At 46.7% G+C, this 144179-nt stretch overlaps 2 protein-coding genes and 1 long non-coding RNA gene across 10 annotated transcripts in view; 1 reads left to right on the top strand and 2 right to left on the bottom strand.

Moving 5' to 3' along the window:
* ABLIM2 (actin binding LIM protein family member 2) overlaps positions 1 to 49342 on the bottom strand; it is a 161873-nt gene extending 112531 nt beyond the window's left edge. For all 6 annotated transcript variants that reach the window (XM_083153344.1, XM_083153512.1, XM_083153671.1 and 3 more), the window contains exon 1: positions 49063 to 49342. In XM_083153344.1, the coding sequence (XP_083009470.1) occupies positions 49063 to 49072 (10 nt within the window). In that variant the 5' untranslated portion in view covers positions 49073 to 49342. The remainder of the gene's footprint in view (positions 1 to 49062) is intronic.
* A 29694-nt stretch (positions 49343 to 79036) lies between these two features.
* SH3TC1 (SH3 domain and tetratricopeptide repeats 1) lies at positions 79037 to 138508 on the top strand. 3 transcript variants are annotated; one of them, XM_083153150.1, is made up of 18 exons: positions 79037 to 79147; positions 88513 to 88816; positions 92249 to 92338; positions 104971 to 105092; positions 107113 to 107218; positions 112897 to 113040; positions 114737 to 114917; positions 117171 to 117241; positions 117727 to 117922; positions 121260 to 121393; positions 121945 to 121980; positions 122920 to 124596; positions 125902 to 126082; positions 128787 to 128937; positions 133909 to 134031; positions 135468 to 135618; positions 136125 to 136321; positions 138037 to 138508. In XM_083153150.1, the coding sequence occupies exons 2-18, from the start codon at positions 88564 to 88566 to the stop codon at positions 138283 to 138285; spliced, it is 4062 nt and encodes a 1353-aa protein (XP_083009276.1). In that variant the 5' UTR covers positions 79037 to 79147; positions 88513 to 88563; the 3' UTR covers positions 138286 to 138508. The 3 variants fall into 3 exon arrangements, with proteins under 3 accessions (XP_083009276.1, XP_083009098.1, XP_083009184.1); XM_083152972.1 differs by having other exon boundaries at positions 92246 to 92338; XM_083153058.1 differs by having other exon boundaries at positions 79043 to 79147; positions 88518 to 88816; positions 92246 to 92338.
* On the bottom strand, positions 117629 to 123093 carry LOC146020248 (uncharacterized). The gene is made up of 2 exons (XR_014450761.1): positions 123001 to 123093; positions 117629 to 117784 (listed from the first exon to the last, which is right to left on the bottom strand). It is a non-coding gene; the product is annotated as an uncharacterized LOC146020248 (long non-coding RNA).
* Positions 138509 to 144179: the final 5671 nt, after the last annotated feature.

Below are 144179 nucleotides of genomic sequence, written 5' to 3'. Positions count from 1 at the left end.
GCGGGGGCCATTGCATCTGCGCCATGCGCCATGTGGGCCGCAGCCTTTACATATCTGCAGCAGACATCCTCTGCCACACAGTACCTTATCCCTACTGTTGTAAGTGCCTGTTCCAGAAGTTACCAGAGTGTGTTTTTTGTTTTTTTATATGCTGCTACCTGTACCTGCATTACCAGAGGGAGAACAGGATTCTCCTCAATCTGGATAGCAAACTCCATTTATTGCCCTTTTGTCTTTACCAATAGTATGGGGTACTGTGCGGCAGACATGGTCTCAGCTGCAGGTATGTGATGGCCACTGCTCACATGGCGTATTGCGCACATCAATGGGGCCGGGACCATTGCATCTGCGCCATGCGCCATGTGGGCCGCAGCCTTTACATATCTGCAGCAGACATCCTCTGCCACACAGTAGCCCGTACTTATTGGGAAAGTTTAAACTGGGTCATACATACTTAAATCTTTATATATAGTGTGTGTTTTTGTACAATATCTTTTATATATGGTATTATAATATATTTTTGTTGACACAATCTATTTACTATTTTACATGATTTAACCATGAAAGGCCTAAAAAACCTGTTTCTGTCCTAGGCCTAAATTATAAATAAAAATATTTTGTTTGCACAATAAAGTGTACAGTGTATATTTCATCCTTACCTTGCAATACTGGTACTGCAGCACCTTCACAATGGCTTTGCAGGTCTCCGGGATGATGAGGCCCAAAGCTTGCGGGGAGATGAGGGATCCAAACTTTAGGTCAGCAAGAGACCGTCCTGTCGCCAGAAACCTCAGGGTGACCACCAGCCGTTCCTCAGCAGGGATAGCCATGCGATACTTGGTATCCTGCTTCTCGATGTGGGGAGTCACCAGACGCAGCAATTCCTGGAATGTGGCATCATCCATCCTCAAGAAGTTACGGAAATCGTCTGGGTTATTCTCCCTGATGTCCCTGAGCAGTGGCATGTGCGAACGAGTCTGACGCTGAAGTAGCCACTGCTTTGTCCAGCATGATCTTTCTCTCCTGCGCTGGGCTCTCTGACGCCTGAGCTTCAAAACTGCATAATAGAGCAGGTACTGTTGCTGGTGACTACCCATCACTGCATTCTCCATAGTGCAGGGTTAAAAGACACTTTGTAATGGCAGGCAAAACAAAGTAATGTGTAAATAGCTATGTCCAGCGTTCAGCAGGTATAAACCAAGCCTCACTAGTAACAAAGCAGAAATACACTGGTTTAAAATGGCTGCTGCTATTCCTATCCCCCTCTGCTAGTCCTCCCCCTCTGCTAGTCCAGCCCCTTCATTCAAATTTCAAAGGCCCATCTGACGACGGTCGCATGTGTTCTTGCAAAAAAAACAAAAACCAGCGATCCGACCGTCTTAACGACCATCGCGGGCGCATCGGGATCGGATCTAGATCGTTCCGCAAAAAAACACAATTTTTGCTAATCGTTTGCTGGGGACTGCCTGGGAGCTCCCGGGAAGTCCAAGGGAAATCGTTCCATGGTCGTCTATCGGTCGTGAACGACGGTGGTCGTCCTGGTGTGTACCCCACATTACGTTCTGCATCGCTCTTTCAGAATACAGTGTATTGGCTATCTCTAACAACCTGACTTTCCGCTGCCCAGACAGAATATTCCAACGTTCCGAAGTCAACAGCTGCTGTGTTGTGATTTTCATCTTCTCGATCTTGGACACAGCTCTATCTGAGAACAGCGCAGCGCATTGTCCAGCAGGGAAATCCACCAGCCCGTGAACCGAGTAGATTCTTATCATACTACATTTCCTACTAGGAATTATGAGCAGGCTTCAAAGGACGACTGCAACAAAAGGCAAAAGGGACAAGTAACGGAACCCGCCAGGCTGGCAAACGTGGTGACTTCTGGAAAAGCGAGTATCTGGATTTGTAGTCCTTTTATGATACAGGTACTGTAGACAGTGCATGGTGTTTTACAGTACATTCTTATACAGTATGTCATCATTCTACACAAGTGTAACATAGAAACATAGAATTTGACGGCAGATAAGAACCACTTGGCCCATCTAGTCTGCCCCTTTTTTAAACATTTTACCTCAAACCATATTTGATCCTTATTGCTTTGTAAGGATATCAATATGCCTATCCCAAGCATGTTTAAATTGTACTACTGTATTTGCCTCTACCACCTCTGATGGGAGGCTATTCCACTTATCTACTACTCTTTCTGTGTAGTAATTCTTCCTCACATTTCCCCTGAATCTTCCTCCCTCTAGTGTCAGTGCATGTCCTCGTGTTCTGCTGCTCCTCTTCCTGTGAAGAATGTCTCCCACCTGTACCTTGTTAAAGCCCTTGATATATTAAAAGTAATGTTAAAGTTTACATAATGCAACTTACATGTAGAACTTAAGCCGAGTACACACTAGACGATTGGGGGGGGGGCACAGGGAGAGAAGCGGACAGGCTGCAGCATGTCTCTCGTTAACGAGGTCCTCCCTCACCTTTACTGAACACAAGAGGTAGGAGGTCGTTAACAATTTGCGGGAGCAAGCATCGTGGGCATGGGTCATTGGTAGACCCATGGTTGACATGCTCTGGGTCCAACACTGAAGGTCAACATGGCTAAGGTGGTCAAAGGTTGTAAAGTCGGCACAAGCATTAGGTCGACAATGGCAAGGTTGACAATGAAAAGGTTGACATGAGTTTTTCATGTTTTGTGTGTCCCGAATAAACCGTCAAAGTGTACTGCGGCGCTCGGCGCACTATTGTATTCTCACACCACGCCATAGTGGATGGTAGGGCATGAAATACCGCCTGTCGGCACATGTCGGCTCAAAAAAAATAATGAAAAACTCATGTCACCTTTTGACTGTGTGGCCACTCTGGGGCACAGAGGTAGGGGCACAACAATTCCAGGTGGGCACCACTAACAGAGGACACCTGGTAATAGAGCAACCTCATCTGATTGTAACGCAGAGGGTCAACAGGAACAAAAAGCCCACAGGGTCAAAAGGTCAAAATAAAGTTGACAGAAGTTTTGAATTTTTCTTTGGACACAATTTTTTGTATTTCACAGTATGTGACCAAAATTTGTGAAAATGTAGTTGCTCGCCTGGCAATTGAATAAGGAGATAAAGTGGCTGAGGGGAAAGACCACGTAAGACAGGAATGGGGAACCTTCGGCCCTCCAGCTGTTGTTGAACTACACATCCCAGCATGCCCTGCTAGAGTTTTGCTATTCGACCCCACTTAAGTCGACAGTCATTAGATCGACAGGCAACTAGGTCGACAGGGTTCTAGGTCAACATGGATGAAGGTCGACAGGTGTCTAATTCGATATGGGACAAGGTCGACATGGTTCTAGGTTGACAAATGCGTTAGGTCGACATGGGTCGACAGGTCGCAAGGTCGAGATGTTTTATTTCACTGTTTTTTTGACCCGCATATCGACACAGTCGACATGGACACAGTTGGAACTGCTCGCTGTCACAGCTTGCAAAAATCGAGCTGTAACTTAACCCTATCACCCTTATCCAGTGGTGGGAAATTATTTCAGATGCAGGGACAAATTGCAGGTTTGGTCAAGAGCTGCAAGTATAGGACCAGACACACAGGGTGAAATGCAATAGGATGAGAGATTCAGAAAGTGACAGATTTGGTAAGAAATCTCCAGGTTTTCTTTTTAAAGCGGCAATCATTTACACTGCAAAATCAAACGTCTTGCCTTGTAAATGATTGCCGCTTTAAAAAAAACTGCAGATTTCTTACCAAATCTCTCACTTTCCGAATCTCTCATCCTATTACATTTCACCCGGAATAGCTACATGGAAATTTAGATAACAGCTCAGTCCCACACAAACTGCACATTATCTCTTCACCAAACCCAGCATCGATTTCCTTGTCCTCAGTGCAAGAAAGGGACACTCTTTATTATCATTGCATAATGCACCCTCAACATGGGTTGGGATCATTTGGTCCACAGCATGATGGTCGACAGTCATTAGTTCGCCACCATTAGGTCGACATGGAAAAATTATGACATGGGTTTAGGTCGACATGGTTCTAGGTCGACAGGTCGTTAGTTTGATAGGTCGTTAGTTCTACAGGTCATTAATTCGACAATATCTAGGTCGACAGTCAAAAGGTCAACATGGGTTTTTTCACTTTTTTTTTACCTGAATGTCAACACAGTCGACATGGACACAGTTTAAAGTACACTGCATCCCCTTGCATCGCTCGCTGTGCTCAGCACACTATTTTATTCTCCCACCACGCCCTAGTGGATGGTAGGGCATGAAATACCGCCTGTCGGCACATGTCGGCTCAAAAAAACAGTGAAAAACCCATGTCGATTTTTTGACTGTCGACCTAGACACTGTCGAACTAATGACCTTTCGACCTAGAACCATGTAGAGCTTTTCATATGTCGACACAGACCCATGTCGACCTTTTCCCATCGAATGGTGTTGACCGAATGACTGTCTACCATCATGCTGTAGACCAAATGACTGCATCCCCTCAACCTATACTGTATACCTTTACATGCAATTATAAACTTTCCTTCATGTAATACAAGCTCACAGGGATGGGAGGTGACGGGGGATGTTGAGGTAGGAGAAAGTCCAAGGATGGACGGTCTATATGCTAAAGGGTAGATTTATAATAGCCCAATGTAAATTATGAATGGGTATTGCTGTGTGTTATTATTATCTATCATACTTACTCGGTTCAATTACCGGTTTTTATTGTAAGTGAGTTGGCGAAAGGTATTGATTTCGATGGAGTGATTGACAGCTTTGAAGGGCAGGAAAGGAGCGTTGTGATTATTCTGTTGCAATGCTCAGCAAGTGATTGATGTTGGGGTATTTGTTACGGTTTGATTTCTTTATTTGGCTGTTGTTTTATTTACGAGTATATTTCCATATGCATCTGTCTACAACTTCTATATTATCTGGGCCATCGCTGATTATGTACAGTAGATCTAATGCATTCATGTATCTCATGTCATGGCAAAGTTTAATGTTACAATAAACATAGAGGCCGATTCAGACCCCTTTGTTTGGATCCGAATTCGCGCATGCGCGATTATACACATGTGCAAACCTTGGGAGCGAATGGCTTTGGCGTTTCGCACTCGCCGAGCTGTTTGATCCGGCATGTGGCGGCAGCAGGGGGAACGCAATTTTGATGTCGGTCTTAAACTTTTTTACTTCGAATTTGATTATTTTTTTAACGGAATTTTCAATTTAACCACATGAAACATTATAAATGTAAATAGATTTACTGTGTATGATATTGTCATTTAAAGGTATCATTTTGCACCATGAGTTTCCACACCGGGGGCGGGATACGGCCACAACCTGGAAACTCCCAGTTTTCCTTATGTACTAAGCCGATGTCTTGTGGCTGGATGTTCTTTCCGCATTCCCATTGAGTAGGATCCATTCGGATCCATCCCAGAATCCCACACGTTTCCCACGTCCATCTGCGCATGTAGAGAGAGATTCTGCCTTAAGGACGGCTCATATCGGGAGAGTTGTCCTTCGCATTGCTAACGGCATATGCGATTATTATAGGTGCGGTATGTGGGAGGATGCAAACCCCCCCCCCCCCCCCCCCCGGTGACACCAACCCCAGTGACTCCTCTGATAGTAAAACTTGCCGTTAGGACACAACAATAATTTATAGATAACTGTACAAAACAATATAATTGTAATGTGGAAAATGGAGACAATATGTTACCGGCATCATATTCGTTTCTCCATGCCATAAAAAAAGATGGAGATGTTTATAGCCTCATACAGTTCCTCCGGTTCTGTGTTCTGGCCTTTTATAATTGAGGGTCGGAACGTAAAATAGTCCTGTAAAGGTCACATGTAAGATTGTCTCGCTGGGACGCCGGCAGTAGCCTTAAATGAACTGAGTACTGTAATCAGAAGCATGTAGGTCATTTAATTAGAAGTTAATTGAAACCCCAGATATTCTGATACATAACGGTAACATGGTTTCTCAGAGCTGTGCCAGATAATGGGAGATATCTTTTATCCAGTTACTACAGGTTTATGGGAACGAGCGGCAACAAGGCTGACAATCAAATGATACAACCCATGTTATATACTCAGGGCAGCCGAGAGGAATGCCGGGCCCCGGTAAAATTTTGGGGGTGTGGCCTAAGTGTGGGTGGTGTGGGCACCTCCCACACTTAGGCCACACCCCCAAAATGTTTAGAGGTGGGTAAAAGAAACCTCTAAAACCTGTAATCTCAGATGCAGCACACACCTACAGTATGTGCTGTGCTGACAGCAGGCTCAGCATGACCTCTCACGCTGTCAGTGAGACAATCATGCTGAGCCTGCTGTCAGAACAGCACATGCTGTAGAAGTGTGTGCTACTGGTGATACCCGGGAGGGACGGAGGGGGAAGGGAGGGGTCAAACCAGGGCCCCTGCGGGGCCCCTTCAGCAAGCCTGGGCCCGGGTTATTAGTACCTGCTCCCCCCCTCTCTCGGCTCCCCTGTATATACTGTGTATAGCATTGACAAGAGGGCGACAAGTTTTTCCAAAAATTTTTACACTCTTTTCATACTGTGCGATCCACGTGGCCTATGAGTATGAACGTTAAAGTGACGCCAAGAGAAATTGGGGGTTCAGTTACCGAAGTAACTGGAGGGGCGCCTGTATGAGTGGTTTCAACCAGCAGCTGTCAAAAAAGGGATTGTCAGTCCCTACAGAAAACAGAAAAAGGATGGGTAGACTGCGCTTATTGATGACAGAGTGAGGATGTTTAAAGCATAATAAATTTTAATGCTACAATAACATAAGTAAAATACAATGTAAATACACAATAAAATCAGGGGGGGGTGGGGGAGGGGAATAAAAGAATAGGCTGCATCCACTGTAGGTAAATATCACCTTATGGTATGTCCACAGTTCAATGAGAACCCAAATGCTGGTAGGATCCTTTGTGCTTGGGCACAGCGGTGCTCTGTAAAACTTTATCCAGATGTTGTGTGGGGGTAGCGAGCCTCCCGATTGGAAAGTTAGGTCGAGACGTCCGCTGAGTGACGCTGGGTGGGTGTTAGATAGGCGGCTTGCCTTCAGAAGGAGAGTGCCTCACTCCAGGTCAGATTTGCCAATGATGTCTCGCAGCTTAAGGATCTCCAGTGATGATGGGTGGTGGATATTGGTGGTGAGGAGCAGCGTATTCAAAGGGGCCAAATTGTAGCCTGGGCCAACGCGTTTCGCTGCAAACAGCAGCTTTTTCAAGGTGGTTTGAGACAGGCAAGGGAAGGGGTATATATACCAGTGTTGCTCAGGTGAATTGTGTGCACCTGTGCGCAGGTAATTAATTCTGCATGACATAAAAACATGTAAAATAACACCTCATAATGAGCAGGAGACAATACTTAATAAGCTATTTATGGATAAAGTAAAAAACGAGTGTTATCTCAAACAGAAAACATTAGAAAACATTCAGGAGAATACAAGGTCAGAGCACAGCGTTTCGTCACTTCCGGGTATGTACTTCCGGTTTGGTGAATGAAACGCATGTGAAGCGCATAGCGCTGTTAGTGCAGCGCTATATAGATAAGAATTGGCAGATGATTATAGGTGGGGCTGGGAATATAAAGCCTGGTACATATAGGTATATATAAAGCAGAGTTGCGCTGACAATGGAGGCATATAACAATATGTTTCCACGCTACACCATGTTACTTCCGGGTATAGACTTCCGGATTTTCAAATGGAACGCATGTGGAACGCATAGCGCTGTCAATACAGCGCTATGTGAGGGTCATTTGGCATATGATTACAATGAGTGGTGTTTGAACAATTAAAGAGGAGAAAGGCACCAGTACATGAGGTATTGATCCCTGACAGTAAAAGGCATAACTATAAGGAAGACTGTGCTTATTATTGCATACACACAGGGTGTATATAGTGCAACCCACAGAGGTCTCCCTCTTATGGAGGAAACAGAGGAGGTTTATAAAAAGGGCCTCTTTGGTGCTTAAGGGCTATGAATAGCCAGTATACACATGCGAGCCATTCAAAAAAAACAAATTTATATGCATATAGCATTAATTAGACATGGAGCAATAAGGAAATATGTATTAGTTTATACAAATATAAAGCAATTCTAATAAAGCAGGCAATAATTGCAAACAATAAATACAGTGAGGATTTATTAAGAAGGCATATCCAGCGTTGTAGATAAATGAATTAATAATATAGACAGACAGAAATTAATAATAAATATTAATAATAATAATGAATTTGCATTAGTATAAATAGTTAAATGTTATTTCTTATATATATATATATATATAATGGTTGTGATATGTAAAATGATGTAACAATAATAGAGAGGGGTTCAGATGTAAGACCATAGGGATACAGACAATAAAACAATACAGTACGGTGGATATCTAGGGATGATATTCAAGGCAGAAGGAGAAAAGAATATTCATTTGTACATAATGGACCTGAGTGTTTACGGTGATTCATAGTACAGAGTTTAGCTCTACTGCCTCATTGAGGCCTTCAGGGTGGATGGTATGGAGCTGGAACATCCAAAACACTTCTTGCTTGCTCAAGAGCTTGAATCGATCCCCACCTCGATGGGTCTTAGGTATCGATTCAAGGCCCATAATGCTCAGGCCCTTGGGATCTCCTGCATGGGCTTCGGAGAAGTGTCTAGATACACTATGCAGAGGTGACTGCTTCTTGATATTTCTCCGGTGTTCCAGAAAGCGCACCTTCAGGGCACGGGTGGTACGGCCTACATAGCCTAAGCCACAAGGGCATTGTAAAAAGTATATTATGTATTTCGTATTACAATTTATAAATGTGTCTATTGTGTACACTTTTCCCTCTCTGTTTTTAATTTCAAAATTTGATTTTTTGGTGATATGGCTGCACGTGATGCATCTACTGGCCCCACATTTGAAGAAGCCATTTTGTTTGGTTCCCAGCCATGTGGTTGTGAGTGGTTCTTTTGAGACATCTTTAAGGGGTTTAATAAAGCTGGGTGCCAACAAATTCTTAAGGGAACGGTTTTTTTTTAAAACAAAACGAGGTTTTTTGGGAAGTAAATCAATCAGCAGGGGATCTTGTTTGAGAATGTTGTAATTTTTGTCCACAATTTTCCGGATTGTATTGGAGTGTGTATTATAAGTAGAAATATACATGACTTGGCTCTGAGTTTGGTAAGAGTTGTCATTTTTTAGATTTTTATTCTGATATTTTAAGAGATCTTCTCTCTCCATCGATGTTACTTCGGAGAGAGCTTGATCAATGAGTACTTTAGGATAGCCCCTTTGTAAGAAAGACATTTTCATGTCTTCCGCTTGCTGGAGGAAGATCTTTTTATCAGAACAGTTTCTATACAACCTGATAAATTGTCCCTTGGGAATGCCTTTTTTCCAAGGGGGGTAATGGGCACTGCTATAATGCAAGTACGCATTAGCTCCAACCTCCTTGGTGTAGTTGGAGGTGATGATTTTGTCTCCTTCTACTGAGAGGGTCACATCCAGGAAGGAAATCCGCTTAGAGTCAAGGTGGTGAGTGAAGGTTAAATTATACGTGTTGGAATTAAGGTGTTCAACAAAAGAAAGTGCTGCAGAAGGGGTCCCATCCCAAATAATAAATAGATCATCAATATAACGGCCATAGAGGACCAGGTTCGCCCCGAATGGGCTGTCCCAAATAAGATGTTGCTCCACCTCCCCCATATAGAGGTTGGCGTAACTCGGAGCGAACCTGGTCCCCATGGCCGTCCCCATCACCTGCAGAAAAAATGTGTCTTGAAATAAGAAATAATTGTGCTCAAGAATATAACTAATAGAATCAGTGATAAAGCGTTGGTGTCTCTCCCCCAGGTCCCCATCAGACACAAGTCTTCTGATTATAACCTCTTTCCCCAGTTGATGGGGGATGTTCGAGTATAAACTCGCAACATCAAGAGTGAGGAAAGAATATGAGTCTCTCCATACGATATTTTGGATCAATTGGAGAAAATGAATGGTGTCTTTGATGTGGGACCTGAGGGTAGAGACCCTTGGCTGAAGGAAGGAATCAACATAAAAGGAAAGGTTGGAGGAAAGTGAATTGATACCAGAGATAATAGGGCGACCCGGGGGTGTAGTGAGGGATTTGTGAATTTTGGGAAGGTGATAATAAATGGGGATAAGAGGATGTTCACAGAAAAGAAAGCGGAGTTCGTCCCTGGAGATGACCCCCTCACTAAAGGCATTCCTCAATAATTCAAAAAGAGTAGCACTAAACTCCTTGGTGGGATCTTTATCAAGGGTTGTATAGAAACTGGGATCGTTAAGTTGCCTGTTGGCTTCTGTGATATAATCCACACGATCCTGAATAATGATACCCCCGCCTTTATCGGCCTCTCTTATTATTAACGTGGTATCTTTCATAAGGTTCCTAAGGGCCCGATGTTCACTCTTTTTAAGATTAGATTTTTTTAATTCCAATTTGGGGTTGATGTTTTGACACATGTTTTTAAAGTCACCCAATGTAGTCTTATAAAATGATTCAACATTAGACCCTTTTGATTTAAGGGGAAAGAAGTCAGATTTTAATTTGAATTTATCTTTACTGATATCAAAGATTTTAGCGGGTTCAGGATTTTCTTGGCCTATTTCTTCAAGTAACTCAGTAAGAGCAGCAAGGGCAGGTGCATCTCCTTGGTCCAGGATGATGGCTGCCGCTTCATCTTTGTTTTTATGTAAGATTTGTCGTGCAAAATATCTTTTGCGACAAAGTCCTCGAATGAACCTGTTCAGTTCGACGAACAAATCGAACATATTTGGGGGTGCTGTTGGGGAATACTTTAGCCCTTTTTCCAGTAGTGTAATTTCTACCGGTGAAAGGGTTCTGGAGGAGATATTGAAGATTGACTGTTTTTTAACAATATTAAGTTTTAATTTCTTCTGTCTCTCCTTTTTCCCCCCCCTTCGCCCTCTGAGTCGTGGCTTCTTCCCCTTTTTGGGGTTCCTGAGTTTAGTTCCCTGTAGGGATGTGTTTCCCCTCGTGTTGAGGATCTTTGGTCTAAAAAAACCTCCTCATGATCCATCCGTGGGTTTTTAGGGAGTAGGTCTTTAGGGCGTGCTCCCAAAAATCTAGACTCTTGGGTAATAGTGGGTAAAGGCTTCTCAATTGCTATAGGAGGGTAATTAGTGTCGTATATAATTTGGCGGTGTTTATCAAGTATTTGCGAACCAGGGTGGGTCCCCTGTCTTCGCCAATAGTCGCCTGAATTTTTCCTCCCTTGATAGTTTGTTTTTGAGAAAGATTTTTTCCTATATTGTTTCTTTTCAGGAAATTGTTTTCTATTATTAATGGGTATGTAATTAGGGTCCATATCTGCCTTTTTATTTCTATTTTTGTCTCTATAGGACCTAACTGTGCCATATTTATAATCCTCGACGTCTCTTCTGAATTTTTTACTTTTCATTTCTACGACGGATTGTTCAAACTTTGTTATCCTATCATTAGTTAATTCATCTCTTTCTTTATATTCTTTTGTCTGTCTAGATGTGTCCATTTTGAGTTTCAGTTTGTTAATTTCCTCTATTGTCTTCTCTGCTTGTATTTTTCTATATCTGATTACAATTTTTATAAGCTCAACTGAACAGGAGTCTAGGGTTTGTTCCCACTCTCTTTGGAATTCAGACTCTGGCTGGAAAATAGACGGCTTAAACAGCCTTAAGCCTCTAGGGATGATATTGTTTTCCAAATATTTTTGTAGATTTGTATTGTCCAGCCAGTGTTTCAATTCAGTTTTTAATAGTTTTTCTAAGTTCATGAAATCATCTCTTAACTCATGATTACTGTTCTCTTTTTCAAACACTGGTTGTTCCCAACGGGATGCATAAGTTTGTCTCCTGCTCATTCTGTCATCAAAGTTGGCGAAACAACTCATACTGTCTTCCCCACACTCGACTAAAAATCAAGAGAAATTGGGGGTTCAGTTACCGAAGTAACTGGAGGGGCGCCTGTATGAGTGGTTTCAACCAGCAGCTGTCAAAAAAGGGATTGTCAGTCCCTACAGAAAACAGAAAAAGGATGGGTAGACTGCGCTTATTGATGACAGAGTGAGGATGTTTAAAGCATAATAAATTTTAATGCTACAATAACATAAGTAAAATACAATGTAAATACACAATAAAATCAGGGGGGGGTGGGGGAGGGGAATAAAAGAATAGGCTGCATCCACTGTAGGTAAATATCACCTTATGGTATGTCCACAGTTCAATGAGAACCCAAATGCTGGTAGGATCCTTTGTGCTTGGGCACAGCGGTGCTCTGTAAAACTTTATCCAGATGTTGTGTGGGGGTAGCGAGCCTCCCGATTGGAAAGTTAGGTCGAGACGTCCGCTGAGTGACGCTGGGTGGGTGTTAGATAGGCGGCTTGCCTTCAGAAGGAGAGTGCCTCACTCCAGGTCAGATTTGCCAATGATGTCTCGCAGCTTAAGGATCTCCAGTGATGATGGGTGGTGGATATTGGTGGTGAGGAGCAGCGTATTCAAAGGGGCCAAATTGTAGCCTGGGCCAACGCGTTTCGCTGCAAACAGCAGCTTTTTCAAGGTGGTTTGAGACAGGCAAGGGAAGGGGTATATATACCAGTGTTGCTCAGGTGAATTGTGTGCACCTGTGCGCAGGTAATTAATTCTGCATGACATAAAAACATGTAAAATAACACCTCATAATGAGCAGGAGACAATACTTAATAAGCTATTTATGGATAAAGTAAAAAACGAGTGTTATCTCAAACAGAAAACATTAGAAAACATTCAGGAGAATACAAGGTCAGAGCACAGCGTTTCGTCACTTCCGGGTATGTACTTCCGGTTTGGTGAATGAAACGCATGTGAAGCGCATAGCGCTGTTAGTGCAGCGCTATATAGATAAGAATTGGCAGATGATTATAGGTGGGGCTGGGAATATAAAGCCTGGTACATATAGGTATATATAAAGCAGAGTTGCGCTGACAATGGAGGCATATAACAATATGTTTCCACGCTACACCATGTTACTTCCGGGTATAGACTTCCGGATTTTCAAATGGAACGCATGTGGAACGCATAGCGCTGTCAATACAGCGCTATGTGAGGGTCATTTGGCATATGATTACAATGAGTGGTGTTTGAACAATTAAAGAGGAGAAAGGCACCAGTACATGAGGTATTGATCCCTGACAGTAAAAGGCATAACTATAAGGAAGACTGTGCTTATTATTGCATACACACAGGGTGTATATAGTGCAACCCACAGAGGTCTCCCTCTTATGGAGGAAACAGAGGAGGTTTATAAAAAGGGCCTCTTTGGTGCTTAAGGGCTATGAATAGCCAGTATACACATGCGAGCCATTCAAAAAAACCAAATTTATATGCATATATTAAAGTGACGCCACCTGGCCCAAAGCATTGGCTATGATTCAGCCGGGATCGCTAAGCGGCGGTTGTTAGCTGATCGGCGAAGCCTTGGAGCGCCGCCCGTGGCTTTTTGTGAAGGTGCAGGCTTTACAGGAAGGGTATGGGTCATAGGGTTGACCCAATTAAGGTCGACACTTAATAGGTGTCCATAAGTCGACATCTTATAAAGGTCGACGTGGCTGAGGCCGATAGGGACAAAATGTCGACACAAGCATTAGGTCAACATTAAAAAGGTCAACAGGAGTTTTTCACTTTCGTCAATATGGACACATTGTCAGTATACTGCTTCACTTGCCATGCTTCAGAAACGGCAAGTGGAAATTTGAAAAACTCATGTCAACCTTCTTCCTGTTGACCTATTGCTTGTGTCAACATGATGACCTTTTAAAGGTGTCGACCTATGGCCTACCGACCAATAGTGGTTGACCTATTGAGTTTTGACCTAATTAATGATGACCCATTGACTGCATACCATACAGGAATGGGCGTGGCCTCATAGCCCAACACCGGCTTTCGTCGCTTCGGGAGATGAGATTTTGGGCAGCCACCGAACACTGCTATGTCTGCAGCACTCGCACCTACACGCAATGTTACAGTGCAGAACCCGGCTCTTGTCACGGAAGAAGAGCTGGCATTTTGGTGACACCCTTTATCATCCACACCCCCATAGTGACACCACTGCCGACATTTGCTAGTCAGGCAGTTATGTCCAGTGGTGGCAACAGAGGAGCGGCCGCAGCACAGTTCGAAATTCAAATAAGGGAGCCACACCCACTGCCACCAACCGTCATTCTAAACTGACTCATTGGCAGTTGGTGTTTCTTCCCTATTTGTATTGTGAACTGTGCTGCAGCTCCACCTCTGGAGCCACCACTGGTTATGTCCATGACTGTAAAGATGCATTATAATTCTAAAAACATACATTGGAGCCAGAGATCGTCCTGCAGGCATGTATCCACACGCTTCATAACACCAGGGCCAAGCAAAGCTTCCCGGAGATGGGTAAATTAGTCAAGACCACAGTAACCATAGTGGGTCTGCCCCCCCTCCTGCCATGCATGGTACCACTCTGCATTACAGTGTATAGTATTTTTCATATTTTTTTTTTCTGGAGGGGGCATAGCCACACATACTGGACTTGGTCATACCCCCTTCAGTACCCCAGCCCAATGCCATGCCCCACAGCCATCTCCAAAGGAACAGGGTTAATCAACATTGCATAAATGCTGGATTCCATAGATCCGAATCTTAAAATAAGCAGGCGTTGGTGAGGGTGTCCCAATGACATGATTGACAGAACCCTTTAAACATTTATTATGATTAGAAAGCAAACATAACCAGTTACTGGAGCCCTCGTCCGGGAATGGACTTCTGCCCATAAACAGAGAGACATTATCGAAAATGTCAAATGTGTAAAGGGCAAAACCTTTGGTAACAAACTGCTGCAGCGGAACGAGCTTGTCAGATCATCTATCCTGCCAGCTATCGGAGCTGTGGAGTAATATCGGGCACCCTAGGGAGGCGTCATTAGGGGTGCCAAGGGAGATGCTTCAACCTTTATGTATCTGTACGCCCGCACCAGACACTATGTAGTATGAGGAAGATGCTGCATTGGCCGCAGTTAGTTATAGTGTCACACACACCCGGGTGTACTCACTTCTCCCCCGCCACCTGCCGTCGCAGCAGCTGTTATGGGAAGTGCTGCAAAGCTCAGCTACAGCAGAATGTCTGCTGGAACTACTGGAACGCTGCCCTGTATTATCCTGAGAACAATTACAACTCTCCTCTAATCTGTTTCTGATGCCCATCACCCTTTATAGGATCATTGTGCATTTGATAAGGGTATGCATCATAGGGTCGACTGTATGAGGCTAAGGATGACAGGGACTGTATGGGAAGGTCGACAGTTAAAAAGTTGACATGAGTTTTTCACGTTTTTGTTTTGCGAATGTCGACGTAAGTAGACATGGACAATGAATCAGTGTACCGCGTCCCCTCACATGGCTCGCTGCCCTCGCCAGGCCTATTATTTTCTCCCTCCATGCCCTTGTGGATAGTAGGGTATAAAATACCGCCTGTCGGCACAAGTTGGCTCAAAAAAAAGTGAAAAACTCATGTCGACGTTTTGAAAGTCAACCTTCCCATTGTCGAACTAATGCTTGTGTCCACCTTACGACCCTCTGGATCTTAGCCATGTCGAACTAAGCCCTGTCGACCTTTAGTGTTCAAGCTAATTTATGTTGACATTCATAATGCCGATCTAGTGACTGTATCCCTTTGATACGCGGTTTTTGATTAGCAGGGAATGGTACATGGCAGCGCTGGGTCTGAGCTGTCCTCTGGGACTGGGGCCGTTCTCCCACTCTCTCATAGAGACACAGATAACACAGATGTTTGCAGACTGCTGAGTGTACAACATCTGGAACCTTACTAGTAAGGTGTGGATGGGAGCGGAATGTACTGAGAGCTGCGGGAACACTCCATAGGGTAGAAGATGAAGGTCAGAAATCGAAATTAAATGATCGAAGGTATAAAAACAGGCTTGCCTACCCTCCCGGAATGGCCGGGAGCTTTCCGAAAATTTGGTCCGCCTCCCGGCCCCCCGGGAAGGTGGGCAAGTCTCCCGCTTTCTGGTGACAGCCCCCGCTCCCCCCTTGCCCACTGGTTTAATTACCGTAAATCGCGGGTCCGCGGTGAGGGGACGGGGCTTAAATGACGCGATCGTGGCATTTAAGCCCCGCCTCCTTCTCCGCGGCCCGCGAATCACAGCGTTTTCCGGCATGGGGGTGGGGCAAAGTGATGTCAGCCTTGCCCCGCCCCCCATGACGTGTTGACTCTCCGGGCTTCTCCCGGAGAGGTGAAATCTAAAGTAGTCAAGTATGTATATAAAACCATCTTACTAAATTGCAGAGGGAATTACATTGGGTTGGAATTTGCATAGGCAGGGGACTGTGCCTGCATTCAGCAGTGTTAGCGAGGCGGAGTACTCTAGGCTGCTACCCCATAACCATGGTTACACATTTTGTGTCACATGGCATACAGAGCTACTGGCGTCTTTTAATCATCAGTTGATAACCACCATTACTTGAGTCATGACAGCAACTTAAGCATTGGACCAGATTAATTCCAAACCATATCTTACTATGGGTGATCTGCAGATCTTGGATACAGTCATATTTCTACTAGTGGCTGCAGTAGGCCGAGCAAGTGATGCTGGCACAGTTACATTACATCTGCTAGGTCTCTGTGAGGTAGACAAGGGCACTGTGTCATCATCATGTGCATGCGTGTCTCTTAAGGTGGCCATACACACGCAGATTTATCTTCAGATCTGGCTGGTTGGAACAAAAAAATGGTTATGGATGAGATCAAGGGCCTTATTTTGGTTCATTCTTTCTGACAAAATCCTTCTTAGATGGACAAAACCATGTGCACTGCAGGTGGGGCAGATGTAACATGTGCAGAGAAAATTAGATTTGGGTGAGTAATTTTGTTTCTGTGCAGGGAAAATACTGACTGCTTTATTTTTACACTGCAATATAGATCTCACTTTGAAGTAAAACCCCACCCAAATCTAATTCTCTCTGCACATGTTACATCTGCCCCACCTGCAGTGCACATGGTTTTGCCCATCTAAGAAGGATTTTGTCAGAAAGAATGAACCAAAATAAGGCCCCAAATGACAGTTGACCATTTGCTTGGAAATGCTGGAAAACTGACAAACTGTCACTCATCCATAACCATGTTTTTTGTTCCAACCAGCCAGATCTGAAGATCAATCTTACAAGTGGTTACTGTAACTTCAGTATGAAGTCAAACTGTCCCAGAGACAGGGAACCTGACTCTCATTTGGAAGTAGCGCATAGAAAAGCAAGTAACTGGAATAAACCATGTTGTCATACAAGGGGAGAAAAATACATTTATATTATTTCTGTGCAGGGTAAATACTGGCTGCTTTTGCATATAACATACAAATGTTAGATATCGTTATTTTTACACTGCAATTTAGATTTCAATGTGGACACACCCCATCCAAATCTAAAGCCCTGTACACACTATGCGATCTTCGATGCCGATATTGGTGGCCGTGGGGACCTGGCGCGCTGTAATCAGCAAGTGCATACACACTTGCTGATGCTGGTGGCGTGACCGACAGCAAGGTGGGTGGGGGGAGACTAGTGGGGGGTCCTCATTAACAATGTGCTTCCTGTACTTGAACAGATGATGGGGCAGGTCATTAACGACCCGCAGGAGTGCGCACTAGGCCGTTCTCTCACTCTCTTATAGAGACACAGATATTTGCAGACTGTTGAGTGTACTGGGCCAGCATTTGGAGAAACCTGAAGAGGAGACTGTCAGCAGCACTTCGGGGGGCGGGGCCTGATATAGATGCCATCAAGCTCCAGCCCCTAGTACGGCAAAGCCCGCAATTCGTGGGTCTTTGGGGTGGGGCATCTTTAGCCCCGCCCCCTCACCGGAAAGCCGCAAATTGCGGGACATTATCGCTGCCGGTATCTGGGAGGGTTGCCAATTTTTTCCTTTACATGTGTTTCAAAGTAGCCACTATAATAACGTACAAGCCGGAGCGTAGGACAGTGGTGTAATCAGTGATGCACCATAACTGAAACTAGTAGTCACACTCGTTAGACCTTTTTAATTAATATTATTTTTTTTAAGCAAAAACAGTAGCTTGATCCTTCTTGGAAAATAACTTTGGGTATTCTATATATCCCCACAGATATTAGCAATTACATCTCTAAACGGAAGTCATACAATATATCACATTTTACTCAATATATGACGCAGATAGTTAGGCACTTATAAAGAGCTACATCCATAAGCTACGCATTGTAGTCTGTCAAAATAGTACAATGATAGCTTACCCTATGATTACTCCTGGGTTCGGACCTGGCTATCTTAAGCCCCATACACACAGAGATTTGGACACTGAGTGATTTTGACTTAATATCGCTCAGCCAAAAAATAGCTGAGTGTCCCATTTTCATCAGCGACGGTCGCTGATGAAAGCCGAGTCAGTGAAGAAGAAAGCTGCAGCGACCAGTACTGGGCTGGTTGCGGGAGCACGGCCCTAGCGACCATCGCCCCACCCCCTGGACCTTTAAATTCTTTCTACCAATAGCATTTGCTGCTTTTAGGGATTAGGACCTGATTGCTGGGCAGCCAATCTTCGGAACCCAGCGATCAGGTAAATGTCGCCCCACCAGCGTTTCTCCCCGCCCTTGTGCACAGCTGTGAATGCGGCCTGCAGGGGGAAATCCATTCGCAATCACTCACCATCTAATGAATTTCCCCATTTGTCTAGACTTACTCGGTGCTGCGATTGCCGTGGGTAGATGGAGGTCACTTCTGGCGTCAATGGCGTTCCCTCCCAATAACCGGGCAACACCCGCGGATTCTAAAACTGCTGGATGAACACCCACAAACGGCTGACGCCTGTCAATCATCTTACGAATGACCAGCAATGGCTAGCCATCTCTGGCTTCATTCACAGGGGGACCCTGGGCAAGCACATTGCGTACCGTGTGCATGCGTGGTGGTCCGATAATTGGCCGGGCTGTGAATGGTTCCAAATCAGGACCTTGGTTTTGCCTGTTGCCTTGGTGTTGGTATCCTCTATTATACACTACCCTGTGTAAAGACAGCTTTTCTGGTGCTCCAATCCCAAATCACAAATAGCAATATATATTTTTAGTAGGAAAAAATCAATATCCAATCTTGGGGACATGCTGCTAACATGCTTTACAGAGGCAAATGCCACAGACGTTAAAACATTTAGTTATTTTTTGTAATCATTTCTCTTAACGGAATTAGATCAGAATTTAAAAATATATATATATACTAATCGATGATCATACATTTGCATGTGCCCGCCAATTTAGCTGTCAAGCACTGTCAGCTTCCGGCGCGGCTGTACGGGTGGTTAGTGGATTGCCCGCACACACAGCACGATTGTTTTGCACAGTTGACGCGATAAATCTGTGAACGACGGAGTTCACAGATATATCAATGGTACGCACTGGCTGATGGTGCGTCGATATATCTTCCGTTCAATCGAGCGGCCCATATATATTGGCCAGTATGTACGCACCTTAACACTGTCAATATATTAATCCACAGCGGCTTTAGTGCACTACATTACGCAAATGAGAGGAAAGGAGCAGAGTCAGCAGCATTTCTAGCGGTGTACACCAGTGTTTAAAAAAAAGGGCAACTGACAATTTTTGTTCTAGAAGGAAAATAAACTCTCACCATGCTGCTTGTTCATTGTAGATTTTAGGTTAAATAACAATTCACGAATGAGTCTGAGGTTGGATTATACATCAGACCCCCCCCTGTATAAAGATGTGATTTATTTTGGAATTCAATCAGGAACATTAATAAAAAATTCCGAATCGCTCCAGTTGCCGGGGTAGGATATCCTGTCAGGAAAGACTGGAGGACATTTCTGTGTATAATTTGGAGGACAGATTATGGGCCGGAACATTATAGGAACTCTGTAAAATGTTAGGGATTTTTTATTTTTTAAAAATATAATATTGTTTCTGAGACAAATGGCCATGTTTTCGGAGGCTGGGTGATACTGAAATCTGGGAAGCTCAGGAGAGAAAAGGAGGAAAGTTTTATACTTTTCATTAAGATAATATGTTAAAATGATTAATAATGTACATTACCTAGCAAACTGCGGGCGCCAAGCTGTCAGGACAGCACAAATGAGATGAATTACCATACAGAAACAGACCCTAGCTCTAGAACACCAGCCCCTTGTAGCATGATGACCAATGATAGGTCCAGAATCTTTACAGTGGCACATGTCAATATTATGCAGCAAGTGAACAGTCACTTCTAGAAGTTAATGTGCCAAATCCTGATGGCTAAGGGACTGGGTCAGAGCATCTTCAAAACGCCAAGGTTTGTCGGGTGTTCCTGGTATGCAGTAGTTAGTAGATACCAAAAGTGGTCCAAGTATGGACAACCGGTGTAGTGGCTACAGGATCATGGACCCCAAGGCAAAGGCCAGTCGATCTGGTCCGATCCTACAGTAGACTACTGTAGCATTGCTGAAAAAGTTAGTTGGCTATGATAGGAAGGTGTGGCTGGCACTGTCCCCTGCCAAAAGCTCTTACAATGAGCATGCGGGTATCGGAACTGCACCATGGAGGAATGAAAGGTGGTGGCCTGGACTGATGAGGCCCATTTTCTGTTATATCATGTGGATGGCTGGGTAAATGTGTGGGGTTTACCTTGGGAACCTATGGCACTAGAATGCACTATGGGAAGAAGGGAGGCCGGTAGAGGCATTGTGATGTTCTGCACAGTGTTCCAATGACACGTACCACCTACCGAAACATTGTTACAGCCCAAATACTCCCTGGTGTGTTGTTAACATCTTGGTGCCAGATACTAGACGACAGCTACAGAAGTCTTGTGGAGTCCGTGCCCCGATGGGTCAGAGCTGTTTAGGTGGCATGAGGAGGCCCCTACACATTATTAGGCAGGTTTTAATGGTATAGCCGATCCCTATGAGGGAGCCTATGGCAGGAAAGGCTGCCACAGCTCATCCTCTGACATGATATCATGCCATTCTCTCTCAGACTCTAAATCAGCTGCCCTCTATACAAAGTGCAATGTAAGCAGTTACCATATCCAGTACAATACTCTCCACAAAACTCATTCCCAGCTAAGCCAAAGTCTGATTCTTCCCTCCTTCTGTTAAAGCACAAGAGTTCCCAAAGTGGGCTATGGCCCACTGCTGATCACAGCTCATTTACCAGAAGGGCCACAGAGATGAATTCACCTCACTACTCGGCCAACACATCTCTCTACTTTTGGCCGCCACCTCCTCCACCTGTCTGCTGGGGGCCATGCACCCACCCACCTCCTCACTGTTTCTGCCCACCTTGTTTCTACTTCCATCCACCTCCTCTTCCTTTCTACGCTCTGTGCCATTACTCACTAGTATGCCCACCCACCTTCTCTCTGATTTGTCCACCCTCCTACTCTTCTCTCTGCTCTGCCCACCTACCGTATCTCTGCTCCACCCACCTCCTCTCTGTTCATACCCACCACACATCTGCTCCCACCCTCCTGCTATCTGCTCTGCCTACCCACATCCTCTCTGCTATGCCCACACACAAATCTCCCCTCATTGTTTCTCCTCTCTGCTCCTGCCCAGCTCCATTCACCTCCTCTTAGTTTCTGTTCTGCCCATTAACCCACCCACCTCCTCTTTCTCTCTGCTCTGCCCACTCACCCACCTCCACTTTGCTCCTGCTCCCACCCACCTCCACTCTACTCCTGCTCACCTTCTCTCTGCTTTGCCCATCCACAAACCTGTACACCCACCCACTTCCTCTCTGTTCATGCCCACCACACATCTGCTCCCACCCTCCTGCTATTTGCTCTGCCTACCCACATCCTCAATTTTCCTACCCCTCTTCTCTCTGCCCGCCCACTCCTAATTGTTCCCACCCACCTCTTCTCTGCTCCTGCTCACCTCCTTTCTCCACCTCTTCCACTCTGTTATGCCCACCCACAAATCTCTCTAGTTTGTACACCCACAGACTTCCTCATTTTTCCTACCCCCCTTCTCTCTGCCCCCCCCCCACTCCTAATTGTTCTTGCCCACCTCCTCTTCCTCTATGCATCACTAACCCACTCTAAGACTGGGACTTAGGCCCGCCCACCAGCCAATGATGGTCCGTGAAAACCCCCATGTCGGACCATCATTGGCTGGTGGGCAGGCCTAAGTCCTGGTCTGGGGGCGGAGCCCCAGATGTAAACAGAACACCGGACCGTGATTAGAGTGCTGCAGGGCTCCCGGAGAAGCGCTGAAGATGGCTGGTGAGTATATTTTCTATCCACAGGTACCCCAGTGGATTCTACTGGACAAGGGGACCGATCTTCTATCAACATAGGTAAGTATGGGTAAATGGGCTCCATGTGAAATGAAGTTTTACTGTCAGTGTGTGCGTGTGTATTTATTTAACTATTTGTGCTACTGTGGTTCTCCAAGTCCCTCCATGTGGTGCAGGCTTGCTGGGACTCGTAGTTCCACAGCAGTATACAAGTTTTTCTTTCTTTTTACACCATTTATCAGCTCAATGCCCACCGCCCAGGGGCATCGAGGACAGCCCCAGGCTTCAGCATGGGCAGGAAAGTTCTGGAGGGGGGGACCCCTTCTATGGGCGGATCCCCACTCCCCCAGGACGCCTGCCCATGCTGACTGGTCAGGGGGTGAATGCTTTCCGGCGGAAACTTTTTTACATAAATTCCCAAGGCATGAACACCCTGGTCGGTCATCCCTGGTCGAGTCCCTTGGGGAGTTGGGATCCCCCCAATAAAGGGATCCAACGGCCTGGGCTGAAGCCCAAGGCTGTCCCCGATGTGCCTGGGTGGTAGGCGCCAGGGGGGCCAGTGTAAAAAAAAAAAAGTTCAAATAAGGTATTGGGTTTTGTAGTAGAACTAAAAGTCCCTGCAAGCCTCCCCGCATGCTGGGACTTGGCGATCCTCAAGTCAAAGCATGCGGAGCATTAATGGGCCTGCTGGGACTTGTAGTCCCACTAACTAAATTACACACACACATAATAAATATGGATGCATATGTTTCTATATTTTTACACAGAGAAGCATCGCACTCATCTTACTGATCGGTGCGATGCTTCATGCTCATCCGTATTTGGCTGCTGGGAAACTCCGCAGCCAAAAACACATGACTTCACCATTGGAAAATACAAATCCTCAGAATTAGTCAGCTTCGTAAATTTGCTGCATTCTCAGGCCGTATTTTTGGGCCAATCACGGCTGATCCCAGACGTTCCCATATGTACCGCAGATTGACAATCTTAGTAAATTTCCTCCACTGTGAGCATGCCGTTATCAAGCATAAGAAAAGGTACTGAGCATGAACTAAAGCATACGGAACATGATACTGCCCAATTACTTATTATACCTTCCCGATTTAAGGAACACAGGGAAAATTTAGGGAACTGACCGTCAGACTTTCATGAAGAATTTCCAATATTACTTCAAATTGCGATCTATATTGCAGTGTAAAAATAAAGCAGCCAGTATTTACCCTGCACAGAAACAAAATAACTCACCCAAATCTAATTCTCTTTGCACATTTTACATCTGCCCCCCTGCAGTGCACATGGTTTTGTCCATCTAAGAAGGATTTTGTCAGAAAGAGTGAACTAGAATAAGGCCCTAAGAGACAGACTTACAGCTGGCTGCACACTAAACGACACTGCAAACAATACGATGTGTTATGATGTGGGTGTAACCCCAAGCTGTGACCGCTGTTTAGAATGGTCACAGTGGTTCCTACACTCACTCTGTTGACATTTCCAGGGATGGCTGGCTCCTGCGATACCATGTTTGATGGGGCAAATTAAGTCTCCCTCAACTCCGGTGCCACCAGGTCTTACAGGGGACAAAGAGCCAGCAATCCCGAGAGAAAGTACAAAAGGAAAACTAACTAACGGAAACCTAACAAAGGAAGATATGACAACAAGAAAACGGCGCCGCCGCCACCAATAAGAAAGGAAGTGATCGATCGCACAAGCGATCTAGTCGCAACACCTAGGCGACACAGTCGCATACACAAGAATATAAAACCACACAAAACCATGAAATAACATCACACATAAGCATTAAATAATGCCGCTTAGGGAAAAAAAACCCTTACAGCGCAATACCAAGAATAGCGTTAATTTTGCGGCACAAAATTTGTACCCAAAGGAATGACCCATAAAGAAGTAAGCCCACGACAGAGAGCACCCAACAAGAGGTACAAAAATTGGGAACAAGAATAATCACATCTCCAGATGGAGAACTCACGGATACCAGGATGGGAGCAGGGTCTGATGAACAGATCTCCAGGGAGAAGTGACCAGAACCCAGCCAGGACCAAGTGGAGCTGACAAGAGGCAGGATCTGACAGCTAACAGAAGCTATCACCGGCAGGGCTGTGCTGGACTGACTCTATTAAGGAGGCCCAGGTGGCCAATCACCAGAGCAATTGCCAGCCCAGCCCCCTGGACCTAATTAACAAGCTGCGGTTTAGCACATCCGCCTGGCGTCCTCCGTTACCTAACAACCACCAGATCCAGATGCCGAAGTGACTGACCAGCGTCTCTGGTTGCCTGGCAACCGGCTAACCAGATGGTGGACATGACATGTCGGACTCTGCCGCAAGGGTCTGTCACCACAGCAACTAACACCCTTAAACTCCCTAACAAACTATGTAGTGCACACACTTACAAACGATATCATCAGTGGCCACATCCAGGAGTATAGCTGACATTGACGATATCCTCAGACCAAGCTGCATGTACGGACAATGGATGTCACAAACGACACACGGGAGCAGGCATTATTAACGATACAGACGCACTGGAAGATATGCACAAAAATGTCGTTATGACTGGTCGCTACTGGTCGTATTGTTTAAAATATCGCCCAGGGTGTATGACACTCGTTGTTGCACTATGGAGTATTTCAATGACTATTTATTGTTTGCAATAAATAATGGGCACAGGAATGAAACCCACACTAAATGTTCCGTTCCCGGCACCCTACTGTATAAAGAGACAGTTAGAACATAACAGGCTACAGAGACTTCAACAAACCTCGTACAAAAAAAATCTCTTGCCCTTATTTTGGTAACCTCTGCATTACATTATGTAACACTATTTAACGAGTCACATGACACTCGTGAGCCAATCGTGTGACTTGGCATAGTAATGTAGGAGCCGGACTTGAGGCAAAGCCTAGGGGTAGGCTCCCCTGACAGGGTTTGTAGGGAGCTGATTAGCAGGATAGTCATAGAAGGGGTGTCAAAGGAGAGGGTCATAGGGGGAGGGGCTTAACGGGGTGTTGGAAGGGTTTATAAGCAGGGTTCAGGCGGGAAATAGGGGTCACTGGGAGAATTTTTCAACAGCTCAACAGCTAAGCAGCTCTGGCATCTCCCATGGCTTCCCCAGGCGACGCTGATGCGGAGGTATCCGCTGCGCTTGCTGCCCTTAGGGAGGCAGCGGGCACTAGAGGGGCTGATTGGCTGCAGCAGCAGATGTCCGGTCTGCTGGGGGGACTGGGAGCAGCAACGCAAGAGGCGGCTTCAGCGGGCGCACGGCCTCGGAGGTCTAGGCCTCCGGAGCGCTTCAGCCCATCGGTGTCCCCCAGGGTTCAGCGCCGTTCACGGAGCCCCGTCAGGGACCCTCCAGGCCGGGCTGCGGGCCGGGCACCTTCCGCCCGCAGGACCAGGTCTGGGAGGAATCCAGCTAGCAGGCGAAACCCTCCACGCGGGGGGGATCCCCCCCCCCCCGTGCATGAAGATCCGGCGGTGCGGGGTACTGGACCTGGAGCGGCGGGGCATGCGGTGCATGCCGCTGCCCAGCGCGGGGTGAGTCGTGCCAGGGGGGCAGAAGTACGGGCTGAGGAACGCAGGCCTGGTACACGGAGCGAGCGGCGCCCATCTGGCTCCGCCTCCAGTGAGGTCACGCCGGCTGGCGCTGTACCTGAGGGTCGCGATGACAGGAGAAGAGAGATGCCACCGTCAGCAGATGATGGAGAAGTACCTGGTCCTTCCACATTGGCTGGGGCCCGTCAGGACGCTGGATCTGCGGCTGCTGGGTTCACAGCCCCCAGGCAGCCTGGTGAGTCTGTCTCTATGTCTGTTAATGCTTTAGCGCAGAGTCAGGGGGGGGGAGGGTTAGCCCTCCAAGGGGAGATGAGCAGGGGTTTTACTGAATTGTTGAGTGGTTTTGCAGATTGGTTGGCTGGTTTGCGGCAGGGGGCGGGGTCGTCCCCGGCGGCGGCGTGGGTGCCGCAGAATGCGGGCACACCAGCCAGCAGTAGCGTGCCAGTCAGCAGTAGTGTGCCGGTTAGCAGTGGGGTGCCGGCTAGCAGCGGGGTGCCGGTGGCCGGCAGTGGGCAAAGCAGCAGCAGTGCAGGGGCACAAGGGAGCAGTGGGGAGACGCAGGAAGAGAGTGGGAGGCTCAGTGACACTGCAAAAGGGGAGGTGTATGTCTGTTTTGAGGGGCCATTGGGGGCCCACCTGAAGCAAGAAGTGAGGGAGAAGATTTGGAAAGGGGAATACGTGGATATATTTTCACTGCTCCCTTTGGAGCGTTTTAATCTGGATAGGCCCCGTAAGGAGGAGAAGAAGGAGGAGGAGGAACGTCGGCGGTATCGGCTGATACCGCGGTCGTTCACGAACTGGTTACAAGCATTTGCTATTTTAGCTAGCGTGATTAGGGAAAAGGCACCTGACAATTGTTCAGGTTTGTTTTGTTACATGGATGCGATAGGGGAGGCGTACCGTGTGTATGGGGGCCTGGCTTGGCTCCGGTACGATGAACAGTTTAGACAGAGGAAGGCGGTGCGCCCTAACATACGTTGGGACCATAAGGATATTGCTTTATGGTTAAAGGTGACGGCTCCCATGAAAAGCGGGCAGCCCTTTCGTGGGGACGGGGGGGGGCCGAGGGAGGCCACAAACGGGACGGCCATGCAGAAGGGACTCTGTTTTGCCTTCAACGACGGGTCATGCCGGTTTGGGGCAAAATGCAAATTTAAGCATGAATGTTCCTCGTGTGGAGGGACCCATGGTGCAAATAAAAGGTTTTTAGGAGGAATTTGAAGTCCGCAAGGGAACACCCAGAAGTGGTTCAGGATAAATTGTTTAAGGAGGTACAGCTGGGTCGTATGGCGGGACCTTTTGGGTCGCCACCATGGCCAGATTTGATAGTCTCACCTTTAGGGGTGGTGCCTAAAAAGGAGGCGAACAAGTTTCGTCTTATACACCATTTATCTTTTCCAAAAGGGGCGTCGGTCAATGATGGCATTGACCCCGACATCTGCTCGGTGGTTTATACATCGTTTGACGCGGCTGTTCAGTGGGTGAAGCGGTTTGGGAAAGGGGCCCGGTTGGCAAAAACTGATATTGAATCGGCATTTCGTTTGCTGCCGGTTCACCCAACTAGTTTGCGTTTGTTAGGATGTTGTTGGGACGGGGAGTTTTTTGTTGATCGATGTTTACCGATGGGTTGCTCCTTGTCGTGTGCTTATTTTGAGGCCTTTAGTTCCTTTTTGGAGTGGGTGGTTAAGGATGTCACTGGGTGCAGTTCAGTCATTCATTACCTAGATGACTTCTTATGTATTGGTCCTGGGGGGACTGGGGTATGCGACTTGTTGTTGAGGACGGTTGAAAGGGTGGCGGCAGACTTTGGGGTCCCGCTTGCACCTGGTAAGACGGAGGGCCCTGCGACAGTGATCAGTTTTTTGGGTATTGTCATTGATACCGAGAATATGGAGTGCCGCTTGCCCGAGGAGAAATTGCTGGGTTTGAAGGCTGAGGTAGGGAGGGCATTGCTGGTGAAGAAAGTTAGATTGCGGGAATTGCAGTCCTTGCTGGGTAAATTAAACTTCGCGTGTCGCATTATGCCTATGGGCCGCATATTCAGCAGGAGGCTGGCAGCAGCGACAGCAGGGGTGGTTCTTCCTCATCATTTTGTCAGATTAGGTAGTGAATTGAAAGGTGACTTGCGGGTATGGGCAACATTTTTGGAGGCTTTTAACGGCAGAGCTTTGTGGATGTCGGACGCATGCGTGGCCACGGAGCTAGACCTCTTCACAGACGCGGCCGGGAGTGGCGGTTTTGGGGCATATTGCCAGGGACATTGGTGTGTAGGCCGGTGGCCTGAGTCTTGGGTGCAGAGGGGCATGGTAAAAAACTTGGCATTGTTGGAGTTGTTTCCTATTTTGGTTGCAGTAGTGGTTTGGGGGGACTTGTTCCGCAATAGGAAGATTTGTTTTCACTGCGATAATTTAGGGGTTGTCATGGCCATTAACCAATTGTCGGCATCTTCACCGCCGGTGGTCACTATTTTGCAGCAGTTAGTATTGGAATGTCTGGCGTTGAATTTGTGGGTGGTGGCGAGGCACGTCCCCGGTGTCTCTAACGGTATTGCGGATTCTTTATCTCGTTCACAGTGGGAGCGTTTCCGGGAGTTGGCGCCAGAGGCGGACAGGGAGGGGACCGGGTTCCCGAGTCGGCTCTGGGATCTGCTGGACGGGTAGTTGACCAGCTCATCAGGGAATCTTTGGCCCCGAATACATGGTCGGCGTATAATCAGGACTGGCGGAGCTGGTTGGAATGGCGTGAGGTAGCAGGTTTGAAGGAGGATGACGATGAGTTGGCCATTCTGTTATATATAGGCCATTGTAAGGAGATTGGTTGGTCAGTGGCAAAAATCACGCGCTGCATGGCGGGCTTGGCTTTTGGGTTTCGTGCAGGCGGTAGGCCTGATGTCACTAAGAATTTCCTGATTGCGCAAGCATTGAAAGGTTGGAGGAGAGGCCATGTGGTACAGGATCAGAGAAGGCCGGTTTCCTTTCAGTTGTTGCAGAATATGGGCGTGAAGTTAGGGGCGGTTTGTAGTTCCAATTTCGAGGAAAGGTTGTTCGGGGTAGCCTTCTCGCTTGCCTTCTTCGGCGCATTGCGGATAGGTGAGCTCGTGAGTCCAAGTGTGTCCAGGCCGGGGGGCTTGTTGGAAGAGGATGTAGATTTATACTCGGATAGGGTGGAGCTATTGGTGAGGAGGTGTTATGATATCCGGGTGTCCTCGCCAACCCTAACTCCGTTGTCATCGAATGGGATTGGTGGCTGCGTGCTAGTGCTAGGCTTCGCCTATAATAGCCGCGTTCGACAGAGCCCGTTAGTCAGGCTCCGCCCCCGATGCCACCAGGTCTTGAGAGTTGACAACGCTGCCACCAATGTCAAAGATGAACAAGGGAATGACTAACTACCCCAAGAAGGCGAGGTCACCCTTGTTCTGTAGCAAACAGGGTAGACGTAACAATACGTAAAGATGTAACACAAAACTATACCAAACAGGTGTAACAATACACAGAGGTGTTTCATCAATATCAAGATACGAGTAAGGGCAGTCTGGGGGTAGACCCCACTTATCTGTGCTCCGAGGAGACAACGGCAGCGGGAACCAGGGTACGGACAACTGGACAACGCACGGACACCAGGAGGACAGGAGACAAAACGGAGGACATGGCTGGGAATCAACGACAGGACGCAGGACGACTGGGCACAGGAACCAGGAGCAGTGGATAGGTGGGAACCAGGAACACTTGAGACCCTGAGGTGCAAAAGCTATAACCGGCGCCTGTCCTGGGCAGACGCCGGCTCTTTATTCAAAATCCCCGCTGACGCTGACGTGCGCCGCACTGCCGGGCGCATGACCTCAGCGCGCCGGCACGCCGACGGAGACGCTCGGGGACGTTGCCCGGCAACGCCCCGATGCCTGCTGACGATGCCGTGGGGACGGAAGCTAAGGGCGTTGCTGCGCGACGGCGCTAACGTCTCCCCCGGCACTCGTCTACACTGTCTGTCCCGGCGGGTCCGGGACAGAAGTGTAACAGTACCCCCCCCTTGAGGAGGGGTCACTGAACCCTTAGAACCCGGTTTCCAGGGAAATTTTCTAAAAAACTCCGCTCTAAGCCTGGGCGCATGCAAAAACTTTTCTGGGACCCAAGATCTTTCCTCATCTCCAAACCCCTTCCAGTGGACAAGAAACTTGAGCTGACCCCTGACTACCTTGGAATCCAAGATATGTTCCACCACATACTCCTTATGCCCCCGAACCAAGACAGGTCTTTGAGTACGTGTAGAGCTGGATGGAAGGGTACCGATGACAGGTTTGAGCAGGGAACAATGAAAGACATTATTGATGCGCAGAGACCTGGGAAGCTGAAGTCTGAATGCCACAGGGTTAATTTGTCCGATAATCGGAAATGGACCGATAAACCTGGGACCCAACTTGGGACATTGCTGTCGAAGTCTAATATGGCGTGTGGATAACCATACTCTCTGACCCACTTTAAAGAGACACGGTCTTCTGTGCCTATCAAAGAAAATCTTAGACCGGGCTGAGGATTGTCTAAGGGCTATGTGTACATTCTTCCAGGCTTTCCTAAAAAACGAGACAGTGGACGAGGATCTTGACGGATCAACCGGGGGCATGAATGAACTACATTTGGGGTGCAAACCTGAGTTGCAGAAAAAAGGAGAGCTCTTGATAGCTGAATGATAAGAGTTATTGTATGCGAACTCTGCTAATGGAATAAGCTCAGCCCAATTGTCCTGGCACTTTGAAACGAAACAGCGGAGGTATTGTTCCAAAGCCTGGTTGACCCTCTCGGTCTGTCCATTCGACTGCGGGTGGTAGCCAGAGGAGAGACTGACCTGAATCCCTAAGGCTGCACAAAACTGTCTCCAAAACCTGGCCACGAACTGGGAACCTCTATCCGAGACAATATCTACCGGGAGTCCGTGAAGCCTAAAGATGTTGGTGATGAATAAATTCGCTAGGATTTTAGCAGTAGGGAGCCCATGTAATGGAGTAAAGCGAGCCATTTTGGAAAATCTATCCACAGTAACCCAGATGGTGGTGAACTTGCTAGATGGAGGCAGGTCAACTATAAAGTCCATAGAAATATGGGACCATGGTTTTTTGGGAATGGACAAGGGAAACAGCGGCCCAATAGGAGACTGTCGAGACGATTTGTGTCGCGCACAGACCAGACATGAGGCCACAAATCTGTCGACATCTTGCCTCATAGAGGGCCACCAAACAGTCCTGGCTAACTGTTCAAAAGTTTTGGCAATACCTGGATGCCCGGAGCTTTTTGCCGAGTGAAAGTCCCTGAGAACCGCCTCCCGTAATTTCTGGGGAATAAATAAACGGTCCTGTGGGGTCTGTTGAGGAGCCGACGCTTGGGCAGCAATAACTAAGGTGGCTAAATCTTGGGTCAGGCCCGCCATGATTACTGAGCAAGGGACGATGGGAGATGCTTTCACCTCAGACCCCTGGAAAGTCTGAAAACTGCGGGAGAGAGCATCCGCCTTCACGTTCTTAGATCCCGGCCTAAAGGTGATGATAAACCGGAATCTGGTGAAGAATAGTGCCCACCGAGCCTGTCGTGGATTGAGGCGTTTGGCGGACTCAATATAAGAGAGATTCTTGTGATCGGTGATCACGGTGATGGTATGCTGAGCTCCCTCAAGCCAGTGACGCCACTCCTCAAACGCCCATTTGATGGCTAATAACTCACGATTGCCTACATCATAATTTCTCTCGGCTGGAGAGAATTTGCGGGAGAAGTAAGCACAGGGATGAATCTTTAGATCCAGTGGCCCCTTCTGAGACAGGACTGCTCCAGCACCCACATCAGAGGCGTCGACTTCGATTAAAAAGGGTAGCCTGGGATCTGGGTGGTGCAGAATTGGGGCTGAGCAAAACGCCTTCTTTAATTTTTTGAAAGAATCCATCGCCCGTTGAGACCATTGTCCTGGGTCAGCCCCTTTCCGAGTCAAGTCCACTATGGGTGCCACGATGTCCGAAAAGGAGCGGATAAATTTGCGATAGTAGTTAGAAAAACCAAGAAATCGCTGAATGGCCTTGAGCGTGGTTGGGCGAGCCCAGGATTGAATGGCCTGAACCTTAGATGGATCCATGGAGAAACCTTGAGGGGAAATAATATACCCTAAAAAAGTCACTTGTGACACTTCGAATTCACATTTTTCCAACTTGGCATATAGATGATTCTCCCGTAGCTTCTGCAGCACCAGGCGGACGTGCTGCCGATGTTCAGAAAGAGATTTGGAAAAAATGAGAATGTCGTCCAAGTAAACTACGGCAAAACCCCCTAAAAACGGTCGAAGGACTTCATTAATAAAGTCTTGGAAGACTGCCGGGGCGTTAGCTAGACCAAAAGGCATCACAAGATACTCAAAATGCCCCGAGTGGGTATTAAACGCGGTCTTCCACTCATCACCACTTTTAATTCTGATTAAGTTGTAGGCCCCCCTGAGGTCTATTTTGGAAAAAATCACTGCCTCCCGAATCTGGTCAAATAATACGGAGATGAGGGGTAATGGGTAGGAATTTTTTACCGTAATTTTGTTAAGGGCTCTGTAATCAATACAGGGCCGTAAAGACCCATCTTTCTTCTCAACAAAGAAAAACCCCGCCCCCACCGGTGATTTTGAGGGCCGAATGAACCCCTTTTCAAGGCTTTCTTTAATGTAGAGGTCCACGGCTTGGGACTCAGGTGCGGATAACGCATATAAACGACCCTTAGGAAGTCTGGCATTAGACACTAAATCAATGGCACAATCAAAGGGGCGATGAGGAGGCAAGGTGTTGGCTTCTTTTTTAGAAAAAACATCTGAGAAATCACGGTACTGAGGAGGGAGAGCTTGAAGATCAGGGTGCATCACACGGAGAGGGAGAGTGAGACAAACATCCGAACAGGACCCTCCCCACCGAGTGATCTCACCAGTTTCCCAATTAAATTCAGGGTTGTGTTTTTTTAACCAGGGCAGCCCCAGGACTATAGGAGTGAGAGGACAGTGAAAAATAAGAAAGGTGATATCTTCGGAGTGAAGAGCCCCCACCGACAGACGAAGGGAGGGAGTCCTAAAAGATATACCGCCTTTAGACAGTGGACGGCCATCCAACCCACATACAGAAACGTGATTGGCCAAGGGTATGGGCATAAGGCCCAATTGTTGCACCAGGCCTTCATCTATAAAGTTACCGGCCGCCCCACAATCCACAAAGGCAGATCCGTTCCAAGAACGGTCGGTAACAGAGACTGATACCTGAATTAATACAGAATCTGAGGGAGAAAAGCTCGACAGGCCCAAGTGAACCCCCCAAGTATCACTTAGGCCCTGTCTTTTCCCGCCTTCAGCGGACAAGCAACAGCAAGATGACCGGGACCCCCACAATACAAACAGAGGCCCTTGAGACGTCGGCGGTTTTTTTCGGAGGAAGATAGTCGAGTGGCCCCCAACTGCATAGGCTCGTCTCCGGGTACCTCGGTAGACTCGTCTACAGATGAGGAAGGCAACACTCCAGACCGTCTCTCTCTCTGCCGCTCCCGAAATCTCCTATCCACCTTAATGGCTAACTGCATGATCCCATCTATGTCTTTGGGAGTGGGGTACTGTACTAATGCATCCTTAAGGGATTCGGATAAACCAATCCGAAACTGACTACGAAGCGCTGGGTCGTTCCAGCCGGAATCAATAGCCCAACGTCTGAACTTAGTACAGTATGCCTCAGCTGTATCCTGCCCTTGACGCAGGGCCCTAAGATTTGACTCGGCCGAGGCCGCCCGGTCCGGGTCATCATATAATAACCCCATTGCTGAGAAGAATGCATCCACTGAAGAGAGAGCCTCAGCACCATCTGGAAGGCCAAAGGCCCAAGACTGAGGATCTCCCTGCAGGAGTGATATAACCATTCCAACCCGTTGAGCCTCAGAACCAGAAGATCCTGGGCGCAATTTGAAATAAAGCCTGCATGACTGTTTAAAATTAAAAAACAAAGACCGGTCACCTGAAAAACGGTCAGGGAGATTTAACCTGGGCTCCAGACTCCCACCGGAGGAGGAGCTAGACTAAGACCGTGGCTCGTGTGAGTTTACCCGTAGGGTGAGCTCTTGCAATTTCTGCGTCAGCGTGTGCATCTGTCCTGCAAGAGAGTGGGCAGCAGCCTGCTGTGACGGATCCATGATTGGGTTTCCCCACGACTACCGAACCTCTGAGCTGTAGGGGCAACAACAGTCCCAGAGTATGGTCTGGCCGGTTATAATGTTATGATATCCGGGTGTCCTCGCCAACCCTAACTCCGTTGTCATCGAATGGGATTGGTGGCTGCGTGCTAGTGCTAGGCTTCGCCTATAATAGCCGCGTTCGACAGAGCCCGTTAGTCAGGCTCCGCCCCCGATGCCACCAGGTCTTGAGAGTTGACAACGCTGCCACCAATGTCAAAGATGAACAAGGGGATGACTAACTACCCCAAGAAGGCGAGGTCACCCTTGTTCTGTAGCAAACAGGGTAGACGTAACAATACGTAAAGATGTAACACAAAACTATACCAAACAGGTGTAACAATACACAGAGGTAGTTCATCAATATCAAGATACGAGTAAGGGCAGTCTGGGGGTAGACCCCACTTATCTGTGCTCCGAGGAGACAACGGCAGCGGGAACCAGGGTACGGACAACTGGACAACGCACGGACACCAGGAGGACAGGAGACAAAACGGAGGACACGGCTGGGAATCAACGACAGGACGCAGGACGACTGGGCACAGGAACCAGGAGCAGTGGATAGGTGGGAACCAGGAACACTTGAGACCCTGAGGTGCAAAAGCTATAACCGGCGCCTGTCCTGGGCAGACGCCGGCTCTTTATTCAAAATCCCCGCTGACGCTGACATGCGCCGCACTGCCGGGCGCATGACCTCAGCGCGCCGGCACGCCGACGGAGACGCTCGGGGACGTTGCCCGGCAACGCCCCGATGCCTGCTGACGATGCCGTGGGGACGGAAGCTAAGGGCGTTGCTGCGCGACGGCGCTAACGTCTCCCCCGGCACTCGTCTACACTGTCTGTCCCGGCGGGTCCGGGACAGAAGTGTAACAGGAGGTCAAAGACGGATCAGTTAGGGAGGGGGAAGAGGGTAGTTCTCTTCTCAGTACCAGGGTCGGATATGTGCCCGGTGGCACGGCTAAGGAGGTTTAAGGAAGTCAGAGTGGGCAGGGGAAGTGATCCTTTGTTGGTGCATGCAAATGGGTCCTTTTTGTCACGGTTCCAGTTCACAAGTGTGTTTAGAGCAGTCCTGCGGACGTTGGGCCTCAAGGGGGAGGAATACGCTGGTCACTCTTTCCGTATTGGGGCCGCAACTGAGGCTGCTAGAATGGGGTTTGGTGATGAGTTAATTAAGCGTATTGGGCGGTGGGAATAGTCTCGTTTTCGTTCTTATGTTTGCTTAGGGGATTGTTGAGGTTGACTGCGTGTTTTTCTGTTTTTAGGGCAGTCTCCGTGCCTGATTTGGATTTTAGGACATTCATATGTCTTTTGGGGAGCTTTACGGGCGGATGTCAGACCGAACGGCCGCCAGCTGGGTTTGGATAGAGAGGAGGCATTGGTCCGCTGGCTGGGGAAGCGCGGTATGGTATGGAGTGGAGTATTGCAGGAATTTCACCGTTTTGTTTGACTCGATAGGGCTCCCGATATATTAGTGTTGCATGTGGGTGGGAACGACCTTGGGGGCAGACCATTTAGGGAGTTGATACGGGATATCAAGTTTGATCTCCTGCGTTTATGGGCAATGTTTCCGGAAGTGATCACGGTTTGGTCGGACATTGTGCCACGCCAATATTGGAGGGATGCAAGGTCGGCTGACAAGCTCAATAAGGCACGGATTAAAGTTAACAGGGCGATTGGGCGTTTTATGGCCAGGAACGGGGCTGTGGTGGTGAGGCACAGGGAACTGGAGTCTGGTGCCGGGGCATTTTGGAGAGGGGACGGTGTGCACCTGAATGCTGTAGGGATAGATATTTGGTCGTTGGGACTACAAGAGGGAGTTGAAACAGCGTTCCGGATGTGGGGGGGGCGCACGGGGTTAAGGGTTTAATCCCGTGCATGGTGGCGGAGGGGGGTCCTCGAGGTTAGTGGCATTGAGGCTTAATTATGCGGCGGGGAGGGCCCCATGAGGGGGCTGGACTCCCCTGGGTGAGGTTAAGTAATGAGCACTGGGTGTTGACAATTGGTGCCCTCGAGCCAATCGCTATCGGCTGGGGGTAAGAACTCCTGGAAGTGCTTGAACGTGTGGATAGATTTATTGGGGGCCTCGGGGACCACCTCCGTGGGGAATGTTTTGGTTATTGTTAAACTTGTATTGTTTCAATAAAGATGGCCGCTGTGGCCAATTTTATCCAACGGAGAGTTGTGTCATTTTTGGGTGGATATATGGGCACAGCGATTAGACAATACCCTGTCATGTAGGAGCCGGACTTGAGGCAAAGCCTAGGGGTAGGCTCCCCTGACAGGGTTTGTAGGGAGCTGATTAGCAGGATAGTCATAGAAGGGGTGTCAAAGGAGAGGGTCATAGGGGGAGGGGCTTAACGGGGTGTTGGAAGGGTTTATAAGCAGGGTTCAGGCGGGAAATAGGGGTCACTGGGAGAATTTTTCAACAGCTCCCACCCACCCTCCCTATTTTTAGAAGGTTTTAGGTAAAATAATTGATAGAATGTCTTTTTGTCACAGTGGCCTGTGCGGAGGGGGGTCCTCGAGGTTAGTGGCATTGAGGCTTAATTATGCGGCGGGGAGGGCCCCATGAGGGGGCTGGACTCCCCTGGGTGAGGTTAAGTAATGAGCACTGGGTGTTGACAATTGGTGCCCTCGAGCCAATCGCTATCGGCTGGGGGTAAGAACTCCTGGAAGTGCTTGAACGTGTGGATAGATTTATTGGGGGCCTCGGGGACCACCTCCGTGGGGAATGTTTTGGTTATTGTTAAACTTGTATTGTTTCAATAAAGATGGCCGCTGTGGCCAATTTTATCCAACGGAGAGTTGTGTCATTTTTGGGTGGATATATGGGCACAGCGATTAGACAATACCCTGTCATGTAGGAGCCGGACTTGAGGCAAAGCCTAGGGGTAGGCTCCCCTGACAGGGTTTGTAGGGAGCTGATTAGCAGGATAGTCATAGAAGGGGTGTCAAAGGAGAGGGTCATAGGGGGAGGGGCTTAACGGGGTGTTGGAAGGGTTTATAAGCAGGGTTCAGGCGGGAAATAGGGGTCACTGGGAGAATTTTTCAACAGCTCCCACCCACCCTCCCTATTTTTAGAAGGTTTTAGGTAAAATAATTGATAGAATGTCTTTTTGTCACAGTGGCCTGTGCGGAGGGGGGTCCTCGAGGTTAGTGGCATTGAGGCTTAATTATGCGGCGGGGAGGGCCCCATGAGGGGGCTGGACTCCCCTGGGTGAGGTTAAGTAATGAGCACTGGGTGTTGACAATTGGTGCCCTCGAGCCAATCGCTATCGGCTGGGGGTAAGAACTCCTGGAAGTGCTTGAACGTGTGGATAGATTTATTGGGGGCCTCGGGGACCACCTCCGTGGGGAATGTTTTGGTTATTGTTAAACTTGTATTGTTTCAATAAAGATGGCCGCTGTGGCCAATTTTATCCAACGGAGAGTTGTGTCATTTTTGGGTGGATATATGGGCACAGCGATTAGACAATACCCTGTCAAGATTTTTCAAACTGTTCTATAAAATAATCTCCCTATTTCTCATGTGGCTGCGAAATGTCACACGCATGTTCCGGGAATCCGGCCTTGTTGCTGTTGTTGCCCCTGGAATTCCTAACAGACCCAACCCAACCGGAGCACAGGGCGGAGAGAACGGATGCCATTGTCACCCCAGATCCATGAAGGTCGGGATCTACAGATGCACGGTTGAACGGCAAGCCACAAGATGGTAAAGAAAACATTATCTGAAGGGTAGAACGCCGGCTTAATGGCCTCTTCTGCTGCCAACGCAGATATGCAAATGGCACAAACACTGTCAATTACACATATTTGATGTTGCCAACAATTAATTGGCTATTCTCCCGCTTACTAACAACAAACACCTTCATATAATTGCCTTTTACCTACCATTAGCTTGGTTGTCATACAGTAATTGCAGATAGAAGTCCTCTCAGTCATCGCCATGCCAAACGTTCTCATAATCTAATGATGATTTGCAACGTGCACCTAAAATGTAGCACTTAATATTTTAAGTGCATCCTGTTCTTTACAATACAAAAGCCACCCACAAGCCTTGTGCTTCTATACTCATAGGGATGCGCCTGGTACGGCAGCCTGAGGCATCTCTCCTGGGCAGTACGGATTTGGAAGTGAATCTTAAGAAAATCAATTTATAATACGCAAATTGCTTTGAAGCAAAAGTCTAAAGGCCCCATTACACTATGCGATTTGGGCCCAACTTCACCTGATTCTGGTAGATCAGGGTGAGAAATCGATCCAATGCATGGTCCCGAGAGCATCGGATCGGAGCCGGAGATCATACATGTGGAAAGGAAGATCTCCAGGTTGGTCTCACTTCAGATAACAGGGAACTGGAATCACATGCGATACAGAAGTACCTGCATGCAATCCTGCCGCCTGGCTCTCCCCCTTCTCGTCTGCCCGGTGGCCCCCTGCTCAAGTGGCTGCAGAGACTGCCGGAAGGTGCTAGGGAGGAGGAGGTCACTGTTCCGGGCAGCACAGCAGGAGGCTGCCCGGACATCAGGCCAGGTCATGCGGCAGCGCGGGATGCGGTGAGAAGCCCATAGCTATCACATTATCTCTCTTTCTGATTCTCACACCCTAAGACAGTGATGGGGAACCTTGGCACTACAGCTGTTGTTGAACTACACATACCAGCATGCCCTCCAAAAGTTTTGCTATTTGGCCATGCTAAAACTGTTGCAGGGCATGCTGGGATGTGTAGTTCAACAACAGCTGCCCTATGATATTCCCCCATTAAAGTCAATGGCATTTATCTTACACCCCCCCCGATGACATGCGTCACTGCACCGTCAACGCCGGATTATGTCCCCGTGGGTGACCTTGCATCCCAAATGCCGGGTTGCTCCGGGGACGGACCAGTGTGTAACTCAGGAGTGCAACCCGGCATTTGTGATGTGAAAGGGGTATGACATGCCCAGTGAAAGACCAGTGCAAACAACTCCATTGACACAAATTAGAAGCAACATGTTCAACAAGCTTGGACAGAGAGGTGGAGGCTAAAGGCCCGTACACACTGGAAGACTTTGAGCTGAAAGCCACTCAAAATAGCATGTTTGAGCGGCTTTCAGCTCAAAGCCGCCCAGTGTGTATGCCCGAGTGGTGAGCGCTGCTGCGCGCTCCCGCATCAATGCCGGGAAAGCCGCTCATCGGCTGGGTATACCAGCATTTGAGTGGCATTGAGGACGGCTTTGCATAGGGCTGTGAAATCAACCTGTATTCATTGGCACAAGGAAAACAAATTTACCAGACTCTTTGTGATTTGCCGTTTGCTTGGTAAATCCGTATTACAATCAATATAAATACAGTAGCTATATATAGACTTAAAGTAGAACTGTACAAAGGAATTGAGAAATTTTCCGCACCACTGAACATGTTCTAACGAAACTTAATAAAATCACGTATTTGAATATGTTAACTACAATCTGTTGATTGCTCTGAATATCTTATGAAAATGTTATTTGGATTGGCTCAATTATAGGACTACAGTAGATAAATTATGCAAAAACCCGGAGAAACGGTTGAGCTCATTTATATTCAGTATTAAATTTAAGAACTAGGTCGCTTTAAAGAACTATTTAGGCTTTCTCCTTGAGGTTGGTTTCATATAGACGCCATGTGTCACAGAGATGTGTATGTGACACAATAGTCTGCACTGATTTGACAGGAGCCTCACATCAGTAATGTGTCCTGATGTTAATGCACAGATTGATGTCAGACTGACTAAAATCAGGGATGGGATTGGGAAATAGGGGAACGAGGACTACATGCGACCCTCTGGTCCTTCACCTGCGGCCCCCAAAGCTCCTTCCTGCTATGTCCTCAGATTTGAGCAGCGCAGTTTGCAATTGAAATGTGTTATTACAAATAGCATCTGTTTTATTAGATATATTGTTTTCATTTATTACTGAGATCAACAGTAATCTGCAGCCATTTTGTCTATGCCACCTCTCAAGTGTATCGGATAAGGTGCCAGAACCGCGTTGACTGAACTTAAATACTCTGCACTGCTGGTACATCTCATATTCTAAGCTTTGCAACAAAAGGTGGCCTAATTCGAAAGTTTTAGGTTGGAGGTTTAGTAGGAGATACAGGGCTGTGAGGAGAGGATGAGGGCTCTATGGGCCAGTTGTACTAAGCTTGAAAAGTGATAAAATGGAGTGTGATAAGCCACCAGCCAATCAGCTCCTACCTGTTATGTTACAGGCTGTGTTTGAAAAAAGACAGGTAGTAGCTGATTGGCTGGTGGTTTATCACTTTCTATTTTATCACTTCTCATGGCTTACTACATCTGGCCGTATAAGTGAGGGTGAAGAAATTTAACTGGATCCTGCAGGAAACAGGGATACAGATGGCACAGATACAAGGCATAAGAAGAGTGCTAAGAGAAACAACGGTCAAGCAGCAGGGGGTAAGGATAGGCTAAATTGGGAATAGGGAGAGGCAGGTCAGGAGAAAGCCACAGAGTGGGCATCTTGCCTTGAAAAGTGCTAACATGGAGAGTGATAATCAACCAACCGATCAGCTCCTAACTGTAATTTTTTAAACCCAGCCTGTGACATGACAGATATGACCTTATTGGCTGGTACGTTATCACTGTCTGTTTTATCACAGTGCTTAGCGCAGCTGGCCCACTGAGTAAGAGGTTACAGGAGCTGAGACGGGAGAACATAAGGGAGTTACTGTATATGGGTTTTTGTGATGTCAGAGATAAGGAAGGGACTCATTTTAGCGATATTGCAGAGATGCAAGTGGCAGGTTTGGTTGAGGGCTGAATGTGCTGAGCATGACACCCAGACATTAATAATCAATACAAGTGACACCAGTACATACCTCCCAACTTCTGTCCGTAAGAAATAGGGACACTCGCGCGGCGAAAAGGGGGCGGGGGTGTATGCAAATGAGGGTGTGGCTTATGCTAATTAGCCGCGACCTCATTTTCATACGAGAATAGACGCTGTGCGCATGCGCACACAGCGTCTATTCTACTAGATTGGGGGTCTCCCAACTGCCACCCCCCGCAGCGGGACAATGCCTGCCGCGGGTGGGACAGCGGGACAGGACCCGAAAATCGGGACTGTCCCTCTAAAATCGTGACAGTTGGGAGGTATGCCAGTATCCTACCACCATTCCCCTCTTCACATTGCCTAATTTACCATCCACATGAACTACTACTGGGAATAGTAACCTGTGCGGAGCGCAACGTTGGTGAGCGTCTATGCCAGGCATGTCCAACGTTGGCCCTCCAGATGTTGTGAAACTACACATCCCAGCATGCTTTGCCACAGTTTTGCTATTAGAGAATTCTAAAACTATTGCAAAGCATGCTGGGATGTGTAGTTTCAAAACATCTGGAGGGCCAACGTTGGACATGCCTGGTCTATGCCTTCACTATTCCTTGTCACACCCTGGGGTAGTAATGTATGAAAATGAGAAACCGTGGAGGGAACGCACGCACCTAATGCTTACCCTGCCTTTACACAGTCTGGCTTGCACTTGGTATATTCCATCAACCACCGCCCTGTACTTACACTACAGACTCCCCACTGTCTCTCCGCAGAGATGAGACCTGCTGGCAAGTGCACAAGAGATAATGCCAGCCAACAGGCTTCAGCTGAAATACAACAGCAGGTCTGAAGTTTCATCATATCACCCAGGTGCCATGAACTGAACCTTTTAGCCATTTTGGCGAGAGATGTACTAAGACATTGATGGGCCCTTTTAACATAGGATCGCATTTGCAATGCAATCTGGGCAGGATCTACGATTTCACTGAGATGTATGTCCCAGAAGATGCAGGGATGGGCTGCTTTCAGCTTTGCCGGTTGCCGGAGGTCTGTGCATGCACGGTTAGCGCTAACCCTGGCTGACCACACTGCCCCGCCAGTAGCGCGGTCTGTAGCCCATGGGCTCGGAGATTCCTGCTGTGGTCCCTCCTACATAGATTCGGGGAAACTTAACATGTGCGGCTGTGATGTTGCTATGGGCAACCAATTAGATTACCGGCCAGATGCACTAAGCTACCAGTCATTCGGCGGCTGGGTGGCGTGACCCTGCCCATCTCCACTTCAGGGAGATGGGCAGGGTTGGGGGGGTGGGGGTTCGGGGCGGCGGTTGGGACCGGTGATGGGGACTAGGGAGGCGGCGTACGGCGTCAGGGAGCTCCATTGGAACGGGGCGTGTGAGCGTCTCGTGTGCGCGCCCCCATCCGACGGCTGGCGGGGGCAGGCGATAGAATCGTCAGCCCCTGCAAGCATGAGGGCGGCTCCATCTGTACCTGGTAGGGTAGCCGGCATCAGCAAGTGCCGGGCGCGACGAGCGACTTGGGGATGCGAGCATGCTGTATTCCGCCACATGGCTCTCACTTAGGGTGACCAACTCATCCCTTTAATCCGGGACACATATTAATTACACAGGTTCTGTGGCAGTTTAAAACCAGGTGAAATGGAGTCTTGAGGTGTGACAGTTTAAAACCAGGTGAAAGCCAGCCACAGAACCTGTGTAATTAATATGTGTCCCGGATTAAAGGGATGAGTTGGTCACCCTACTCTCACTAGTCATGTCACCCATCCTCCTGCATGAACAGATGATGTAGACAAGGCATGTCCAAACTGTGGCCCTCCAGCTGTTGAGAAACTACACATCCCAGCATGCCTTGCCTTAGTTTTAGCCTTTCCTAATAGCAAAAGTGTGGCAAGGCATGATGGGACTTGTAGTTTCACAACAGCTGGAGGGCCATAGTTTGGACATGCCTGCTGTAGAGCATCGCTAATCTACGGGAGCACGCATTGTTAACAATATAGTACATACACACTAGACGATATACGCGTTAATAATGTTGCAATATGTTGTTATCGTGCATATGATTTAAAGAATCATATTTTTAGCACCTTAAATGGAACCAAACGGTCACATGCCATTCATATAAAGTAAATTGTCAACAACCAATCAGAGTGAATGAACTTTCGATTGTAGTAATCCCGCTCTGCAGGGATGTTGCAATGCTCTGGTGGAAGGGGCCCAAATCTAAGGGGATATGTATCAAACCTTTGATAGAGATAAAGTGGAGAAGTCTCTCTCTCTCTCACTTTCAGTCGCTCAAAACAGCAAGTTTCAGCAGCATTCAGCTCAAAGCCACCCAGTGTGTATGACCCGATGGTCAGCATTGCTGCGCACTCCTGCATTATTGCCAGGAAAGCCGCTCATCTGCTAGCATTACCAGCAGATAACCGGCTGTGAGGACGGCTTTGCTTAGCTCTGCACTGGGCAGTTGGGGTTATTCTGGTTCACTCACAAAGGCAAATTCCTTCTCAAATGGACAAAACCATGTGCACTGCAGTGGGGGGGGGGGGCAGATTTACCTTGTGCAGAGAGAATGAGATCTATATTGCAGTGTTTAAATAAAGCAGTCAGTATTTTCCCTGCACAGAAAAATTCTCTCTACACACGTTACATCTGCCCCACCTGCAGTGAACATGATTTTGTCCATTTGAGAAGGAATTTGCCTTTGTGAGTGAACCAGAATAAGGGCCCTTGTCCCGTTTACTGCAGCAGGTGCCAATTCACGGTTGTTTTAGGGAAGTTCTTTGGAAGCCTCAGGCACAACGCTGGGATGCGGCACACTACTACCAGTATGACGTAGCCACAACTAGGTGGTAAATGGCCGCACACTCTGCTCTGAATTACAAACTTCACATGCTGGGAAGTATATACGACGTGACGCTGTATTCCAAGAACACTGCATCCAAAAGTAATTTCACAGGTTCCGTGCACGAGCCGTCCAGCGAGCTGACCTTAGTCCCACTCATAGGATTACAACTCCACTGCCCGGCCGCATAACTCGCATAGGTCACATATCAAGACACAAGGACGCAGCCACTGGACGCCTGGCGCCATGCACTTAAGGATCCTAGTGTGCACTATGGGGAAACGGCGTTATTAGGAAAAAGGCACTGAAGCAAAACAGCGTGACCAAAATGACTTTATGTAATAGTATTATTCGCAGGCACAGTCAGTGTACGCATTAATCTGCCCCTCACATACATGTTGTCGAAACTAGATGTTGCCGCCTCTATTCTTAGCCCAGGGATCATCTGGCTCCAGAAATATTCCCCCTCCAGCCAGCAAAAGGATGAGAGCAGGATTCCCATCACTGTACACTGACACTTCCCACTCTCCTGCCAAGGACTGCAGCGATCACATAGCAGCTGTGCTAATGTATGCACGCTTGTTACTATAGCCAGCCATCCACATAACATGTAGGAGACCAGAAACCTACGATGCCAGTGATTCACACATTGACTAAGTCAGCGAGATGACACATACCTCCTCACAATTACAGACTGCATCACTTCTGTGACTGCACCGCGCCGATGCAGAATCGGGGGCTGGTGCAGAGTGAGAGCGCTACACCTGGGGGGCATCCTGCATGAAATCGCCCCGCTCATGCACTGTGCTTACACATACCCGCCCCTGCAGATTTCTGCCATTCAATCACTTACACCTGGAAAGGCTGGGACAGTAGAGAAAACCATGCGATTGGCTGTTTGCAAACTTCCCTCAGAGGCAGGACTACCATTGGTGCAGGGACTAAGGGGGACACTGCTGCCCAGACCAGCAGTTTGTACCCCTGTCACCCACTGGTGTGGGGCCCAATTTATAATTTTGCACCTGTGCCCGCCACTCACAAGTTCTGCCACTAACACCCCTTAACACTGATTAGTGCTTTTTTAATCAATTGAGCATTGAATAGTTATTTATTTTTATTTATTAACAGTTTCTTATATAGCGCGGCATATTCCGTTGCGCTTTACAAAGGAGACAGTGATACAACAAACAGGGTATTTACAGACAGTCAAAAGGTAGGAGGGCCCTGCTCGCAAGCTTACAATCTATAGGGAAATAGGCATTGATACATAAGGATAGATACTGTATTCTTTATTGCATTAATTCCACCAGAATGCAAAGGTTCCTGGTGTGCTGTATGATACGGTGACCAAGCAGTTTGGCCAGGGGTCAGGAGGATGGAAAATGTGAAAAAGAAGAGCATGGATATGTGTGGCCTGTACAGTGGGGATTTGATTAGATAGGAACGGTATATGAAGGTTATGATGGAGGTTCTGGAATTTGATAACCTGCCTGAAGAGGGGAGTTTTCAGGGAATGGCTGTAGGTTTGGAGACTGGAGGAGAGTCTTATTGTGCGTGGGAGAGCATTCCACAGAGTGGGTGCAGCACGAAGAAAGTCCTGCAATTGGGTATTTATGCTATTTAGAGTGTATTTAAGCATTTTCACTATTTTTTGATCCTCTATTAGAGAGGTTTTAGCTGTAATAACAAATGATAAGTTTCACTCAATTCGTTTAGGACATGGATGCAAAATCGTCATACTGTAGGTGTCTGTGACGTGTAACAAGCATAAAGCAGGCACATATATGTTGCCTTCGCAGGAACACACCTGGATAGCATCTCGAACGCTGCATATGGGAGGAAGAAGGGTCACTGTGCCCTTTTCTTGAGGACAAATTAAAGACATTTTGCAACCAAGCCTGCATTATCCTCATATGTATAAAGCCTACTGGGAAACTACAATATAAGAAATGTCGCTACTGATGATCCAATTAACCGCTAGCTGCCAACCTAGAACAGGGATGGCTATCCTTGACCCTCCAGCTGTTGTTGAACTACACATCCCAGCATGCCCTGCTACAGTTTTACTGTTTGGCCATGCTAAAACTGATGCAGAGCATACTGGGATGTGTAGTTCAACAACAGCCGGAATGTGTCAAGGTTAGCCATCACTGACCTAGATCAGGCTGCAGCTGGGAGAATTACAGGGGGAGACGGAGAACACCTCGTTCATGGTAAACGTGATCCCCTTTCACTTTGCTCCGTCACCATCTACAACTTGTTAGCTAAGTTGATTTGCAGGTTGTAGTGTCCCTAGAAAAACAGATCCATGTGACAGTCCCTTAGGCTTCATCTTGGGGGAGGGACCTTACTAAAATATTTTACTTATGTGGTAGCGCAACTTTAAACACCTCTTGTAGTAAAGAAAAACAATCACTAATGCAACTGAGAGGTAAACTGAACACTATCCCTATATCAGGACCTAAAACAGCTAATCACTGTAAAAATCAACACGAGGGTGCAGGGCCGGCGCCACCACTAGGCAAATCTAGGCATTTGCCTAGGGAGCCTGCCACTGGAGGGCGGTATTTCGCCCCCCCTTGCCGCCCGGGTACCTGTCCTGCGGCGTATATGTGTGTAAAAGCTGGCGGCGACATCGGGGGGTCCCTGCAGTCAATAAGAAATAACGAGCGCTATCCGCCGGGCTATGCGAAAGCGCTTCTGTTTTGGAAACACTGGCCGCACGCTGATTGGCTGAGATCCAGCCAATCAGCGTGCGCCATGCGGCCAGTGTTTCCAAAACAGAAGCGCTTCCGCATTGCCCGGCGAATAGCGCTCGTTATTTTTTATTGACTGCAGGGACCCCCCCGCTGCCGCCAGCTTTACAGCGCCGCAGGACAGGTACCCGGGCGGCAGACACCGGGGCGCCCCCACCCCGACTTGCCTGGGGCGCTCTGGTGCCTTGCACCGGCCCTGCGAGGGTGCGGGCTAACCCTCCAATGGCCAAGCCACAAAGCTCCACAGGGTCTGTGGAGAACCGACTTGTATTTCTGGGTAAAAATGTGGTAATACCAGATAATAGGCCAGATGCACTAAGCTTCAAAAGTGCTAAAATGGAGAGTGATAAACAACCAACCAATCAGCTCCTGGCTGTTTATCACTCCCCATTTTATCACTTTTGAAGCTTAGTGCATCTGGCCCACAGACAACATTTATGGAGAAGATGTCTCAAAACATTATAGTGGGGGTTCCACAGGTTCAAAAAGTTTGTTTTGAAAGACATAGGTGAGGATGAAATCCCCTTTTATACATACTGTATAGGCTAGAGATCTGCGTCCTCATGCGACTTTGACCTACTGTATACAGTATACATTGCAGCACTTAATCTATTGCTCCGAAATCATTTTGAAAACTTTTCGACCAGTAACACAACAAGTGAATTTGCTCATGTAAATAACATTCCGCAGCTGACAAACAGGGTTCTTACATAGGAAAAAGTCACCAGACACACAATAGTGTCCTCTGATCCAGTATCCGATGGTCATACTGTGCTCCCAGACAAGTGGTTGCAGCATGCAATCCATTAAGACGCGGACGTGACAACAAGCTGCATTTATCCTTGGCGATTGAAGCCAATGAATAGACCAGTCACTGAATTATCGATGCCATCTCGCTATGATGTGCTGCGTCTGTTTTCCTTTAATGTGTCGATGATGGTATTCATCTTATTTAGCTCTACTGATCTAATTAATGCACAAGCAGCAGCGAATGGGAGTCGCGGGTTCTAGTACATATGTGAAATGCCAGCACATTGTGCAAATGAACAATCTTAGATCACAAATCTAAATATAGGTATCTTTGCCTCCTGGCTTGTTAAAGCTTCAAACTTTCCCTTAACACATGTAGCAGCACACCTGCCACCGACATACTGTGCAGGCAGCCATCTCCACAACTGGACATATGGATGCAGGCTATCAATTCCCCACAAGCTGGTGACATAACTGGATCACCGAGGTCTTTTTTAAACTATCCCCATTAAACATAATCAGATGCATCCTCCACGTATAGCCAGCACCCTTGTTCAGCCTCCACAAAAAGTGGCCTCTAAGTTGGCGACACGTGCACTTTTGTGGTCATTTGTTTTAGAAATGTTTTACTTTCACCCATGTATGTATGTTATTAGAAACTTAATAAAAATCTATTATTAAAAAAAAAGAAATGTTTTACTTTTACTTGCCTCCTCACTTTCAATGTATTCTACTTGTAGGCAAAGGAAAGGAAAGGAAAGGAAAGGGGGCAGGTTTAGCAAGTATTCTGGTAACTTAAAAATAACTGTTTTATAGTAGCTTTTGAGGAATGCAATGGAAAAGTAGTAATTCAGGGCGAGATGTACTAAGCTTGAAAAGTGATAAAATGGAGAGGGATAAACCACCAGCCAATCAGCTCCTATATGTCATTTTTCAAACCCAGACTGTGACATGGCAGGTAAGAGCTGATTCGCTGGTAGTTTATCACTCTCCATTTGATTTGATCACTTTTCAAGCTTAGTGCATCTGGCCCTCATTCTTAAAAGTTATTTTAAAAATTGGTCCATGAAGCATCATTAAGGATGATGCATTATCTACTTGGCAGAGGTTTAGTTAAGGATTGATCAGCATGGAAAAGACTCTGGAAATAAAATATACCAAGCGGAAGAGAATACGGGTAAGAGGAACCACCTGACACCCCCCATATACCAGCGAGGGGAGAGGAATATTGCACATTCAGTATGCCAGGCATAAAATTCCTAGTGAGTGGGCAATGGAGAGATAATTGGATTTTCCTCTGTTCTGCAATGGGTGGTGCTGCTTTAAATGGGCCATGTATTCCTGGCCGTTCCGTGAAGCATGGTTAGAGTTACAATCCGCTAGCAATTCCACCTGACATAGCAGTATTGGTATTAATATTACTATTATTATTGCGGCATGACACGCAGTGTGCAGCACGTGCATCAGCTGCCACAATATATACGTGTATAAATCAAGGTTATGCACGAGTATTATATACATCTGCATAGATGCAGCTGAGAGGCCAGGCGACAGGCGCAGCAGGATTCTGTACAGAAGGACCAGCTAGTATATAGGATATGATTGGCAGGAGCATCCTCCCCACTCCCCTAGATCCACAAGGTGCATTAACCCCTCCATAGCATGCATCATCCAATCACTATAAGACCCCAGGAGAAAATGCATTAAAACAATCCTATGATGCACAATGCAATGTTTCTGCAATATATATGTGATAATATAATATGTAGAAAGGGGACAGAGGGGCATGGCACTCACCTGCACTCATGCTTCAGCAGCTCGCCCTGGTTTCCATCCAGTGGTGATCTGTAGCCCTGTGCTGCTCCCTTTACCTGTTACACATCAAAGCTAGCAATGACAGCTCGGCTCTGCATCATAAAGGGATCCCCCGTCTGGCTCCTGAGGCAAGAGGACCAGTCTGCAATGCACAGTGCACACAGCCTGCCCAGCAGCAGTGAGCCCAGCCTGTGCACTCCCCTCCTCCTCCCCAGCACTGAGATGCAGCTGCTGAGCGTGCTGATGAATGTTTCTAGGACTGCTATAGCGCAGGCAAGGAGAGTTCGGTGCATCATGGGCACTGTAGTCTCTTATACGTCACAGTGAGCACGGGCCTGCGTTTGAAATCTCTCTGGGAAACTACGTTGACCGTGATGCCCTACGCCAAGCGCGCTGCGTCCTTTTGCCGCTAGACGGCGCTGTGTGGCTGATGACTTTACCTTTGACTTTATCCAAACCAATTAGTGGTAATTATTATTATATCATATTATACTACTGGGAATGAGGGTAAAGTAGAAATAAATGAGAATGCACTGGTCAGCTTGAAGGGAAGGGTAATTGTTAACAGAATAGTACTGGAAGTATATGGAATAATGTACTTCTATGTATCAGTGGAGGTGTTACTCAGCTGATGGTCAGGAACCATAAAAGTTCCCAGTTTAATGGAAATGGTTTTTTTTATTCAATGCCAGGATTGCCATGGCTGCCACAGTTGCATGCTTTGTGTTTTATATCCCTACCATGTGCAATGACATCAAATTGGCTGCAGACACCCAAAGGCGCTGTCCATGGTACAGCAACTTTGAACATTTATGGAAATATATATATATATATACGAATAACCATCGACCAGTGGTGGAGCTTGTGGGTCCGGGATGGCGCACCGGGACCATTGATCTAATTAACTATTGGAGTGCCAGTACCAGTCTACACATATATATATATATATATATATATATATATATATATATCAGGGTAGCCGACCCTCCCGGAATTTCCGGGAGTCTCCCGAAAATCGGGTACCCCATCCCGGCCCCCCGGAAGGGTGGGCAACCCTCCCGGATTCAGGGGGGACCCCTGCTGACCCCCGGATCGCGGCATTAAAATGCCGCAATCCTCGGGTCTCAGAGGAGGGGGCGGAGCTAAAACAGCACAATCGTGTCATTTAGTGATGTCACTCGTAAGCCCCGCCCCCTGAGCGGCTGCTGAAACTCTCCTCTCCGGGCTTCTCCCGGAGAGGAGAATCTTAAAGTCGGCAACCCTGATATATATATATATATATATATATATATATATACACACACACACACACACACATACATCACAGGGGGAGGATAGCAGCAGTCCAAGCGTCTTGACAACTAAAACTCTTTAAGCCGACATTGCAAGACAACGTTTCATTGCCGTTTATTAGGCTATGACCTGAAGAAATTTCCTAATAAATGGCAATGAAACATTGTCCTGCAATGTCGGCTTAAAGAGTTTTATTTGTCAAGACGCTTGGGGTGCTGCTATCCTCCCCCCGCGATGTCTGAAATGTATTGATGCGGGCACCCAGTGTAGTATCCACTAAGTACAGGTAGAGCCGGATCCCCCCTGCTTATTCTATATTATATATTATATGGAGCACACTTTGGTCCTGACGACGGGGTAACACCCGAAACGGCGTTGACCGCCTCACAATAAATATTTTTTTCTTCTAATTCCTGGAGTGACGCCTCACCCATTCTTCTACTATATATATATATTTATTTTTATTTTTTTTAGGTATAGCTTTATGGGCCAGATGTCTCAAGCTTCAAAAAGTGATAAAATGGAGAGTGAAAAACAGCCAGCCAATCAGCCCCTGCCATGATGCAGGCTGGGTGTGAAAAATTACAGGTAGGAGCTCAGGCAGTGGGGCCCACCTAAAGGGACTTCCACATAAAGGCCCTTATTCTGATCGGTGCGGATATTCCCGAATTCTTACGGTGCGGTCCGCACGCCACGCTGTGCTGCCGCGTGCGGCCATCGTCCGTAGAAACGCCCACGTGTCCTCCGCATTCGGACGGACTCACTCTTTAAGAACAGGGCGTGTTTACGGACGACGGTACTTGTTTCCTAGAACGGCCACAATCGTGAGTGATCGTGGCTCTTAATTAAGGGACACGATCCTCACGATGTGGCCGATTTTTGACACTTTTTTCACTTTGATTGACAGAAATCGGGTCAATCGGTCGGTCGCGACCAATTAAAATCGGCCGCGATGCGACCGACCGATTGACCCGATTTTTCCATAGACTTCAATGTTAAAAAATCTTTTAACATTGAAATCGGGAGGATCTTGTCGGTCTTGTGCCATTATAATGGCACAAGATGAGATGGACTTGATTAAGTCCATCTCACATAGGGAAAAATGTTAAAAAAGGTGAAATGGGCCAATATGACCCATTTCACATTTTTTATGTGCCCGCCATGACCCCACGATAGACGTCAACCCGAAGCGTGGCGAGCGCAGCGAGCCCGCGAGGGGCGGCGGTGCGCGTCCTCCGACCTTTTCATTCCCCTACTATCCACTAGGGCGTGGAGTGAGAATAGAATAGTGTGGCGAGCGCAGCGAGCCACCGAGCCCGAAGCGTGGCGAGCGCAGCGAGCCCCGCGAGGGGACGCGTATACCTGTGAAGTTAGACGCGTCCCCTCGCGGGGCTCGCTGCGCTCGCCACGCTTCGGGCTCGGTGGCTCGCTGCGCTCGCCACACTATTCTATTCTCACTCCACGCCCTAGTGGATAGTAGGGGAATGAAAAGGTCGGAGGACGCGCACCGCCGCCCCTCGCGGGCTCGCTGCGCTCGCCACGCTTCGGGTTGACGTCTATCGTGGGGTCTAGCCCACTTAGTAACATTTGTGGGGGCAATTGAAATTAATGAGGTGAAAAAAAAAAAAAATCGGGTGAAAAATCGGTCGATCGGATCGGTCGCATCGTATGCGACCAAATCGCATGCGATGCGATCGATCCGATTTTTTATCTTACGACCACAACGATCTAAATCGTTGTGGCCGTTCTAGGAAACAAGTACCCGGACGACATACAAACCATGCGTGTGCGGGGGGAAACACTCAGATTCTGCACGGTATTACAGAGTATGCACGGGAATACCGCATCCGAACGGATGGCAAGCGGTCCGTCCGCACGGAAGCGGTGTATTTACGCAAAACTACCCACTATTATGTCTATTCTGCAATACATCACATGACCCACTTATTCAATTACCTATCCTCATAAAAAAATGTTTATTTGGAATTGGAATCAATTAGATGCCAATATATCCTTACAACCATGCCTAACACATGCATTGCACACATTAACCCTTACAGCAATTGAAGCAGCAATGGTTTCAATTAAAGCACTGACAAGCGTCCTATTAGTGAGTAATGAGTAAAGGAGTCGATTGTATTGGGTTCAGGTGTTAATGCTTGTAGTCATTAGGCGTTCCGTTCGCCTACCGCAAGACCGAGTGGTTTCCGCAAAGCAATACTTGACTTATGGACACCGCACATTTCTATCGGTTTTGTTCGCGTGCATTCGGAGTGCTATCCGAATGCACGCCCCCCAACATAAGTGTACTCCCCCGTGTCCGCCCATGTTTCCTCCCAGTTTTGCCCACTTTTAAACTACGCCCATGTGTCATTCCGCATGACGCCCATAATACGCCCATATTTCCAGACTGATTGCGGTGCACAGTTTTGTACGGGATTTGGCCGAACAGGTACGGAGTCAATGCGTGGCACATGCGCGTTGCGTTCTCCACGCATGCGCAGACGCCGTAAAGACGCTATCCGAAAGTATGCGGAAAAGTACGCATCAATCAGAATAAGGGCCTAAGGTATCTTTTTATGATGTGGCGGGTGAGTTATTGATCCTTTCTATACAACTCAACTGGTATGTGGTATAAAAAGGGAAAAAGATAAAGATACCTTTATGTGTTTATCCACTGTGTCACAATTTGATTGTGCAGGCTGCACATGGTAATTGCCAGACTTATACACGCACTGTGACCCCATATACATATACAACAGAGGCGTGTGCAGATTGGGCCTTATTCTAGTTCACTCTTAGAGGCAAATTCCTTCTCAGAAGGACAAAACCATGTGCACTGCAGGGGAGCAGATGTTGCAGGTGCAGAGAGAATTAGATTTGGGTGAGTTATTTTGTTTCTGTGCAGGGAAAATACTGCCTGCTTTATTTTTACACTGCAATCTAGATCTCACTTTGAAGAAAAACCCCACTCAAAGCTAACTCTCTCTGCACATGTTATATCTGCCCCACCTGCAGTGCACATGGTCTGTCAATGAGGGCATCAGGCACTTGTGTGTGTATGTGTGGGATGTGCTGCAAGCTGCAGATGGTACTAGGAATGTCAGTCCACAATGATAGACAAGATAAAAACATAAAGTGTAACAGTGTGTTTCAAATACTAATTACTATAATTAGATAGAGTGGGACATTTTCTTCTTAGTATAACAATTTATTACAGTAATAACATAATAACATTTTTTTTATGGATATCCAAAAAACAATTTACATATTTTTTGCATGGTATATGTAAATTCAATGGTTATCTCATACAGTATGTAAAAATGAAGACGTCATTACATGTGAGGAATTAGTTCTGGGTAATTACTGAACTAGGACAAGTCCAAATTAAATTAGCAGCAATAAAGTTACTAGGTAGCCATCACAGGGGTGAATTTATGAAGCTTGGAGAAGTGTTATCTATCCCCATAAAGAACGTTATGAGCAAGGTGATAATGGTTCAGCCAATCAGCTACAATATGTAAATTGACAGGTAAGAGCTGATTGGCTGAACCATTATCACCTTGCTCATAACGTTCTTTATGGGGATAGATAACACTTCTCCAAGCTTCATAAATTCACCCAAAAGTCCCAAGTGGGAGAGCGGTGGGTATTCTTTCCAACAGGCTCTTATTTTGCAAGAAGATAGGTAAACCCGGATGATTGGCGAGTCGTTAGCTGCTGTGGAATCTCTCCTGTTGAAGTTTGATGAAGGTTCCAATGGAGTAATCTCAATGTCCATAGTAGGTCCAGAGGTGAATAAGCAAGCAAGTCCTCAGTAGTTGGTGTACATGGCTCAGCTCTACGCAGTTCTCTGGGACTTAGAGCCTCCCACTCTCCCCAGGAGCAGAACGGACTTTCCCCAATGGGATCTATATATACCAGTTTGCTAATTGCATAATGATAGGCAGCTGTAATGCCCAAAATGTGTAAAAAGAAACCCAATAAAAAGATACTGTCCAGTGCTGTATATTAAAGCTATAACAGTCCACCACAGTTCCGTATATTGAAGCTGTAACGGTTCCAGTCCAGTGCTGTATATTAAAGCTATAACAGTCCACCACAGTTCCGTATATTGAAGCTGTAACGGTTTCAGTCCAGTCCTGTATAATGAAGCTATATCGGTCCACCACAGTTTCATACAGGGGGGTGAAAAGGGACAGCTGACCCTAGCACCACGATCTGAGGGGCCCCAAGGTCAGCCATAGTCCACTCCGCCTGGTCCCCTGCCACTCAGCTGCTTGGCAAGCAGGAACCCCTGTCGCTCAGATGCCCAGCCTAGCAGCCACATATAGCACAACCATTCAGATGCACCCCCGCCACTCAAATGTCTGGCCGCTTATGAAGAGGCCTCAGACTGCTGCTGCCAATGGGTGAGTGTATTCATTTGCGGGCTGAGCAGAGCAGCAGCGTGACATCTGACCCCCGGACTGGTATACTTTTTAGTTATTCAGGCCACAGGCAGCAGTAGTATCCCCTCCTTCTTCCTCCACAGATGGTGCATTTCCTGGCTCCTCCTCACTTCACGTGTCAGCAGCCTGGGGCGGATCCAGGAGAAAATGACAGGGGGGGCACCATGATAGGAGAGGGTTTCGGAGGGGGGGGGGGGGGTGTTAGTGGTGTCAGTGTGCATGCTAAAAAAGCTGCGAGGGAGAGAAGAGCAGAGAGAGGGCGGGAATGGGATTAAAAATAGGACCTGGTGTTTAAAGGACACAGGTACACCTTGGCGACAAAAGTGAAGGAAGTAGTTGTCTGCGCGCCACGGAAAAAGGGTGTGTGGACACTTAAAAGGGGGCGTGTCTTTGAGCGTAGTGTACCACACCATATACCACTTCTGCACATTATGCAACAAAATATTAGGCCCCATTATACTTGCCTCTTACACATGATGCCAAATGGAATGAGCCAAAATTAACATAATGCCACACGGATTAAGGCAAAATTCACAATATGCTTCATAAAGGCTAAAGGCGCGCATTAAAAGTTTACACCATAATGTCCATTATATGTTAAGCGACACGTCATTATGTCCATTACGTATTATGCCAAACACCATAATGCCTAATAAAATAAATAAAAAATAAATAAAAAAATCTAAAATAAAAAATTGGTTTACCCGCAGATCTCCGGAACCAATTGACGGTGACCCATATGGACCAGCCTGGTATCAGATGGAAGGCCCAGCGATTTGGGTTCGAATAAGTTCAATCTCGAGCCTCTGTGATGCCAGGGGGGGGGGGGGAACTGGCAGCCGTCGGAACCGGATAGGGGCCAGAATTAACGGGTCCTAAATGTTCCAGCTTTGCCAGGCGGTATCTCAGGTTCCTAGCGACACAGAGCCAGGCTCGTTGGAAAGCACTGGTCCTCAGCTACAATATAAGCTATGTCTAAGATGACAGATGTACATGTGCCCGGGTGCCCTCCCCCCTGAATCCGCCCATGTCAGCAGCCATGGTGACCAGGCACCTCGGCCCTTCTCATGGAGACTAATGGGGAGATTCACTAACACCCGTGCCCCCTTACCGCTGTACATCGCCGACCACTAACATAATTATCACATATGCTCTCAAATATGCAATAATTATGGCTAAAGACAGCTCTTGCTTTAAGCGCTGTCTTTTGCGGTGAGCCCGCGCAGCAGGTCCCAGCGACTCCCTCCTCACTCCCGTTTCCGGCTAATTTTGCTGCTGCAGGGGGGGCAGGCTCTCCTCCTCCCTGCATCTGGAAGAGGATTTTCAGTGCAGGGAGGAGGAGGTCACAGGTCCGGGGGGGGGGGTGTTTGGCGCGAGTCGGCGGTGGTTGGAGCGGGGCGGCGTGAGTCTCATTAAGAAGCCCATAGGCTTCTATGGGGTATCGCCATTTGCTGCATATCAAAATGCAGTAAAAACCCCAATAACAGGGTTTTTACCGCATTTCTGCCCAATCTGACCGCAATCTCCCCATAAATCATTTCCCCAGCCACCAGAGCTTGTCATAGGCTGGGCAGAAAATGATAGAGGTGCACCCAGACCTCAGCTGCCCCCAGCTCCCTTTTCTGCCCCTGCAAGCAGAGGAGAAGGAGGTTCCTGCACTGCACTGAACCTCACTTTGAAACACTGCCCTCAACCACAGAATGCAAAGTAAGGGGGGGGGGAAGGTACACACCAGAACGATTAGGGCTCAATTCCATCAATCTGGATCCAATTCCGACTGGATGCAGATTGTATGTAGATTGGGCATGTTTACATCCAATTCCGATCCAATTCCAATCTAATGCGCGTCCCCGCTGTCGTTTGGTCGTTTTACAGATCCTACCTGCTGCAGATAGGATCTGTAAAAGATCCATTCAACTGGATACAGACTCAGATTGGATTGGGATCAGATTGGATGCAGATCGTTAGCAGATCATGTGCTCCAACAGATCGTGCGACAATCACACAATCTGCTAACGATCTACTAACAATCAGGATTGTTCTGGTGTGTACAGGGCCTAAGTTTAATTACCACTACTCCCATCCTCCCTCCCTGCTCCGCACCACTACTCCCATCCTCCCCCTGCTCCGCACCACTACTCCCATCCTCCCTCCTTGCTCCGCACCACTACTCATATCCTCTCTCCCTGCTCCGCACAACTACTCCCTCCCTGCTCTGCACCACTACTGTACTTTATGGGGAGGAGGCCCTCTAGATCAGCGGCGTAACTATAGCACCGCAGCCCCCGCCACCGCGCGGGGGGCTCTGTGCATGTGGGGGCGCCGGGGGCTGCGGTGCTATAGTTACACCCCCCCCCCCCCAATCCCCCGCAGACTTACCTATCTCGCTGGTCCCGGCGGCTCCGTTCTTCTGCTGAGGACCACCACAAAATGGCCGCCCCCATATAGCACACAGTTCTCTGAAACTGTCTGCTGTAGGGGGGTGGCCATTTTGTGGTGGTCCTCAACAGAAGAAGAACGGAGCCGCTGGGACCAGCGCGATAGGTAAGGCTGCAGGGGATTGGGGGGGTTTGCATGGGCGGCGGGGGATTGGGGGTGCTTGGCGGGGCGGCGCCTCCCCCCCCTAATGGCGGGGGGGGGGGCGCCCAAAACTTAGTTACACCACTGCTCTAGATATATCAGTGTTTGGGGCCCCAAGATTTCTGTTGCCAGTCCTGACTACAGTTGGTTCCAGCTACTGTATAGCCAGAAGCTACTGCACAGCCAACTACTGTATAGTCAGAAGCTACTGCACAGCCAGCTACTGTATAGCCAGAAGCTACTGCACAGCCAGCTACTGTATAGCCAGAAGCTACTGCACAGCCAGCTACTGTATAGCCAGAAGCTACTGCACAGCCAGCTACTGTATAGTCAGAAGCTACTGCACAGCCAGCTACTGTATAGCAAGTTCCTGCCTGTCATCTCACAAGCTACAACCGGTCCCAGATCAGCATCTCGGATGCCGCAGTCCGCCTGCATCTGAGATGCTATAGCCAGTTCTAGTCCAGCGTCTGAGTGGCTACAACAGGCTCCAGTCAATCCTTTCTGAAAACAAAGCCTGCCCCAGCCTGGTTACTTAGAAGAAGACATAGCCAGTTCCTCTCCAGTCACCAGAAGTCTTCACCATTTGACTACCAGTTCCTCAGCAGTTCTTCCAATCACCCTGTGTACGGATATTAATCTTGAGTATCTGCACTAGTCATCTCCAGTTCTCTTTCCAGTATTAATCATCCATCCTCTGAGTTCATATCATCCTATGAGGAAGAAATACATACATCTGTCCAGTCTTCTACACTCAATCATTTCCTTCAAAAAAAAGGGCAAAGGTCTCTCCTAAATGTACACATGTCTGAAAACCTGACACCAAGAAGATATTGTCTCCCCTCAGGCTTCTCCAGCCTCCTCTCAATTAAAGAAAACATTTCCTCTGCTCATTCCTTAGAGCAACCCAACATCTCTCATAACTTTTTTTATTGAAGTTGACACTTCTTCAATTGCAATAGACATTGGAGGTTATTCTGATCGGTGCGGCCAAACGTGCGTACGTTCCATATTAGCGTATGCTCTCCGTACGCGGCCGTTGAGGTTAATTCCACCCACAAATCAACCGCATACGTACGGGCAGAAACAACGTTGAAGGGGAGTGGCGTACAATTGAGCGTACGCCAACGTACACCGACGGCTCACCCCTTAGACTCCGACAACTGGCGTACAACAGAGCGTACGCCACCGTTTACGGACGTCTCTCGTCCGTCTTCCCGCCGACTTCTTGCGGCTATCTGAGCGTACGCCAGCTTGCACGGACGGGTCCCTATTGTTTTCAATGGAAAACTCAGCTTATGTCACCGCTCGTGAGAGTGAGCGTACATCCGTGCACGCTGGCATACCCTTCACATATATGGACCTGCAAATCTTGCCTTTCAACTATAATTCAGACAATTAATTAATTATTCTAATTGTTATTCAATTATTGTTTTCTATTAACTCAATTGTCTACCTTAATAAAGACCCTAATAAAACAACATTTTAACCCTCATTACATGTATATTTGTTATGTTCTAATGTGGCATTTTAATCACTATTTATGTGTCCCCACATTGCTTTTACTTGTAAATAAATTTATGTTGGTGTTTGTGTGTATGTACTAAATTATGTCCCTAATTAGTTTGATCTGATTTTTTTAACATGTATACCTACCCTGATGTTATGTGTGATGTTTTCATCTAACAACAATAAAAAATCATGCCTTTTCACTATGTGTTACTTCACCCCAAAACACACACATTCACACATCATTCATTACCCCTCACCTCAAATTACCAATATAACTTACATTACACATCTGTATGTACCTGCCCTTACAAACCCTCTCACATATTTCTGATTAAAAACACAGGCAACTTATAACTTTCCAAAAACTTTTATTTAGAACAAACATAATAAGGGGGGGGGGGGGGGGGGGATAAAAAAAAATTACATGAGGGCCTCCAGACGTACAAAAAGAATATGTAAATAAAATAAAGTAAGGAATATTTCCCTCATGATATTCGCCACCTCCTCCTGGTGCTGTTCAGTGTCTGTAGTGAAGGGGAAAAACACATTATAATTAATATATCATATACATAAATGTTTATTGCATTGTAACATAATATGAATTTGTGAGTTAAGTGTGAAGGCCACATACATTTTTCCACTACATTGAAGATGGGTATGCTGTAAACATGGTCCAAAATACTATTCTGTTGACACACACATACTGTACATATTACATAAAAATATAAAAATTACTCCTTATTGGATGAATGTATGCTGTATCCCAATTGGTAGTTTGGTTTTGGGGGACTCACCTCTAACCTCACAATTAGGCTGTGCTATTTAAGGGTTATGACATTGTTGCGGCTTAAGCACTCCTTACTATTTTAAATTTAGGACATTGCTGTACAAATTATAAGCCTAAAGCTATGTTTGTAAAGCATGCATCCGCATGGCCTCACACACTATGAACAAAACAATCTATAAATTAATGTTGCACATCATGCTGGGAAGTGGAGTTACCCAACACCTGGACCCACATAACTACAACACCACTAATGTCGGATATCTCATTGGATGTACTGTTATGTCAATTATTCAAGGGGTGAGCCATGGCCACACTCCAAAAAACCACCAAGGGGACCCTTGTTCCTGGAGAAGGACAGGCCACACCTCATGGTCGCCCTGCAGTGATATGTTGCAACTAATGTTGATGTTGGATACACATATGTGGTTGTTGTGATTGTTTATGTGTAGAAATGTGTAGGTAAACATTAGACACATTATTTACTTACGGCTAGTTGAGCCATCCTGCTCGCCGCTGGTTGGGTGTCCGGTGGTTGGGGGGGTCAGGAGCAAGGGGGATGGGATAGGACTTGGGATACAGGTAGTGGGTTGGAGTGGGGATTGGAGAGGTTTGGGGGTGGGTGGTGGAGAGGTGTAGGGGGGTTGGAAATGGGGTGGGGAGGTGGTGGGGGTAGGGGAGGGGGTGGGGGTAAGGGTGTGGGTGGGGGTAGGGGTGTGGGTAGGGGTGGGGGTAGGGGAGTGGCTGGTGGAAGGGGATGTGGAAATTTGGTGGTCACCAGCAGGACCCATAGTCTTCTCCTCTTCCTCTTCCTCCTCCTCTTCCTCCTCCTCTTCCTCCTCCTCTTCCTCTCCTGGGCTGCCTGCTCCCGGGCTGCCTCCTCCCGGGCTTCCATGCGTGCCCTTGCCCGTGCTGAAATGTTCATGTTGATGGCATAGAAATCGAAGGTTGGGTTTCATAAAAATGGGGGAAAGAAAAATTCACATTAGTCATGCTCATAACCTTACAAATTATAATTGCTGTTATATTATATATAATTATATTTATCAGGCTAACTAATTGATATGCTACACCCAAAAACAGAGCGACTACTTATACCCCCCTATACACCCCATATACACCCCATATACACCCATATACACCCCCTATACACCCATATACACCCCATATACACCCCATATACACCCATATACACCCCATATACACCCATATACACCCCCTATACACCCATATACACCCCCTATACACCCATATACACCCCATATACACCCATATACACCCCCTATACACCCCATATACACCCCATATACACCCCATATACACCCCATATACACCCCCTATACACCCATATACACCCCATATACACCCCCTATACACCCATATACACCACATATACACCACATATACACCCATATACACCCCATATACACCCCCTATACACCCATATACACCCCATATACACCCATATACACCCCCTATACACCCATATACACCCCATATACACCCCATATACACCCCATATACACCCATATACACCCCATATACACCCCCTATACACCCATATACACCCACATACTCATGAACATATTTATAAAAAGTACAGAAATCATTGAAAAAAAAACGCAGACATACTAGTTAATAAAAACTTACATCGGGCAATATGGCGGCGAATGGAACTCAGCATCACTGGCTGGCGCCGGCGCAGGTCAGACCAGCGCCGCTCGACTTGTGCCAGGCTTCTCTGTACGCCGGTCCGGGCGTATATTAGGCGGCGGGCAGCATTATATGCCCGCCGCTTGTCCATGTTGGACACATATGGGCCCCTGGGCCCCAGGCGCCCGTCCATGACCTCAACCAAGGCCACCAGCTCCTGGGTAGAAAACGCGCTAGCCCTGGTTGAAGTCATATTGGCAATGGCGCAGTTATTAATTGCAGGTACATATATCACTTTTGGTGCTTGCTGATTGGTCTAAAAAATTGTTTGTTTAGTATTAACTTTATTAATCCTTCTTACATTAACAAACTGGATGCGAATAGAAACTTACGCGGACCGTTCTGATATACACACACCATAACCAACAGCATGCTTTCAATGTATAGAGAGACGTACTGTATATACAGTGTGCTGAAAATAATACACGCAACCGTCTACTAATAAATACGCTGCTAAAAAAGGCACAATGCAACATGTTGGTGTATGACAATTTCATACTCATTACATATGTAAGGAAAGCATTATAACGTGATGTTTTGAAATGTGACTCAGAAAGCATACACGAACTCCAACAGATACCAGCTGACAACACTCATCATTGGAATGACAGGTGCACACATTTCACCATGTAGCACACAATGCTCCACAACCTGTGTATGTGCATATACAGGTGAATGATCAGGTGCGTTGAGACCTGCGTAATTTAAGCGGGAATTATCGCCGGGAAATATCGGCGTAAATTAGCAACTACATTGCGGGGAAAAATATATGCCCCCTTGTTCATGGCGGGAGATTACCATATAAATATTCAGATGCAGGCCAGAATTGCTGCAAACATGTCTAGCTCAGATGATTCCGCAGCTGAGGACGCTCTACAGAGAGCTACAGCAGAATCCCTGCTTGAAGCTTTGCAGAAGAGGGAACAGGAGCGGAGAAGGAGGGCCCAAGAGAGAAGTAGCCTGCAAGACCAAGCGGGCCCCTCACTAACAGGCCCTGTTCAAACTCCACCAGCTCCACAAGGGCCAAGCAACCAGCCAGAACAAGAGGTTGCATCTCTCCAAACAGGTGTGACCCAGCAGGTGCATGGTGAGAGAACTGGGGCCACCAGAAAACGAGCTGCAACATCTAGGGTGAGGACTGAGCAGGATACCACCACCAAAAAGAGAAACCCTGCATTTGTAGAGGCCGAATTGAGAATTTTAGTGCCCAGGGCACGCAAATGGATCGAATTGGCAACCAGGAAGCCGGGTGCCAGTGCAAGGAGAAACCTTTGGGACAAGATCACAGAGGAAGTGAACCAGGTGTCACCAGTGGTCAGAGATTGGCTAGCGGTGAAGAAAAGGCAAATGTGTTTGTCCTCCTGATAATGTCATATGTGTGTACATATGTTACATGTATGTTTTGAGAATAATAGAAAGGTGTGTTTGTAGATAGTGCTACACTTCAATGTCACATGTGAACACAACCATGTCTAATAACCCACATTTATATATGAAACATGCACCATTGGTGTGATGTGAGGTTATGGGCACAGTTCTGCTCATGTGAAGTATGTGAAGTATGTGATGGGACAAGAGAAAGTGTGTTTTTGACAGAGTTGTTGTAACATGTTCCATATGATGCTACTGAAACAAGAATGACCAAACTGTGCACATGTAGCTGGTGAGAAACTACACATCCCAGTATGCCATCCCATAGTTAAATTACTCCATAATAACCACACTGTCAAGCTATGGTGGAATGTGTAGTTTCACAACAGGTGGAGGTGCATAATTTGGCCATGGATGATGTCATTTCTGCATAGTGATCTATGTATGTGCATTTAGTGGCCTAATGAATGAGATGAGACACTGAAATGCCTCCTAATGGAGACATTAATGTGTGTGTGGGACACATATGGCTAAAAAACATAAGATCACCCACACTAGGAAATGTCACGTAGTCATGATGTTCACTAGCACAGTGGTGCACATATCTCATGGTGATATTTGTATTTTTAAACTTGTAGGTGGACAGACTTCAAAACGACACTGAAGAGGAAGATGACTGACCGGTACAACCACAGCATGTCCACCGGGAGGGGGCCTATGCCAGATCATTTGGAGTATACCCCCCTGGAGCAGGACGCCTTGGATGTAATTGATGTGGCCGAGGTCAGGGGGATATCCAATATGGATAGTGAGCTCCCGGCGGAGGTCTTTGCTGCTGCTTTTGATGGTAAGTCACAGTAATGCATTGTATTTTGAAAGATATTTTTTAGTGCGTATGTGATGGTGACATTGTTTTCAATTATTATCCTAGAAAAAGCAGAAACCCAGGATGAACCGGCAGCATCTTCCTCTGCAGAGCCACAGGTGGAGCAAGTGGTCCAGCCTCCACCAAGACGACACCCCCAGCCACAGGACACATGGGATGCCAGCGTGATGGTGATGCTGGAGAGGATCGAGAAGCAAGGGGTGGATGCTGCGGTCCGTCAGCAGCAGGTTGGGGAATTTCTGGCGGATTGGAAGGCCACAAACAGGCAGCAGTGTGAGGCCTTCAACCGCATGAATGACACTCTGGCGGCTGGCATGCAAAGCATTGCCCAACAACTCAGCCGCCAGAATGAAATTCTTGCGGAGCTGCTGACCACCGCCAGGTCCCTAAGGGACAATCCCCCATCTGCTGGCCCACCCCAAGCTGCTCCCCAACCTTCCACCTCTGCTGACCCTCCTGTGTCCACTAGGGGAAGACGCCGCAAGCCATCTGAGCCAAAGGCCCCTGTCCCCAAGGCCCCATCTAAAAAGGGGAAAAAAGGGCCCAAATAATGAGACCTGGTTCACTTCCTCTGTGGTTGGACCCCAAATGTTTAAATTGCACTGGACATCCACTTCCTGAGTTGGCCATCGATCCATTTTCGTGCCATGGGCATTAAAGTTCTTATTTTGACCTCTACAAATGCAGGATAATTTTTGGTGGTGTTTATCTTGCTTAGTATTTACCCTGGTTGTTGCAGTACGTATTCTGGTGTCCCCATTTCTTTCACCATTGCATTTGCAGGGTAACACATGTTTGGAGATATGCAACCTCTTGTTCTGGCTGTTTTTTTTTGTGTATATTTTATTTGTTTATTTGATTTATGACATTAAAGTGTCAAATAAGCTGTGATGCTGAACAGCAAATAAATTTATTTTAACAATTAAAACACAATTGTTGTATGTGTAATTTCTTGTGTGAAACAAATACTACATTTATGTGTACTTACTGACCAGGATATTTTTGAGCATTTCTTGAAGTGTGGTAGAAGTTTCCCATGTGTAACCCTCTCCATGGCCATTCACATGTTCCTATCCAACTTTTCCCTGCTAATTAGTTTGTGTCAGCACATGTGCAGAGCAACTTAATAGATGAGAAAGCAGTTTGTGTGCAGGTGAGGTAGCTCCTACATTAGTAGGTAAAAGCAGGTCCAGAACAATGCTTTCCTCATGGAGTGGGTGAGGTAGACAAACAAGGGTCAAAAGGGACATTTGTGTAGGAATGCATATGTGTCCTCCCTAAAAAAAGATGTGTGAATCGGCCAAACATGATAAAATTGCTTGTGGACAAACATGTTTAACTTTGTACATATATATGATTTTACAGTGTCATAAGCAGATGTAGGAATCCTTTGTTAGAGAGATGTGAGTGCAATAATGTGATTGGTGGCATCTTACATCCAGAGTGTAGTAAAATCCAATTCATAGCAGATCAGATAGTGTTACAGGTCTGTATTTTGGGTACTATACAAAGATTGTGTGCAAAAATAGTGGGCATGGGCTTAAAACATTGCTGAAACATCCTTTGTAGGTGTTAGATGTGGTTTATGTTATTGTATCATAAATACAAAACCTATGTTTGTATTAGAGTGAACACGTTGACACATGTCGACTTGTGTAGATTGAGTGTGCTACTGTGTAAAGTCTATGAAAGCACGTAGTGAATGTGTCTAACTGTTTAACAAATACCTACCTTAGCATATATAAGCAGGTCTTAAAAAGATCCTTACCTTAAATTAAACAAACCTTTAAATGTAGAGAAGTATAGAAAGATAAGCTTCCAATGTGTTTGAGTGCTGTGTGTAGGCTTGCAGGTAGTGAAATCATGGTTTGGACTTAATAGACTGCAGCATTGCTTATTACATTCAGGTGTATGTGTTTGAGTAGTAATCAGCGTAAATTAGCAAACCCAGGCGCACGCTGGCATGCGGTATCTGTAGGGGTGGTCTGAGGTGGCGGTTGGCGGCCGCCTGTTTTGTGTCCGAAATAAACGGTGCTTTAGCCGATCGTGCGGTAGTAGCACCGTTCATTTTTTGTGCACACCCCCGTGTACGCCCATATTTACGCCCATTTTCCCTCATTATTTCGGCCGCTCCCCTCATCACGCCCCTATGCCGCCCCCAATGCCCGTACTCTCGCGTACAGGTTTTTTCGCACGGAGAGACCCGTCCGTAAGCGTTGTGGAGTGTTCGCGCCTGCGCATTGGAGATGGTACGCATGCGCAGATCATTAAAAAACCCGGAACGTACGCGTACGGGCCGGCCGCACCAACCAGAATAAGGCCCATTGTTCTTTCACAAACAGCTCCTTCAGAGAATCCCCACCCTTATTGATTGTTCTCCTGGAATTTTACAGCAATTATGGTACCTACACAATAATCTCCAGTATTTACAAATCTCTCATTTGCTGCCCATACACTTATGCGATCGGATTCGTTGCGACATCGAAGTGCGATGTCCATCGAACCCGATCGCATCTTGTGGTACAAAAAGTGCCCCCTTTCAGCACTCAGTGTCGCATGCCATCTTGAGATGGCACATTGGGTGCTGGAAGAGGGCGGGCCGAGGGCAGCATTGTAGCGTAGCGCTTGAAGTAGCGCTGGCGGGTGGCGGGGTCAGCAGAAGTGTTTAAAACACTTGGCAGCCCTCTGTTTGGCTGAGAGAGCTCAGCCAATGCTGGGAGATGGTGCTGATGATTCAATGTAAATGTATCTATCTCTCATTCCTTTTTATTCCAAAAATTTAACAGCTACATAATGTGGGCTAGGTGAAATGAGGGAGATTGCTAGACTAATGAGGGAAAGAGGGAGATTATCAGTGGTGGTCCGTACATTGTCTGGGGAGGGGGGCTGCCTCTGACCGGGATGCAGGCAGGCACCCTGCCTCCCTCCCAGCGGTATCTCCAGTTCCTGGGAGGCTAGCTCCAGGGGGGGCACGTGCCCGGGTGCCCTTCCCCTGAATCCGCCCATGGCACCCCAGCCATGAAGCCCAAGGCTGATTTTTTCTCTCTAAAGAATAAAAAATAACATTGGGTTTAACAGTAGAACTACAACGCCCAGCAAGCAGCTCCCCTGTACACGCAGGCTTGTCAATGCCCGCTTGGGTCAGGTGGCTAACGTCCCATGACTTCAGTGCCCACCCCAAATTCGGCCATCTCTGGCCAATATAAAAATCAGTCTAGACTGACCTTTATCTGCGAAGAGGAAAAAAAAATAATTCGATGGTCAGCGACCATCAATTGATTTTTTCGGAGGGCGGGCATTCGTCCAGAGAGCGGGCGGCATTTAACAGGTCTGAAACAGGCCAAGGCCTCTGTGTAGTCACCCTCAGCCATATCTGTGTGACTATTTGTTGCATGCAGTAAATTTGTCCTCACATGACAAGTATGTGAGACAGTCAGCCATGAGATGCCACAGCTGGGATGGGCACTTGCACAAGGTCACTGAAGCTAGAATAGATTCTCTTATACAACACAGCGGCATATAGCACCTAGGTGCAAAAATAATAAATAATCAGCAAGAATCCAGCCGCTGTCATCTGTTTGTGATTAAGGCTGAACAGGGCTTGGTTGGTTTATTATCAAACCTTGGTCTGTATTACAGCTTGCTTTTGAAATTAAATAATCTGTCTGGCAACTGCTATTACATTTGGTAATAATAAAGTCCAGCTGCGCAGCAGGATGCGGCGAGATAAAATAGTTCTGTTATTTGTCCTACGAAAAAGAAAATCATTTTAGGCAGAGCAAATGTGCTGTATGTACAGTGACGTAAATACAAATAATAATAGTTTACCTACACATGTTCATGACGAGGGGTTACATGCTCATTGCCAGGGACGCATTGCACGTTCCTGGGGTTATATGCTCATTGCCAGTGGTTTCATGCTCATTGCCAGAGCCTGCTGTACGTTTGTGCTGTTGCAGCTGCTGCAGAGGAGGTGGTGGTGGTGGTGGGGGGCAACAATACCACTCCCCCCTCTACTTTAAGTGTGTTTTCTCCGACCTCAATGTTTTGGGGGCGTGGCCTAATTGCGGGAGGTGGTCACGTCTTCTGTGATTAGGCCACGCCTCCAAAAAATGTCACAACTGGGTAGAGCTATACACACTGCACTACACTGACAGATAACAGCTGTCCTGTAAGACCTCAAGCATTAGTCTCCAAGGCAGTGGCCATTTTTGGATGGATAATTTCTGCAGATCTGTATAAATCAGGCTCCAAAATGGTGCTAGCTCCACCAAGCCATTGCGTTGACTGTGGGGGCATCTCTACTCAACTGTGTAAGTAGCTTACATTATAGGGTACTTCCTCATCTTTGTGTCCACCATATAACATGTATACATATTATGCCATTTATACATATTATGCAAGGCAATAGTATAACCCCTTAGAACCCTCTAGTACTAGTGCCCCTTACACATTATGCCACATGGAATGAGTCAAAATTCACATGGAATGAGTCACAAATCAATTTATGCCATATGGAATAAGCCAAAATTCACATGTAATGGGCCAAAATTCACATTGTGCCACACGGAATAAGCTAAAGCTATACACACTGCACTACACTGACAGATGCCAGCAGTCCTGTAAGACCTCTAGCATCAGAGGCGTAGGGAGGGCGGAGCCACCGGAGCTCATGCTCCAGGCGCCGATTGTTCAGATGGCGCCGCCGGCCCGCCCCCCCTCTGCAAAAATCATCCCTGCACAAGAAAGATCATCTGTACGGGCAGCGTGCGCCGGCGGCTGCCCTGCCCGGCGCCTGCCTCCTGCCCCCTGCCCGGTCCGTGATGCTTGGTGACTCACTCCAATGTAAATTTGTGCTGCTGCTCGGACTGGCTTCTGGGCAGCGCAGCGCAGCAGCACTCAAATTCCTCTGACAGTCGCCTGCCTCTCACTCCCTCCTCCGTCATCAGCCACAGCCATCCCAAGCGCTGGTGAGGAGAGTTTCTGCTGCCGCCCGTGCCGCCCTGCTATCATTATTCAAGGTGGATTTTTTTTTTTTTTACAGCTAGTTAATGATGTAATAAGAATAATAATACACTTGGGGTTTGGGGGATTCGTGGGTCCTGGGGGAGGGGAGGAGGGGGTGTGGGGAGTGAATCTCTCTGGCATCTGCTGCTGCCCTGCTGTGCTGTATGTATATCTATTTATTTACAGCTGTCAGCATGTTATATAGTGCAGCAGATTCCGTCACAGTGTCTTATATAGCGCAGCAGATTCCGTTACAGTGTCTTATATAGCGCAGCAGATTCCGTTACAGTGTCTTATACAGCGCAGCAGATTCCGTTACGGCATCTTATATAGCGCAGTAGATTCCGTTACAGGTTCTTATATAGCGCAGCAGATTCCGTTACAGTGTCTTATATAGCGCAGAAGATTCCGCTACAGCATCTTATATAGTGCAGCAGATTCCGTTACAGTGTCTTATATAGCGCAGCAGATACCGTTACAGTGTCTTATATAGCGCAGCAGATACCATTACGGCGTCTTATATAGCGCAGCAGATTCCGTTACAGTGTCTTATATAGGGCAGCAGATTCCATTACAGTGTCTTATATAGTGCAGCAGATTCCGTTACAGCGTCTTATATAGCGCAGCAGATTCTGTTACAGTGTCTTATATAGCGCAGCAGATTCCGTTACAGTGTCTTATATAGCGCAGCAGATTCCGTTACAGTGTCTTATATAGCGCAGCAGATTCTGTTACAGTGTCTTATATAGCGCAGCAAATTCCGTTACAGTGTCTCATATAGCGCAGCAGATTCCGTTACAGTGTCTTATATAGCGCAGCAGATTCCGTTATGGTGTCTTATATAGCGCAGCAGATTCCGTTACAGTGTCTTATATAGGGCAGCAGATTCCATTACAGTGTCTTATATAGTGCAGCAGATTCCGTTACAGCGTCTTATATAGCGCAGCAGATTCCGTTACAGCGTCTTATATAGTGTCTTATTTTTAAGTTTTTTCTTTTCAAATGTAACATGCAAACACATGTTAGCCACTCCCCCAATTCATTACCGGGGTAGGGGGGGGCGCGAAATATGCCCTTGCTCCGGGCACCATGGCACCTAGCTACACCGCTGTCTAGCATTAGTCTCCTCCATTTTTGGATGGATAATTTCTGCAGATCTGTATAAATCAAGCTCCCCCAAGCCACTGCTTTGACTGTGGTGGCATCTTTACTGAACTGTGTAAGTAGCTTACATTATAGGTTACTTCCACATCTTTGTGGCAACCACTACGCCAGTTATGTTAGCCGCTACTTAACCGCTATGTAAGGATTTTTAGTGATGGAACCGTTACAAATCCTGTGTCCACGCCACCATCTATTACCGTTAGTAAAGTTGTGGGGATAGAAGTGAAGGGAGCCAGCCACCGAGCCTGAAGCCACGACCCCACGAGGGAATGATGATGCTTAGCAGCTAAGTTTGTAAGTTCCGTAGCATAAGCGGTGGCCCCAAAGATGAGGAAGTACCCATTGTAGAAATTATGGGGCCCATTTATCAAACCATATTTGCGGCTAAATCCCCGAAAACACACATTTTCGGGGTTTAGCCGCAAATATTAAGTATCTCCTAAATGTATCAAAGGGGGGCCGCAGCAGGAATCTCCGATCCCTGCTGTGATCCCCCCTGCACCGCCGCTGGCCGCATCCCCCATAGGTTTCTATGGGGGATGCGAAGCTGCCCAATGTATCAACATTGGGCAGCCCGGCATCACACGCCTGGGCTATCGTCATTCTGATATGGCGATAGCCCATTGTAGCCTATGGCTACACATCGCACTGCCGAGGGGGGGGGGGGGGTTTGGCGGGGGTCAGCGCATAACCGCACATGCGCTGACCCCCCGGCTTCCGGGTTAGGGCTTCGCAGGGACGGGCTCCTTTTGGAGCGCTGTCCCTGCGCCCTTAAAATTGATACATTCGCCCGATATGATCGCATTTTACAATGCGATCCTGGGCGGTAATATTTCGCCCATGATAAATGTGCCCTTAATATAGAAGCAAACCTGTAGGACTATATGCAACACTTACACTAGAAAGCCCGCTCGAAGCAAAAGCTTCGAAAGCTAGTAGATGTAGTTTCACTTGCTGCCAACAGATGGCAGTGTTTTGGAGTAGCACGGACACTAGTCATATATAAATGATAATGGTACACCTGAATAATAATATTATTATTATTAATAATAATAATAATAATAATAATAACTGTTTAGCAGAACATGTCATAATCTAATATATCTTGGATAAAATACATTAACTTCACTTAACTTCTTCAAGCCAGGTATATTGTAGACAACGATATATACAATCATGTCCAAGAACAATATTGCACATTTTATATTGAATATTGGACTTTCAGGGACCTGTGTAAACCTGCAGCATTGGAAGAAACCCGCTGCCATCTTCCTGTAAAACATAGGAATTACCATCCACAGAAAGTAGAATATTTTCATCCACAAAGTACAGTATAGCATAGCTTCCAACTGTCCCTGTTTCAGGGGCACGGTCCTGATTTTCAGACATTGGGGGTAATTCAGGCCTAATCACATCCATGTGCACGCAGGGCCGGCTCTACCATTAGGCAGCTTTAGGCAGCTGCCTAGGGCGCCAGGCTCTGGGGGGCGCCACCAAGTCTGACAATTAAAAATATGAGGATTCTTGTTGTACTTAATGCAGGCGGCAGCTGCTGTACTTGTAAGACCTCACCTCCATACTTTCCCTTGAGGCACGCTTCCCTACTTTGCTGCCCCCTCCTCCTTGTACTCTGTTGTGGGTGGCAAAGGGGGTCCTCCAGGGAAGCAGGGGATTTATTTATTAACAGTTTCTTATATAGCACACATATTCTGCAGTGCTTTACAGAGAATATTTAAACATTCATATCAGTCCCTGCCCCAGTGGAGCTTACAATCTATATTCCCTACCACATGTACATGCACACACACACAGACATTCTAGGGTTAATTTTGTTGGAAGCCAATTAACCTACCAGTATATCTTTGGATTGTGGGAGGAAACTGGAGTGCCTGGTGGAAACCCACGGGGAGAATATACAAACTCCGCAAACTTCACATGGTGGGAATAGAACCCATGACCTCAGCGCTGTGAGGCAGTAATGCTAACCATTACACCATCTGTGCTGCTCCTATTTGCCCACCTTTCCAGTGTCCGATACCCATACCTCCCAACTTTGCGGCAGCCGTAGGAGGGATGGTGGTGGGTGTGGCCTAGCTAAAGGAGGTGTGGTCTTAAATCACAAGGCTCCCACAAGGTCACGCCCCCCCCATTTTCGGCGCTGTCATCCTCTACTCACTCCCAACTGCTCCCCCCGCCGCAGGACACTGCCGGTCCCGGATGGGCCGCAGGAATGTCCCCAAATACCGGGTCATTCCCTCGGTAACCGGCACAGTTGGGAGGTATGCAATACCCTTCGTAATAGGCTCACGAACAAATGATTTTTACACTGGGCATCAGGCATCAGTATTGTTCCAATACCCATAGTGTCAGTGTGTACCATTGTTCTGGGACCTCATGTGTCAGTGTACTGTTGGAAATCGGGTCCCCCTCCCGGCCCCCCAGAAAGGGGGGCAACCCTCCCGCATTGCTGTCCACCTCCCGCAAACCGCCCCTTGGCGGGGGGGTCCGCGGGTTAAATGATGTGATCGCAGCATTTTAGCCCGTGCAATGCCTGAACTACCAATAGAGCATTGTTTACATGGCTCCGCCCCCGAACTGCCCCCTTTGCCTCCCATAGATAGTCCCGCCCCCTACTTCACAGAGCTGGCTGCCCTCTCCTGGAGAGGGCAGCCTAAAAGTCGGCAACTATGACCCAAGTGTCAGTGTACCATTGTTCTGGGTCCCGATGTGTCAGTGTACCATTGTTCTGGGCCCTGAGTTATGAGTGTACAATTGTTCAAAAAAGGTAGTATCATAACTGCCTATGTGGAGATCCTGGATTCACCCATTAAGGATTATCATTTGTTACTTTATGAGGAACATACAAATATTTTTTTCTCACCTTCATTTAACAATTTTCCCTCCCTACTACTGTAATTAGCAAGAGTAAGGGCCTACTTACTAAAACAAATTTACAGTATCTCCTGAATGCATTCTGGGATCGGATAGCTAGTGTAGCTCCATCTCCAAATGGCATATGCTGGTAGCCTATGGGCTTTACCTTCCGCATCTGTAGGATCCCTTCACTTCTAACACACCACAGGAATGGGCTCCTTAGAGCCTTAGTCCCTGCAGGTGATAACAAGTTATAATTATCGGTTCTAGGACCTAAAAATGTATAAATATAACCCTATATCACTTTTCCACTAAAGTCCTGGGTCTGACTCAGATTTTGGAACACTGTGCCAACCTGGATAAGACCAGGGACTCACCTCTTATGCTGGGTACACACCAGGACGACTAGGGCCCGATCCCCACAATCTAGATCCAATTCCGATCAATTGGATGTAGATTGTGTGCTGATTGGGCCCTTTTCTGACCTGGTGTGGACCGATACCGATCCGATGCGCGGTCCCGCGGGTCGGTCGGTCGTTATTGAGATCCTACCTGCTGCAGGTAGGATCTCAATGACGACCATACAGCCGGGTGCGGGTTGCCATTGGATCGGACCCGCTCGCAGTGCACATCGTGAGCGGGTCGTGCCCCCCCGCGTCACCGTGAGCGGGTCGGACGAGACACTGACGACCCGCTCACGATGTGCATCGTGAGCGGGTCGTCCTGGTGTGTACCCTACATTAGAGTTGGCGACTTTTATACTGCACATGGGTATAGTGACTCTTGGCCTGGGCTTGGCGAAGACATCATCTCCAAGCACAGGAAAACTGGCAGGTTGGGAATCCAAGGGTGTGGCCTCGGTTACATTAACCCATGCCCCCCCTAAGTTGCCCACTCTGAAAGCTACTGGGATGCCACCAGCCTCCCGTACACACCTTTACCATGTGCCATGTCCCACAACCTCCAGCCCTGCTCACTACGTGGGTTAGTTTCCCAACTAACTGAACCTGGGGCATTTTTTTGCAACATTTTCCACTGAGTAAATACCCAGGTTGATGCACGTTCACGTGAGTAAATACCCGGGCTGATGCACGCTCACATGAGTAAATACCCGGGCTGATGCACGTTCATGTGAGTAAATACCCGGGCTGATGCACGTTCACATGATTAAATACCCGGGCTGATGCACGTTCATGTGAGTAAATACCCAGGCTGATGCACCTTCACGTGAGTAAATACCCAGGTTGATTCATGTTCATGTGAGTAAAAACCCGGGTTGATGCACATTCATGTGAGTAAATAACCGGGTGGATGCATGTTCATGTGAGTAAATACCTGGGTTGATACACGTTCATGTGAGTAAATACCCGGGCTGATGCACGTTCACGTGAGTAAATACCCAGGCTGATGCACGCTCACATGAGTAAATACCCGGGCTGATGCACGTTCATGTGAGTAAATACCCGGGCTGATGCACGTTCACATGAGTAAATACCCAGGCTGATGCACGTTCATGTGAGTAAATACCCAGGCTGATGCACGTTCACGTGAGTAAATACCCAGGTTGATTCATGTTCATGTGAGTAAATAACCGGGTTGATGCACGTTCATGTGAGTAAATACCTGGGTTGATGCACGTTCATGTGAGTAAATACCCGGGCTGATGCACATTTATGTGTGTAAATGCCTGGGCTTATGCACGTTCATGTGTGTAATTACCCGGGATAATGCTTGTTCATGTGCGTAAATACCCGGGTTGATGCACGTTCATGTGAGTAAATAGCCAGGTTGATGCACGTTCATGTGAGTAAATACCCGGGCTGATGCACGTTCATGTGAGTAAATACCCAGGATTATGCACGTTCATGTGAGTAAATACCCGGGTTGATGCACGTTCATGTGAGTAAATACCCGGGCTGATGCACGTTCATGTGAGTAAATACCCAGGATTATGCACGTTCATGCGAGTAAATACCTGGGCTGATGCACGTTCATGTAAGTAAGTAAATACCCGGGTTGATGCACATTCATGTGAGTAAATAACCGGGTGGATGCATGTTCATGTGAGTAAATACCAGGGTTGATGCACGTTCATGTGAGTAAATACCCGGGTTGATGCACGTTCATATTCAAGACCCGGGTTTTTCAAGGCAGTATCAAAGGGAAATGGGTCCAGAAGATTGCTTCTAGGGTAAATGAACGTCCACTGCTGGCCATGCTGACAGATATCCGCACATTACGGATGGAGGTACTGTATCAGCAGAGGAATGTTACAGAGGTGACTTCCTTTCCTGTTTATGAAAGAACCAAGACATTTCCAGGACAGAATATCTCTCTCAGGAACCACGTGTGTTGTTTGCTGAGTTTGGGGCTTTGAGAACAATGTCTGGATGATCAGGTTCTGCGGAATAGTGATGACTGATAAGAACTCATGAGTTTGCATAAATGAGCTATTTCTAGCCACGTGGTAAATGCATTTCTGTTATGCTGCTGATTGGGTGATTTTGTCATATGGGAACCTGGTGCATTTCCTCCCATACCCAGAGAGCGGTCACACATCCTGAGACCCCCAGCCCTCCGCATTGAAATAGGCTAATAACCAGCCCATACTGGTCCTCCTACACGTGCTGGATTTGCACACACCAGTGTCTGCGTGTAGCATGTCTACAGGAGAAAGCCCCGCCCCCATCCCAGGTAAACATGAGTGACAGAATTGTACAATTATGTGGGTTATGCAGCATTCATTTAGAATCTAAATCAAGGTCAGGGTCATGTCAAGTTCAGTAATGCATGGGAACAGGAAAAACCAAAGCTGAAATCCAGAAGAGCATTCCAGAGTCAAGATCTGGGCAGATAACAGTCAGGGTCAAACTGCAATGGAGCTAAAGGAATTATCAGCCTCTGAAACATGACTAGTTCCTATAATGGTCACTGCAGTACATAGTCCCCATCTGGGACTTATGTAGCCTTTGAGTATCTGGACAAAGATAGATACATCACTGTGGAGACAGCCTTTACCTGCTTCTCCTGCAGCACCTGAAAGCAAGATACCTCCCTACGCCACAATGAACTACTATTGATGATTTGACCCAATAGTCAATGGGCTTGATGGAGAAAATCTGCTGGTTCTCCACCATTGATGGTAAAAGTCCTGTATCCCCCTTCTTTATAGCTGGTACAGGGAGAACAGAGCTTACCCCACCCCCATTCCCTGATTGGTCCACTGGCTGCAATGCAGAAACGTCCATTGACGGTTTCATGCCATGAATGGTAGCAGGGGGGTGTTTTAAGAGAGGAGGAGGCCCATGTACAGCCCTCCTCTTGGCCGGCAGCAGTGCAGCACAACTGGGGATGGCCATTGACCATCAATGATTTAAAATCATCAATGGTTTATTACCAATGTTGAATACTTACCATCGATGTGGGTGTAGTGTGTGCGGTGTGGCCCCCCTGAGACTCGGGGGCCCGTGTACAGCACACGCACTGTACCCATTATAAATACGCCACTGTATTCTAACATCAATGGCATCATCGATGGAAATCATTCTAGACGCCAGCAACAGGAGCACCCACAGTCAATAAACTACTACTTGTTATTATTCTTGCACAGGATATAAGGCTAGGTTACCTTAATGCAAGCACAGACGCAGGTGATGTAAGGACATGGTAAATGTAATATAATATTTAATTTACTTGTCTTTACAAATAGGATTAGAAGATTTAATTATGTTTTACAAATCTCATGTCTCAGTACACACACACTTGAAATATAGTTATGATGATTTACAATTCAGACGTGGATGCAAATGTCACCTCTCTGTGGCCCTTATTCTGATTGAGTCGGATGGCTGTGTGTGCGGACAGCCGGCCGATGTTTTGTGTTTGCGCATGTGGTCTGTAACACTCGTTGCTGCCTGACCTCTCGGTCCATCATTCGATGGTCGGCGACCATCGGAGAATGGGGGAGTTTCCCACAGATGGGGGAGATGTTCAAATGAAACATCCACTCGCGGTCCATTCGCTTGGTGTCTTACCGAATTCGGACGGCTTGAGCGATCCGTACGGTAGGCGGGGCTAAGAACACTCAGTGCCTGTCCGAAATACGCATGTGTCCGATTCAACCAGAATAAGGCCCTGTGTGTCTTTGTATGCAGCGGATGGATGAGAATATTAAATAGCCGCAAGCAGCGTCTTGTGTAGAGACATCCCTGCCAACTTCTCTGATCCACTGCCTGCGCCTGAAGATGGAGCATCGGATCAACATCGTGCCCATCGGTCGCAGCATCGGACTCTGTGCAACCCTAAAATGACTCAGAATGTCCAGCACATCTAAGCCGCAGAGGCGGCGGGTGGATTGAAAGGTCTACTGTGTCTAGTCAGGCAGTCAATAGTTCGACAATAGAAGGCCGCCATGCAATAGATCGACTGGGTCAGAAAGTCGACACACAAAAGGTTAACACATGGAAGTAGACAGGAGTTTTTCACAGTTTTTGTGTGAATGTCAACACCTATTGACATGGGATCCCAATTAGTGTAGCGCTTAACTCGCAGGATTGGTGCCTCACTCCGATAGTGCAGTGCTCGGCACACTGTACTGTTCCCAATGGTTCCCACGTGGATGGTAACGTATTAAAAAAGTCCAAAAATTTTTAAAAAATTGTGAAAAACTAATCTCAACCGTTTGCTTGGGACATTGAATCTGCGGTGGAGGATGAAGACACTGGTATCGGCGCTTTCAGAAAATGGAGGTATCACCAGCCATTTTGTGCAACGATCCACACTCCACCCCCAATTGTCAGTAGAATGGCAAACATCCTGCGGCTTACAGTAGGGATAGCCATCGTTGCCTTTACCATCGATGGTTTCCATCGATGGTAAAAGTGCAACTGGCTATCGATGGTGTATTACTAATCAATGGGTGACCATCGATGTTTGTACCTATCGATGGTCATCCATTTTATTTGATTCAAAATACGGGGGGTGGGGCTTCACAGGTGTTGGGGCGGGGCTATGCTCAGTGTCAGCGATAGTGGGAAACCATCTGGTTCTCCCCCATCGATGGCAAAACTATTCGACATCGGCCATAAACCATTGATTTCTAAACATTGATGGTCGATGGCCATCCCTAGCTTACAGCCCACTGCAACCAACATCACTGCTGTGTCTACATTTGAGGCCATGCCCCCTTTTCACAACATGTGCATCTGGCGTGTGGAAATGAAATAAGTTGCAACGGGAGTCACCGCTATTAGAGATGCCCCTGTAGCCACCCCAGATTGAGGAATATTTCAGACGTTAAAGTAGACCATATGGTGTGGAGTTTTGGAGGCCTAGAAACAGATGTAAAAAAGTCAAAGTGGAGAGAGAGATAAAGTACCAGGGCCGCCGACAGGGGGGTGCCGTGGGTACAGCTGTCCCAGGCCCCGGCCTCTGGAGGGGCCCGGGCAGCTGCCCCCAGCGGCACGGATCACCCGCACCCCGCCTCCCCAACCCAGCAGACACCATCCAGGCATGCACAATGCAGAGCAGCGAGCCTAGGACACAAAGGGGATCGGCGCTCTGCACGCTGCATTGAGCAGTGTGCACTCCGGACCGTGATGGAGGGAGACAAAGATGCCGCGCCGCCGCTGCTGGATGCTGGTAAGTAATGGGAGTGGGGTGCACATCAGTGCGGGCGGGCAGGGGGGCTCTGTGCCACTGGGGGCCCGGACTGAAGGTCAGTCCCGGGCCCCAACATTTCTAGCGGCGGGCCTCTAAAGTACCAACCATCCAGCGCTCCTGTCCTTTTCCAAACACAGCCAGTTTCGAGCTGATTGGTTGGAGCACCATTTATCATGCGCAGCAAGTTTGATCACTCATTGATTATAGCCCACAGCCTGTAACATGGCAGTTAGGAGCTGATTAGCTGATACTTTGGGCCAGATGTACTAAGCTTGAAAAGTGATAAAATGGAGAGCGATAAACCACCAGTCAATCAGCACGTAACTACCATGTCACGTGCTGGGTTTGATAAATGACAGGTAGTAGCTGATTGGTTGGTGGTTTATCACTCTCCATTTTATCACTTTTCAAGGCTTAGTACATCTCGCCTGCTATCTCTCTCCGCTTTTTCGCTATGTCCCGTGCATATATGCCTACAAGCACCTGTGCAAATCACACAATACGGTGTACGGGGTATAGTATAAGGTAATAAAATGTATTTAATTCCATAGATTGATTATTTATCTGTGTTAAGTCACAGTCAATTGTTAATGGTCAACTCTTTGTTAGTTCAGAGAGTCCGAGCTGAGCTCTGGGTAGTTCAGTCAACAGGAAAGGTAAGAGGTCAGACAGGAAGGCATGTAGGAGAAGGCAGTCCTACAGTCCTGTACACAGCACAGAGCTGGGGAGGGTTGCCGTCCGCACATCTGCTGCAGAGACCCGGCCAGTAAGGTAAGAGAATTGTCCTGAACCCAGCCGAAACCATCACATAGTAGAGATATGTACTAATACAGTACATATATATTATGCAGATTATGTTAATGCGATAGATTTGCATTATCTGTTTATTCATAGTCTAGTTCTGTGTTCTATATATGTTATAGCTTGTACCAATGCTTTACATTGTTGCTCATATGATTTTACAGGTTAGTGTCTCTTTCAATGATTAAATGTTCTTGTCAGCCATATTATTGAGAGTTATGGAGCAATTCAATTGCGGGCGTCTTGTTTGCCTGGCTGAATTCGCACAACACCCACCTCACTTTATGGCAGCGGGACCTTGCTCAAAAGTGCTTCCTACCTCATGGAGTATCGAGCACTTTTGAGCGAAAGAGGTGTGAATCGTCAGGGAGAAGGGTGCAAATCGGGTACGGTATCCGATTCCGACGGTCGTTTCGCCAACATCAAAATCCCGACTGTCAGTAGTCCGACAGGGGGACGATTGGAGCCCCTTTAGTGCTTGCTGCTCTCGCCCCTTGCTGCTCTTTCCATGAGGGAAATCGCTCCTGTCAGTTGGGATCCCGACTCCGGAATCCCTACATCGAAGCATCATCCGGCACCAGTGCAAAACGGTCTGACGTTGCCAGTGTTTAAATGATGCGGCATAGGCAATGTGCCCCCTTCGCCCACAATTTGCCCCCAAAGTATATCAGGTTGTCTGTTTCTCTTTTAGGGCCAGATTCTCTAAGCTTCAAAAGTGATAAAATGGAGAGTGATAAACAGCCAGCCAATCAGCTCCTACCTGCCACGTCACAGACTGTGTTTGAAAAATGTCAGACAGGAGCTGATTGGCTGGCTGTTTATCACTCTCTATTTTATCACTTTTGAAGCTTAGAGAATCTGGGCCTTAGACTGTACTAAGCAGAGCCTACATCCACAACATTAGTTATTACATGCTACATTTGCTTCCAATAAAATTAAAACATAAAAAAAATGAATACTTGTACTATTATAACAGTCTTGTAACGTGTTACTTTAAGCAAATGGAAAAGTTAAAGAGTAACTGTAGAAAGAAAACATTAGCAAGTTGCGCTGTGAGAGATTAATGTGTGGGGACGGATCTGCTCCCTGTTTGCTTTACTTTGTTCTGAGTGCCAGAATTTGCTCTGAATATCCACCGGCTGCGTGATTCAGGGACACACGCCGAGCCAAGTCCCGGCTATGGTGCGTTATACTGAATAACTGTTGTCAATAGTTATTTGTTTTTAATGTAGTATAAATGAAACATTATCATTGAGTTCATTCGAAAAAACGGTACTTGTGTAGTTTCACGGTGGCAGCTTACGTTACGTTTGAAGCTACGCTATTACTGTAGCCCAACGGCTGCCTTACTTGTGTCGTTTCACGGCGGCAGCCTAAGCTATGTTATCAGCGTAGCCCAACGGCTGCCTTACTTGTGTAGTTTTACGGTGGCAGCCTAAGCTACGTTATCAGTGTAGCCCAAGGGCTACCTTACTTGTGTAGTTTCATGGCGGCAGCCTAAGCTATGTTATCAGCGTAGCCCAACGGCTGCCTTACCTGTGTAGTTTTACGGTGGCAGCCTAAGCTACGTTATCAGTGTAGCCCAAGGGCTACCTTACCTGTGTAGTTTTACGGTGGCAGCCTAAGCTACGTTATAAGTGTAGCCCAAGGGCTACCTTACCTGTGTAGTTTCATGGCGGCAGCCTAAGCTACGTTATCAGCGTAGCCCAACGGCTGCCTTACTTGTGTAGTTTTATGGTGGCAGCCTAAGCTATGTTATCAGTGTAGCCCAACGGCTGCCTTACCTGTGTAGTTTCATGGTGGCAGCCTAAGCTACGTTATCAGTGTAGCCCAAGGGCTACCTTACCTGTGTAGTTTCATGGCGGTAGCCTAAGCTACATTATCAGCGTAGCCCAAGGGCTACCTTACCTGTGTAGTTTCACGGTGGCAGCCTAAGCTACGTTATCAGTGTAGCCAAAGGGCTACCTTACCTGTGTAGTTTCATGGCAGCAGCCTAAGCTACGTTATCAGTGTAGGCTGGCGCCGTGAAACTACACAAGTAACTACCGTACTGTTGCCGGGAACTGCATCTCTGTCCCCGGCGTCCCTGGCAAGCCTAGTCAATGCCTCTCTCACACTGCCGGCGCCAGCATGATCCCCTCTCTTTGGTGGAGGGGGGATCATGCTGGCGCCGGCGGAGAGGCGCTCCATCTGTTTGACACGCAGGAGCATCTCAGACGCTCCAGCAATGACATGCTCCTGCGTCTGAGTAGCTATTACAGCAGGGTACAGCAACCCTGCCGACAGGTTTAGGGGTTCTGTAGCGCCTTTTCAAACCCCCACTATCCACGGCAGCCCGAAGCGTGGCGAGCGCAGCGAGCCCCGTGCGTGGACACGTTACGTGTCCACCCGACCTTTTCATACCCCCACTATCCACATCAGTGTGGAGTTGGTTATATAGTGTGGCGAGCGCAGCAAGCCACCGAGCCTGAAGTGTGGCGAGCGCAGCAAGTGCCACGTGGAGACGTGGATTACATGTAAGGTAGTCCACGTCCGCTCGCCACACTATATAAAATCAACTCCACGCCGATGTGGATAGTGGGGGTATGAAAAGGTCGGGAGGACGCGTAACGCGTCGGGCTGCCGTGGATAGTGGGGGTTTGAAAAGGCGCTACAGAACCCCTAACCCTGTCGGCAGGGTTGCTGTACCCTGCCGCAATAACTACTCAGACGCAGGAACATGTCATTGCTGGAGCGTCTGAGATGCTCCTGCGTGTCAAACAGATGGAGCGCCTCTCTGCCGGTGCCAGCATGATCCCCTCTCCGCCAAAGAGAGGGGATCATGCTGGTGCCGGCGGTGTGAGAGAGGCGCTGACTAGGCTTGCCAGGGACGCCGGGGACAGAGATGCAGTTCCCGGCAACAGTACAGTAGTTACTTGTGTAGTTTCACGGCGGCAGACTACGCTGATAACGTAGCCAGGGCAATTAGAGAAAAAAATAGGATCTTACTGGCTATCTGGCTGTCACATGTCTTGGAGCAAAAACATGTGACAGTCAATAGCCAATAAGATCCAATTTTGAGATCCGGATAAAGCCGAACCTGCACATCTCTACTTATAACCCAAAGATACTAATATGCAGGGACAGGAGCCAATTTGAATGGATGTGGTATAGCTCACGGACAAGAGACACGTGAATAGTTCAACATGAGTTTTTTTAGTGTCATTGTCGACAACTGAGCAAATGGACCCCCAATTAGTGATCCGTGGCCCCTGCCTTGCTAGTATTCTGGCCAAGTGCCTTGCTCTGCTACTGCCGCTCTTGGAAAATGTTACCGTTCCAAATTGGAGTCCACGTGGATGGGAAAGTGAAGGCCCCCATACAATTGTGTGACCTTCCCGGGTGGCAGGATCACATGCGATATAATGTATGCGGTCCTTTCACATACGATATAGATCATGTGATCTGAGCCAAGCCGGCCCAGCTCGGGTGCGATCCAACAGAACGCTTCTGCAGCCGGTGCGGCGTGCAGGCTCCGGCGCGATGTGCTGAGACCGCGCATCGCATCTGCAGCCAATCACATGCTGTTTGGGCGCTTTTCATGTGATTGATTAATGCAATCGCATGAAAAGAGCCCAAATCGCACGTGAATCGTAGTGTACAGCCAGCTTCAGGAAAAGTCCAAACAATGAAAAAAATCATGAAAAACTCAGGTTGACCTTTCCATGTTTATTGCTTGTGCCTACCTTCTGACCATGTCGACCGTATGGTGTTGACCTATTGACTGTCAAACCTAGATATTGTCCGTGAGCCATCCAGATACCAATGAAAAGGGTCTGCTGACATGCATGTGCGGGTTACAGTATGATTTGCCGACATTCAAAATACTGACATATTCAAAAGCCCGACATGGTCAAAATGGTGACAATTAAAATGTCAACATGTCAAAAAGTCACCTTTTGTGTCTATGTCGGCATGGACACTGTTATAAGTGTGCCACGTCCCATCGCATGTCTCTCTGTTCTCGCCATGCTTCAGGCACTATTGTGATCTAACTCAATGCCCACAAGTTGTTTTCAAAGGAGAAATCATGATAAACTAATTTTTAAATGTCGGCATTTTGACAGTGTCGGCAATTGACCATGCCGGCATAATGAATGTCGGCGGTTTTTAATGTATTTTTACAGCCAATGGTTGTCGGTGTTTTGACTGTTGGTATATTGATTGCGTACGGCATGTGTGCTGCTGTGTGTGAAGTTGAGCCTGCAGGCTACAGCATCTAACACAATATGACAGTCTAGCATTTCCCATAGAAACCTGTGGGGCTGTTTCTGTTGTACAAAATGGAGGGTATCTGGATGCTCTATCGACCCCATGTACATCGACAATGACGAACACATCACAGACACCTGTCAGGTTGACTGATACAAAAGGTCGACAACATCGACATTGATATTGTTAATGATATTAGCTTAACAAACGTCCGGTTGACAATGGAAATGTTCGACCGATCATCAGAGACATAAATTACAGTGACACATACTGAATAGACACATACGTTGTTTGAAGAATAAACATATCGACATGAAAACCACAGATCGAAATAAAAAAACATCAGCAATACAAAGATAGACATATATATGGTCGAAAAGCTACAGTAGTTTGACAGAAAGAACATTGACACCAGAAAAAGATGCTATACACAACTGTAAGATCAACAACCTTTTGACTGTCGTCCTTCCCGATGTCGACATAATGCTTGTGTCAACCTTTTTCAAGTGTTGACCTAAGGCCTGTTGACCTTCAGTGGTTGGCGTAGTGCAGGGATGGGGAACCTTCGGCTCTCCAGCTGTTGTGGAACTACACATCCCAGCATGCCTTGTTACAGTTTTGCTATGTGGCCATGCTACAACTGTTGCAGGGTATGCTGGGATGTGTAGTTCAAAAACAGCTGGATGGCCGAAGGTTCTCCATCCCTGGCCTAATGCATGTCAACCTTAGTTTGGTAACCCTAATGATCCACACCCAAACTAACATGGGCCCTTATTCTGGTTGGTGCGGTCAGAGCCGCACACGGGGCTCCGACCGCACAAACCAAGGGCCGCCCACCCGACGGATCGCCACTGCCGTCCGTACACGGACGGCTGGCGATCCGCATCAAAATGGTGGAGGCGTACGCCTCCACCATGGTGGGAGCTGCCCCCTGCCTTCGATGGTCGTCGACCATCGAAGGCAGGGCCGCACGCCGCGGCAGCCCCGCAAGCTGAGACCACACGGACAATCGTCCGTGTGGTAGCTTGTATGGGGGCTGAAAGCTGACATCCGGCGACGTCAGCTTTCCGCCCCCATGTCATGGTAATGAGGGCGTCATGCCCTCATTACCATGCATACGCCCCGCGTTTGCATGGGAACGCCCATGAAACGCGGGGCGTACACATAGGGAAATGAGGGGATGAAGCCCCTCACGCCCCTATACGCCCCCTTTGCGGCGGACGAAATCCGTCTGCGGCGAAGGGGGCTGCACATGCGCAGAATGACCTCTGCGCATGTGCAGTGGCAAAACATCGGCGGTACGGCCGCACGCGGGCCGTACCGTGCCGATTAGAATAAGGGCCACGGTTCTGCATCTTTATAACATCGGGCAGAATCGTCGGGAACTCGCCTATTCCTGCATTACGCAGCCCAATACACTCACCCCACCCACCCCCTTATCTCTAACCCTAATGATTATGTATTAGTTAGATTGTAACCTATTCTTAGTAACAGCCTAGTATTATTATGTGTCATGAATCATTGTCTTCCATTGCATCAGTGTTTATCCTGTTATCATACCGTATATTGCGGGTGAGGCCATGGCTGGGACGTTGGGGGCTTTCCTAGTAAAATGAAATGGCATGGCATTATTACTAGGGAAGCACAATATTATTCCTGAGGAACATCCTGATCACAGGGCAGCAGGGCACTGATAAGCGGATGGGTGGGAGGTACGTGGTGTCACTGTGCCTAGTGTGACAAACACAATGCTGTTTTTCTTATTCCTTAAGCTGGCACACATTGGAGCCATGTGGGACCGGTTTGTAGTTTGGTAATGGCACTAGGGAGGGCACAGTGAGATGCAGGGCATAGGAACAGAGAGAGTGACAGAAGAAAACATAGGTAGTGACAGTGGGGACACAGGGACAGCGGGGACACAGGGAGAGTGACAGTGGGGACAAAGGGACAGGGAGAGTAACAGCGGGGACACAGGGAGAGTGACAACAGGGACAGGGAGAGTGACAGCATGGACGGGGTGAGTGAAAGCAGGGACAGGAAGAGTGACAACAGGGACAAGGAGAGTGACAGCAGGGAGAGGGAAAGTAGGGGACACAGGGAGAGTGACAGCAGCTCTCGGTGGCACACCTCTGGCCCTCACTCCTGATGCACAGTGCTTCCTCTGGCCACTTAAATTCATATATTTCTGCGGAAATTCACATGTGTTCCACTTGGTAGCTTGCTTCGTTTGTTCTAAGCTATGTGTTTGCCGACTGCCCCATCAGCCCTGCACCTGGTCAGAACAGTTGGGAGGCATGAAATAAATGCACATGTACAGTATTATACACAGGTGTAATTAGGACAGTTCTAATGTGCTCATAAATGTTTTCATTCATCAAGCAGGAATTTGGGGGTAAAAAAGCTAAGTGAATGAAGGAGATGAGACTACAGCCGCAATACCTGGTTACTACTATCATGCATATTATTAGCTAGACCCGCACAGAACACTCTGCCGGTCATTCTGCTCACCTGTATAATTTACAGTTTATAAACGACATATAGTATATAGGGCCTTTTTGAGAGCTGATCACTCTTCTGCAAATTTGCAGATGACTGTGAGCTGCCGATTAGACAGAAGGAAATCCCGCCCCGTGCAAATTTGCGAGAGAATTGCGAATGGAGGGCTAGTCACTATTATCTGAAAATCCACACGCAATTCACTCTCAATCGAATCTTTTTCCCAGTCTGTGCAAATGTGAGTAACTCTGACCCTTCCACAACTCTGCTACAGAAGCAGGCTGATCTAGGCCTGTGCCGATGTCCCAGGTACTCCCATAAAACACCTTGGCACGCCTGCGCTTTTTCAGACACTCCCAGACAACTGCTGGTTACCTCCCCCAAACAGCGGCTTCCTGTCTGTCAAAGTCACTCTTATATGTGTGTGTACCTTCCACAACTTTTGATGGTCGGCGATTCGCCGGGTGGGGTTTGGTGGATTTGCAAGGCTGCGAATTCGCAGCCTTGCGAATCAACCAGAATAACCCCCTTAGTTTCCACAAAATCCCTAATTTTCCACTTCTTAATTAGAGTTTGAACACTGCTGATTGGCATTCTCCATTGCTTGGATATCTTTTTATATCCATTTCCTGTTTTATACAGTTCAATTACCTTTTCCCGCAGATCCTTTGACAATTATTTTGCTTTCCCCATTTCCAGACACGTCAGTGCTGCACTGGATAAAAGATGCAAGGGTCTTTCAGGAGACCAGAAACTCACTTACCCTTTACACACACACTGATTAAAAGCAAACAGATCACAGGTGGGGATGGTCACCTTTAGTAGCCATTCAAACCTGTTTGTGATAACTTGTGTTCATGTTATCAGGCCAAACTCTCCAGGGTATGTAAACTTTTGATCAGGGTCATTTGGGTAGTTTTGTTTGTCATTATGATTTAAAAAGAGTAACCATGAGTGAAAGAAAAGTTTGTGAGTTATCATTCATATTCTCTGACAAATGGGCAGAAAATCACACATTCTGCTAGGGTATGTAAACTTATGTGCACAACTGAATATCCATGTTTTTGTCCCGTAGAAAGTGCTATGACCCCCTCATATGTTAACAGAATGGCAATGCCCAAATAAAGGTCATCATACCCATAGCATGAATCTACCTTCATTAACTGGTTTCTGAATTCCTGAATACACATTTACTGATTGGTTGATAATAGAAGTTCCGCGATTATCTCGGTTTGAACATCTTTCAATAACATATTGTGGTACTTGTTTCCTAGCACGGCCACACCGATCAGAATCGCGGTCATCGGGGGTAAAATCGGGGCCATCGCGGCCGCTAAAAAAATCGGGTGCGATGGCCAGACGCGATGCCCGCGATTTCCCCATAGAGAACAATGTTAAATGCCTCAATTTACCCGCGATGACCACGATTTCCCATAGGAAACAATGTGAAATGGCTCAATTTAGCCAAATTATCATAGGGAACAATGGTAAATGGGCCAAAAACACCCCTGAACATTGAAATGTCCCCCCAAAAGTTATTGACGCCACCCCGCCATCAACGTGAACCCGAAGCGTGGCGAGCGCAGCGAGCCCGCGAGGGGCGGCGGTATGCGTCCTCCGACCTTTTCATGCCCTACTATCCACTAGGGCGTGGAGTGAGAATAGAATAGTGTGGCGAGCGCAGCGAGCCACCGAGCCCGAAGCGTGGCGAGCGCAGCGAGCCCCGCAAGGGGACGCGGATACCTTCACAGTTATACGCTTCCCCTCGCGGGCTTCCCAGGTGTCCATGGCGACGCGGACACCTGGGAAGCCCGCGAAGGGACGCGTTTACCTGTGAAGGTATCCGCGTCCCCGCGCGGGGCTCGCTGCGCTCGCCACGCTTCGGGCTCGGTGGCTCGCTGCTCTCGCCACACTATTCTATTCTCACTCCACGCCCTAGTGGATAGTAGGGCATGAAAAGGTCGGAGGACGCGTACCGCCGCCCCTCGCGGGCTCGCTGCGCTCGCCACGCTTCGGGTTCACGTTGATGGCGGGGTGGCGTCAACTACTTTTGGGGGGACATTTCAATGTTCAGGGGTGTTTTTGGCCCATTTACTATTGTTCCTATGCTGATTTAGGTAAATTGATCCATTTAACATTGTTTCCTATGAGAAATCGTGGTCATCGCGGGTAAATTGAGGCATTTAACATTGTTCCCTATGGGGAAATCGGGGGCATCGCGTCTGGACCATTTAAGCATTTTTAGGTGCACACGACGCGACCGACCCGATTTTTCACTGTTTTCAATGCATTTCAATGGAAAAATCGGGGGCATCGCATCGGTCGCGTCGCAGGCCACTCAAATTACCCCCGATGGCCAAGATTTGTGGCCGTGCTAGGAAACAAGTACCCATATTGTTAATTTGTCATCGTTTGGTCATTTATGTTATTTTGAGTATTCCAGGGCGTTACTGTTGCCAGTTCTTCATCCTGTATCCACATGTACTGTAGGCCAATATTCTCACATACAGTACTGTAATTACTATAAATACAGTAGTTGTCCATGGCACTTTGACATTTGTAATAATGAGCTCTCTTTCATTTTACAGATCAGATCAGAGCATTTTTACAATGCAAGCGCCATAGGCCCGCGACAGATCATGGAACCAGGTGACGTAGGTGTCGTCTCCCCCTGCACCATGGTCCATAGACTTGATCCTATAGTAGAGGCTGAATCGGAAGAGACAGAACGAGAAGGAGAACAGATCCCACCAGCAGGAGAAGATAATGGCCAAGGTCAGTCGGAGCAGATGAAGGCCGAAGTTCTGAACTCTGAACTAACAGCCCCCGTCCAGAGTTCCATATCCATTGTGGCGTCTATGAAAAAGGCTATTTCCTCCCTAGGACCTAATGGTAAGACGATATTCCTCATACTGGCCCTTATTCTGATTGACGCGGACTTTACCGCATACTTTCGGATCGCGTGTTTTCGGCGTCTGCGCATGCGTGGAGAACGCAACGCGCATGTGCCACGCCTTGACTCCGTACCAGTTCGGCCAAATCCCGTCCAAAACTGTTCCCCGCAATCAGTCGGGAAATATGGGCGTATTATGGGCGTCATGCGGAATGACACATGGGCGTAGTTTCAAAGTGGGCAAAACGGGGCGGAAACATGGGCGGATACGGGGGAGTACACTTATGTTGGGGGGCGTACATTCGGATAGCACTCCGAATGCACGCGATCAAAAAGGGCAGAAATGTGCGGTGTCCACAAGTGTACTATTGCTTAGCGGACACCACTCGTTCATGCGGTAGGCGAACGTACGCCTAATGACTACAAGCATTAACACCTGAACCCAATAGAATCGACTCCTTTACTCATTACTCACTAATAGGACGCTTGTCAGTGCTTTAATTGAAACCATTGCACTTCAATTGCTGTAAGGGTTAATGTGTGCAATGCATGTGTTAGGCATGCTTGTAAGGATATATTGGCATCTAATTGATTCCAATTCCAAATAAGAAGTTTTTTATGAGGATAGGTATTTGAATAAGTGGGTCATGTGATGTCTTGCAGAAGATACATAATAGTGGGTTGTTTGGCATAAATACTCCGCTTACGTGCGGTAGCACCGCTTGGCTCCCGTTCGGATGCGGTATTCCCGAGCATACTCTGTAATACTCTGTAATACCGTGCAGAATCGGAGTGTTTCTCCCGCACACGCATGGTTTGTATGTCGTCCGTAAACACGCCCTGTTCTTAAAGAGTGAGTCCGTCCGAATGCGGAGGACCCGTGGGCGTTTCTACGGACGATGGCCGCACGCGGCAAAACGCCGTGGCGTGCGGACCGCACCGTAAGAATGCGGGAATATCCGCACCGATCAGAATAAGGGCCACTGTCATTATATACATCTCCTCTTTAGGAAAAAGGGCGAGCAGGCACACCGGACTGGGTAACAGAATAAACTGCCGTAAAGTTTTTTTTTGCAGAATGAACAGTTAGTAACTATTAGAAAAGCACAAATAACAGGTGCGGATAATTTGGTCTACAACAACTAGGTAGACAAGCATTGGGTCGGCACCACTTGGTCGACATGCAGCAAGGTTGACATGGGTCTAGGTCAACATGGGACAATGTCGACATGGGTTAGGTCGACAGGGTCATTAGGTCGACATGAGCAAGGTCAACAGTCAATGACCTGAATGTCGACACTGTTGACGTGGACACAGTTTGAAGTGCACCGCATCCCCTCGCATCGCTCGCTGTGCTCGTCATGCTTCGGCATGGTGCCTCGCTACGCTGGGCACACTATTTTATTCTTCCACCACACCCTAGTGGATGGTAGGGCATGAATTACTGCCTGTCAGCACATGTCGGCTCAAAAAGCAGTGAAAAGCCCATGTTGACCATTTGACTGTTGACCTTGCCCATGTCGACCTAATGCTTGTGTTGACCTAATGACCTGTCGACCTAAACCCATGTTGATCTAGACCCATGTCGACCTTGACCCATGTCGACATTCCTGCATGTCGACCTAGTGGTGTCGCCCCAATGCTTGTCGACCTAGCTGTTGTAGATTGAATGACCGTATCCCCAAATAACACCCCTTTCACACATAAACCTGTTGTTGTTTTTTTTCCCATGAACGCACAACCATCTTTTTTTTTTAAACAACCCCCCCCCCCCCAACAAAAAACATGGAAAAATTAATGCTGATTTTTTTCATGTCGACATATTGTGTGTGCTCCAACCTTTTGACCATGTCAACCAATAGTGTTTGACTTCCAATAGCATCCCTTGCCCATCAGATGCCCTGACAAGCTACTGTGGTGCACAGCTTCCTTTGCAGCACGCAGCACCACCTCCAATGACTCGCATTGAAGGGGGGTATGACCACGCCCCCCTCAGTATCCAGGCAACCGGCGTTTCGCTGCAGTTACTGGTGGGACACTGACAGGACATTTACACAGAAATCTTGAAGGTTTGACAAACTGGGATCCACTATTAAAAAAAAACAAAAAAATGGCCAGCAGCTATCACAGTCAGGTTTATTAGATAATTATTTATATAGCCATCCGGTGCCTTGTGACATAATACACATTGTTTGCAATAAATTGTGGGAATGTATTTGTTGGCGAGTGTTTCTGTAATGAAAGCCAGCGTGTTAATGATTAGGATGCTTGGGGAGGATAAGTAAACATCTGCTTGGACCCTGCATGCAGACTGCAGATAGCACAGTGTGCCCTGGCCTCCGTCCTATAGTAACAGGATAGTATACGCGGCTGCCAGACTGCTGGAGATCTGCTCAGGATCACATGTAGTGGGCAGAACCACTGAGGAGCATTCGGCCTGTCTGTGAGTGTTCTGCAGGTTTATATGTGGAGGAGCATTACTGGATCAGTAACGCCTTATCATTTGGGCTCCAGAAATGCAGGATGAGTCTCCCTTATCGGAAATTCTCGGGACCAGAAGTATTTTGGATTTTGACATATTTTGGAATATTTGCACACCACAATGAGATATCTTACACAATGCATTTATGTTTTAGTGCTCATTCTAGAACCCTGCACCTTTCAAATCCCATGCAGTACCTCTTTCCTGTCTGGAGTGTCTGCTATGGTGCTTCTAGTACAGTCTGGTCTGTATTGAGAAACAGGCCACATTGTACTAGATGCAGGGGCGTAACTCTGAGAGGCAATGGAGTTTTCTGCTGCCGGGCTCCTGCTCCCAAGGGGGCACCCTGCTAGTTTGAATCAGTTAATTTATAGGTGTCACACCCTGTATTAGAACCCATGACCTGTCCTACTGAAGACAGATACCTTACTGATTGAGCTACTTGGGGGCCACCAATATTTACAGTATCTTGCCTCTGGGCAACTGGGATGACCTTACGCCACTGACTAGATGGGATGGTGTTTTTACTTTATATACTGTATATATATATAAAGCTGTCTAAAGTTTTACATCACCCCCGTAGTTTCATATTGCTACAGGGTTGTTGTAATATTAACTTTTTGCTTAATTCAAAAAAATACAGTAGAATACAGAAGTGACATCTACTGTACATACCTCCCAACTGTCATGATATTGGTGAGACAGTCCCAGTGTCCCACCCGCAGACCACAGTGTCCCATAGTGTGTGTGTGGGGGATCAATGGCAAAAGTTACCGACATCGACCATAAACCGTCGATGATTATGAATCATCGATGGTTATTGGCCATCCCTACCCTGCAGTGTGCCTGCCTGAACTCTGCCTATATTGATGGTTACATCACAGAACAGAGTACTATTAGCAGCTGAGAGAGGGTCTTCTCTAACTACAGCCTCTGTTTCCTACAGCAGCATCTTCCGTTCCAGACTTTGTTCACATTAACGATTGCTTTAAGGATAAATCAGAGAAAACAGCTGAGCCAGCCGATGCCTTGGTGTCAGGTAAGGATGTGTTCTCGCTACAGTCGTGGGTTTGTTTCTGAAATAATGCCAAAATATAGAGCAACTGTGGCAAGCCAAACACAAGCCCATTGGACATACTGCCATACTCGGGTCGGACGGGCTGGGTCGGACGGGCTGCACATAAGATAAATTGTATGTGCAGCCATCAGCAATATATCGCAGGTTCGGATGCTTTTTAGCACCCACGATATATTGCATATTACTTTCCTGGCACTCCACCAGCAACTCCCCACGAGTCCTTTCATATGCGAAAAATCACATGTAACAAATGGCACCCGCTGCCCCCCACCCTGCTTGGTTGTCAGCGCCGGTCCCACCCACGGATATGCCCCCCCAGTAAGAGCCCCCCCCCCCATAGCGCTGCGCCCGTTGCCGGACCGCCCCATCTCCCCCCCCCCCGGTCAGCGGCAGCTCCTGTTCGGCAGGTGGCGGTCCCCCAGGTCATCGGTAATCGCCGGCTGGTCAGCTGCAGCGGCAATCGCAGCACCCACCCCCCCTCCTGGAGCGCGGTGCTTTTTCACTTTAGGGGTGGGCAGTTTGGGTTTGTTTGCCTAGGGTGCCTACAATTCTTGCACCGGCCCTTTAACATGTATTCATATCTGTGTTTTTGAAAATGGTTTGGCCATCCTAGAGTTGGAGCCATAGGTGTAACTCTCTGAGGCAATGGAGTCATCTGCCGCCGGGCTTCTGCTCCTAAGGGGGCACCACTCCCCCCCTGCGGGTTTGGATTAGTTAATTGAAAGCCACCAATATCGCTTCTGTGGCTGACTCCCCCTCTTAACATAATTTTTTGCAAGTGTCACACCCTGTATTTGAACCCATGACCTGTCTTACTGAAGAAAGACACATACCTCCCAACTGTCACGATTTTAGAGGGACAGTCCCGATTTCCGGGTCCTGTCCCGCTGTCCCACCCGCGGCAGGCATTGTCCCGCTGCGGGGGGTGGCAGTTGGGAGACCCCCCAATCTAGTAGAATAGACGCTGTGCGCATGCGCACAGCGTCTATTCTCGTATGAAAATGAGGTTGCGGCTAATTAGCATAAGCCGTGCCCTCATTTGCATACAACCCGCCCCCTTGGTTGGAGCGAGTAAGATGCGCCAGTGGACCTGCCTAACACACTGACACCTGATTGCTAATCCATTTGTATGGAAGAGGAAGCATTCTGTGATTTATGCGGGGGGGGGGGGGGGGGTTGGGGGGAAGGAAGCTGGCCAGGATATTATTGTACAGGTCCTGACATGACACAGAGCAGCCAGTCAGTAGGTCTAGTAAACAATGTATATTGCTGACAAATAGAATATCATGACCGCAAAACATCCTAAATTCCAGTACAGCAAGCTTCCAGTTTATCTGGCACTAAGGATATTCTGTATAAGGAGTGCTGCAAACACAATGCATTTAACATGTATTTTTTAACCTGACCCAAGCACAAAACCATACATTCAGCATGATGGACCAAACAAAGTCAACAGATTATTTTGAGAGCCACAGCAGAGTAACGCATCATGTCCCTTATTCAGATCTGATCGCAGTACAAATTTGTTCTCAAAATGGGCAAAACCATGTGCACTGCAGGTGGGGCAGATGTAACATGTGCAGAGAGAGTTAGATTTGTGTGAGTTATTTTGTTTCTGTGCAGGGTAAATACTGGCTGCATTATTTTTACACTGCAATTTAGATTTCAGTTTCAACACACCCCACCCAAATATAACTCTCTCTGCACATGTTACATCTGCCCCACCTGCAGTGCACATGGTTTTGCCCATTTTGAGAACAAATTTGTACTGCGATCAGATCTGAATAAAGGCCTTAGTGTGTAGCTGGGGGGGGGGGGGGGGTCATTTGCACGCCGACGGGCAACGTTACAAAGCTCGCAAATCAGCGAACTAACGCTGCTTTGGGAGCCAACCAGAATGAGGGCCTTAGAGTATTAGGAGCTGGATGGGGGTAGGAGGGTATAGAAAGGAGGGAGGGAGGGGGGGGGGGGGGGAGAAGGATTCCATCAGGATTCTCAAAAGACTAAAGGGGCCTACACATGGAGAGATTTTGCTGAGTGATCTGTGCTGTGCGTCTCCGGTGAGAACACTGACACTGGCCGGCAATATAACTAGATTTATCCAGCATGCCCCTCACAGTACTTATCAGAGATGTTGCTGGGTGATCATATGTATTAGGTATTATTCCTGAAACACAGAAATAAACAATAGTCACATTTGTTTCCTGGCAAAGGCCCCTATACAGCTAGAGGCTACTGCGCATGCACAAATCTCCAGGGAAATGGCACTATTCTTCCATGCAATTTTTATGGTGCTCATGCATGTATGCAACAAGATGATGCGGTGCGCTGCTGGTTAGATAGAATGTATCTGCTGAGTGAATAAAGCTGGACACACTGCTTAAATTGTATCAATTTTTATATTAGTAGTTTTTAAAAGGATAATTTATACAGTCTCATATACATGGTCATAAGCAATACAGTACAGTCAGGGCTATTTTTCAGCAGGCTCCAGCAGGAACTGAGGCCCTTATTCTAGTTCACTCTTCCTGACAAAATATTTCTTAGATGGACAAAACCATGTGCACTGCAGGTGTGGCAGGTGTTACTTGTGCAGAGATAATTAGATTTGGGTGGGGTTTTACACCTGCCTCACCTGCAGTGCACATGGTTTTGTCCATCTAAGAAATATTTTGTCAGAAAGAGTGAACTAGAATAAGGGCCTCAGTTCCTGCTGGAGCCTGATGAAAAATAGCCCTGATACAGTAATATGAAAAAAAAAAAAGAAAAATAAATAAATAAATGAAAATACACAATGGTAAAAATGCGTAAAGATAATTCGTAATTGGTTGAGATAATCAATTGGAATCGAGTGATATTATAGGTAAGAGGTCTCCAGTAAATAAATTAGGGAAGTGGTACTGTGAGTACTGACAGTTCAATGTCTATTAGTAGGGTTCGCACTTTGCACAATTTAAGGATAATAAGAAATAGTAGACCACTTGTGATGGAAGGAGCCAGTCCTTTTAGCATGTAAATGTAACACGCAAAAAATAATTTAGAGGCCGTCTGTTTGTGCTAGATGCACTGTTAATACATACCGTGTTTCGCCGATAATAAGACATCCCCCGAAAATAAGACCTCCCCCAGATTTTGGACATGTGTCCAAAATAAGTCCTCCCCCGAAAATAAGGCAGATTCAAATTTCAATCCTGTGGATTGCAAACAATAAATACTAGACCCCGCTAACCTCCGCTAACCTCCAGGTGATCTTCAATTACCTCTGAGGTATTTAGAGACCTCCGGCTTTTACAGATGCCGCTTTGCTCCCGGTCCCAGGGATGCATTGCGGGAGCCGCGTGACGTCGCCGCGCACATCACGCGGCTGCAGCAGAGCGGCTGCAGTAGAGCACAGAGCGTTGGCGTTGATGAGACAGAGAGGAGGAGAGGTGTGTAAAGGAGGCTACGGTACGTTCCCTCTCTTTAACTGGGGGCATGTTTACAAGGAGCAGTGGGGCGTGTTTACAAGGAGCACTGGGGGCATGTTTAAAAGGAGGACAGGGGCATGTATTAAATAAGACCTCCCCTGAAAATAAGGCCTATGGTGTTTTTTGTGGGTTAAAAAAAATAAGACAGTGTCTTATTATCGGGGAAACACGGTATATATTCCTTGTAAGGTGAAGCTAGGGAGCATTAGAAGTGGCAATTGGCTCACCTAGTAGATCCAGTATCCAGTTCAAAAGGTGTACCGCTAATTGAGCAGCTGGACGGCTGTGGTAGAAGAGAGCCGGTAGTTGTTTAAGCTGCGCCGATCCTGGAATAACCCGTGGTGTTGGGCGGGCAATGCACGGTGTCCGTGCTGGAGGGCTTAGTGAGCCGGCAGCACTTCCGATGCAGGCAGCTGTGTTGGACGGGCAATGCACGGTGTCCGTGCTGAAGGGCTTGGTGAGCCGGCAGCACTTCCGATGCAAGCTGCGGCAGATAACATGTAGCGTGGTCTGGCTAGGTCGGGCAATCGGAAGACCTCACACTCTGTTTTGCTGACGTCAATGCGTTTCGTTTTTCATTTTTATTTTATTTTAAATTTTTCATATTACTGTACTGTATTGCTTATGACCATGTATATGAGACTGTATAAATGATCCTATTAACCCCTTCCCGACATTTGACGTACATTTACGTCATGGCCGGGATGTACTTCCCGACACATGGCATAAATGTACGTCATGACTTTAAACTGTCACTGCGTCTCGAGACGCAGTGACAGAGGGACGATGTCTGCTGTCCCTGACAGCAGACATGTCCCTGCATGCCCAGGGGGGGCTGCGATGTCGCCCCCCCGTCGGCGATCGCTGTGATTGGCTGTTCAGTGTGAACAGCCATTCACAGCGTTTTCCTGTGTTACCAGCGAATCAGACGCTCGGTAACACAGGTGTCAATCCCTGCCGGGCGTCAGGGGGCATGAGGGGGTCATCGGTGACGATGACACCTCACCCCACCCTCACCCCACCTGCCCCCAAGGCTGTGATTGGTCCGTGGGACCCACGGACCAATCACAGCCAAGGCGCGACATTTAAACTACCGGTGACTGCGCTGCAGACGCCATTCCGGTCTGGAATAGCGTGCAGAGCGGTCACCGTGCCTATCTGCCGTGATACTTACCTGATCCTTGCTAATACTTACCTGATCCTTGCAAATACCTTACCTGATTACCTGATCACTGCTTGTAGCGTGCTGGACGCTTCCTGGATCTGACTTCTTGGGACTTCCTGCTGCTGCTGCAGTGTGATAGAGAGATAGAGAGAGAGATAGAGAGAGATAGAGAGATAGTGACAGAGAGAGCTATATTTTGTGTCTGCTACCCCCCCTTTTTGGGGGTGCAGGGGTTTTTTATATATAAATAACTGTCAGTGCTGCTGCTGCTGCAGTGTCATAGAGTGATAGATAGTGATAGATAGTGATAGATAGTGATAGATAGTGAGAGATAGAGAGATTTGTGTCTGCTACCCCCCCTTTTTGGGGGTGCAGGTTTTTTTTTTATATATATAACTGTCAGTGCTGCTGCTGCAGTGTCATAGAGTGATAGATAGTGATAGATAGTGAGAGATAGAGAGATAGAGAGAGATAGTGACAGAGAGTGATAGAGAGTGTATATTTTGTGTCTGCTACCCCCCCTTTTTGGGGGTGCAGGTTTTTTTTTATACATATAACTGTCAGTGCTGCTGCTGCAGTGTCCTAGAGTGATAGATAGTGATAGATAGTGATAGATAGTGATAGATAGTGAGAGATAGAGAGAGATAGAGAGAGATAGTGACAGAGAGTGATAGAGAGTGTATATTTTGTGTCTGCTACCCCCCCTTTTGTGCTGATCAGTATATCTGTGCTGATCAGCAACTTTTTGGGGGCGCAGGGTTTTTTTTTTTTTATATATATATACCTGTCAGTTGCTGCCAGTTGCACTGTCAGTTGCACCAAAGGTTGTGCACCTGCTGCCCCTCACTGGTAATCAGTGTTGCATCACTGATCACCTTTTTTTTTTTTGAGGCTGCTGTGGGTCTTTTTTTAATTTTTTTTTTACACACACTGTGATTTTGTGGGTGTCCTGTGGCCACTGTGCGCTGATCAGTGACGTACATCACTGATCAGCTTTTTCGGCACAGGGTTGATCTATTTATTTATTTTTTTTATCAAATTCCTGTTGCCTTTGAGCGCTGTTCAGTGACGGACGTTACTGACCAACATCTGTGCTCAATTTTTGGCGCAGGAGCTTTTTTTTTTTTTTTTTTAACCCCTTCAATTTTTTTTTTTTTTAATTGGGTTCAAATTCCTGTATAAAGTATTTTTTTTTTTTTCTGCACTACATACACACTACACACTACATACCCCCCGGGTTGAAATAAAGTTTGTACCCCCCCCCTACACTATACACGTGTTGAAACATTTCACTACCAGTAACACAAAAATAAAAATGGCATCCCAAATGTCATCCCAAATGTCATCCCAAATGTCATCCCAGTCATCCAGAAGAATGTATTCAGCGGAGGAGGCATATGCCATGCTTGCCTCTGATTCTGACACAGCCAGTGAGGCAAGCGGGGAATTTGAAGGATTCATCTTAAGCTCCTCTTCCTCCTCTAGTGATGAGGGACCCCCTCAAAGACGCCCCCGTAGAGCAGCTGAGACCCCCCCCCCCAATAATTGATCTCGTATGGACCCCACCACCAGACAATTTTGAGCCCCAGGTTCCTGAGTTTTTGGCCATGCCAGGAATCCAATTTGATTCCACAGGTCTCAGAGAAATTAACTTTTTCAAATTATTTTTCTCTGATGATTTTATAAATTTAATTGTGGACCAAACTAATTTATATGCCCAGCAGTTTATTGCTCAAAACCCCACGTCATCATTTGCTAGGTGGACCCCTGTAGATGCAGTAGAGATGATGACGTTTTGGGGTCTGGTGTTTCATATGGGCATAGTAAAAAAGCCAGAAATTAGGCAATATTGGAGTACAGATGTTCTGTACAGCACCCCATTTTACCGTATGGCCATGCCCCGGGCTCGATTTGAGACGATCCTTAAATTTTTGCATTACAACGATAATGCACAGTGCCCACCCAGAGATGATCCCACCTTTGACCGGCTATTCAAAGTCAGGCCGGTCATTGATCATTTCAGTGCCAAATTTGAAGAGATGTACATCCCAGATAAATTCATTTGCATAGACGAGTCCCTTATACATTTTAAAGGAAGGGTTAAATTCCGCCAGTACCTTCCCAGTAAGAGGGCAAGGTATGGCATAAAAATGTATAAGCTGTGTGAAAGCACCTCAGGGTACACCCACAGGTTTAGGGTATATGAAGGGAAGGATTCAAGAATTGAACCGCCAGAATGCCCCCCCTCCCTCGTAGGTGTTAGTGGAAAAATTGTCTGGGATTTAGTGCACCCCTTCCTGGATAAAGGTTATCACCTCTATGTGGATAACTTTTACACCAGCATCCCCCTGTTTAAGGCCCTTGGTTCAAGAGGTACAGCAGCTTGCGGTACTGTGCGCAAGAACCAAAGAGGCCTCCCAAAAACGCACATTGCCCAAGTAATGAGAAGGGGTGAAAGCAGGGGAATATGCACCGAAAATATGTTGTTGGTCAAATATAAGGACAAGAGGGATGTCCTTATACTGACAACAATTCACGGAGACAGTACCACCTCCGTCCCTGTACGAGGTACCAGTACCCACACCTCCAAACCTAATTGTATCCTGGATTACAATAGGTACATGGGCGGAGTGGATCTTTCAGATCAGGTACTGAAGCCGTACAGTGCCCTGCGGAAAACAAAAATCTGGTACAAGAAGCTGGCCGTGTATATCATCCAGATGGCACTGTATAACGCTTACGTGCTATTCCGTTCTACCGGCCAGAGGGGGACATTTATGCACTTTCAAGAGGAAGTCATAAAGGGCCTAGTATTTGGGAACCAGCAGGCAGAGGGCCCCAGTACTTCTAGTACTGGCCCCCGTATTGTACCAGGGCAGCATTTTCCTGATGAAATCCCCTCCACTGGAAAAAAGGGCAGGACACAAAAAAGGTGCAAAGTTTGCTATAAAAAGGGAATAAGAAAGCAAACTATTTTCCAGTGTGACACTTGCCCCGACAAACCCGGCCTATGTATAAAGGAGTGTTTTAAAATATACCACACATCTATGGATTTTTAGGTTCATCATTTCACCGTGCTTCGGGGGTCTTGCTAATGCCACATAGCACCCACCATTCATTCCACCAGAATCTGAGCCGCAAAATCCAAAAATCACTCCTTCCCTTCTGAGTCCTGCCATGCACCCAACTGGTATTTTTTGGTCACATGTGAGGCATTGCCGTACTCGGGAGAAATTGGGGCACAGATTTTGGGGTGCTTTTTCTCCTTCATACCTTCTGAAAATGAAAAATTTTGAGCCAGAACTGCATTTTTGTGTAAAAAAAATTAATTTTTCATTTTCACTGCCCAGTTGTATCAAAATTGGTGAAACCCCTGGGGGTTTGAAATGTACACTATACCCCTAGATGAATTCCCTGAGGGGTGTAGTTTGCAAAATGGGGTCACTTGTGGGGGGGTTCCACTGTATTGGTGCTTTGGGGGTCTTGCTAATGCGACATAGCACCCACCAACATTCCACCAGAATTTGTGCTGCAAAATCAAAATATCACTCCTTCCCTTCTGAGTCCTGCCACTTTTTGGTCACACATGAGGCATTGCCGTACTCGGGAGAAATTGGGGCACAGATTTTGGGGTGCTTTTTCTCCTTCATACCTTCTGAAAATGAAAAATTTTGAGCCAGAACTGCATTTTTGTGTAAAAAAATGTAATTTTTCATTTTCACTCACCAGTTGTATCAAAATTGGTGAAACCCCTGGGGGTTTGAAATGTACACTATACCCCTAGATGAATTCCCTGAGGGGTGTAGTTTGCAAAATGGGGTCACTTGTGGGGGGGTTCCACTGTATTGGTGCTTTGGGGGTCTTGCTAATGCGACATAGCACCCACCAACATTCCACCACCAAAAATCACTCCTTCCCTTCTGAGTCCTGCCATGCACCCAACTGGTATTTTTTGGTCACATATGAGGCATTGCCATACTCGGGAGAAATTGGGGCACAGATTTTGGGGTGCTTTGTCTCCTTCATTCCTTGTGAAAATGAAAAATTTTGAGCCAGAACTGCATTTTTGTGTAAAATAATGTAATTTTTCATTTTCACTGCCCAGTTGTATCAAAATTGGTGAAACCCCTGGGGGTTTGAAATGTACACTATGCCCCTAGATGAATTCCCTGAGGGGTGTAGTTTGCAAAATGGGGTCACTTGTGGGGGGGTTCCACTGTATTGGTGCTTGGGGGGTCTTGCTAATGCAACATAGCACCCACCAACATTCCACCAGAATCTGAGCTGCAAAATCCAAAAATCACTCCTTCCTTTCTGAGTCCTGCCATGCACCCAAATGGTATTTTTTATTCACATGTGAGGCATTGCCGTACTCGGGAGAAATTGGGGCACAGATTTTGGGGTGCTTTGTCTCCTTCATTCCTTGTGAAAATGAAAAATTTTGAGCCAGAACTGCATTTTTGTGTAAAAAATGTAATTTTGCATTTGCACAGCCCAGTTGTATCAAAATTGGTGAAACCCCTGGGGGTTTGAAATGTACACTATACCCCTAGATGAATTCCCTGAGGGGTGTAGTTTGCAAAATGGGGTCACTTGTGGGGGGTTCCACTGTATTGGTGCTTGGGGGGTCTTGCTAATGCGACATAGCACCCACCAAAATTCCACCAGAATCTGAGCTGCAAAATCCAAAAATCACTCCTTCCCTTCTGAGTCCTGCCATGCGCCCAAATGGTATTTTTTGGTCACATGTGAGGCATTGCCGTACTCGGGAGAAATTGGGGCACAGATTTTGGGGTGCTTTTTCTCCTTCATACCTTCTGAAAATGAAAAATTTTGAGCCAAAACTGCATTTTTGTGTAAAAAAATGTAATTTTTCATTTTCACTGCCCAGTTGTATCAAAATTGGTGAAACCCCTGGGGGTTTGAAATGTACACTATACCCCTAGATGAATTCCCTGAGGGGTGTAGTTTGCAAAATGGGGTCACTTGTGGGGGGGTTCCACTGTATAGGTGCTTTGGGGGTCTTGCTAATGCGACATAGCACCCACCAACATTCCACCACCAAAAATCACTCCTTCCCTTCTGAGTCCTGCCATGCACCCAACTGGTATTTTTTGGTCACATATGAGGCATTGCCATACTCGGGAGAAATTGGGGCACAGATTTTGGGGTGCTTTGTCTCCTTCATTCCTTGTGAAAATGAAAAATTTTGAGCCAGAACTGCATTTTTGTGTAAAAAAATGTAATTTTTCATTTTCACTGCCCAGTTGTATCAAAATTGGTGAAACCCCTGGGGGTTTGAAATGTACACTATACCCCTAGATGAATTCCCTGAGGGGTGTAGTTTGCAAAATGGGGTCACTTGTGGGGGGGTTCCACTGTATTGGTGCTTGGGGGGTCTTGCTAATGCAACATAGCACCCACCAACATTCCACCAGAATCTGAGCTGCAAAATCCAAAAATCACTCCTTCCTTTCTGAGTCCTGCCATGCACCCAAATGGTATTTTTTGGTCACATGTGAGGCATTGCCGTACTCGGGAGAAATTGGGGCACAGATTTTGGGGTGCTTTTTCTCCTTCATACCTTCTGAAAATGAAAAATTTTGAGCCAAAACTGCATTTTTGTGTAAAAAAATGTAATTTTTCATTTTCACTGCCCAGTTGTATCAAAATTGGTGAAACCCCTGGGGGTTTGAAATGTACACTATACCCCTAGATGAATTCCCTGAGGGGTGTAGTTTGCAAAATGGGGTCACTTGTGGGGGTTTCCACTGTATTGGTGCTTTGGGGGTCTTGCTAATGCGACATAGCACCCACCAACATTCCACCACCAAAAATCACTCCTTCCCTTCTGAGTCCTGCCATGCACCCAACTGGTATTTTTTGGTCACATATGAGGCATTGCCATACTCGGGAGAAATTGGGGCACATATTTTGGGGTGCTTTGTCTCCTTCATTCCTTGTGAAAATGAAAAATTTTGAGCCAGAACTGCATTTTTGTGTAAAAAAATGTAATTTTTCATTTTCACTGCCCAGTTGTATCAAAATTGGTGAAACCCCTGGGGGTTTGAAATGTACACTATACCCCTAGATGAATTCCCTGAGGGGTGTAGTTTGCAAAATGGGGTCACTTGTGGGGGGGTTCCACTGTATTGGTGCTTGGGGGGTCTTGCTAATGCAACATAGCACCCACCAACATTCCACCAGAATCTGAGCTGCAAAATCCAAAAATCACTCCTTCCTTTCTGAGTCCTGCCATGCACCCAAATGGTATTTTTTGGTCACATGTGAGGCATTGCCGTACTCGGGAGAAATTGGGGCACAGATTTTGGGGTGCTTTGTCTCCTTCATTCCTTCTGAAAATGAAAAATTTTGAGCCAGAACTGCATTTTTGTGTAAAAAATTTAATTTTTCATTTTCACTGCCCAGTTGTACCACAATTGGTGAAACCCCTGGGGGTTTGAAATGTACACTATACCCCTAGATGAATTCCCTGAGGGGTGTAGTTTGCAAAATGGGGTCACTTGTGGGGGGGTTCCTAAATTTTAGCATCTTATGGTGCCTAGAAACCTACATGGTGCCTAAAAAATAATCTCATAAAAAGGAGGCTCCAAAATCAAGTAGGTGCTCCTTCTATTATGAAGCCTGTGGTTTGGTCAACGTGCACACTAGGGCCACATATAGGATATTTATGAAAACAAAAGAATTGGGGGAATCAATTTTTAGTCACATTTCTCTAGTAAAATGTACTGTGTTCCTTAGAAAAATGTATTAAAATTGCAAATCTGCAAAAAAATATGAAATTTTGAAATTTCACCTACACTTTGTTTTAATTCCTGTGAAACACCTAAAGGGTTAACAAACTTCCAAAATGCTGTTTTGAATACTGTGAGGGGTGCAGTTTTTGAAATGGTATCATTTATGGGGGTGTCTCACATACAAGTCCCTCAAAGTCACATCAGAACTGAACTGGTCCCTAAAAAAATCAGTGTTTGAAATTTTCTTGAAAATTTGAGAATTTGCTATTCATATTGTAAGCCTCCTAGTGTCCAAAAAAATTAAAAGGAAGTTGAAATAATGATGGAAACATAAAGTAGACATATGGTCTATGTTAGTTATTAACTATTTTGAGTGGTATGATTATTTGTCTCACAAGCAGAAAATTTAACATTTTGCAAATTGCAAAATTTTCCATTTTTTCACGACATTTTGGTATTTTTCACAAAAAAACACAGACTGTATCGACCCAAATTTACCACTAATTTGAAGTACAATGTGTCACGAAAAAACAATCTCAAAATCACTGGGATAAGTAAAAGCAAAAAAAAGTTATCCCCACTTAAGTGAGACATGTCAGATTTGAAAAAAAGGGCTCTGTCAGGAACGCAAAAACTGGCTCTGTCAGGAAGGGGTTAAAAACTACTAATATAAAAATTGATACAACTTAAGCAGTGTGTCCGGCTTTATTCACTCAGCAGATACATTCTATCTAACCAGCAGCGCACAGCATCATCTTGTTGCATTTTCTGTATATTTCTCTGATGAGTTCAGGTGACCTCATCTGATGCATGCTGCAGCTGGTTGGTAATTACTATATCTTTTTTTTGCTAAAATATATATTTTTAAATGAACCCTACACTATTGATTGAGCGCCAGGACTTTGTTTCTCTGGGTGGAGCCCCAGGTAACAAAACCCCCCTGCTCATGCATGGTGTAAAAAATGCACCATTTGACCGGCGTTGTGTGCAGCACTACAGGGACTGTATGCAGTGCAGACATTGTAGATAGACCGCTGGCGCTTCATGTGGAGAAATTAATACATTACAGGAGGACAGCCAGTTTAGTTATCTCCTCTGGTGGCCTTGTGCTACAGATGAAAAATCCATATCGCTCTCTGATTATACACTATACTGTATATATGATATATCATAACCTTGTCCACTAATGTTATTGTCTTATAGATCTCAGCATCCATCTTGTCATGGTCAGAGGCGGAATGCCTGATGCCCAACTACAAGGAGAGCTCAGGAAGAGACTCCGTCTTCTGGAGAATGACAGCAAAGAGGTCGCTGTGGTCCTGCGTGTAAGTGCAAGCACTCAGGTGGTGGTGGTGGTGGTGGTGGAAGCGCCCATATCCTGCCAGCCAACAATCCCAACATGCATTGGACTACGTTTATGGGTGGTTGGGCCAAGATCCCAGGGAAAGGCAGAAGGGCTTTGGGTGAAAGACCCCCTGTGCGAACGCCTTCACCGAGTATCACACTGGGGCAGCTGGGCAGCAACAGGAACACCTAGCGTTTTATGGGCGTCCCCATGAAAGCGATGGGCGTACCCCTGGTCGAGACCTGCTCGGTGTGGGCGGCTGATGTCACATGACATCAGTGCCCGCCCCCTTTTCGGCCATCTCCGCAGGAAATAGAAGTCAGTCTAAGCTTACTTTTTTTTTGCGACTGAAAAAAAAAAATCATTCAGGCTGGCAGCGTTTACCTGTTCGCTAGGTTACGTACATATGCAGCGTAGCGAACAGGTCTGAATCAGGCCCATTGTCTGCTTACCATCAACAACCACTGATACCTTCTTATAATGCCAGTACTGCACAGATAATGTGGGGGAAGATTTATCAAAGCTTGGAGAGAGATAAAATACCAACTAATCTGTTCCTAGCTGCCATTTTTCAAACACAGTCTGAAACTTGGCAGTTACAATCTGATTGGTTGGTTGTTTAGATCTCACCACTTTATCGCTTTTCAAGGTTTGATCCATTTCCCCCCTGTATGAGCTCCTGGACTTCCCTCTTAGCCCCTGATTCTGGTTGACTCTGTATGCTGAGAAGCTCGCAGCTTACAAGCCCCATAGGGCCCGCCCCACCCAATCGCCGCAGTCCCCCCCCCCCAGCCGCTGCTACCGTATCCACACGCATGTGGCCGCTGCCGGAGAAATCATTCGATGGTCGCCAACTATGGAATGGTTTCTCCTGGGCTCGTAAATATAAGTCAGTGGAGACTGACTTATATTTGCGGGCATCCGACCAAAGACAGGGTGAGCGGCTGATGTCATGTGATGTCAGCCGTCTGCCTCCAGCACACCGCATCCTGCCTGAACTCCCATTGGCCATGAGTCCAGCACCCCACGACCCCTGGCTGCATCGCTACGTGTGAACAGCTCGGTGACTATTTCCTACATAATCTAGGCCAGGCATTCCCAGTGCAGGGATATCCAGGCTTGAGAACATGTGAGTTAACCTGGGTAATTTTGATTTAACCAGATCAATTTTGATTTAAGCCTGGACATCGCTTAAACCAGTACTGTTGGTGTGCCCTGAGGACCATGGTTGGGAATGCCTGGTCTTATTTATTATTTTATTTATTTATTAACAGTTTCTTATATAGCGCACACATATTCCGCAGCGCTTTACAGAAAATATTTGAACACTCACATCAATCCCTGCCCCAGTGGAGCTTACAATCTATATTCCCTACCACATGTACACGCACACACAGACATTCTAGGGTTAATTTTTGTTGGAAGCCAATTGACCTACCAGTATATTTTTGGAATGTGGGGGGAAACCGGAGTACCCGGAGTAAACCCACGCAAGCACAGGGAGAATAAACAAACTCCGCACAGTTAGGGCCATGGTGGGTATTGAGCCCATGACCTCAGCGCTGTGAGGCAGTAATGCTAACCATTACACCATCCGTGCTGCCCAATGCAGCTCGGATTGGTCTTGGCCAATGCTTGTTCTGGAGAGGAAGAGGGGTGGGTGGATTTTATCCATTCTGATTATAAATATTATGTTGATCATTTCATGTGTAATTGCACCTTTCAGTCAATTTAATCAATGTGTGATAAATAAACTTTATAGATATTCTCCCAACATCAGGTCGGAAAATACTGAACTGCTTTAACACTTTCATTGCGGACATTGGGGGAATGATTTCTCTGATGTCTCTGGTACTTTAGCTTAGAATGTTACACTGGAACATTTCCTACATCCTACCAGGGATTAGCGCAGCCTCAGATGCACCATAAAGTGTAGCGGCGTGTAATTGCCTTTAGCTTGTATACAACCCCATAAAATGTTCTACTTGCTATTTTTGCAGGAGCTGTCGGCTCGGCTGTTATCTATTGAGAGCGATAAAGATCTGATAACGGTGACATTCAGAACATTGGAAGAGATATGGAAATTTTCCACCTACTACTCACTTGGTAAATAAAAACTCTGGAATTGTACAGGAGACTATGGGCCAGATGTATCAAGCTTCACAAACTGATAAACTGGAGAGTGATAAACAGCCAGCCAATCAGCTCCTACCTTTCATTTTTTAAACTCAGCCTGTGACATGGCAGGTAGCAGCTGATTGGCTGGTTGTTTATCACTCTCCATTTTATCACTTTGTGAAGCTTGATACATCTGGCCCTAAGGGCCCAGGTCTATGGTAGTTTACATGGGATGCATATATGGACGACCTGCGGACAGGATGCCGGCAGTTGGAAAACTGCCACCAGCATCCCGAAGTGGGGATCCTGACAGGGGTTAGGTAAATATACTAAAGGTGGCCATACACAGGCAGATTTATCTGCAGATCTGTCTGGTTGGAACAAAAACATGGTTATGGATGACAGCAAATGACAGTTGACCATTTGCTTGGAAATGCTGGAAAACTGACAAACTGTCACTCATCCATAACCATGTTTTTGTTCCAACCAGCTAGATGGGCACCTTTACCTTCCACCTGTCATCAGCTAACCCTCTGTTCTAGCACCCTAAACCTCCCCTGACCAGCAGCCTGGCCCTATCCCTCCCCGCTAGTGCCTAACTCTAGCCCGCCACCAAAACCTATCCTCCCCTTATCTTAACCCTAACCTCCCCCTGCAGCATAACCCTAAAGCTGGGTACACATCTATACAATCCCTGTTTTCTTGCGACCGTTCGGCCGACCCCAGCTCCGTCGGACCGTCCAGAAACACCAGCCGATACGCGTGTACACACCTGTACAATTTACTTGCGACCTCCGATGTACTCCCGTCCAAACAGTCTCAAGAAAAAGATTGTACCACCGTACACACTCTCTCGATTTGGGCTTTTGACACGATATATATAAACATAATTATCATAATGGGCTGGGTTACGGGCATACCAAAACAAAGAGGCGTGAGTACAGAACCTAAACAAAAGTGACGGGTTACGCGTCTTAAAAGCCGGCAGGGTGACTAGGGACAGATACGGCAAAGTGCCTAGGTAGTCGCTTTCCGCATCTTTATAGCAGCCGGCAGTGTGACTAGGGACAGTTACGGCAAAGTGACTAGGTAGTCGCTTTCCGCATCTTTATAGTAGCCGGCAGGGTGACTAGGGACAGATACAGCAAAGTGACTAGGTAGTTGCTTACTGCATCTCTATAGCAGCCGGCAGGGTGACTAGGGACAGATACGGCAAAGTGACTAGGTAGTCGCTTTTCACATCTTTATAGTAGCCGGCAGTGTGACTAGGGACAGATACGGCAAAGTGACTAGCTAGTTGCTTACCGCATCTCTATAGCAGCCAGCAGGGTGACTAGGGACAGATACGGCAAAGTGACTAGCTAGTCGCTTTCTAAAGGAGTGATGCTGTCTTCTGTCTAATTTAAAAAAATTGCACTGTGAAATGTGTGGGATTACCCTAATACTATGCAAACTATGCTATACCAATCTGTCCTGCAGGCAATAGCCGCAAAAACAATACATGTTTGATATAGATAACCTACAACCAGTCTGGTACCACTGCATGTGGGAATAGCACTAAATTGTATGGTGTGTGCATAAATATCTATCCTAAGGTATAATTAATTGCATGTCTAATAGATTGGATACAAAACTGACATGTGTCTAACTACCAGATACAGTGCGGTTGAACAATGTACTATATATCCCTTAACTGCAAGGACATTTAACTGATGCACATACATAACAACAAATATCATTATAATTGAAAAGTGACATCATTATAGTAGCGCAATACAGAGCGCTTGTTAGTGCATACACTATCCACAGGCTGATCTATCAATCTGTCCCAGTTGTAATAGCCGCAAGACAATCAAGGTTTAATATATTAAACTCATAATAGATTTGATCCCACGGCATGTGGAATTTAGCACCAAATTGTATGGTGCGGTTATAACATCTATCCTATAGATTGGACACAAATATGACAGGTGTCTAATTAATTGAACACAGCGCGGCACACTTTGTTGAATAGCGCACTATACATTCCTTGATTGTAAGGTCATTTAACTGATACACCTTACAATAACAGATAATAGTATAAGTGAAAGGTTGGATTCTCACTATTAGCGCTTCACATAGCGCTTGAGAATGCATATATTACTCACTGGCTGCAGAAGCTACTTATGCTCCTTGATGTCTCAATAGAACATATTCTCACAGCACGGCAGCATGGTACAGTGTGCACTAGAGTATTTATGCTCCAAGCTGGGTTCTCAATACCCTCCATATATAAAGGCGATTATACTTTGACATTTAGTGAGCACAGATAGCTCGGCAGTACATTGCAGTTAAAAACAATTGTATAAAACCGGAGCAGGCAATCTATGTCTATTGGTGCCCTGATTAACAGAATACAGTGGCACATTACACACACATTCAGCCAAAGCATTGTCAAAAACATGTGATACCCATGTAATCCAATTTAAGAGAGAAACATACCTGTATTCTACTACAGTAATAGGTATCAACCTGATAGTGCGGTAGCGCGATACAGCGCGCACCAAGACACTAAAGCTACAGTATAGTTGGGCTCACAATACAAAAATAAATCAATCTGCACGATTTTATATACATATTTATTGATGGGTGATAACCAGCAAATACTTACACACAATTTACATTTGTGCTAAACCTATTCAAAATTGCAAAAGCACATCAGAGCAGCAACTAGTACTAGCATAAAACGTGTGTGTACAAAACATTTAGCTGTATCATACAGCTCAATCTCTGAGTATAATTCTTAACTGCATACACCATATCTGTGTGCCATATACTGTAGCTGATCACATATAACATCACACACGCAGCAGTGGACCGGGAGATAAATACATTTGCGGCTACATTGTATTGCAGTGTTCCTACAATAAAGCACTAAGCAACACTGTTTCAAATACTCAATACACCAACCTGTATTATACAGCTCAATCTCTGAGTATAATTCCTGTAACTGCATACACCATATCTGTGTGCCATATAGCTGATCACATATAACATCACACACGCAGCAGTGGACCGGGAGATAAACACATTTGCGGCTACATTGTATTGCAGTGTTCCTACAATAAAGCACTAAGCAACACTGTTTCAAATACTCAATACACCAACCTGTATTAACAGGATTGATGCTACTTAAATATAATTAAAATTAAATAACAGTGTTGAAAAGAATACTATCCAAAGTGCGCAATAAAAAAGAAAGTATATAAAAAACTGATCTGGGATACCAACAACTAAAGCTGGGTACACATCTATGCGACTAGTCAGTTTGGGGTAGTCACCCTGCCAAACTGCTATAAAGCCGGGTATGCGAGTATAGTCAGTTTGCGGTAGTCACCCTGTAGTCGCATACCCGGCTTTATAGCAGTTTGGCTATTATGTAATGCATATTGAAATATTAGCAACTGTGCCTTGTATTATCCTTAGCCATTTTAAGGGCTATTGTCGGTCTGCTTGTGCCTCTCAAATACCTTTATGTTGTGACAGCCTGATATATCATGAGCAGCGGAGCCGTGGCTCCGTGAACTACATTAACCCTGTCACCTCCACACATGATTTATTCATGTGTGCATTCTGAATGCAATGTACTTATTATAGTGTAACTATGGGCCTTATTCTAGTTCACTCTTTCTGACAAAATCCTGCTTAGATGGACAAAACCATGTGCACTGCAGGTGGGGCAGATGTTACTTGTGCAGAGAGAATTAGATTTGGGTGGGGTTTTACTTCAAAGTGAGATCTATATTGCAGGGTAAAAATAAAGCAGTCAGTATTTACCCTGCACAGAAACAAAATAACTCACCCAAATCTAATTCACTCTGCACATTTTACATCTACCCCCCTGCAGTGCACATGGTTTTGTCCATCTAAGAAGGATTTTGTCAGAAAGAGTGAACTAAAACAAGGCCCTCTATCTGTAGGAGAGATTATGCAGCTATGGAACGCCCATATGGGCGTTCCACTTTGGCAGTATAGTCGCAAGAACGGCCATCATATCGATCGAACGTGCGTACACACTGCACTTTTGTTCCGATATGAGGCCGTCCTGTCGGATGAAAATTAAACAGCAAAGAACCATCGACCGACCGAGTATGGACGGTCAAGACAGTTTTTTGCCGTTTATCGCTCGTACGGGACAGCGTACACACATATACAATTGAACGGCTATCCGACCCAGAACGGAAGAACGGCACAACAATTGTATATATGTGTACCCAGCTTAAGTCCACTCACTAGTGCCTAAACATAACCCCCTAACCCCGCCGTAATGTAATCCCACCCTGGTTACTCATCATTCGGCATCCCAGTAGTTGGGATTCTGGTGCCGGCATGCCAATTGATGACAGGATTCCAGTGACTGTCTCCCAGCCAGGATGCCGGCATCAGTATAGTGAACACCAGCATCCGGAACCCCGGGATGCTAAAAGAATCCCATGTACACTGTGTTTGTAATGCACTAGAGATCATTGCTGCTATTGGTGTGTTTTTTCTTTTCTTTAACTGTTTTTATATGTATTATACCGGACTATCACATCTGTTTTGTGCATGGGCAGTGGAGGGTCTGACTGGCACACATATGTACAAGGTACAAATCCTGTGCACTGAGGGTCCCCTTCCCCTACTCTAGGGAAACCTTGGTGGGGAAGGATCATAGTTGACGCTTGGCTTGGTACTATGGAAATGACTTCAGGTCATCAATAATGGTGAAGTGTGGTGATGCCTCCCTCATCTTTGCTTGCTGGGATATAATATATGGCATGGAAATAAACATGCAGGTGCTTCCTATGACAAGGAATCACATAGACTGGATTGAAACAAATTCTGGTTCTTTATTTGTAGCAGGTAGGCAGCATACCAGGATAACAGATTGGCAATTTCTAGGTTACAGCAATACAGTTCTCGGATTACAGCAATGACAAGTTTCCAGTAGGCAACACACAGGCTTTACAATAACGGTATTCCAGAGAATCCCTGATGTAATCCCCATATTCCCCCAGCCTATGGTCCAGTGGCTAAAAGGCATCAGGATCACTGACCCTCTGCTCTGGACAAACATATAACAGGAAGTAACAGGTGTTGTTAATTAGTAGACCGTGAATTACACTACATCTTAGGAAAACTCTGACTGGATCTCACTAGCCCTGCTGCTGTTCAAAATCACCTCATGTGGAAGTAAACTGTCGCTGCCACACTCCTTAATGACAAAAGAGGGTTGAAATTAGGGGCTAAATAGCAAATTAAATGTCAAACATATGAATACAAATTTTTGAATGTTTTATATTTTATTTTATATAAGTGCAAATTGTATTAAAGGTTTAATGATCTTTTAGGTTTAACATTGAAAATGTGTGTACAGTTCTTGTTCAGTGATCTGCTGAGCAATCTAGAAATTATAATATTAACACTGATCTTGTTAGGGAAAGTCCACTGGGTAACCGTGTCAATGAAATACATCACAATGCAGTCCTCAAGGGCGGCCTTCTCATTACATTACATGTTATCGCTTCCATTTCCAGGTCGCTCAGCTTACAGGCAACAATAGAGTCTTCCCTAGGCTCATGTAACCATCACCATATCTGTCTTGTTAATTACTAATCGGCTTATTGTCCTTTGTTCTGACAATGCAGGATTCCTCAGTCACTGCATGGAGAACATCTTTTTGGATGAGTCTTTTTGGCTGACCTCCCAAGAGGATGAAGATGCAGGAGTTCAAGTTTCGGTTAAGGAGGAGTCACTGAGTCGCATCTACAGGGGTCTTTTATTGGAGGAAGGTCGGTTAAATGTTTCTATTATAGTCTCAGCGTTGCATAAACCTCCTGGATTATTTCTCTCTTTACATAACACTTGTAGCGATTCAAATGAGTATGGGTCACCAGGGATGAATTTAGTGGCCAGGCAACTTGTGTGCTGACAACTGTGTGAGACCGGCAGCTGTTGTGGATGGTGCGGTGCAGATATTTCCAGCTAATAGACCCAGCGCTGAGCGGACAGACAGTGACCCCACCATGGGCGATGACACAGTAATATACTCCGCAGCCTCTGCGGCTTAGTGGCCAGGCCGCCTCTAGGCACATAACTGGCCTCTCTCCCATCACATAACTGTGACTCTTTATTTTCGGGACAATCCGGATGTGTGGAGAACCCTCCCACCCCCGCCCCGGCAGCCTCAACCTGACCCCACTACCACCTCCAGGACCACAATTTGCTACCTATTGTTCCACACCCAAGAGTTACAAAATAACATATAAAAAAAAAAATAATCATAATGACAAAAAAAAATAAAAAATCTTTGCTGTCCCCCAGCAAGTACCGCCCACGTGCCTAGTGGGAAATTCTCCACTGTGGGTCATGCAGCCGGTTGATGGTCCTGGGAAATAGATGCATGGTAGGATGCAGTGCAGATCAATATTGCAGCAGAAGATGTGACACCCCTTGCGTCACACCTTCTATGTAAGCAGCAGTGATAGCACATCCAGCCACATCTGAATGACGGCCTTTGTGATTTTTATATAGCAGTGCAAATTCCATTGCATTTGCAATTTGAAACACTGATAAAAGAAACGTTCTAGTTACAGACAATCAAAATGGTAGGAGGGCCCTGCTCGCAAAATCACAACCTGTAGAATCACTAGGCTAATCACTGTCGCTGTTATACAGGAAACTTGCAGCCAATCTTCCAGCTTTAAGTAGTTTTATGGGTAGATCATTTTAAAAAATGTACAAGGTAAATGATAGCAAGAAACTGAGAGGATGCTATGGGCAATTTCTCCACTTGGCCTTTTGAAAGTGGTTAAAACGTATGCACTTTAGGCTTATATGTACTGCTCATCCAATCCTACCATCTTCTAGGATAATGTAATACTAAAATTACTCAGATGACTGCATAGATTATGTGCCTGATTCAGTACCGCTCGCTAAGCAGCAGTCGTTCACGACTTAGCTAGCGGCCTAACGCCACCCACTGGCTGAGCATGTTCTGTGGCAGTTACAGCTGGGCTCTGGAACCGTTGGCAGGTGGGTGGCGGCCATCTTAGGGAGGAGCCATGATATAAAGCTGGTGCTCATCTCAGCAGTGCTTATCTCAGGCGCTACCCGGCAACCAGATTGAGCGGCTGTGCAGCACAGTGTTAAAGGTCACACTTAGCAGACACGTACCTGCCTGCCCCCTCCGCCGCACCCTCCCACTTATGGACTGCTTTACAGCAGTTACCCAGCGCAGTGTAGCATCCAGAGGCAAATCCCGGGGATCCTGGGAGTCTGCAGGAGAGGACAGTTAGGGTATGGCTGCTGCAGGGGTTGAAAAGGTTCAAATACTCTGTGACTCTGCAGAAGCCATTACTGTGACTGCTTGGTACGGTTACCGCCAGGATATTGTGTACCCAAACCATCTGGGGCAGCAGGAATAATGTATACATGATTTCTAATATTTTGTCATGAAATATGTATTGATGGCTCTTTTTGTTATAGGGATGTATTATGTCTTGTGTGCTGACAACTGTGTGAGACCGGCAGCTGTTGTGGATGGTGCGGTGCAGATATTTCCAGCTAATAGACCCAGCGCTGAGCGGACAGACAGTGACCCCACCTTGGGCAATGACACAGTAATATACTCCGCAGCCTCTGCTGAGGTGCTAAGTCCATTTCATCAGTAGGTAGCTGTCTTCTGCAGTTCATTCTCATTCTCTGATTGACGTGTAGTGGGGACATTAGGGGGAGAGTTATCACAGCTCGGAGAGAGATAAAGAGGAGAAAGATGATATGCCAAACAGTCAGCTTCTGTCTTTTTTCATATGACAGCCAGTAATTTGACAATTAGGAGCTGATTGGTCAGGATGTTTCATATGACAGCCTGTAATTTGACATTTAGGAGCTGATTGGTCAGTATGTTTCATATGACAGCCTGTAATTTGACATTTAGGAGCTGATTGGTCAGTATGTTTCATATGACAGCCTGTAATTTGACATTTAGGAGCTGATTGGTCAGAATGTTATCTCTCTCCACTATATCACCACTATATTACGCTGGGATGCAGTTAAAATCCCGGCGGTCGGGATCCCGGCGTTCAGAATTCCGACGCCGGAATCCCGACAGTTTCTCCCTCCGTGGCTGTCCACGACACCCCTGGAGGGAGAATAAATTAGCGTGCCGAGCGTAGCGAGGAACCGGGCCCGCTGCGTTGCGAGCGTAGCGAGCCCGCAAGGGGGGACGATCCACGTCCCCCCCCTTGTCGGGATTTCAGCGGTCGGGATTCCGGCGTCAGGATTTTGAACGCCGGGATTCCGACCGCCGGGATTTCATACTGAATCCATTACGCTTTATGTGTAACAAACATAAAACTGTTACCACATAAATGCTTCAATGCAAAATTCCCTGTTTTGGGGGTTTTACGACATTTTCCATATGCACTATGACCCGGCCGCAGGGGTTGTCCTATAGAAGCCTATGGGCTTCTCCCTAGGCATCGTAAAGGTTCCTCCCAGCATCCCCCATGTCCACTGTGTCACTCTGTGCATCTGCAGAGGGACTCCTCGGTCACAAGCTAGGTACTGGAGCTGCCCTTTTGTGTTGCTTATAGCATACAGTATTTAAGTACATACAGTATGCAATTAATATCGTAGTGATGGGTGATGGGATGTCCAGCAAGTTTTGTACATCTTATGTTTAAACTTCTTTAAAATATCCCTTGTAAGAGTGTGGTGGGAATTCCTCAGTACAACTCAAGTGTAGGGTTTTCCCAATAATGTCACCATACCAGTGTACCTAACATAACATGGCAAGCCTTCACACTATGCATACTGCATCATGCCATCCCATCATACTATGCCCTATGGTAATATGATTGCCAGCTCTGTGGGATTATTCATTTTTATATTATGATACAACGGTCAGAGATAGAAGCTGATCACAATTCCCCTTTTACAGTGTCCTAAACGAGACCCCAACAGGGTGGTCTAATGAAACACCATATAGAGGTGCGCAGTTATAGCCCGTTACTGAGGGTACTACAGTATATTGGGCAAAACCAACTCTGCACAGACTGTCACTATATAATCTTGAAGTACTGACTAATAGTTGCCTGGACATCACATTATCAGTGGCTATACCACACACAGCCTGCCAGCCATTGGTGATGATGATGACCACCATGTATGGCTGTGGGCAAGATTCACCAATAATCCCCGGAGCACATTGCCGGCATTCGCATAGTTAATAATCGCATATGCAGTAACATATGCGATTATTAACGCAAAAGCGATGCCCGGCGATGTGCACCGGGTCCCCCCCCTCCCTGCCGGAACCCGTACACAGCTGTAAGGGCTCCAGTTCCTCCTCCCTGCACTCAGAAGTGGTGCAGGCAGGAGGAGAACACTGGTCCGGGCAGCACAGCAGGAGGCTGCCCAGACACAGGTGAGGGGAGTGCGGTGCAGATCGGCGGGGGGCGCGCGGGGCGGCGGGGGACGCGAAGGGAAGCCCAAAGGCTTCCATGGGGTTACGCCAAATAGGAACTGGCGTAACCCCCCGCAGCGAAGCCCCAGCAATGGGGCTTTGCTGCATATGAAAATGCGGTAAAAACCCCGAAAACGTTTTTTTTACAGCATTTTTAGCTTGCTGAATCTCGCCCTGTGTGTGGTACAAATTTTGTACCACACACAGCTATACATGGTAATCATCATCATCAATGTCTGCCAGGCTGTGTACCATACTAACAAGATACATCGTCAATTTCTGGGGCACAGTGTGTATTACAATTATTTGATTTCCTTCATTTCAAATCAAGGGGTGATGTCTGCGTATATAATATTTTTGGATAAAAGGTAAAAAAGTTCCCTGACCCCTGCTCTAGTACATTGGATTTCATACACTGTATTAAGAAAATTGGATTCTCTTCATATGCCTTAGGTGGTTCCTGAAAACTAATGCAGGTTCTGAGTTTATGGACATCACAGAGTCTCTGCTGGGAAAGAGAACAGGTAAGAGAAAAGGCATATTGTATGTATCAGCCGGTCTGTTGTTACTGGGGTGATGATTTGCAGGTCCGTGCTAATTAGCTACAGTTATTGGAAGCTATATCTAATATAAGACTAGTATGTACAGTATTGGTGAAGATTCAGAGTGAAAGACTGCTGTCTTCCACTTGGAATCTGTAACACAACCTTAAAGTGGCTCAATAGTAGCCTCAGTGGCCATCTTGGTACAGGGAATGAAGCTACCTTGGGGAACTGCAACATGAAGTCTGTGCAGTGGGGTACCCCACATTCAACACCAAATATTAGGAAGTAAAGTATTTATGCAATGTTATTTTAGTTATTTCTATCCTAAAAGCAATATCACTTTAAATGATAACATAAGATAACTAATTTATTACAGAAGTGGAATTTATAAGTGTCATTTCTTGCTGCTGATATCAAGTCTCATTATTATGGTCATGTACTGGAGAAATATCTGTATTTAATAGCTGTAGGATGGTCGGAAGCTGTAATAAGTCACGAAAGTAACTCCCCGGATGAGATGACCTATCAGAGCGGAGACATGATAGAAACCGTCAGCACGTATATTGAATGCATGGAGTGGTTTTTGGGAAGAAATGCAACTACTGGAAGTGTGGGCTTTGTTCGAACCAACCATGTGAAACCTTATGCATCGAACGACGGGTGAGAAGTAAAATGCATGCTGGCATTGGGTCAGAAACAAAGAGCATTTTCTGTCAAAAAGCTTTTCAGAGTGATTGAGGATTGTAATAATGACATCCAGAAGGTCTGAAAATAAAACTAAGGCTTCATAATGGCATGCACATAGTGAACAATCTAAGAATGGTCGCCTGCATTGGAGGCAGCCATGTTGTAACTGAAGCAATATTCATGGAAATGCACTAGCTTATCTGTTTACTAGCATAACTAGTTTTTCCTGCATAAGTGATGGAATTTGTTCCTCGAGAACTGGCCAAGTGCATTTTCATGACCAACGGTGCCACCTACAAAATGGCTGTCACCACTCTATGCTGATAATAGATGCTCTGTAAATGATGCCTTACCCAGTAATGGTAGTGTTCCTATTGGTTAGCAATAATTGTTTTAGGATATCTCATTGTTCACATTTTATATACAGATCAGTAAAATACCTCAGTTCAATATGTTTTATTTAGAGCAGGCATGTCCAAACTGCGGCCCTCCAGCTGTTGTGAAACTACACATCCCAGCATGCCTTGCCATAGTTTTAGCATTACCTAATAGCAGAACTGTGGCAAGGCATGATGGGACTTGTAGTTTCACAACAGCTGGAGGGCTGCAGGTTGGACAAGCCTGATTTAGAGCATTAAAAGCTAGGTATCATATTGAAACTCCAAGGGAGGGATTCAACTAGATGCCAGAGACCATAGGGAGGTTGGATACAGGATCCTGATCCTGAGGAGCCTGACACCTCCTCAGGATCCTGATCCTGAGGAGCCTGACACCTCCTAAGCAAATATCCTAACCCCAACCCCTAACTCTCTGCAACTACCCGCAACCTAACCCTAACCCTTCCTCCCACCCACAGCCTATCCTTAACCATCCCCCCTTAGTGCCTACGCCTAACCATACCACTTGGTGGCTAACCCTAACCATCCCTCCTTAGTGCCTTACCCTAACCCCCCTTCCCACAGCCTAAGCTATCCTGTAGTGTGTAAACCTAACAGCCCCCCCCCCCCCCCCAGCCTACCCCTAGCACTCCCCGGTATACTTATGTTGGAGGCCGAGAGTCGAGATTCAGGCATCGGCATTGTTAATGGTTGTCACCAGTGGCGGATTCAGGGGGGGGGGGGGCACCTGGGCACGTGCCCCCCTGTCATTTCATTTTGTAGCTGAGGACCAGGGCTTTCCAACGAGCCCAGCCTGTGTCTCTAGCCCCCCGGGAACCAAAGATAACGCCTGGCAAAGCTGTAACGTTTTTTCCCCATAGGATAATATGGGAACCGGCAATTACGACCCCCACCTAGTTCCGACGGCTGCCATTTCGCTCCCTGGCATCGAAGCTTATGGTTGATCTCATTCAATTCCAAATCGCTGGGCCTTCAATATGATACCAGTCTGGTCCATATCGGTCAATCGGTTCCAGAGATATTGCGTGTAAACCGATTTTTTTATTTTTGAAATGTAATTTCATGGCTGATTATGTTCTTTGATGACAGATTTCTCTGGAACCAAACGTTTCAGATTCACTGGACCAAAATCATTCAAAGCCCACTCAAATCAATATGATACTTGTCTCATGTAAATGGGTCAGTTGGATCTGAAGATATAGCCGGGTAAATTAGATAACTGGTTAAAGAGGGGGAGGGGTGGTTTTCTCTCCCCCTCAAACCAGAAAATGCAGGGACTAGGCTGGTGTAAAGGGGGCCAACCTGGGAATGCATTTTCTGGTGTGAAAGGGGTATTATTTCAAATAGCCGGGACCTGCAGTGCTCTGAATACAGCCAGGCTCTGCCACTGTCAGTGGCTATCACTTCTGCCTGGCGGCGGCTGTCCCCCATTTACCGTGAGCATGTATTCCCCCTTGGCAATGAGCATGTAATCCCACATGGCAACGAGTATGGAACCTCTGGCAATGAGCATGGAACCCTTGGTAATGAGCATGTAGATAAGCAGCACTTATGTAGCATAATTTTTAATAGGCATTATGGTGTTTGGCATAATACATAATGGACATAATGGCATGTAACTTAACGTGTAATGGACATTATGGTGTAAATGTTTAATGCGCGCCTTTGGTGGACAATGTCCCTGTTTATGAAGTGTATTGTGAATTTTGTCTTAATCTGTGTGGCATTATGTGAATTCTGGCTCAATCCGTGTGGCATTACTGTATGTGAATTTTGGCTCAATCCATGTGTTTATTATGTGAATTTTGGCTCAATCCATGTGGCATTATGTGAATTTTGGCTTAATCTGTGTGGCATGATGTGAATTTTGGCTCTATCCATGTGGCATTATGTGAATTTTGGCTCAATCCATTTGGCATTACTGTATGTGAATTTTGGCTCAATCCATGTGTTTATTATGTGAATTTTGGCTCAATCCATGTGGCATTATGTGAATTTTGGCTTAATCTGTGTGGCATGATGTGAATTTTGGCTCAATCCATGTGTTATTATGTGAATTTTGGCTTAATCTGTGTGGCATTATGTGAATTTTGGCTCTATCCATCTGGCATTATGTGAATTTTGGCTCATTCCATTTGGCATCATGTGTAGGGGCAAGTATAGTGGGGTCTAGTATTTTGTTGCATAATGTGTAGAAGTTGTATATACAGTAGTGTTGTACACTACACTCAAGGACATGCCCCTTGTTGAGTGGCCACACCCCCTTTTCCGGAGCGCTCCTTCGGCGCGCGCACAACTGCATCCTTCACTTTTTTCGCCATGGTGAGCCTGCATACTTTAAATGCCAGGGCCTATTTTTAATCCCATTCCCACCCTCTCTCTGCCGCTCTCTTTGCATGTACACTGGCACCACTAACACCGACTCTCCCCCACCCAAACCCTCTTTTATCATGGTGCCCCCCCTGTCATTTTATCCTGAATCCGCCCCTGGTTGTCACTAGTGTCGGGATTTCGCCGCTGGTATTTTTATTGCTGGCACCGGGATGCCAACTACTTCCCACCATAGGGACCTCATGGCTTATGCCAACATTAAGCTACAGATGGTGCCGCTCTCATCTGGGTGTCTCCCATTGCACCATCCGCCATCCTCTATAGAATGGAGTGCGCACATGTCGAGATGCTTGCGCGCCCCATTCTCGAGCGTTTCAGATGCGTCCCCGACCGGCAGACTGCCATCCGCAAGAAACCTACGGATGGTGGTCCGGTGGAAACAATGAGTCTGGCCCCATCTGTACATTATCACTGTGGACAATTACAGTAGCAAGGCAAACAATATAAATGCAGACAAGAAAACATAGCGAGAACAATCCATTAAAACTGAAGACGGTATCCTTTGTTTTCTCATTGCCCAGGACGGACAGCACGTCCAGTCTGCTAGAGGAAGACAAGACGTGCCCCAAAAGCACAGCGCACTTTGACATGGAGGCAGCTAAGGCGTTATTGCACAAGATATCCCATTCTGAGGTCTGCCACTTGTATAAACTCGGTAAGAGACTCATTAATTGCATGTAGAATACTAGAGCATTACCCGTCGCCCATTATCCATTTAATGAACAGGCTCAGAGAAATTAATATTCATCTTTAATGAGTCATTCGGATTTAATCAGTCACTAGAGAGATGTGCGGTGATCTCTTGTAGAAGACAAAATATTTATGTGGTTACTAATAAAATGTTTTCCGGAACCATGTCCATCTAATGTCCTTCGGAAATAAAAGTCCGTCTATACTGACTTTTATTTCTGTTGATGTTCACCAAAGATGGGGCAGTTGCTGGCATCGTGTGATGTCAGCCGTCTGCCACCTGCCTGGGGAATGCCCAAGCGCTCTATGGGGACATGCAGCAGGGTCCTGCCTCCCCATAGCGAATGGCCATGCGTAAACCCCAACCATCGGGCCTGGGGCTTTATTCGGATCACAAGGAGCCATCCTGAATTGCCCCCTAAATGCCCCACTTCATGTAAGCTTTGCACAGTAATAAAATATGATATTCTATGAATAATCATGTCTCAGCTGATCTTTTAATTATTTTTATTGCAGATCAATGTGAGGGAATAAAAGTCTGCCACAATAGCGGTAAGATTATAATTGCATTGCATAATTTACTTATACGATATACTAGGGACTAGTAATATTATCTTCACTTTGGATGTTATGTCTTGCATGTGGTCCTTTTGCATGTGATGTATTGTATGCAACTCCGTTCCTGGCCACCGGGAGGGGGTCTAAGTAGGAAGTCGGACGTGCAAGCAGGTCCGACCTCCGGATCTGATGCGCACGGGGAAGTGCATCGGATGTCAAACGTGTGATTTCATCCGATTTCTTGGCACGATCCTTTCCGAATCCGGTGAATTCAGCCCAAATCGCCCAAAGTGTATGGCGGGGCCTTAACCTTTTCGGTAGTATGCCCGGAAATTTCTCGGGCTGAGTTGCGCTGCAGGAGCGAGAAATTTTATTTAGTATTTTTATTTGATTAGACTTTTTATTTGATTAGCAGGTGTGTGCCCGTGGTGCCTCCAGCTGTGCACCACAATCTGGGGCAGATGTATTAAGCTTGGTGAAGAGATAAACTGGAGATAAAGTGGAAGGAGATAATGCAGCAGCCAATCAGATCCCAACTGTCATATTTCAAACACAGCTGATTGGCTGGTGCGTTATCTCCTTCCACTTTATCTCCAGTTTATCTCTTCGCCAGGCTTAATACATCTGCCCCTCTGTGAGCAATCCCCGCTCGCCCCTGTCGCTTACCTCCCCGTCCTTGCCTCTTCTCCCCGGGGATCGTACTCCAGATTATTGGGGCTCCACTCCACTGCCGCTCAAGGGGTTAACACTGTCCATTTAACATGTGGAAATGTTGTGTATCTCCTGCATGCACTAACACTCGCATTCACATAGTTCTCTATGGGGTCAGCAATATGAAACTAATAACATATTGTTGATGAGGTGACTGGGAGCTGGCATCTAACGTACATGTATAGAATGAACATATTAACATAGATTGTTCTTCCTTTTCAGAGATCTCAACATCAACATCAAGCACTAACACAAATAGTCTGAAAGACAAGTTAGAGGCATTTTTGGCAATGCCCAGCTCACCTTGTCCTCAGGACTTCAGTGATGTGCAAGCAAACCGACCTGACTCTTATCAGGTCCAGGACATCTGTGATGAGTGTGAAGACCCCAGTTTCTGTATTTGTGAGGAAGAGGAAAAACATGAATCGTTACAGTCATTGCTCTTGTTTCTGAATAGCGAAAAATTCCTCCCAAGCTTTACCAAGCTCTATGATGTCTCATATACCTTTTTGAAGGCCACGTTTCATGGATACGATGACGAGGAAGAATTGGTTCGGTATCTTAGCATAGCCCGGGAGGCAGCAAAGAAGTCCAGTATGATGTGGTCTCAGGCCAGAATTTGCTTTCTCCTAGGCAGGTTATGCACTAAGAAACATAAGTTCTCCCAAGCTAGAGTTTACTTTGAAGAAGCCATGGGTGTAATCAATGGTGACTTCTCTGACATTTTGCTATTTACTGCTGTCCTTGTGAACTTGAATGCAATATATCTAAAGCAAAAATCGAAGGAGAAATGTATGCAAATTATTGACAAATCTTCCTCTTTAATTCTTGGACTTCAAAAGTATATCAGTAGCACAGACATGGAACCTGTAATCCTGAAATATGCCATGAAAAAGTCAATACTGAGTCAAGACCAATACAGTGAAATAAAAGTGTGCCGACTTTTGGCCAAAACTTACATCAACTTAAGACAATACAGTGAAGCGTTGCCCTTCGTAGAAAGATTACAAGTCTTAAACAAAGCAACAGACTCAAATAAAGGCTCAATATCAAAACACTACCTCCAGTTGGCGGACATGTACAATCACAAGTGTTTGCCACACTTGACCCTAAGCTGTGTTAATGTCGCCTCTCAGACCTCTGTGACCTTCATGGACTCGTTAAGAAGGGTTGGCTTCATCATAGAAAACACTTCCAAACTTCATGGAATGAAAAATCAAGGGCAGATATTTCCACCTCAGGTCGCGTATCACTTAAAGCACGCCCTCAAATCGGCGCTCACCGACCAAGAGCAGGAACTTTCCGCTTATATATATCTGAGTTTAGCTGAATTGTGCATAAGCCACAGGTTGCATAAAGAGGCTTATTCGCACATCATGAAGGCCGTGGACACCAGTGTCACCATTGATATGACGCACAGGGTGGACATTGTGGTTTCACTTGCTTGGCTGTATCTGCTGGATGGAGAGAACACCGTGGCTCTCGATATCTTGAACAATGTGGTGTCATTTGCTTTTTGCACACCACTGCAGCTGGGAATTGCGCACAATCTCATTGGTATTGCTCTGAAACGAGAAGATAAGATTAAGAATGCCGCTGAGCACTACTGCAAAGCTTTGCAGATCTCAAAGGACACGGACAGCTTGCAAAACCAGGGGGCTGTGCTGGCCAACTTTGGTACTCTATGCTTGCACATAGAAGCCCGGATTGTAGCGGAACAGTTCTTGGTTAAAGCCATAGCCATTTATTCCAAGCTTCCAATTATGGATAATAGCTCTGACTATATCAATGTTTTGCTTATGCTTGGGCAGCATTACATTACTGGTGGCCATAATGAGAAGGGACGGTTTCATTATGAATGGGCCCTTCTTGTGGCAATGGCAACAAACAGTTTGGAAGGTATGTCCAGCCTGTGTATGGGGAACCACAACATGGGTTGTGAGTTGGTATCAACGCCACCGCCAACGCCATATGACCAATTTATAAAATATGTTACTTTGCCTACATCCCATACAATACTCCAGTAACAATACTAAATGACGTAGGAGCAGAAGAGCAAAAAGTGATCTTGGGGGTTATTCTGGTTGATTCGCAGGGCTGCAAATTTGCAGCCTTGCAAATCCACCTAACCCCACCCGCCGAATGTCCGCCCCCCCTTTGCAGTGCGGGTTAGCCCACACAGGCTGCGAATGGATGTTTAGCATAAACATCCATTCTTATGATGCGGGTAACCTCCCACATCTTTTGATGGTCACCAACAATCGAAAGTTGTGGAAGGTACACGCAAAGAAAAGTGACTTTCAAGTCGTGAACGCTGGGATGGATATGGGCGTGCAGCTGACATCCGGTGTTGTCAGCTACCAGCCCCCCAGCACCTGCGTCACCACCTCATTACCATGAGAATGCCCAGCGTTCTCATGGGAACGCCCATGGAATGCTGGGCGTTCCCATATGGTGATGGGGCAGCCTGGCCATCTCTGCCCCCTGCACGCCATGTAGGGTGCGTGCACCCGGCGAACCGAAAGTTTGCCTTTTGTGCATGTACCCTACGTCTGCACATGCACATAAACGCGCATGCGCAGACGCGCAACATGCAAATGCACGGAGGACCGAATGAACATGAATAACCCCCCTTGTCTCCTGTCCCCCAGGTTCCCATAAATGAAACTCTACTATAACTGTCCAGGTCCTTGAATATTCCTATAACACTATTGTTTCTCTGCCTTACATATCCCATCTAATTGTTCACTATTCACACAAACTGCAGTGGGTATCAGTAGTATACCCTCTATTTAGGCACCTACTGAATTGCTATCTTAGATTTAGAGATGGGCCATTGACAAAAAACGTTTAACATTATTGAAGGTCTATGCCCAATGTTGAATAGTTCTACCATCAATGGGGGAGAACCAGATGGTTACCTGCCATTGATGATACAGAACAACATGATGTGTTGGGAGGCAGGGCCTATATCCCCTCCCTCCTCCCCGATGCACCTGCAAAGCCCCACCCCTGGGCTCTGATTAGCCGGCAGACTAGTGAATGTAGCGAATGGCAATTCAAGGGTGATCATCAGTGGTTGAAACCATTGATGGTTCCTTTGCAGATGCTTTCACATCAACGAGGTCAATGGTTAACACACTGATCTACTCTTCTGTTAGGAATGGACAAAACCCCTGAGATGTCTGTTTCTTTTTCGGACAGGCCAGCTTCACGCCATCCAGCCCCTGTGCCATTTCTATAACACGCTTGTGATTAATGAGGCTCAGTGCATCATCTACAATGAATACCAGCTGTCCTTAGCCAGGAAAATGACCAACAAGGTGTTGGAGGGTCAAGTGCTGGAAACGATTAGTCATCTGTTCTTATCTTTGGGTACTGAAAGGTAAGTTGGAAATTTACAGTAAAAAATACTTTTATGTGTTTGTGATTGTTTTTTATTTCAGACAACATTTATATAGCACCACTGTGATGCAAATGGGATTGGATTCCTGATCGGAGGATATGTAACCATCAGGTCATTGCAATCTACATAACCATGTTGTATCCCTTGAAGTTCATTAGCAAACACCATGGGGCCAGATGCACCAAGCTTGAAAAAGTGATAAAGTGGAGCGTGATTAACATCAAAACAATGTTCCCCAACTGTCATTTTTCAAATCCAGTCTTTAACAAGACAGTTTGGAGCTGATTGGCTGGCTGTTTATCACTCTCCACCTTATCACTATTTCAAGCTTGGCGCATCTGGCCAATGAGATGTTATTGTATGAGTTGGGCCCAGAATCTGGCGTAATGTTGTAAATAGCCAACGTTCAGCAGGGAAAAGATTGAACGGTATCCAGACGACAAATCTTAAGTGTCTAGGTAGACAGTCAATAGATCAACACCATATGGTATAAAAGGTCGACAGTGCTTACGGTCGAGAGGTTCAAAAGATTGACATGACAATGGTTGAAACACAAATGGCCGACACTTGTTTTTGGTAGGTTTTTTTTTCTCAAATTTCCCAACATTTGCTTTATTTATTATCTATGTGGACTATTATTTGGGAATAGTAACCTGTCTGAAGCGCTGTGAGGGAATACATTTGTACCGATGGGTGGTTTCATATTACCAAACATAAGATGTTACCCAAAAACTTGTGTCGACCATTTTTGGTTTGATCATTTTTATTAAAATCTTTTGACCCTATTGACCTTTTTTATATGTCAACCTTAAGCACAGCCAACCATTCATCGACCTAGTTCATGTCAACCATATGGTGTGGACTAACTGTCTACTTAGACAATATAGATCTTCTATACCACAACGACCTTGAACCACACGTCAGCTCCTCCAACAACACTTCAAATAAAACACACACACCCTAAATTTGTAAATTAAAGCAGATCCACAACTGCTCATTTTAATGCCCTGTGCCAAAAAGAGTACCTGTCCACTGTCCCTTGCAACTATTCTCAAAAGGGACAGTGTGCGCTAAAGGTGCATGTCCAAAAAAGGGTGCTTGGCCTTGCATGAAAGGGGCTTGATCACGCCACATATTTGTGCCCCTTATATATATGTTACATCAAACAGTAGTGTCACTTATTTACTTTAAGCCACTGTAATACCCCTTATACACAGTCTGACACAAAGTAGTACACCTTAGACACAGTACTCCACATCAGTACTCCTTATACACAGTATGCCCCAGGAGTACGTCTTATACACAGTACACCACATTAGTACCCCTTATACATAGTATGTCACACAATAGTACCCTTATTTTGTGAGTCTTGTGGGCCCCTCGGTTGAAGCTCCAGATTCTGCTTGCAATGCTGACAGAAAGGAGCCAGTTGCAGCTTTGCCTGTTGTACTATATGTAATGGTGTTGCAGCGCTTTTCGGATCACAATGGATTCGGGGTGCTGATCATTCCCCCACAGTGCCTGTGCTGCATAAACACTGTGTGCCGAGCATTCTTGGCACCACCATAGTTTTGGCCCTGTATTTAGTTAAGGCGCTATGTTCTCCAGAGTTTAGAAATGCCACTTACCTATACTTACCTACCTTTGGTATTACCTCTCTGGGAGAGGTACCTGACATACCTGATGAGTGGCCAGTAATTAGCAGCATTATCCTCCCCGTCCCTTCCACTTCACCAGGAAGTGCACTGGATATACAGTACATATAGTTACATAGTAGGTTACATAGTAGGTAAGGCTGAAAAAAGACTTGCGTCCATCTAGTTCAACCTGGTATAGATATTCATTGCTGATTTGGTAGGTTCTGATATTTTACAGACAAATTATATTTCTTATTTGTACCCATAGATTTTTTTATCCAGTAAATGCTTGTCCAACTTTGCCTTGAACGCATTTAATGAGCCAGCCGTTACCACCTCTCTGGGAAGAGAGTTCCAGAGTTTGACTGTTCTGACCGTAAAGAAATTCTTTCTACTAGCTGAATGAAAATTTTTTTCTTCTAATCTATACTCATGCCCTCGTGTCCTAGATTCCTTTCTAGTACAAAAGAGGGTGTGTGACAGTTCCTTATATTGGCCCTTGATATACTTGTACATGTTGAGCATGTCCCCCCTTAAACGTCTCTTTTCCAATGTAAATAGTCCCAAATTGCTTAATCTCTCCCCGTAGCTTAAATTCTCCATTCCCCTAATAAGCTTTGTTGCTCGCCTTTGGATTTTTTCTAATTCTATGATATCCTTTTTATAATGTGGGGCCCAGAACTGCACTCCGTACTCGAGGTGAGGTCTCACCAATGCTTTATACAGTGGCATAATTACCCTTGAGTCCCTAGTTTCCATTCCCCTCTTAATATGGGAGGAGCACCTACAGTACCGGAGGTTTGAGGAACTCCCTGCAAATTGTGGTCTCCTGACCATAAATAGTGGTGCTTGAGGGGTGCAGCTGACAGAGCCCTGCGCCATTGGTCGGCTCAGATTACTGGGCAGTATGCCCTGACCGGGAAACCTTGACTGCCAAACATTACAGTACATGCCATTTCACAGTCTGTTAGCAAAATGTAGTATAATAGTTGATTTGATGTTTAGTTCTAGACAGAAATCTCTAATTCCATCCTTTGTTTGGTCAGAGCCTGCAGATCAGCCCTGGAATACACCAAAGGAAGTCTGGGCATTTTTATTGATCTTCAAGCTAAAGAAAAGGAAGCGTACGCCTGGCTAATGGCAGGGAAGATCTATTACATCCTGGAGCAGACTGAGTTAGTGGATCTGTATATTCAGGTAATACCCCTTTCACACCAGAAATGCAGAGACAAACCTGGGAATTAAATTCCAGGGACAAGCAGGGACAACCCGGGTCGGCACCTTTCACACTGAATCTGGGATGCCCCTGCATTTCTATAAGAATAGCATTGAAAATGGCCTTTTTTAGGCTCACATTAGATTATTGATTATTAATAATTAATACACAAAACATTTGTAGTGTCTCAGCCTTTGTTTACTTGTATAAAACAAATTAAAAGACATATGAAAGCATCTTCCCCTCTAATGATTAATAGCTCTCTGACCTCCTCATTTGTCCAAGTCATGGCACACATTGCAGGCTTTCAGGGGTTAAAATGCACTTCTGGGGTTTGTGGTGCCACATAACATGCACACTGTCTCCCTGCACACTGTATGCTGCCTCTGGGCGTGTCTGTGAGTGTCCACCACAACAGGAAGTTGCCCTGCTAGCAAATCAGCACTAGCAGAGGCAACACGGGAAGCAGGGACATGTCCCTGCACCTTTCACACCAGCCAGTAACCCTGGAAGGACCCGGGAGCAACCCTGCTACCTAGCAGGGTTGAATTGCCGGCAAATTAACCCGGGAATTTGTCCCTGGAACCTTTCACACCAGAGTTAAGTCCCGGGTTGTTCCCGGACCCAACACGGGAATTTAGGCTGGTGTGAAAGGGGTATTAGTGTAAGCACATCGGTGCGGCATAGCAAGGGCACCCTAGTTCATAATTGATTGCTGGACTGCTGCGTGCTTTATATATCCCAAAGTTCCATATAGTACACGGTACAATCACACATTATTTGATGTGCTGATCATATATATATATATATATATATATATAGCACAATATTTGCCTGAGCAACAAAGAAATCACTTATAAGGACCGCCTAGTAATCACACTCAGCCCATCACAATCCGTTTGCACTTGCATCCGCTCCTGTGTTTCTCAGATTTTTCCTGGCACGGCTGTGGTTTTCTTGGCCCTCCCACTAAACGGCCGGTTACCGCCCCCAGATGCCTACTTCCTGTCAATCATCTTGTGAACGGCAAGCAAAGGAAAACAGCAGGATTTTGCTAGCAGGTGTCACATATGCATACCACGGGCCGTACGCATGGGCAGTGTGTTGATAATCGGCTCCTGTTCAGATTCGTACAGTACTGATCAGCTCTGAATTGGCCCTGTATCTTGTATGGTTAATAACTCATAATGGGCCTAATTCGGATGCGGTTTTTCTTGTCACTGCTGTTACTATCCTTTGCTATATGCAATTGCGATTATATGATATTATGGGCAGAAGCTAACCTGGGCATAGGGACGCCCACTGCTATCGCATCATTTCGGTCTGATGGTATCCAACTGCTGATACATCGCTACAATCGCTGCAAGTCGGGTCATGTGGCAGAATCTGAGCGCCTCCCTCAGCCTGTACTGTAGCAGCAGAAAGTAAGATCACAGCTGCTAATGTCTTCACACCCAGAAAGTCCCGTCTCAGCGACCATGACACTCCTGCTTTTACCAGACCAGCCCCCGTTGCTACCCCCAAATTCTGCAACCCACTTTGTGGCTAATTGTTTGGTGTGACCCTAACCTTAATTTAATTCGCTGTGTGTGCTCACTGAGACTTATAAGCAGGGCTATTTTTGTGCAGGCTCCAGCAGGAACTGTGGCCCTTATTCTAGTTCACTCTTTCTGACAAAATATTTCTCAGATGGACAAAACCATGTGCACTGCAGGTGAGGCAGGTGTTACTTGTGCAGAGATAATAGATTTGGGTGGGGTTTTACACCTGCAGTGCACATGGTTTTGTCCATCTAAGAAATATTTTGTCAGAAAGAGTGAACTAGAATAAGGGCCACAGTTCCTGCTGGAGCCTGCACAAAAATAGCCCTGCTTATAAGCATGCGCAGCAAGAACACACCGGATGATTTGCATACAAAAGCCACTTTGCAACCACCTGATGTGCAAACGAAAAATAAAAGAACAGCTGATCTGCTTATTTGCTTATATTGCCCAACAGCAAATGCTCAAAAATTAACATACATGCTCATTTGTGAGACACTATTTATATATACAGTATTCCATGGGCCCTGTTTAAAAAATAAAAAAAGATACCTAACCAGTGTCCGCTGATCAGTTCTCCGGTGATTGTTGCCTATTATTGGGGCTCCCTGCTGCTCCAGTGACCCCTGGTGCAGTAAAGTGATGCTGCAAAGTGGCAGCTCACTGTACAGTGCTAAGGGGGTCACAGATGCAGGAATCTCCGATGGCTGGCAGCCCTCCAGGAGCCGATCCCTAGGTAGGTTAGAATGTTCATCGGTGGTGGTGGTGTCACGGCGCACAAGGGGTGTGTGTCATCACGATGGGTTTCCGGTAGCGACAGTGGCAGTACAGCACAAGATCGGAAACCCATTGCCGGTACAGAGCTCTCTCGCAAGCTCTGGTCATGCGTGTGATAACTGATACATCCATGCAATGTAGTCAGTTGTCATCAGCTACTGTATATAAACTGTTGTCATGTTCACTCATCAGAACGGTATGCGGTCAATATGCCGGCGGTCGGAATCCCGACGGACGAAATACCGCCGCCAGAATCCCGACCGCCGCAATGCTGGCACTTTGGAGGTTATTCTGATCGGTGCGGCCAAACGTGCGTACGTACGCTATTAACGTACGCTAGCCGTACGCGGCCGTTGGGGTTAAGTCCACCCACAACTCAGCCGCTTACGTACGGGCAGAAACAACGTAGAAGGGGAGTGGCGTACAAATGGCAACGTACGCGGCCGGCCCAGCCCTTACACTCCGACAACTGGCGTACAACTGAGCGTACGGCAACGTACGCGGACGTCTTTCGTCCGTCTTCCCACCGCCTTCTTGCGGAGATCTGAGCGTACGCCAGCTTGCACGGACGGGTCCCTATTGTTTTCAATGGAAAACTCAGCTTATGTCACCGCTCGTGAGAGTGAGCGTACGTCCCTGCACGCTGGCATACCCTTCACATATATGGACCTGCAAATCTTGCCTTTCAACTACAATTCTGACAATTAATTAATTATTCTAATTGTTATTCAATTATTGTTTTCTATTAACTCAATTGTCTACCTTAATAAAGACAGTTCTGTATTTTGGGTACTATACAAAGATTGTGTGCAAAATAGTGGGCATGGGCTTCAAACATTGCTGAAACATCCTTTGTAGGTGTTAGATGTGGTTTATGTTATTGTATCCTAAATACAAAACCTATGTTTGTATTAGAGTGAACACGTTGACACATGTCGACTTGTGTAGATTGAGTGTGCTACTGTGTAAAGTCTATGAAAGCACGTAGTGAATGTGTATAACTGTTTAGCAAATACCTACCTTAGCATATATAAGCAGGTCTTAAAAAGATTCTTACCTTAAATTAAACAAACCTTTAAATGTCGAGAAGTATAGAAAGATAAGCTTCCAATGTGTTTGAGTGCTGTGTGTGGCTTGCAGGTAGTGAAATCATGGTTTTGACTTAATAGACTGCAGCATTGCTTATTACATTCAGGTGTATGTGTTTGAGTAGGAATCAGCGTTAATTAGCAAACTCAGGCGCACGCTGGCATGCGGTATCTGTAGGGGTGGTCTGAGCTGGCGGTTGGCGGGCGCTTGTCTGGTGTCCGAAATGAACGGTGCTTTAGTCGATCGTGCGGTAGTAGCACCGCTCATTTTTGGTGCACACCCCCGTGTACGCCCATATTTACGCCCATTTTCCCTCATTATTTCGGCCGCTCCCCTCAACACGCCCCTATGCCGCCCCCAATACCCGTACACTCGTGTACAGTTTTTTTCGCACGTAGAGACCCGTCCGTAAGCGTTGTGGAGTGTTCGCGCCGGCGCATTAGCGAATGTACGCATGCGCAGATCATAAAAAATCCCGGGACGTACGCGTACGGCCCGGCCGCTCCAACCAGAATAAGGCCCTTTGTCCCTCTATGGGTGTCCACAACACCCATAGAGGGAGAATAAAATAGTGTGCCAAGCGTAGCCATGGCCCCCCCTTGTTGGCATTTCGTCAGTCGGGATTCCGGCGTCAGTATTTCGAACATCGAGATTCCGACCGCCGGCATTTCATACCGAATCCATCAGAACATACAGTATGGCCCTTATTCAGATCTGATCACAGTACAAAATGACAGTTAGGAGTTGTTAGTTCATCTCTCTTCAAGGTTTAGCACCTCTGTGATTTCTCACCATTCTCATGTATAATACGCTGTTATGGCTCCATCATTCATTCCTTCTGTCATTTTGTTTCAGTACTTCAATACTTTGTTATATTACATCACCATACTGTGGCCCTTATTCTGAATCGGACGGTACGGCCCGCGTGCGGCCGTACCGCCGATGTTTTTAGTCTGCACATGCGCAGAGGTCAATCTGCGCATGTGCAGCCCCATTCGCCGCAGACGTATTTCGTCCGCCGCAAAGGGGGCGTATAGGGGCGTGAGGGGCTTCATACCCTCATTTCCCTATGTATACGCCCCGCGTTTCATGGGCGTTCCCATGCAAACGCGGGGCGTATGCATGCTAATCAGGGTATGACGCCACTGATGGGGGCGGAAAGCTGACGTCGCCGGATGTCAGCTCTCAGCCCCCATACAAGCTATCACACGGACGATTGTCCGTGTGGTCTCAGCTTGCGGGAGCTGCTGTGGCGTGCGGCCCTGCCTTCGATGGTCGACGACCATCGAATGCAGGGGGCAGCTCCCACCATGGTGGAGGCGTACGCCCCACCATTTTTATGCGGATCGCCAGCCGTCCGTGTACGGACGGCCGTGGCGATCCGTCTCGTGGGCGGGGATTGGTTTGTGCGGCCGGAGCACCGTGTGCGGCTCCGGCCGCACCAACCAGAATAAGGGCCTGTATGTGGACCTCCCGGTCAGGTCGTCCAGCCTGTTATACAAAGTGCACGGAACCCTCCTGAGTCCTGTATTGTTCCTTTTCCAGGTAGCCCAGAATGTAGCGCTATGTACCGGGGATCCACAACTAGGAATGCAGCTGTACGAGGCGAGTGGGGACATATTCTTCAATGGCTGCAGCGAACGGAGTAAAGCAACAACCTTCTACCGGGTAACGTGTGAACTACTTTTTGTCGAGTCCTGGGAAATTAGTACACTATACCGGTAATATTTATTTGTATACAAGATGACCCGTAGTCATCTGCAACCTTACACCATAGCGATCAGGTCTGGATAAGGGCCAAAGTGCGTAGATTTGCGTAACAAGATGGCGGCATTCATCAGAAACTAAATTGGCAGAACCGGTGGAGATAGTTTTCCAAACAGTATATTTGATTGAATATTAGTTAATGATCACACCGGGTACACTTGGTTAATTTTCCATACTGTATCTTATTTTACTTTATTTCTGTATTATAAACTTACAGTATATCAGAATATACAGTATACAAAGCCTGTATGTTCTCTGTACTTGTTACCTGAAACACTGTACATGTTTATAATATACTGAACAAACAATTGAGATTGTAAATTTGCAATGTGATGCTTCAATAACAAGTTATTTAAAAAAAAATGTGGATAGCTCTGTGCAAAGTAAGAGTATTTATATTAGATAAAATAGTCCATAGGTAACGATTATAGGGGCCAATAAAACCATTTCCAACATGCACTAATTGATTTTGTGAAAATCAGGTTATATTCTAAATGGTCTATGGGAGATATATAACGGCCATTGCCCTTCCAAGCTGGACTTTTATACATGATACACTGCTAGTTGGCATAGGCATCTCTCAAGAACAGACAACAGTTATGCAGCTTGATGGGCACAATGCATTCCATCTTAATGGATACAAAGCAATAGCCTCTTACACTGTCCAGGGAATGTATCTCATAAATAGTATCTCCCAATACAGCCTCCGTTCTCCTTTCAAACCCGCCTCCAGACTCCCATTGGCTAGTTTCACAGTCTGGGGGCGGGTTTTAGAGGAAAACGCGTCAATGCTGATGGGATCAGGTAGTCAGCACATATAAACATACATGTAAGGCTGTATGTAATATATGTGTCAACCTCGCCCCCCTCACACACACACATAGGCAGCAGCAGCCACTGAGTGTACAGTAAAAGTGGTACTGTTCCCACACGCCCAGCTACAGCCATTGGGCCAGATGCACTAAGCTTCAAAAGTGATAAAATGGAGAGTGATAAAGAGACAGCCAATCAGCTCCTACCTGCCATGTCACAGACTGTGTTTGAAAATTGTCAGTCAGGAGCTGATTGGTTGGTTGTTTATCACTCTCCATTTTATCACTTTTGAAGCTTAGAGCATCTGGTCCATAGTCTGATGGAGATAGTACATCTGTCAATGGGCTGGTTTAAGTGACAATGGTGTGAGCAACGATGCGCCTAGAGTGGTGTCCAAATAATAACCTGCAGTAGTAAACCGCAGAGGCGCGTAGAAAGTGTCTGTCTTGGGCCTTGCACATTCAGCCGTGTACTTGCATATACTCTCAGCTATGTATTTAATACTTTAAGATTCTCTTTTTTAGGATTGCGCTCTCCCACTCGCTGTGAAGACGGAAAACATGGAGGCCGAGCTGCGGCTGTCCAATAAACTCACAGAGCTGCTAGTGAGCATGAAGCTTTATGAGGAATCGCTGGCTCATGCAAAGACGGCGCTGGCACTGAGCGTAAACTTAGGTAACAATCTCTATCTCGTGTGTTCTAAGCTGTGTACATGCGACCATTCCAAGACAACACTACATTACAAAAAAATATATATATATATATATTTGATTCACCATTATTTTACCTAAAGCATTGCGTACTGAGCAAATGCATTCATATTGTTTCTGTGCAGGGTAAATACCGACTGCTCTCGCATGTAGCCCACAAATTTATATTTAGATTTCAGTATGAACACAGCCCACCCAAATCTAACTCTCTCTCTCTGCACATGTTACATCTGTCCCACCTGCGGTACATCATGGTTTTGTCCAAAGCTGAACCAGCCCCACACTGCGGTAGTAGAATCACTGGTCATCTGGCCATCCATACTGAAATCATGAGATCCCCCGATTTCTTCTTTTTACATGATACAGTACTTGTCAATAGCAGCTACTATTTAAAAAAAAATATATATATGTATTTTTACTGTAATATACAGTGGTTGAGATAATTCTAATTACACGCCGTTTCTTTCCCAGGAAATCAGCTGAATGAGAGGGTGGCGTATCACCGGCTAGCTGGGATTTACAGTCAGCTGAATCAGTGTGAGCTTGCCGAGCATTATTACCTGAAGGCTCTCTCCCTCTGCCCGTCTCCGCTGGAGCTAGAAGAGGAGGCGGTATACTACATGAAGGTCTACCTCGTGTTAGGGGACATCATATTCTATGACCTTAAGGTTAGGGAACTCTTCTCTCCACTGAACTGAACCAGGCTGCAAACCTGTAGATGACACGTTTCTCCGGGAGCTTGCTTTACCACGGTGTACTGTGATCCTGATTCAGATGTGGTTGGAGGCGCTATTGTTTACATGGAAGCAGCAGAGATGTATATGGTGTTGCAGCAGGAGGCGTCTGATATAAGCAGATGCCTCCTGTCTACATTACTGATCTGTGCTATGTCCTAGGTTGCAGCATTAGATCACCAGCAATACCATTGGCCGGCTGTACCAGCATTAGATCACCAGCAATACCATTGGCCGGCTGCGTGACCCATGGGGTCGCACGTTTCTGAAGCTGCAGATCCAACAAAGAGGCCAGATCCTGGGGTCGTCAATCACGCGCAAGTGCAAACCGATCTGCGTTCGTTTTGCACTAGCGCAGTACAGGGTCTGGCGTGTGCGCAAAGTACCGAACATCGATACATTGCAGCAGTGATGGGGAACCTTCAGCCCTCCAGCTGTTGTTGAACTACACATCCCAGTGTGCCTTGCAACAGTTTAAGCATGGCCAAAAAGCAAAACTGTAGCAGGGCATGCTGGGATGTGTAGTTCAACAACAGCTGGCGGGCCGAAGGTTCCCCATCCCTACTTTACAGCAGGAGCCGCACATCTGAATTAGGACACGTGTTTGTAAATGAGCATTTTGGCACTGTGAATGGAGGTGCGAGGGTGGTAATCAATGCATTCATCTGGTGAGACGGCTGGGATAGGTAGGCCTGGGAATGCAGAGTCCCCCTGCAAAATATGCAAAGTGTTATGGCCAAATGCGGCACAAGGCGAATTTTCTCATCACTAAATATTATTTACGTCCACAAAACCAGTAACATTTTCACCACGATGTGGATGTTACTACAGCTCCAGGCCCCCACATATAAATAGGCCCATCATCCTGACAGCATGGGTATGACCAGCCATCCAGCTGGCCAGGCCGCCGGCCATAAATCATACAGATGGGGCCACGCTTGTTTATACTGCCGGCACGCCATACTGTAGCTTTGCGTCTCAGCGCACCGTTCGCCAAGAATGGGACATGCGTGCGTGAGATACACGCGTGTCCCCGTCTCGACAAACGGTGCATCGAGATGGTAAGCTACAGCACGCCCGAGGTCTAAACAAGCGTGGCTTCATGTGTACCTCTTACAATTGGATATGTATTTTCCAGGGGAGATGATGCAATTCTCTATTATGTATTTAGGAAGACATTGTAACTGACAGTGTAGGGGCTGTACATGCCGACTCAGCGATGGCCACGCCCACACAACAAGGCCCACGCCCACACATCATTGGCCACGCCTCTTCCTTCTCACAATAAGCCGGTAATCATGTTCATCCTCAATTCTAATTTGAACATGCGAGCGGATGGCAGAGAAATCGTTCAACGGTTGCTTGCCATTGGATGATTTCTCCATTGTTCGCAAAGGAAAGTCAGCCTGGACTGACTTGCAAGCGTCTGCCTACCGATGAATTTGGGGTGGGCACTACCATCCTGTAATGTCAGCGTCCCGCCCCAAGCAGGCATGTTAAGAGTGTTTTGAGAAAATCAGTGCATACAGATATTCTAATCGTATAGCAACTCAGGAACACTTATATAGTTATACATAATATCAGCATTATGCCGTAACAGAATGTTGCATGCTGGTACACATATTTGGTAACATCTCCTTGTATTTCAGGATCCCTACGACGCGGCTGGGTACTATTACCTCGCCCTGGCCGCTGCTATGGATTTAGGGAACAAGAGGTCTCAGATGAAGATTTATACCCGACTCGCCGTCATCTACCATAACTTTCTTATCGACAGAGAAAAGTCGCTTTATTATTACCAGAAAGCCAGGACCTTTGCCGCAGACCTTAACGTACGTAGGATTAATCTCTCTCCCGAGCAGCACTACCAGAATCTGACGCGGACGTACAGCTACTAAGCAGAGTATATATATATATATATATATAGAGAGAGAGAGAGAGAGAGAGAGAGATTTTTTACAAAAAGTAAATATATTTTTATCAGAAATGTAGAAATGAACATTATAACTTTTATATGTATACATATGCGGAAATCTTTGTAATACTGTGTAAAATGTACATTTTGATCAGATGCCAACGCGTGTTCATTATTATGGAACGCGGATTAAACTATACACCAGACTATTGGGTTATTTACTAACAATGCTCAAAGGTGAGAAAATGCAGTAATGCGTGACGACCAATCTACCATATACACATACTGTACCCTGGCCTGGGCTGAAAGGAGACTGTCAGATACTATGGGGCTCATTCAGACCTGCTCGCTAAGCAGCGTATTTTTGATGCCTAGGAAGCAGGGGGATACGGTCATTATGTCTACAACAAGATGGTCGACAAGCATAGGGTCGGCACCATTAGTATGACATGTGGAAAGGTCGACATGGGTCTAGGTCGACATGGGTCTAGGTCAACATGGCTTTAAGTTGACAGGTCATTAGGTCGACACAAGCATTGGGTCAACATGGGCAAGGTCGACAGTCAAAAGGTTGACATGGGGTTTTTCTCAGGTTTTTTTTTTTACCCGAATGTCGACACAGTCGACATGGACACAGGTAAAAGTACTGTTTTTTGAGCCAACATGTGCCAACAGGCGGTATTTCATGCCCTACCATCCACTAGAGCATGGTGGAAGAATAAAATAGAGTGCCCAGCGTAGCGAGCCACCGGGCCCGAAGCATGGCGAGCGCAGCAAGCCATGCGAGGGGATGTGGTGCACTTTATCATGTGTCCATGTCGACTGTGTCAACACTCGGGTCAAAAAAACTGTGAAAAACCCCATGTCGACATTTTGACTGTTGACCATGTCCATGTCGCCGTAATGCTTGTGTCGAGCTAATGACCTGCCGACCTTGACCCATGTCGAGCTAGACCCATGTCGACCTAGACCCATGTTGACCTAATAGTGTTGACCCAATGCTTGTCGACCTACTTGTTGTAGACCAAATAATCCTTACCCCAAGCAGGTATATGCCGTAGTGCCACTTCTATGATCATGGTTTGTCCTGAAACAGGGACACAGCTGTCTTCGTCTCTAAAATAAGAAACATGAATCTCTTTGGGGGGGTTTTCTAGATACTCAGAAACACCTCCTGCGTGCGGCACTGCGCACTTTTATTAAGTAACCAGCTGAAAACAGATTGCGCGCCACTAGTCTGAAAGACTGAATTGTGAATGTGATTTATCCACTAGAGGGCAGTAAAGATATATGCAAGTCCTCAGCAGCTATTAGTCACATCAGCCTGACATTCCTGTTAGTATATGTGACTGTGAAGGAGAAATATTTGGCCACATTAAAAATAAGAGCTTACTTGAATCATTGGCATCCAGCGCCAAGTATATTAAATCTGCTGTAATCCATATTAACATTATTTAGCATTTATTAACATTTATTTGTATAACGCCAGCATATTTTGTTGCACTTTACAACTGTAAGTGAAAGTAGTATATTGCTTCCATTATTAACAAAATGTAATTGACCGGATTTTTAGATGTCTCATAGACAATGTTATGTAGGTCTATTCCCCTACTATGCTATGGTTCAAAGCAGTATTTAGATGCTTCATTGTTGGCACCAGGGCTGTAATTAGCTGTGTGTAGTGTAAGTAGTGCCTCGCACACAGGGCCCGTTCAGATTTGATTGCACGCCAGCGATCAGCACAGGATGACCTCGCACATACGTACTATGGGCCGTACAACTGCAAATTCACACACATCCTCCATACACTGTGTATGGAGGATGTGTGCGAATTTGCAGTTGTGCAATCAGGTCTGAATCGGGCTCACAGCACAGAGTCATGAGGGCACTATGGCAGCTCTCTGGTAACACTGGACTGCACTTCTATGGCATCTCTCTGTTAACACTGGACTGCACTACTATGGCAGCTCTCTGTTAACACTGGACTGCACTACTATGGCAGCTCTCTGGTAACACTGGACTGCACTACTATGGCATCTCTCTGGTAACACTGGACTAAACTACTATGGCGCCTCTCTGGTAACACTGGACTGCCCTACTGTGGGAGCTCTCTGGTAACACTGGACTGCACTACTATGGCGTCTCTCTCTCTCTGGTAACACTGGATTGCACTACTATGGCAGCTCTCTGGTAAAACTGGACTGCACTACTTTGACATCTCTTCGGTAACACTGGACTGCACTACTATGGCATCTCTCTCTGGTAATACTGGACTGCACTACTATGGCAGCTCTCTCTGGTAATACTGGACTGCACTACTATGGCAGCTCTCTCTGGTAATACTGGACTGCACTACTATGGCAGCTCTCTGGTAACACTGGACTACACTACTATAACGTCTCTCTGGTAACACTGGACTGAACTACTATGGCATCTCTATGGTAACACTGGACTGCCCTACTGTGGGGCCTGACTCTGGTCACACTGTACTGCACTAGTATGGTGTCTCTCTCTCTGAAAGCGATTTTCGGGAAGTGGATGGCTTTCCATAGCAGGACACTATGGAAAGCCATCCACCTCGCCATTCATCTGCTGGTAATACCAGCAAATGAGCGTCGTTGGCCGGCGATGATGCGGGAGCGCGCATCAGCGCTCACTGCTCATTGCTGGGACATACACGCTGCTCATCGCTGGGGCATACACGCTGCTCATCGCTGGGACATACACGCTGCTCATCGCTGGGGCATACATGCTGCTTATCGCTGGGGCATACACGCTGCTCATCGCTGGGACATACATGCTGCTCATCGCTGGGACATACACGCTGCTCATCGCTAGGACATACACGCTGCTCATCGCTGGGGCATACACGCTGCTCATCACTGGGACATACACGCTGCTCATCGCTGGGACATACACGCTGCTCATCGCTAGGACATACACGCTGCTCATCGCTGGGGCATACACGCTGCTTATTGCTGGGACATACACGCTGCTCATCGCTGGGACATACATGCTGCTCATCGCTGGGACATACAAGCTGCTCATCGCTAGGACATACACGCTGCTCATCGCTGGGACATACACGCTGCTTATCGCTGGGACATACATGTTGCTCATCGCTGGGACATACACGCTGCTCATCGCTGGGACATACACGCTTCTCATTGCTGGGGCATACACACTGCTCATCGCTAGGACATACACGCTGCTCATCGCTGGGACATACACGCTGTTTATCGCTGGGACATACACGCTGCTCATCGCTGGGACATACACGCTGCTTATCGCTGGGACATACATGTTGCTCATCGCTGGGACATACACGCTGCTCATCGATGGGACATACACGCTTCTCATTGCTGGGGCATACACACTGCTCGTCGCTGGGGCATACACGCTGCTCATCGCTGGGACATACACGCTGTTTATCGCTGGGACATACACGCTGCTCATCGCTGGGACATACACGCTGCTTATCGCTGGGACATACATGTTGCTCATCGCTGGGACATACACGCTGCTCATCGATGGGACATACACGCTTCTCATTGCTGGGGCATACACACTGCTCGTCGCTGGGGCATACACGCTGCTCGTCGCTGGGGCATACACACTGCTCATCGCTGGGGCATACTGATAGCAGCTCAAATGGAAAAAGTGAGCTGCTTTCAGCTCAAATTTGCCCAGTGTGTATGGGCCCTTACTGTAACCTTCATTAGGACAGGGGTTGATGTGAAATGTTCATATTTAATATGGTGGTGCTATACTAATTTATAATAATAATAATAATAATAACAATCATAACAACTAGCTGATGTGTTTCTACCAGGAACAGGTTTGTTGGGCAGAATATTGTACCCTTTTTCACCCTATTGGAAGTCAAATTTTGAAAAATCCCTGCTTAGTGGGTGGCTGCAAATAACTGTCACAGTTTCCAGACCACCCAGCAGTTCACATGTTCTAGGTCACCCAGCAGTACACAGGGAGAATTTACCAGTTGTCACATTTTCCAGAGCACAAGGGTGATGCAATGTAAATGGCAAATGGACATTTGGCCACATATATCTGAAACAAACCAACCAAATACACCTAGAGATGAGCGGGTACGGTTCCTAGAGAACTGAACCCCCTGAACTTACCCGATCTGAGGCGTGCTGCAGATGGCTCGATTGTTGCCGCCATTTTCCGGATCCAAATCAAGGCTAATTGTCATCATCCCGCTGTCGGATTTTTGCGAGATTCGGACTATATATATATGTCCTGGTGATCTGCGCCATTTTCCTTCTGGCTGTGGATTTCAGCCAGTCAGGCATTCGCTGCCTGACTGACAGGCAGGGGGGAACTCCGGGATGCACACCGGGCGATTCATGACTGTTCCCGCTAAAAACAGCCAGGCGTGCCCATAGAAAAGCTAGGCGGACCACAGCAGGCGTGTCCCTGCCTGGGGCGGACGGAGGAGGTCACATGACATCAGCGCCGCCCCCAATTCGGCCATCATCATGCAGCATAAAAGTAAGTCCTGGGCTACATTTCTGCTGTGAACAGAGGGAAAGTCATTCAGTGGTGAATAGTCATCGAATGTTCATTCCTCGGGCGCATGTGAGTGAATGTATAAGTGTACACATCTGCTCGCAGCGTAGCGAGGGGATTCTGACAGCAGGGGGGGGGGGGGGGGATGCGTTCCCCAGGGCAGTGTTAAACTGCTTGCTAGGCTCTGAATCAGCCCCAGTGTGTATCAGTGATATACTATATCTGTGAACTGCATCATTCTAAAGATACATTGGCATTACTATTTCTGATTGTAGTCCAAGGGAAATGCTGAAAAAGTTGGAAATTATTATTATAATTTTTTTAAATCTTGTCGGCCATTTTCACGTCCGCCTTTGGGTTGCCTCCCGGAATGGCCGGGTCCCCCTCCTGCCCCCCCCCCCTCCTGCCCCCCCCCCCTGGAAATGTAGGTATCCCTCCAGGATACCGGCGCCCCCGAATACACACACACACATCTCCCCCACAGCAGAGTTAATTTCCTGCTTTTCTGAGAGAGGGGGAGGGGCTACAGATGCAAATCGCGTCATTTGGCCCCATCCCCTCCTCAAAGACCCACAAATGGGGCTTGTTGACATCTACATCAAGCTCCACCCCGAAAGTGCTGCTGACAGTTTCACCTGGAGAGAAGACTTTAAAACAGACATGTCCAACGTTGGCCCTCCAGATGTTTTGAAACTACACATCCCAGCATGCTTTGCCACAGTTTTGCTATTAGAGAATGCTAAAACTATTGCAAAGCATGCTGGGATGTTTAGTTTCAAAACATCTGGAGGGCCAACGTTGGACATGCCTGCTTTAAAAGAAGGCAACCCTGCTTTCGACCCTGGCAACTTTTTGTATCTGGTGAACTTTTCTACTATGTACCTTTAACCTATCAACCTATTGATTGATTGTGTATCTTTTTACTGTAGATCGATCACCCAGATACCCTCAGAGCTAGAGGGATATACAGTCCTGCAAGCCTGCCCTTTAGTAACCTATTTCCACATTATCCAATCTGCAGGCCGGATGGTTCTACTAACAGGAAAATAGCATTTGATGTCTAATAAACCCTTAATAAACATTACAAGAAGTTCAGCTTAGCAGATGCAAGCTTTATGGAGGAAGCCAACTCTGGTCCATTTTTCAGGACAGCTTGAGAATCTCCATGTGTGTTACAGCAGTCTCCACACCAACGAGCTGAACGTGATTCCGTCCTTTGTGGAAACACAAGGGGGTGACTCACTCTTTCCATACTTCGTAAAAGTGCTAACAAGCTCTGCGACCCAGTTCATGGGCGAAGCGCAATGGATCCCTAATTGATGCCATGATGAAGGAAACATACTG

Source organism: Crinia signifera, chromosome 1 (assembly GCF_055691185.1).
Source record: "Crinia signifera chromosome 1, ASM5569118v1, whole genome shotgun sequence".
Taxonomy (NCBI): Eukaryota; Metazoa; Chordata; class Amphibia; order Anura; family Myobatrachidae; genus Crinia; species Crinia signifera.
The sequence above is the reverse complement of the archived record's forward strand: the minus strand, read 5'-3'. Positions and strand labels throughout refer to the sequence as shown.

Excerpts from the sequence above, each read along its gene's own strand:
- SH3TC1 (XM_083152972.1), top strand. The coding sequence starts at position 88,564 with ATGGAACCAGGTGACGTAGGTGTCGTCTCCCCCTGCACCATGGTCCAT. Across the intron at positions 114,918-117,170 it reads GTGCTAAGTCCATTTCATCA|GTGGTTCCTGAAAACTAATG; the intron begins GTAGGTAGCTGT and ends CATATGCCTTAG. Across the intron at positions 135,619-136,124 it reads GGCACTGAGCGTAAACTTAG|GAAATCAGCTGAATGAGAGG; the intron begins GTAACAATCTCT and ends TTTCTTTCCCAG.